This window comes from Staurois parvus, unplaced genomic scaffold (genome assembly GCF_062004578.1).
Source record: "Staurois parvus isolate SC_StPar_1 unplaced genomic scaffold, SC_StPar_1.0 ptg001358l, whole genome shotgun sequence".
Lineage (NCBI taxonomy): Eukaryota > Metazoa > Chordata > Amphibia > Anura > Ranidae > Staurois > Staurois parvus.
Window position 1 is genome coordinate 176,224 of NW_028319154.1, and position 144,179 is coordinate 320,402.

Genomic DNA, 144,179 nt, shown 5'->3' on the forward strand with positions numbered 1-144,179 from the left:
GAAAGGCTTGATCTTCATGAAGAGGCATTTCCTGTCCCATTTTGTCTGGGGCCCATAGATGTTAATCAGGCGCAGGTCCTGCCCCCCCATGGAGACGTCTAAGACCATGCATCTCCCCATTTCTACCTCAATAATCCGCCGACAGGTTACCATGCCGGAAAAAAGTACCGCAACTCCAGTGTAAGGCTCGGCCGCAAGAGACCAGAAGGAGGGGCCGCGCCTCCACTCCTTCTTCGCCATATGGACATCCCCCAAACTGGACAACCTGGTCTCCTGTAAAAAGAAAATGTCAGCATCAAACCTGCTGAGCAAAAATAAGGCCATGTTACGAGCGCTTACTGATTTTATGCTGGCGACATTAATGGTCGCCACCTTCAAAGGAGTGGGAACCGCCATCAGGATGATCGAGGTACCCGTTTCTTAGCCTGCTTACCCCCCTCCCTACTTGGAGACCCTACACGCTTCATAGTCCTCTGTGTTTCCTCCTCCATGGAAACCACAGACTCATCACCTGAAGATCCCTCATCCTCCACCTCAGATAACACTTCAAATGTGTTTGACACCTCCACCCTCCCAGGGTCAGGTACAGGCACATCCTTCTTCCGCTTCTTCTTCCCAGACTTCCTTTTTGCCTCCAACCACTCCCTATCATCATTTGATAAACCGGCCCGCAAAGCCCCCTCCCCTTCCCTTCCACCATCACCAACAACATCATCCACCCCACTCTCTCCACTCACCACAGCAGTCCCCCCAACCTTCACCCCAATACCCCCACCATCATTCACTCCACCCCCCAGCGCCTCACGCGCTCTGACCCTCCGACGCCGGGGAGGGGGGGTCGCTGCAACCATACACATTGGTCCAGTTCCCTCCACAGCCCCCACTACCTCTGGGGAAACTGACACAGGAGGATCAGACACAACATCCACGGACACTGACTCAGGGGGCACAACACAAGGAGATGACACATTAGAGGGACCATCAGACACTGGGACCACAGGGAGAGAGACATTGGGGACCCCTGGCACAGCCTCCTTCTCCTCTGCCTCCTCCATGTCCAGACGAAAAAACTCTTCCACCAAAGCTGACTGGTTATGCATGGCCTCAGGGCACCGGTTGTACGAATGGCCAACCTTATCACACAGATTGCACCTGATGATATTACAATCCTTAGCCAGATGCCCCAGATCCTGACATAGAGAGCACTTCATCTCTGGACATGAGGAGGCGAAGTGACCCCGAGAACCAGATGTCCCAGATCCTGACATAGGGAGCACTTCATCTCTGGGCATGAGGAGGCGAAGTGACCCCGAGAACCAGATGCCCCAGATCCTGACATAGAGAGCACTTCATCTCTGGACATGAGGAGGCCAAGTGACCCCGAGAACCAGATGCCCCAGATCCTGACATAGGGAGCACTTCATCTGTGGACATGAGGAGGCCAAGTGACCCCGAGAACCAGATGCCCCAGATCCTGACATAGGGAGCACTTCATCTGTGGACATGAGGAGGCCAAGTGACCCCGAGAACCAGATGCCCCAGATCCTGACATAGGGAGCACTTCATCTCTGGACATGAGGAGGCCAAGTGACCCCGAAAACCAGATGCCCCAGATCCTGACACAGAGAGCACTTCATCTCTGGACATGAGGAGGCCAAGTGACCCCGAGAACCGCACTTATTGCAGAGCTTGGGCTGTCCAGGGTAGAATACCACAATCCTATCCTTCCCAATGAAGGCTGAGGAGGGCAGATGCTGGACCACATTCCCACACACATACAACCTCATCTGCACCGACCACCCACCAGTCCATATCCCTCTCTCATCCACAATCTTCTTCAGGGGTGCAAGTAGCTCCCCAAACCTCCTCAGCCAGACAGCCAAGTCAGCCGAAGGAATTGACTCATTCCGTACTAGAATGGTGACCGTCTTCACCTTCACTAGAGGTTGGCGTGAGACCACCTTTGGGACGAGTCCCCTCCACTCCGGCAGACCCTTATACATGTGTTCATACTTCTCCCAGAATATATCCAGAGACTCGGGGCGCACAAAGGACAGATCATACTCATAGGATCCTACAGGGCTGATCAAGGCGAAGATGTCATCCGCCCTAAACCCCATCTCCAAAATCCTGTCCACCACCAACATCCTGACCGGGGGAGCACCCCCACCTTCCCATCTGAGCTGTACCAAATTCCTCCTCCTGAAGGACAGGGGTGCAGATGGCAGGCCTGCAGCAGACCTCCCCCCAGAGCTGACAACATGATGTGACCCCCTCCTCCCAGCCAGAGCCCCAGCATAGGTCTTATTTGCAGCATTAGTTGTAGTGGACCTTAAAGCTGCACCCCGCCCATTGGTTGCAGGAACCTCAGAGCCCCCGCTCTGCAGACCACCATCAGAGGCAGCAGCAGTCCCTCCATCCACCAACACACAGGCATTCCCCTTTCCAGCATTGCAAGCACTCTTATCCATATGTTTCCTTTCACTCGTGGCACTACTGCTCCCAGCAGACCCACTCACACCAGATGCTCCTGTCTCCCCCTCCCCCAACATACTCCTCTTAGGCAAAAGCCTTCCACTCCTGGTCACTCTCCCCTGGGTTTCAGCATCACCTTTCAGAGTGCTGCTGACAATTTCCCTCCCACCATTTTCTGCTGCATTTGCAGCCATCAGCAGGGATTGTCCAGCAAGTGTGTCAGATCCCTCCTTTACCTTCCCCCCAGCAGAGTCCACAGTCACAGGGTTCCTGGTATCAGAGTCCACAGTCCCAGCAGAGTACAGTCCTGCAGGCACAGCAGCCATCTTCCCTGCAGAGCTCTGTGCACACACAGGAGGATTTCCCTCCAAAACACTGCAGTGCACATGGCTGTCCATGTTGGAGTCCAAAATGGCACTTTTAATAAAGCGCGGCTTTTCTGTTTTTTTCTCCTTTACAGGACCAGGTACAGAGTCCTCACCGACATCTTCATCCTCAGAGTCCTCAGAAAAGTGGAAAGTTCTTCCAATTAGGGAAGACTCCAATTCCTCAATGTACTTCAGCAGCCCTCCACCATATTCCTCTACCTCCTGTGCTGTTCCTCCAGCTTGCTGTGGAGGGAGGGAAGCAGAGGCTGACATTTCCTCCAGGGAAGCAGATCCTGAGGTGGATGGGATAGCAGGGGCAGCATCCAGGACCCCCTCCTCACTCTCCACCCGTAGTGCCACCGCCGATGCTGGATCCTTACCGGAGTCTCCTTTCATCTTCCGGAACCTCTCCTCATTCCGGAACTTTTCTCTGAAAGCTCCGCTCTTCTCCTTCAGCGTCTTTACCAGATTCTGCTGCTTCTTAATGGCGACCTCCAAACCCTTCATCTCCGGCTTCATGCTCTGCCTCTTGCTGCTCCATGACGTCCTCCAAACCCTTCATCTCCGGCTTCAGACTCTGCCTCTTGCTGCTCCATGACGTCCTCCAGACCCTTCATCTCCGGCTTCAGACTTTGCCTCTTGCTGCTCCATGACGTCCTCCAGACCCTTCATCTCCGGCTTCATGCTCTGCCTCTTGCTGCTCCATGACGTCCTCCAAACCCTTCATCTCCGGCTTCATGCTCTGCCTCTTGCTGCTCCATGACTTGTCATGGAGAACTTTCTTTTTCTTGTAGTCAGTTTTCAGACTCAGCAACTTTTCCTCCTCCTTTGCGATTCTCACCAGATAATCAGCAACCCGCTCTCTAAAGACAGGGAGGGATTCCCCACTTTTAGGGCCACAGCCAAGGTCTTCAGGTGCTGGTGAAGTATGGGAAGGCAAGCTGGGTCCCTCAGGGGGAGCATGGCCTGAGCCTAGCCCAGAAGAGGCCATGTTTCTGGGGCCAGGCGAGCAGGCCTGGCCCCCTAGTGCCTGGAGAGGGAGAGCACCTGCAGCACAACCTCTCTGGTGCAGAGTGTAAGCTCCTCTGGTACAGAGACTGATGTGACTATGGGGGAGGGGACATTAGAGTGTAAGCTCCTCTGGTACAGAGACTGATGGGACTGTGGGGGAGGGGACATTAGAGTGTAAGCTCCTCTGCTACAGAGACTGATGGGACTGTGGGGGAGGGGACATTAGAGTGTAAGCTCCTCTGCTACAGTGACTGATGGAACTGTGGGGGAGGGGACATTAGAGTGTAAGCTCCTCTGGTACAGAGACTGATGGGACTGCGGGGGAGGGGACATTAGAGTGTAAATTTTTGGTTTATTAAAATCTTGCAAACAAAAAACATCATAAAAATCATATTTACATATATACAGAATAAAAATATGTATTTTTAAACAAAACCAGCTTACTTCAGCAAAATAACAAATCCTGACCGTCACCTAAACACCCCCTCAGGCTAAGAAACGATTAAACATTCACCCCATACATTGATCCCACACATTCATCCCATACATTGATCCCATGCATGCAGCCTTTCTTCAAAAATCTGATGTTACAAAATCTAGGGGACGTGAAAGGACAGAAAGAGAAGCCACGCCCCCAGAGACTGACAGACAGCAGCTACGGGGACCTGACATTCCTCCACGCCTTTGTCCAGGCTCCCGGCCACCACCTGTCCTTCTCAAGACCCCGAATCTTCCCAACCTCACCCAGAATGCTGTTCACCACCACCTCGACAGGAAGGACTTTTTTGCGAATGGAAACCTGACACCGTGCATTCCACGTGTGGTAACGGACTACTAAGCTAACTAGAAAAAGTGTCTCAAAATCAAAATCCCGGTGAGTCTGAAAGGCACCGTAAGACCACTCCGCGTAACTCAAGCGGGAAAGGAAAGGGATCCCCAGAGCCCCACCCACCCGCTTGTAGACTTCTATATTGAAGGGGCACTGAAGCAAGAAATGGTCCATCGTCTCCTCCACCCCACCGCACTCCACTCTTGGACAACCACGGTTCTCCGCAGAGCGATGCTTCAGGTTGCCCTTCACATAGAGTCTGCCATGGAACGAGAGCCAGGCCAAATCCCGAAACTTTAAAGGGATTCTCTCCAGATTCATCAAACACAGACCCTCCCTCATAACCGGGCCTGGGCAATCCCTCAAGGCCAATGGCTCGCTAAAGGCAGATTCAACAACCCTCCTCTCCAGGGCCTTCCTAGGAAGAGATTTAATTTCCTCCGCCGTCACTCGCCATTGCCGAAGCATTTTCAGACACGGGGCAACATAAGCCGGGAGCTTACCATGTTGGACCCTCAGGCTTTTCACTGGCCCACCATTCTCCCAGCTCCGTAGAAAAGGCCTAAACCAGGACTGAAAAATACCAACCCACCCAGGCGGTTCCTCTGCCAGCATGCTACCAAAATTATGTTTCAAAAACATCAGAGAAAAGAAAACCACCGGGTTGACCATACCTAGGCCACCCATCCGCCTGGGAAGGTAGGTTACAGACCTCTTAATGAGGTTCAGTTTGTGCCCCCATAACAGCTGGAAGACACAACTGTAGATCCTCGCATAGAGAGACACTGGCAAAACACAGACAAAGCTGACATACAGAAATACCGGGATCAGGTAAGTTTTAATTAGGTCAATCCTTTCCCTGTAAGAGAGTTTCCAATCCTTCCAGCTGGCCACCTTGGCATCGGCATCTTGTAGCCTGCTTACCCAATTTGCAAGGCCGTAATCACCGGGACCAAATCTGATGCCTAATACTTTAATTTCCTGCTGGGGCTCTGGGAAGGCGTCCGGAAGGGTAAAGCCTTCGCCTTCCTCTCCCATCCAGAAAACCTCACTCTTATCCTGATTGATCTTTGAGCCAGATGCCTCAGCATACTGTTCCATCACCGAGACCACCTCCTCCACCTCCTGCCTCAGCATACTGTTCCATCACCGAGACCACCTCCTCCGCCTCCTGCCTCAGCATACTGTTCCATCACCGAGACCACCTCCTCCGCCTCCTGCCTCAGCATACTGTTCCATCACCGAGACCACCTCCTCCGCCTCCTGCCTCAGCATACTGTTCCATCACCGAGACCACCTCCTCTGCCTCCTGCCTCAGCATACTGTTCCATCACCGAGACCACCTCCTCTGCCTCCTGCGTCCCGGAGATGAAAACAGACACGTCATCAGCATAGGCCACGACCCTCAGAGGGGGCTCCCCAGGAATGCCCAAAGGAACTCCACACAACGGTCCGCTCTCTAACCTCCGAATGAAGGGATCGATTACAAACGCATATAGCAGAGGACTCAAAGGACACCCCTGACGCACACCTGAGCCAACCTCAAAGGGTCGTCCAATCCAACCATTCACAAGCATGAAGCTTTCAGCCCCTCTGTATAAGGTCTTTAGCCAATCGATAAAGCCCCCCTCCAGGCCATACTTGCCAAGAAGCAGCCATAGGTACTCATGATTGACTCGATCAAAAGCTTTGGCCTGATCCAATGCCAGCAGGAACTTTCCCCAGCCTGCAGCCCTGCACCGCTCCAGGGCCTCCCGGACAGCTAACACCGCTGAAAAAGTGCTTCTTCCCTGAACCGAACAGTGCTGATGGCGAGAAAGTAAATTGCCCGCAACAGACGATAAACGCCAGAAAATAATTTTTGCCAATATCTTCCTATCAACATTGAGAAGGCTAATGGGCCGCCAATTCTCAATTCTCGAGGAATCCTTACCCTTTGACAGAAGAATCACTGCAGATTGTCGCATGGAGGGAGAGAGCGAACCTTCTCTCAGACAGCCATTAAACACCTCCACCAAATATGGGGCCAGAGTCACCTTAAAGTGCTTATAAAACTCGGCTGTCAATCCGTCTGGCCCAGGCGACTTCTTCATGGCAAGCTGATCAATAGCTTTCACCACCTCATCTGCCGTGATGTCCTCTGTCAAACTCACAAGAGAACTGCCATTTCCCAGTCCTGGAGTAGAGTCCAGAAAACCCGACATGCTCGCCCGATCGAGGTCCCTCCTACCCAGGAGGTCAGCATAATATGACCTGGAGGTTTCCAGGATCCCCGACTTGGACTTTGTCAGGGAACCCGTACTGTCAACCAGGCCTACAACTGACTTAACTGCTCTACCTTGTTTGCAGTTCTGGTAAGGGTCGGGCGAGTGATACTTCCCATAATCCCTTTCCAGAACCAAAGAGGCATGCCTGTCATATTGACACTGCCTGAGCAAGAGTTTAACCTCAGAGATCGCTTCTGGATCTCCATTATTGGAGACAAGCCGATCGAGCTGCCTCCGCAGACGCTGGTAGGTGACATACTTATCAAGCTGTTTATTCCTTCCTATGGCCTTGAAAAACCCAACGATCCTTCGTTTTGTAAGCTCCCACCACTCCGACTTACTGCTGCAAACGTCCATGATTGATACCTGTGCCTGAAAAAAATCCTCAAAGGATTGACTCACCTTCTCATCGTCCAGGAGTGCCGAATTCAGCTTCCAGGTACCCCTCCCCTTAGGTGGTGTATCGGGGCCACTCAGAGTCACAGACAGAATACAGTGATCGGAAAACTCTACCGCCTGACACACTGGTGCCGAGAAGGCGGAGTTCCCCTTTAAAAAAAACCTATCTATTCTACTCTGACTAGAACCTCTCTGAAAAGTGAATCCCGTGTCGTCTGGGCAGCAATGAATGTGCACATCAACCAGACCTGCCTCTCTAGGCGTCACAGTCCAGCCTGACTCCGGTCCCTCTCCTGTCCTTAGTCCTAGTGACGGTGTTAAAGTCACCACCGAAGACAACTTGCTGGGCTGTAAAAAGGAAAGGCTTGATCTTCATGAAGAGGCATTTCCTGTCCCATTTTGTCTGGGGCCCATAGATGTTAATCAGGCGCAGGTCCTGCCCCCCCATGGAGACGTCTAAGACCATGCATCTCCCCATTTCTACCTCAATAATCCGCCGACAGGTTACCATGCCGGAAAAAAGTACCGCAACTCCAGTGTAAGGCTCGGCCGCAAGAGACCAGAAGGAGGGGCCACACCTCCACTCCTTCTTCGCCATATGAACATCCCCCAAACTGGACAACCTGGTCTCCTGCAAAAAGAAAATGTCAGCATCAAACCGGCTGAGCAAAAATAAGGCCATGTTACGAGCGCTTACTGATTTTATGCTGGAGACATTAATGGTCGCCACCTTCAAAGGAGTGGGAACCGCCATCAGGATGATCGAGGCACCCGTTTCTTAGCCTGCTTACCCCCCTCCCTACTTGGAGACCCTACACGCTTCATAGTCCTCTGTGATTCCTCCTCCATGGAAACCACAGACTCATCCCCTGAAGATCCCTCATCCTCCACCTCAGATAACACTTCAAATGTGTTTGACACCTCCACCCTCCCAGGGTCAGGTACAGGTACATCCTTCTTCCGCTTCTTCTTCCCAGACTTCCTTTTTGCCTCCAACCACTCCATATCATCATTTGATAAACCGGACCGCAAAGCCCCCTCCCCTTCCCTTCCACCATCACCAACAACATCATCCACCCCACTCTCTCCACTCACCACAGCAGTCCCCCCAACCTTCACCCCAATACCCCCACCATCATTCACTCCACCCCCCAGCGCCTCACGCGCTCTGACCCTCCGACGCCGGGGAGGGGGGGTCGGTGCAACCATACACATTGGTCCAGTTCCCTCCACAGCCCCCACTACCTCTGGGGAAACTGACACAGGAGGATCAGACACAACATCCATGGACACGGACTCAGGGGGCACAACACAAGGAGATGACACATTAGAGGGACCATCAGACACTGGGACCACAGGGACAGAGACATTGGGGACCCCTGGCCCAGCCTCCCTCTCCTCTGCCTCCTCCATGTCCAGACGAAAAAACTCTTCCACCAAAGCTGACTGGTTGTGCATGGCCTCAGGGCACCGGTTGTACGAATGGCCAACCTTATCACACAGATTGCACCTGATGATATTACAATCCTTAGCCAGGTGCCCCAGATCCTGACATAGAGAGCACTTCATCTCTGGACATGAGGAGGCCAAGTGACCCCGAGAACCAGATGTCCCAGATCCTGACATAGAGAGCACTTCATCTCTGGACATGAGGAGGCGAAGTGACCCCGAGAACCAGATGTCCCAGATCCTGACATAGGGAGCACTTCATCTCTGGACATGAGGAGGCCAAGTGACCCCGAGAACCAGATGCCCCAGATCCTGACATAGAGAGCACTTCATCTCTGGACATGAGGCCAAGTGACCCCGAGAACCAGATGCCCCAGATCCTGACATAGAGAGCACTTCATCTCTGGACATGAGGAGGCGAAGTGACCCCGAGAACCACACTTATTGCAGAGCTTGGGCTGTCCAGGGTAGAAAACCACAATCCTATCCTTCCCAATGAAGGCTGAGGAGGGCAGATGCTGGACCACATTCCCACACACATACAACCTCATCTGCACCGACCACCCACCAGTCCATATCCCTCTCTCATCCACAATCTTCTTCAGGGGTGTAAGTAGCTCCCCAAACCTCCTCAGCCAGACAGCCAAGTCAGCCGAAGGAATGGACTCATTCCGTACTAGAATGGTGACCGTCTTCACTAGAGGTTGGCATGAGACAACCTTTGGGACGAGTCCCCTCCACTCCGGCAGACCCTTATACATGTGTTCATACTTCTCCCAGAATATATCCAGAGACTCGGGGCGCACAAAGGACAGATCATATTCATAGGATCCTACAGGGCTGATCAAGGCGAAGATGTCATCCGCCCTAAACCCCATCTCCAAAATCCTGTCCACCACCAACATCCTGACCGGGGGAGCACCCCCACCTTCCCATCTGAGCTGCACCAAATTCCTCCTCCTGAAGGACAGGGGTGCAGATGGCAGACCTGCAGCAGACCTCCCCCCAGAGCTGACAACATGATGTGACCCCCTCCTCCCAGCCAGAGCCCCAGCATAGGTCTTATTTGCAGCATTAGATGTAGTGGACCTTAAAGCTGCACCCTGCCCATTGGTTGCAGGAACCTCAGAGCCCCCGCTCTGCAGACCACCATCAGAGGCAGCAGCAGTCACTCCATCCACCAACACACAGGCATTCCCCTTTCCAGCATTGCAAGCACTCTTATCCATATGTTTCCTTTCACTCGTGGCACTACTGCTCCCAGCAGACCCACTCACACCAGATGCTCCTGTCTCCCCCTCCCCCAACATACTCCTCTTAGGCAAAAGCCTTCCACTCCTGGTCACTCTCCCCTGGGTTTCAGCAACACCTTTCAGAGTGCTGCTGACAATTTCCCTCCCACCATTTTCTGCTGCATTTGCAGCCATCAGCAGGGATTGTCCAGCAAGTGTGTCAGATCCCCCCTTTACCTTCCCCCCAGCAGAGTCCACAGTCACAGGGTTCCTGGTATCAGAGTCCTCAGTCCCAGCAGAGTGCAGTCCTGCAGGCACAGCAGCCATCTTCCCTGCAGAGCTCTGTGCACACACAGGAGGATTTCCCTCCAAAACACTGCAGTGCACATGGCTGTCCACACTGGAGTCCAAACTGTCACTTTTAATAAAGCGCGGCTTTTCTGTTTTTTTCTCCTTTACAGGACCAGGTACAGAGTCCTCACCGTCATCTTCATCCTCAGAGTCCTCAGAAAAGCGGAAAGTTCTTCCAATTAGGGAAGACTCCAATTCCTCAATGTACTTCAGCAGCCCTCCGCCATGTTCCTCTACCTCCTGTGCTGTTCCTCCAGCTTGCTGTGGAGGGAGGGAAGCAGAGGCTGACATTTCCTCCAGGGAAGCAGATCCTGAGGTGGATGGGATAGCAGGGGCAGCATCCAGGACCCCCTCCTCACTCTCCACCCGTAGTGCCACCGCCGATGCTGGATCCTTACCGGAGTCTCCTTTCATCTTCCGGAATCTTTCCTCATTACGGAACTTTTCTCTGAAAGCTCCGCTCTTCTCCTTCAGCGTCTTTACCAGATTCTGCTGCTTCTTAATGGCGACCTCCAAACCCTTCATCTCCGGCTTCATACTCTGCCTCTTGCTGCTCCATGACGTCCTCCAAACCCTTCATCTCCGGCTTCATGCTCTGCCTCTTGCTGCTCCATGACTTGTCATGGAGAACTTTCTTTTTCTTGTAGTCAGTTTTCAGACTCACCAACTTTTCCTCCTCCTTTGCGATTCTCACCAGATAATCAGCAACCCGTTCTCTAAAGACAGGGAGGGATTCCCCACTTTTAGGGCCACAGCCAAGGTCTTCAGGTGCTGGTGAAGTATGGGAAGGCAAGCTGGGTCCCTCAGGGGGAGCATGGTCTGAGCCTAGCCCAGAAGAGGCCATGTTTCTGGGGCCAGGCGAGCAGGCCTGGCCCCCTAGTGCCTGGAGAGGGAGAGCAACTGCACCACATCCTCTCTGGTGCAGAGTGGAAGCTCCTCTGTACAGAGACTGATGGGACTGTGGGGGAGGGGACATTAGAGTGTAAGCTCCTCTGGTGCAGAGACTGATGGGACTGTGGGGGAGGGGACATTAGAGCGTAAGCTCCTCTGATACAGAGACTGATGGGACCGTGGGGGAGGGGACATTAGAGCGTAAGCTCCCCTGGTACAGAGACTGATGGGACCGTGGGGGGAGGGGACATTAGAGTGTAAGCTCCTCTGGTACAGAGACTGATGGGACTGTGGGGGAGGGGACATTAGAGTGTAAGCTCCTCTGGTACAGAGACTGATGGGACTGTGGGGGAGGGGACATTAGAGTGTAACCTCCTCTGGTACAGAGACTGATGTGACTGTGGGGGAGGGGACATTAGAGTGTAAGCTCCTCTGTACAGAGACTGATGGGACTGGCTCAGTGTACTCTGTACAGCGCTGCGGTATATGTCAGAGCTATAAAACCACATAACTGCTGCCAACAGTACACAAGGTATACATCTGAGGAATGTTGTATCTCCTGTTTTCTGTCTTCTTTGGTAGAAACATCTTTGTAGATGAAGGTTTGTCGTAGCAGAAACTTTCCGGGTCGGAGATTTCTCTTTCTCGGGGTTTGTACAGAAATATGAGGAAATCTTCATCGGGGAAATATGCAGGAACAGTAGAAGGATTTCTGTCTACACAGGAGAAGGTGCATTTTGAAGATGAGCAGCTCCCCCCCCCCCCCCGAATCATACCAGGCCTCATCCCCTCAACCTGAAGGGTGACATTCCAGGGGGGACCCCATGCAATATAACTTGTCCCAGTGTTGTTGAGGACAAGGGCCTCTTCCCCACAACCCTGGCTGGTGTTGTGGTGGCCTATTGGCGGGGGCTTATCGGAATCTGGAAGCGCCTTTTAACAATAAGTGTGCACCCCCATATACTGCCCCCGTTAATTAGTAAATGATAAATAACCCCTCCCCCTACTGATTTACAAACCAAATTTATGTATAAATAAAAACAAAGAGCCAGTTTTAAAAGATTTTAACCCCTCCCCCCATGATGTCCTTCCATTTTCAGTCACATCATCTAGTAAGGTAGATCCACATCAATCTCCTGTAATCAGTGGAGTTGTGATTGATTGCTTTGGACTGATCAGGGTCTCACAGGCTGCAGACTTGATTGCTTCAGCCTGCCTTCTGGAAGATTCCAGAACATAGGAGTGGAGAAGGTCAAATGAGTAGCGTGAATATTTATGAGGTCTCAGCCAATCCCTGGGGAGGTGTGCCCAGTAGGTGGCTGCAGATCACATAAATAGTCTGAGGCTGGAGCAATTCTTGTCCAGGAGGAGAAGTTCCCAGCCTGGAGGGTTGCCGCCCTCCCAGGGAGCCCAGCAGAGATTTACCTGAGCCCATCAAGGTCCCGGCTATGCTAAAGTGGGATCCAGTCTGGAGAGTCCCCTAAGGATGGAGGATGCTGGATGGAGGCATCCAAATACCCAGACTTGTGATCACAGACTTGAGGGCAGGATCTGGGTGACTGTTGCTGCCTGGTAACCCCCGGTGTACTAATACTAAGGCTTGCCTGGCCTGGAACATTGCTTGTGGTGTCCCAGTGCTGTCCATTCTCTGAGCTCCCATTGAAGGGACTGATCCAAGAAGTATCTGCAGAGGGAAGGTGGTCCTCCTAGTACTGCTTAGCATTCTGGAGTACCCTACGGCTCCCAGTGCCCATCCAAGTTGCTGGTTGAGTATCTCTGCAGATCTTTTATGTATAGACTCCTTAGGGTGAGACTTGTTCAGCTCTACATACAAGACGAGGAATGTGGACGCACCCAGTGCCGGGTTATGTTAGAGATGAAAGATGTCTGAACAGTCCATACAGGTGGAGGTGTGTTATGTTACTAGAAATACTTCTCCCCCTCCCCCTCCTGGAATCTGGAAGGACATTGTATGAGACGAGGCACAATAACGTCTTTGCTCACTTCTGGTCTTCATAAGATAAGATGTTGGATGCTCCCAGTGCCGATTTTCCAGGTTTTCTCTCCAAGAATCTTCTGTGATTGGACTCTTCACCTTTCTAGACTGATTTCCACGTCTCTTCATTGTCGGGAAGTACAAGCAATCTGATTGGAGGATGTATGGGCAGATCTAACAAGGTGAGCCCCGACCAATCCTTCTTCTGACATTTGCATATAATTCACTCTGTTAGAGGCAAAGGTTGCCACCATCCCTGAGTACCTAGCAATAGACTTCAATCCTCTATGGGACTTTATGCATAGATGTGGTCCTTGTATGGGAGACAATTGCCATCTGTGAGGGAAGGAATGGGACCGGATGGAGCCGAATTCATTTCTGTAAATACGAGAATTTGTCTGACCTTGCAGGGTAGTATAATATCCCTGAGGAAGAAACTGACCTAGAAAATTCTAAATGTCTTTCGATATTCCATTCCATATAAGTAAGCTACACTATACTGCCAAAAGTATTGGGCCAGCCCTCCAAATCATGTGATTCAGGTGTTCCAATCCCCTCCATATCATGTGATTCAGGTGCTCCAATCCCCTCCAAATCATGTGATTCAGGTGTTCCAATCCCCTCCCAATCATCTGATTCAGGTGTTCCAATCCCCTTCCTATCATGTGATTCAGGTGTTCCAACCCCCTCCATATCATGTGATTCAGGTGTTTCAATTCCCTCTCAATCATGTGATTCAGGTGTTCCAATCCCCTCCATATCATGTGATTCAGGTGTTCCAATCCCCTCCATATCATGTGATTCAGGTGTTCCAACCCCCTCCATATCATGTGATTCAGGTGTTCCAATCCCCTCCAAATCATGTGATTCAGGTGTTCCAACCCCCTCCATATCATGTGATTCAGGTGTTCCAATCCCCTCCATATCATGTGATTCAGGTGTTTCAATTCCCTCTCAATCATGTGATTTAGGTGTTTCAATTCCCTCTCAATCATGTGATTCAGGTGTTCCAATCCCCTTCCAATCATGTGATTCAGGTGTTCCAATCCCCTCCGTATCATGTGATTTTGGTGTTCCAATCCCCTCCGTACCATGTGATTGAGGTGTTCCAATCCCCTCCGTATCATGTGATTCAGGTGTTCCAATCCCCTCCGTATCATGTGATTCAGGTGTTCCAATCCCCTCCATATCATGTGATTCAGGTGTTCCAATCCCCTCCATATCATGTGATTCAGGTGTTCCAATCCCCTCCATGGACACAGGTGTATACAATCAAGCCCCTAGGCATGCAGACGGCTTCTACAAACATTGGTGAAAGAATGGGTCGCTCTCAGGAGCTCAGTGACTCCAAGCGTGGTCCCGTGATAGGTGGCCACCTGGGCAATAAGTCCATCCGTGACATTTCCTGGCTACTAAATATTCCACGCTCAACTGTTAGTGGGATTATAACAAAGTGGAAGCCACTGGGAACAACAGCCACTCAGCCACCAAGTGGTAGGCCACGTCACATGACAGGGCGGGGTCAGCGCATGCTGAAGCGCACAGTGCGCAGAAGTCACCAACTGTCTGCAGAGTCAATAGCTAAAGACCTCCAAACTTGGTGTGGCCTTCAGATGAGCCCAACAACAGTGCGTAGAGAGCTTCATGGAATGGGTTTCCATGGCCGAGCAGCTGCATCCAAGCCTTCCATTACCAAGTGCAATGCAAAGCGTCGGATGCCGTGGTGTAAAGCACGCCGCCACTGGACTCTAGAGCAGCTGCATCCAAGTCTTCCATCACCAAGTGCAATGCAAAGCGTCGGATGCCGTGGTGTAAAGCAATCCAATGAAAGTTGAAGCTGTTATAGCTGCAAAGGTCGGGGCCAACTCAATATTGAACCCTACAGACTAAGAGTGGGAGGTCATTAAAGGTCATGTGTGTGGAAAGGGCGGGGCCAACTCAATATTGAACCCTACAGACTAAGAGTGGGAGGTCATTAAAGGTCATGTGTGTGGAAAGGGCGGGGCCAACTCAATATTGAACCCTGCAGACTAAGAGTGGGAGGTCATTAAAGGTCATGTGTGTGGAAAGGGCGGGGCCAACTCAATATTGAACCCTGCAGACTAAGACTGGGGGGTCATTAAAGGTCATGTGCATGGAAAGGCCGTCGGTCCAATACTTTTGGCAATTGTCTGTCTTTGCTGTGGGAGGTCAGTGCAAGCAGGCTGGATCACCTACATGTACATCATCCAGCCTGTTCCAGGTCAGAGGTATGTATGAACGTGACCCCTGCTGATCCGCGCTGTCAGTAGCTACAGCAGGATTTTGCCAGCAGGACCCGGCCAATGATTATTGGATGAGACCTACTGATCGGCTGTAGCCAATCCCAGCGCAGTTTACAAACACACAGAACTCTGTACACAGATCGGTGATCTCACTCTTTCTTCTTTTTTTCAATGCAGGCAGAAAAAAACACATATTACACATTGTTAGGCACACAGTTAACCCCTTGATTGCCCATTGATGTTAGCCCCTTCCCAGCCAGTGTCATTAGTCCAGTGACAGTGTACTGTATTATATCTGTATTTCAATGTTTTTTATTCACTTTTTAAAAGTTTTAACAAAGAAGGACTTGAGCAAAAGACACGCCCACACAGGGGCTATCAATGGCACATAAAAAATAAAGAGAACAATGCTATAAAACCACCAGTGCAGTAGGAGACCCATACGGGGGCTATAAATGGCACATAATATACAAAACCAGTGATATAACACAGACAGAAACTCAAGCCAAAGCCAAATATCTACCACCTCACAAAAATCAAGTAAAAATAAATAGGAAAAAAGAGTAAAGAAGGAAGAAGACAAGACCAAAAGCAGGTGTCCAGGAAGGCCAATACCAAACGGCATCATAGACCCAGACTAGCCGCGGGGAGCGTGGGAAAAGCATATGTCAACCACGGCTCCCATATTTTCACAAATATTTGTTGGGAGTCATTGCGGATATTCGACATCTGTTCATTGAGCATCGGAGTGGTCATACAGTCCCACACCCCCTGAAGAGGAACAGATGTACTTTTCCAGGCCTGAGCAATTGTTCTAGTTGCCAACAAGAACAAATAGGAAGCCAACTTCTGCTGGTGAGCCAACAGGTCTAGTATGGGGCAATGAAGCAAAGCGTACCGAGTTTCCCGGCATATGGAGAGATGAAACAATGTGTAAAGGAGGCCAAATACATGAGACCAAAAATGAATCAATCTCGGGCATGACCACCATATATGCAACACATCTCCACGATGGCCACAACCCTGGAAGCAGCGGTCACTATAGGCAGAGTTTACCTGGGCTATACGAGCCGGGACCCAATACCAATGGAACAGTACTTTGTATGCCACCTCCAGCATGGCTGTATTAAATGAACATTTAACTATAAACGACCAGGCCTTATTCCAGTCCTCCAGATCCACGACCATCCCCAAGTCGCGCCCCCACTGAGGGACATATGATAGACAAGTACGTGTTGAGCGCCTATTGAAAGATGCATAAAGCAGGGAAACAAGACCCAGGGTGCCCTTGTTGGTTATGTGTTAGAGAAGACACTGGTAGTGATGAGGCAGAACTATGACTTTACTTGTGTGGCTTAAGTTACAAACATACAGAGCACATTGCAGCAGACATATTACTTCCTGAAGAGATGATAGAGAAAGAAGAACCAACAAGTTTTCAGATATACACAACTAGTAACCTTTAGTGTACAGTGCCATCTACTGGTCAAGTGATATTAACACACAATACTGTATATAGTACATTATAGTACATGCTGTTGCATTCCCAACATCCCTTCTCAACGGCATGTGCATAATTATATGACATTTAGTCTCTTTTGTAGAAAACAATGACGTTCCCTTGTTTTTGGATAATCTGGTTCCATTGGTGTTTTCACTTCCTTTGCATCTTGCATGTGAAACTGTTCTAACATTTCTGTAATTTTCTGACTTTGGTTAAGAAGATAGCTTCCATCCTCTTCCCGCTTTATTTGAATTCCTAGGTAGTGAGTAATGTTCCCCAACTCTTTAATTTCAATATTTTGTTTCAGTTTGTGAACTATTTGGTCATAATCCCCTTCTTGTTCAAAACACGTCAAGATGTCATCGACGTATATTAGGATGTATGTCCATTTGTTCTCTTGATTCTTTGAATACAGACATGGATCTGCTTTACTTTTTGAGAACCCTTCCTTTCTGAGTATTTCGTTCACTTTTTCATTCCATGCTCTCGCTGCTTGCTTGAGCCCGTAGATGCTCTTTTGCAGTTTGCATACAAGGTTCTTTTCTTTCTCAAAGCCTGGTGGCTGTTCCATGTACAGATCCTCCTTGATGTCTCCATACAAAAAGGCAGTTTTGACATCTAGATGCTTAACTTGCATTCCCTTTCCGGCAGCAATACTAAGGAGTGTTCTTATGGTAGAATGTTTCACAACTGGAGCAAATGTCTCATCGTAATCTTCTCCAAATTTCTGGGAGTATCCCTTGGCAACTAATCTTGCTTTGTATCTATAGATGTTTCCTTCTGTATCATATTTCACTTTAAAAGTCCATTTGCTTCCGATGGTTTTGCAACCAGGAGGGAGTTCTGTTAGTGACCAAGTTTTATTTTCCTGAAGTGATTTTATTTCTTCTTCAGCTGCTTTTCTCCACTGATCGGCTTCCCTTCTCGGCAAAGTTTCTATGTCTTCCCAGGATGTTGGCTCCTGTGTTTGATGTGTTTTAGCAGCGTATGATAACCTGCGGGGTGGGATCCCTTTTGTCATTTGAGAGGATCTTCTGATTTCTTGTTGCTCAGTGGGTTCTATTGGCTCGTTGATTGTAAGTTCCACTTCTTGTTCTGGCTCTTGTCCTGCTTCGCATGGGTCAGTGTCTCTTGCTGATTCAGCGTGTAAATCCTCTCCACATTTTTCAAGAATTGTATTATCTGATACTTCACTTTCATCAAAATAAACACTGCGGCTTACTGTGACCTTGTTGGTCTTTGGACAAAGGATTCTATATCCCTTACTCTGCTCACTGTAGCCCACCAGAATGCCTTCTATGGTTTTGTTCTCCAACTTGGAGCGTTTCTGACTTGGAATGTGGGCATATGCTTTACAGCCGAACACTCTGATGTGTCCTACGTTAGGTTTTGATCCATTCCACATTTCATATGGTGTACTCTCAATAGCTTTTGATGGGAGCCTGTTTTGTAGATATGTTGCAGTCATTATTGCTTCTCCCCAGTATTTGTTAGGTAAGGCAGCGTCCGAAATCATACATCTTGTCATTTCTACAAGAGTACGATTCTTTCTTTCAGCTACGCCGTTTTGCTCAGGAGTGTATGGTACGGTTGTTTGGTGTATAATACCTTGTTTCTTTAGGTATGATTCCATCTCTTTATTCAGGGTGAGGATACCCTGAGGAAGTCACGTGATAACGTGACGTAACGCGTCGGTACGCGAGGAGGAAGTTTCAGGTGTGCGGTGACGTCACTTCCGGCATGGGGGCCATATTGGAACACCTTTTTGGATACCTATGGAGTACGCCTCTAACATGAGGTGATACCAAGCTGTACACAAGAAGGAGTTACATGTGAGTGGGCAACCTTAATTATATCTGATTAAATAAAACGGATTACACTATGTTAGCTTTTTGTGTCTATCTATGATCCGGGGAGAATATTACTATACTGCATGGAGGCTTGGAATAAGGAGCATTTTTTCCCTTGAGGGGAGCCTGTGATGAATCTGCCCTTATCAGGATTGCTGTGATCTTTTGAGCGAGCTGACCCTGTAGGGTCGAGTATATGAGGTGAGGGGCCACTTAGGCCACTGGAGGATTGAACACGAATCTTACACAGTCACTTGCATGATCATCAAATGGAAGCACTCTCATCAGATTGTATATAGTGTATATATATGCACTGTGTGTGGACTGTATTTTTAAGTTTATATTAAGTTTTGAGAGTCACTGTGGGAATTTTTTATGAATCACGATTGGAGCATTTATCACTTGCAGTTGCTATATTCCCTTAGTGGGAAGTCACGTATTGCACAATTTTTGTGTGGTATCCCCTTTATCTGAGTATTTCTAAGGGGATTGAGTGTGTCACTACACTGTTTATTATTATTATTTTCAGATATATTGTATATCTATTTAGCGCTGCACTTTTTTGTATTAATTACTCACTTCACCTAATAGGTAATAAGGTTAGTGTCAGCAGCTTTTTTAGGGTTATTGCTCTATTTCAAGCGCAAGAGGATTTTCTTTATTCCTTCTAGACTTGGAACATATAGAACATTCTTTACAAGGATGCTCTGCTTGCCCCCTGATGGCGTTTTGCAGTTCAGAAATCCCTGACCTTTACCTTCCGCTGTAATACTTTTCCCATTTGCTAGGAAGACTTTATCTTTTACACTAAAATCAATTTCTGTGAAGAATGTCTCGTCGCTTGTCATGTGACTTGTTGCCCCTGAATCAATGTACCATCCATGTGAGGTACTATTCGGAGTCACTTTAAAAGTACCACTCCATGATGCACTTTCATTTTCTTTCATGACCGCTTTAGCTCTTTCTCTTGTGGGTAGCTCCCGCTTTCACTGCTCAGCTTTCCAGATTGAACAGTTCTTTTTCAGGTGACCGGCCTTTTTGCAGCGAAAACATACCCTGGTTTCTTTGCTTTGTCTTCTGCCTTCATTCACCTTCAGAGCTGCCTCTGGTCTCTCGTTCTCTTCACTATGCAAATTTTCCTTTCTTCTGCTGTATTCATCAATTCATTTTCCCTTAACATATTCTAGCGTCAGTTCAGTTTCCGGTCTAGTTTCTAGAGCATTTATAAGGGCACTGTATGATTCTGGAAGGCTGCATAGCAGTAGTGCCACAACATGGTTGTCTTTCATTTCTTCACCTATTGCACCCAGCTGGTCCACAATTTCTAGCATAGCAGTTACATGTTCCCCCATTTCCTGCCCTTTTTCCAGCCTCATCTTATACAGTTTGTGCAGCAGATATAGTTTACTGTTTAGGTTTGCATGTTCGTGCAGTGTTTGTAATGCAGTCCACATACCTTTAGCTGTGTGTTCTTTCCTTATATGAATGAGTTGATTGTCCTCCACTAACAGGCTTATGACTGCTTTTGCTTGCCTGTTTCTCCTGTCCCATTCTTCCGGGTTGTCATTGGGTCTGTCCCATTCTTCCGGGTTGTCATTGGGTCTATCCCATTCTTCCGGGTTGTCATTGGGTCTATCCCATTCTTCCGGGTTGTCATTGGGTCTGTCCCATTCTTCCGGGTTGTCATTGGGTCTGTCCCATTCTTCCGGGTTGTCATTGGCTCTGTGTGTATCTAGTACCGGCCACAAGTCATCTTTGGATAACAGCATTTCAAGCTTAAACTTCCATAGCTGGTAGTTGGTATTGTTGAGCTTTGCTATTGTAAACTTCATATCTGAAGCACTTGCCATCTTTCAGTGAATTGGATACAGCTCTTGTTTCCTCACACAGGAATTGGTAGGATTGTAAATGCAGCACTTACTTGCTTGTAGTTTTAATTTTTCCAGTGTCTGGAGCTGGGCCCATAACCTGTTGGTTATGTGTTAGAGAAGACACTGGTAGCTTGTGATGAGGCAGAACTAAGACTTTACTTGTGTGGCTTAATTTGCAAACATACAGAACACATTGCAGCAGACAGTGATAGCAGACATGTTACTTCCTGAAGAGATGATAGAGAAAGAAGAACCAACAAGTTTTCAGATATGCACAACTGATAACCTTAGTGTACAGTGCCATCTACTGGTCAAGTGATATTAACATACAATACATGCTGTTGCATTCCCAACAGCCCTCTCATAGTAGGAAACCCAGCTAGGCTTTGGGAGCCAAACCCTCTCCGGGGGTATGACTACAGGCCGCAAGAGAACCCAAACAACACAGCCCAGATGGTCCCTTACCCCAGCACCCTAGCAAGGCTGTCATCCTAGCACTAAATAAGGGCCCACTTGAGCCACCTCCCTCCCTAGGGTCCGATGGAACTAACGTCCCGTTCCACCAACATGAATCCAACCAATGTTGCTGGGGCCCGTGGTATTCTTCAGTGGAAAAAAGTCACAGACCTCAAGTCCAGGAGGTGACCCCCACTCAAAGATGGAACCCCAAGGCAGCCAGCCAGGCAGGGCTCATTCATATAACACTATCAATACTGGAAATGCCTAAAAGGCCAAACTCACGGTCCCATCAAAAGGATTCAATGGTGAAGCACAGTGGAAGATGTCCTGGACACAAATTCCGCCTGAGGAAGAGCAAGTTGGACTTGGTCATAGGGGGGTCTGAGGGAGGGCCCTCTTCTGGTTGGATGCCTTCTCCCAGAGGAAGGTGCCCCGTCAGAGATGTGCCGGACTCTGCGCAGAGCCTCCCGGCGGGATAAGATGTAAGGAGAGAGTGGGCCTCCTCCGGAGTGGCAACAGAGTGGCCATGACCCTGGTAGTTGAAGGTGAGGTGGAATGGAAATCCCCATGGATATTTAATTCTGTGATTTCCCAGGACCGAGGTGAAGGGCTTCAACTGGCTTCAACTGGTGGCGCTTCTGAAAAGTGATCTGGGAGAGGTCTGAGAAGGACTGGTAGCGTTGCTCCAGGAAACTGAGGTCTGGGTTGTCTCTGGCCACCACTAGCTCCTGAAAAAGGGCAGTAGCAGTTGAGGTGAATCCTTAACGGTTTCTGGAACACCCCATAAGCGTAGGTTGCCGTGGCGAGAATGGTTCTCGATATCTTCAAGCCAGAGCAGCATGTCCGCCAAATCTTTCTTAAGGTCACACAGATCCTGCTCATGGCTTCCAATGACCATGACCGCAGCGTCCATTTTATCCTCAAGATCGTTTGTCCGTTTGTCCAGCTCCCTAATTTCTTGTGAGAGACATTCTGCCATCCTGGAAGTAGCGGAGGGCAGGGGACTGCAGGGGTGCCTCTGACATAGTGTCCGCTTCGTTGGCAGGATATGGTTCACCCACGAGTAGCAGCGGCAGGTCCAAAATCGAGGCAAGGGCTTCAGATGCAGCCCCTGGTGGGTAGGCTGCAAGTTCCGGAGTGGCGTGCTGGAGGCGCAGGCAGCCCCTGGTGTTTTCCCCATCAGGGTGGGTGGCAGCGATCCGAGAGGGGGGGAGGTTGGTGGGCAAATGTCTGATCCCCCTGAGAGCTGGCAGAGCGGCCGATGTGTCCAGTGGGTGAGGAACGCGCCTACCGAGCGGCCTGTACTGTATTATATCTATTCACTGTATCAGTGTCACTAGTGATGTCAGTGTCAGTCAGTGTACCTCCCAGCCAGTGTCTGTTAGCACCAGATTGGCCACCACACTATCCCAGTCCCACTACAAGTCACTGATCACCACCATTACCAGTATAGAGTCATAGCTGCATACATTCCAGTACATAGAACATAGATTGTAGACACCATAACACTCACACAAATCATTAATATCAACTTGTTGGGATTTTTTTTCACCAAAGACGTAACAGGTTACATTTTGGCCTAAATTTATGAAGACATTTGATTTTTTTTTTTTCAACCACTTGCCTATCAGACACTTTTACCCCCTTCCTGCCTACCGGGCACTGTCACACCCTTCCTGCCCTCCAGGCACTTCTACCCCCTTCCTGCCTACCGGGCACTTCTACCCCCTTCCTGCCCACCGGGCACTTCTACCCCCTTCCTGCCTACTGGGCACTTCTACCCCCTTCCTGCCTACAGGGCACTTCTACCCCCTTCCTGCCTACAGGACACTTCTACCCCCTTCCTGCCTACAGGACACTTCTACCCCCTTCCTGCCCACCGGGCACTTCTACCCCCTTCCTGCCTACAGGACACTTCTACCCCCTTCCTCCCTACAGGGCACTTCTACCCCCTTCCTGCCCACCGGGCACTTCTACCCCCTTCCTGCCTACAGGACACTTCTACCCCCTTCCTGCCTACAGGGCACTTCTACCCCCTTCCTGCCTACAGGGCACTTCTACCCCCTTCCTGCCTACAGGACACTTCTACCCCCTTCCTGCCTACAGGGCACTTCTACCCCCTTCCTGCCTACAGGGCACTTCTACCCCCTTCCTGCCTACAGGACACTTCTACCCCCTTCCTGCCTACAGGACACTTCTACCCCCTTCCTGCCTACAGGACACTTCTACCCCCTTCCTGCCCACCGGGCACTTCTACCCCCTTCCTGCCTACAGGACACTTCTACCCCCTTCCTCCCTACAGGGCACTTCTACCCCCTTCCTGCCCACCGGGCACTTCTACCCCCTTCCTGCCTACAGGACACTTCTACCCCCTTCCTGCCTACCGGACACTTCTACCCCTTTCCTGCCTACTGGGCACTTCTACCCCCTTCCTGCCTACAGAGCACTTCTTCCCCCTTCCTGCCTACTGGACACTTCTACCCCCTTCCTGCCTACAGGGCACTTCTACCCCCTTCCTGCCTACCGGGCACTTCTACCCCCTTCCTGCCTACAGGACACTTCTACCCCCTTCCTGCCTACCGGGCACTTCTACCCCCTTCCTGCCTACCGGGCACTTCTACCCCCTTCCTGCCTACCGGGCACTTCTACCCCCTTCCTGCCTACAGGGCACTTCTACCCCCCTCCTGCCTACAGGACACTTCTACCCCCTTCCTGCCTACAGGGCACTTCTACCCCCTTCCTGCCTACAGGGCACTTCTACCCCCCTCCTGCCTACAGGACACTTCTACCCCCTTCCTGCCTACCGGACACTTCTACCCCCTTCCTGCCCACCGGGCACTTCTACCCCCTTCCTGCCTACAGGACACTTCTACCCCCTTCCTGCCCACCGGGCACTTCTACCCCCTTCCTGCCCACAGGGCACTTCTACCCCCTTCCTGCCCACCGGGCACTTCTACCCCCTTCCTGCCTTTATTTTTTGCTAAACAAAAAAAGAGCAAAAATTTGGAAAAATAAAACGTTTTTCTTTGCTTTTGTTATAAAGTTTTGTAAATAAGTAATTTTTCTCCTTCACTGATGGGCACTGATAGGCTGCACTGATGAGGAGTCACTGATGGGCACTGATAGGCTGCACTGATGAGGAGTCACTGATGGGCACTGATAGGCTGCACTGATGAGGAGTCACTGATGGGCACTGATAGGCTGCACTGATGAGGAGTCACTGATGGGCACTGATAGGCTGCACTGATTAAGAGTCACTGATGGGCACTGATAGGCGGCACTGATGGGCACTGATTCAACTGATGGGCACTGATAGGCGGCACTGATGGGCACTGATTCAACTGATGGGCACTGATTCAACTGATGGGCACTGATTCAACTGATGGGCACTGTTAGGCAGCTCTGATGGGCAGCACTGATGGGCACTGATTCAACTGATAAGCACTTATTGCCAGCACATATGGGCACTGATGGGCATTATTGGCCGCACTGATGGGGCTACACTGTTCATCAGTGCCCTGATGATCAGTGTTGATGTCCCCCTGTGAAATTCCGCTCTCCTCTCCTCACACCCTGTCAACATGAGGAGAGGACTGCCGATAACCAGAATTTCCTGTTTACACTGTGATCAGCTGTGATTGGACACAGCTGATCACATGGTAAAAGCGGCTGTGATTGGCACGTTCCTCAGTCATGTGATCAACTGTGTTCGAAGGACACAGCGATCATAGGGGGCATGCAGTGCATGCCCCAGGGGGCGAGGGGGGGGGGTGTGGTTCTGGGAGAACGTCCATGGACACCCTCCCACAACTAGCCAACCGCGCTGCAGCCATCTTTTAACAGACAGTAGAAAATGTTGTCAAATACCACCAGAAGAAAGCTATATTTGTGTAAATAAATTGATATATATTTCATTTGGGTACAGTGCTGCATGGCCGCGCAATTACCAGTACAGTGCTGCATGGCCGCGCAATTACCAGTACAGTGCTGCATGGCCGCGCAATTACCAGTACAGTGCTGCATGGCCGCGCAATTACCAGTACAGTGTTGCCTGGCCACGCAATTACCAGTACAGTGTTGCCTGGCCACGCAATTACCAGTACAGTGCTGCATGGCCGCGCAATTACCAGTTAAAATAGTACAGTGCTGAATAGCATAAAATGGCCTGGTCAGGACGGGGGTGAAACCTTTCAGAGCTGAAGGGGTTAAACGTGTACCCTTGGCTAAGAGGTGTGAGTTCTCCAGTGATGTTATCTGCTTCCCGTCCTCCCTATAGCAGACATACTGCTACAGGGCGGCAGTGGTGCGCCAAATCACATATATATACGTGATTTGTATTTCCGGGGAGGGAGCGCGTCCTACCTGCACCTCTGTTCGTGGTCGCGGCTGTCAATCACTGGGCCCTGGCTAGTAATTAGTCACCAGCGCCCCGTGATTTCTGTAGATCTCCGACGGGGAGGAAGACTTGGGCAGCACAGTGGCTGAATGGTTAGCACTTCCGCCTGGCAGTACTCGGGTCATTGGTTCAAATCCCAACCATGGCACCTCCTGCCTGGAGTTTGCATGTTCTTCCTGTGCCTGCGTGGGTTTCCTCCATTTACTCCGGTTTCCTCCCACCCTCCAAAGACATGCTGGTAGGTTAATTGGCTCCTGTCTAAATTGTCCCTAGTATGTGTATGTATGAATGTGAGTTAGGGACCTTAGATTGTACACCCCTTGAGGGTTAGGGCCCTTAGACTGTACACCCCTTGAGGGTTAGGGCCCTTAGACTGTACACCCCTTGAGGGTTAGGGACCTTAGATTGTACACCCCTTGAGGGTTAGGGCCCTTAGATTGTACGCCCCTTGAGGGTTAGGGACCTTAGATTGTATGCCCCTTGAGGGTGTGGGACCTTAGATTGTACACCCCTTGAGGGTTAGGGACCTTAGATTGTACACCCCTTGAGGGTGTGGGACCTTAGATTGTACACCCCTTGAGGGTTAGGGACCTTAGATTGTACACCCCTTGAGGGTGTGGGACCTTAGATTGTACACCCCTTGAGGGTTAGGGACCTTAGATTGTACGCCCCCTGAGGGTTACGGTTCTTAGATTGTACGCCCCTTGAGGGTTAGGGACCTTAGATTGTACGCAACCTGAGGGTTAGGGACCTTAGATTGTACGCCCCTTGAGGGTTAGGGACCTTAGATTGTACGCCCCTTGAGGGTTAGGGCCCTTAGATTGTACGCCCCTTGAGGGTTAGGGACCTTAGATTGTACGCCCCCTGAGGGTTAGGGCCCTTTGATTGTACGCCCCCTGAGGGTTAGGGCCCTTAGATTGTACGCCCCCTGAGGGTTAGGGACCTTAGATTGTACGCCCCTTGAGGGTTAGGGACCTTAGATTGTACGCCCCTTGAGGGTTAGGGACCTTAGATTGTACGCCCCTTGAGGGTTAGGGACCTTAGATTGTACGCCCCTTGAGGGTTAGGGCCCTTAGATTGTACGCCCCTTGAGGGTTAGGGCCCTTAGATTGTACACCCCTTGAGGGTTAGGGACTGATGTGAATGTACAATATATATGTACAGTGCTGCGTACAATGAGGGCGCTATATAAGTACCTGAAATAAATAAATAAGGCTTTGTTTACTAACAATCCTCCTCCCTGTCAGCTCAGGCACACTGCACAGCACAGCCATCCACAGCAGTGTGATTACAGTGAAGCACACAGACCCCGCCCCCTAGTAACACACGCCCAGTCCCCTAGTAACACCCTCCCACTAGCAAAACACTCCCAGCACACAGTTAACCCTTTGATTGCCCCTCACATTAACCCCTTCCAGCCCAGTGCCATTATTTTTATTAGCATTGATTACGCTATTGGTGTCACTGGGGATGTCAGTGACACCAAGTCAGATGATAATAATATTAACCGTGTAATATGTGATCCGAGACCAAAATTCATAGATAAAAATAAATATTTTAAAATGTGAAGAAATTATATATATATATATATATATATATATATATATATAATAAAAATATCAGATGGTGAATAAATAAATAGAAATAGATAAATAAAAAATATTTTTCAAATAGTGTCCAAAAAATGTAATTTCCCGATCCAATATTGTGTCCACTGCATGATTATAATCAGAATAACTGGATACACTTTTCTTATATTATTATTATTATCTATCCGCTCACCTTCATTTTAGGCTACCTGTCTATTAGGCTGAGACAGCTTTTTGTCTGTAAGTGGACAGATGAGGTAAGTTCCAGTTGTATAATTCCAGGAATGATGGCTTGCAGGATCATGCATCCAGTTTACGTGTTGGTCTGTAATTCAGTGCATTTCCTATGCTGCTCATTGGAAGAATTCTACGCCTCCTTCCCTTGTATCGTTATTCACCTTTTGGATTGTTTCTGATGACGTGTTAATTGTAATAAAATCCAACGTAAAAGAGAGACAGTGAGGTCACAATATCTCCACCGTCGCCTCTCTCTGGGTCTCTCCACCGTCGCCTCTCTCCGGGTCTCTCCACCGTCGCCTCTCTCCGGGTCTCTCCACCGTCGCCTCTCTCCGGGTCTCTCCACCGTCGCCTCTCTCTGGGTCTCTCCACCGTCGCCTCTCTCTGGGTCTCTCCACCCTCACCTCTCTCTGGGTCTCTCCACCGGCGCCTCTCTCTGGGTCTCTCCACCGGCGCCTCTCTCCGGGTCTCTCCACCGGCGCCTCTCTCCGGGTCTCTCCACCGGCGCCTCTCTCCGGGTCTCTCCACCGTCGCCTCTCTCCGGGTCTCTCCACCGTCGCCTCTCTCCGGGTCTCTCCACCGTCGTCTCTCTCCGGGTCTCTCCACCGTCGCCTCTCTCCGGGTCTCTCCACCGTCGCCTCTCTCCGGCTCTCTCCACCGTCGCCTCTCTCCGGCTCTCTCCACCCTCACCTCTCTCCGGGTCTCTCCACCGGCGCCTCTCTCCGGGTCTCTCCACCGTCGCCTCTCTCCGGGTCTCTCCACCGTCGCCTCTCTCCGGGTCTCTCCACCCTCACCTCTCTCTGGGTCTCTCCACCGTCGCCTCTCTCCGGGTCTCTCCACCGGCGCCTCTCTCCGGGTCTCTCCACCGTCGCCTCTCTCCGGGTCTCTCCACCGTCGCCTCTCTCCGGGTCTCTCCACCGTCGCCTCTCTCCGGGCCTCTCCACCGGCGCCTCTCTCCGGGCCTCTCCACCGTCACCTCTCTCCGGGTCTCTCCACCATCACCCCTCTCCGGGTCTCTCCACCGTCACCCCTCTCCGGGTCTCTCCACCGGCACCTCTCTCCGGGTCTCTCCACCGTCACCCCTCTCCGGGTCTCTCCACCGGCACCTCTCTCCGGGTCTCTCCACCGGCACCTCTCTCTGGGTCTTCTCATTTCTTCCCTTGCAGAGAGCCACCAGAAAGCCGGACTTCCTTCATGATTTGTTAGCATTTTTCGAGGACTATAAGGGGTTTATTTACTAAAGCTGGTTCACTCAGAATATTGTGCACTTGGCGGCCAATCAGCTTCTAACCTCAGCTGGTTCAGTGAAGCTTTAGCAATAAGACCTGGAAGCTGATTGGTTTCCATACAGAAGTGCACCAGATTCTGAGTGATCCATCTTTTGTAAATGAACCCCTTATAGTCCTCGAAAAATGCTAATAAATCATGAAGGAAGTCCAGTTTTCTGGTGGCTTTGTTATTCCTGACCGTCCCATAGCAGAAGTACTGATACAGGTTGGCAGGGGTGCATCTCTGGATAGGGGGCACACATGAGCGCACCCTACCCTCACCGCCATTTACGGCCTTGGCTGTCAATCACTGGGTCCTGACCGGTGATTACTTGCTGGCGCCCGATGATTGCCGAGGATCTCTGACGGGTAGAACTGTTTGTAAACAATACAGATCTCTCCTCTGTCAACTCAGGCACACTGCTTTGTATAGCTCTGCATAGCAGCATGCGTACAGTGAAGCACTCAGACACAGCCCCCTAGTAACACTCCCAGCACACAGTTAACCCTTTGATTTATTATTATTATTATTATTATACAGTATTTATAAAGCGCCAATAGTTCGCTCAGCGCTGTACATTACAAAGGAGGACAGAACATGAGACAGAACAATACCAATACAATGAGATACACGAGGGCCCCAGATGTTAACCCCTTCCTGCCCAGTGCCATTAGTACAGTGTCGGGGCTTTTCTTTAGCACTGATCACTGTATTGGTGTCACTGGGGATGTCAGTGACACCAAGTCAGTTCCCCCCCAGTGTCAGAATGTCCACCACAGTCCTACTATAAGTTGCTGATCTCCACCATTACTAGTATAAAAAAAAATCCCCGTATCTATCCCGCCATTTGTAAACGTTATAACTTTCACCTAAACCAGGGGTCTGCAACCTTTAAGACATAAAGAGCCACTTGGACCCGTTTCCGAGAGGGAAAAAAAGACTGGGAGCCGCAAAACCATTGCAACATTTAAAACAAATCCGACACTGCATATATTGCGAAAAGCGCTCTGGTCATGAAGGGGGTTTAAGGGCCCAGTAAGCAAAGGGTTAACCAGGGCCACAGTGTATCATCATAATCACAATCATAGCCTTAGGTCAGTGGTGGGCAACCTTTTTTTTCAACTGAGCCAAATCTCGCCAAAACCACGATTGAAATTTATTTTGAGAGAAACATTTTTAAAACTGAAAATACATCCCCCATATAGTAATTCATCCCCCATATAGTAATTCATCCCCCCATAGTAATTCATCCCCCATATAGCAATTCATCCCCCCTATAGTAATTCATCCCACATATAGTAATTCATCCCCCATATAGTAATTCATCCCCCATATAGTAATTCATCCCCCATATAGTAATTCATCCCCCCTATAGTAATTCATCCCCCATAGTAATTCATCCCCCCTATAGTAATTCATCCCCCATAGTAATTCATCCCCATATAGTAATTAATCCCCCATATAGTAATTCATCCCCCCTATAGTAATTCATCCCCCATAGTAATTCATCCCCCATAGTAATTCATCCCCCATATAGTAATTCATCCCCCATATAGTAATTCATCCCCCATAGTAATTCATCCCCCATATAGTAATACATCCCCCATAGTAATTCATCCCCCATATAGTAATTCATCCCCCATATAGTAATACATCCCCCATAGTAATTCATCCCCCATATAGTATTTCATCCCCCCTATAGTAATTCATCCCCCATATAGTAATTCATCCCCCATATAGTAATTCATCCCCCATAGTAATTCATCCCCCATATAGTAATTCATCCCCCCTATAGTAATTCATTCCCCCTGTGTCAATTCACTTACCTTTGCTCCGCGCGTTCCTCTAGCTGTGTTCCCGTGCCGTTCTGGTCTTCAGGGCGGACTGTGAGAGGAGAGGAGTTCGTCACGCTGCCCCGCCTACATCCTGACAGCCAATGTTTGGAGGAGGGAGGGGAGCGGGCGCCCGGCACATAGAAGAGCTGCATTAAAAGAGCCGCGGCTTGCCGACCCTATTGCCTGTCACCTGGTGGGCAGTGTGCTCCGGAGCCGCAGGAAAGGTGAAAAAGAGCCGCGGGTTGCCGACACCCGACCTAAACCAATTAATTTACACATATCGGGATTTTTCTTTAGCGAAGACACGGAGCAGAATACATTTTGGCCGAAATTTATGACTAAATTTGATTTTTTATTTTTCTTTTACTAAACATGTTTTATAGCAAAAAGTAAAATATATATTTTTTTCTCAAAATTGTCGGTCTTTTTTTTTTTTTTAAAGCGTAAAAAAAATAAAAAATGCACAGGTGATTACATACCACCGAAAGAAAGCTCAATTCATGGAAAAAAAAGATTCATCTTGGTGCAGCGTTGCATGACTGCGCAATTGTCAGTTAAAGTAACGCAGTGCCGTATCGCAAAAAATGGCCTGGTCAGGAAGGGGTGGGGAATCCTCTGGAGGGGGAGGGGTTAAGGTGAACATACAGAAAGGAGTTGATCCTCATCATCTGGATAAATATCGAGTCAGAAACGCGTTTTCCTCGGCCAAAACGTGTTACTTTGCTAATGCCTTTCATACAGAGGCGGATGTGTGATTGTCTTTCCTGTAAACAGAGTTTATATTCCCTGAATCAGTTTTACGTCAGAAAAAAATCCTAATAAAAATAAATGCCGACCTTCCCGAATAATCCACTTGGAAGCCTCTTATTATTGAATGGAGGCCTCTGCTGATCACATAGTGCTTCCATTTTGGGACATTAACCTTTTTGTCATGTGACCTCTTACTGGCTGATAGTTTGAGGCTAATTAATGCTAGTTTTGGCTATGAATGGCGCAGATTTGTGGAGGTGACACAGAAAAGTAGGAGGCTGTTTAAAATGTGGCCCTAAACAAGGTAGAATTCCATTAGAAGAGTTCAGGAGCTTTCATCAATCACAATCACATTCCCGTGTCACCAGATTGTATTGATCAATGATGGAAATGATCTTCTGAGGTGGCCCAGTGATCCATAATGACCCAAAATTCTATCATTAGTTATGTAGTGGTCGGGGAATCCTCTGTCTGTAATCCTAAGGAGGACACAGCCTCGTGTTACATGATACATACTGCTGGGAGATTTGGGGTGTAACGGAACCGGTACCCGACCGCACTTGGGTATATTCCGTGATCCCGCAGCTTCCCCTGTCCGAACACCATCCCCGGACCACACCCTTGAAATCCCTCAGGAAAAAGACAGCACCCAGCTCTTCTTATTACAGGAAGCCAACTCTCTTTATTGTACACAAACAACATGTTTTATACAGAGGGCGGGGAAAGACAACCAGGGACAGGAAACACCTCATCACCCCTCCCCATCCAACCAAGACACAGAACAATGGGATGAAGCACATGGCATAGAACAATAGGCAACCACATGGCAGGGACAATACAGGGACACATGCATCCCATAATAGTTGGCTGGACAGGAAGACACAGCACAATGGGGGGTAGCACATGGCAAACAAACAATGGACAGCCATGTGGCCAAGAACAAAGGAACACACACTATACACAAGACTGGGACATTCACATTTACACCCTGTACCCTTCAACAGGCACAGGGTCACTTAAACATAAGAATTTGGGGAGATGATACAGAGGTCCCGCCCCCCCCCAAAAGTCACTCCCGTCACATGGGGGTTGGCGGTTTAACCTGTTTTTATGATCAATAAATACCGACCTTCCCATATAATCCACTTGGAAGCATTATTATTGAATGGAGGCCTTTGCTGACCACACACATTGCTTCCATTTTGGGACCGTAACCCTTTTGTCATGTGACCTCTTACTGGCTGATAGTTTGAGGCTAATTAATGTTTGTTTTGCTATGAATGGCGCAGATTTGTGGAGGTGACACCGAAAAGTACGAATCTGTTAAAAATGTGGCCCTAAACAAGGTAGAATTCCATTGTGACCCAATATACCAATCAGATGAATGACGGGATGAAGGTTCTGATTGATCCTCATAGTTTTATGGGTTGTAAATGACAGAAGTCCATCCAGTTCTGATCTTTTCTGATTGGTCAACCACACAGCCAATCCATATCCACATCAGGGCACCACATTCTCCTTATTGATTCATTTCATCACAATACAAATGAGTTTATGATTGTTTGTGCTCCTTCCAGGTGATGTCATCTCGGGTCACCTCCTGATGTCATGGCGACCTCTTCCTCCTCACAAGGTATGACTGCTGATCCTGACAATCCTTTCCAATGGTTTCCTCCATCTCACATCTCCAGAGATTGGAATTAGATGATAGGACGTCTTCTGTCTCTGTAGTCTGGACATTTCCTGTAGACATCTGGTCAGTCCTCCCATTAGAAGAGTTCAGGAACTTTCATCATTTCCACAATCACATTCCCATGTCACCAGATTTTATTGATCAATGATGGAAATGATCTTCTGAGGTGGCCCAGTGATCCATAATGACCCCAAATTCTATCATTAGTTATGTAGTGGTCGGGGGAATCCTTTGTCTATAATCCTGAGGACACAGCCTCGTGTTACATGATACATACTGCTGGGAGATTTGGGGGTTGGCGGTTTAACCTGTTTTTATGATCAATAAATACCGACCTTCCCATATAATCCACTTGGAAGCATTATTATTGAATGGAGGCCTTTGCTGACCACACACATTGCTTCCATTTTGGGACCGTAACCTTTTTGTCATGTGACCTCTTACTGGCTGATAGTTTGAGGCTAATTAATGTTTGTTTTGCTATGAATGGTGCAGATTTGTGGAGGTGACAACAAAAAGTACGAATCTGTTAAAAATGTGGCCCTAAACAAGGTAGAATTCCATTGTGACCCGATATACCAATCAGATGAATGACGGGATGAAGGTTCTGATTGATCCTCATAGTTTTATGGGTTGTAAATGACAGAAGTCCATCCAGTTCTGATCTTTTCTGATTGGACAACCACACAGCCAATCCATATCCACATCAGGGCACCACATTCTCCTTATTGATTAATTTCATCACAATACAAATGAGTTTATGATTGTTTGTGCTCCTTCCAGGTGATGTCATCTCGGGTCACCTCCTGATGTCATGGCGACCTCTTCCTCCTCATCCTCCTCCTCACAAGGTATGACTGCTGATCCTGACAATCCTTTCCAATGGTTTCCTCCATCTCACATCTCCAGAGATTGGAATTAGATGATAGGACATCTTCTGCCTCTGTAGTCTGGACATTTCCTGTAGACATCTGGTCAGTCCTCCCATTAGAAGAGTTCAGAAGATTCCATCAATTCCACAATCACATTCCTGTGTCTTCAGATTGTATTTATCATTGATGGAAATGATCTTCTGAGATGGCCCAGTGATCCATAATGACTGGATGACCCCATATTGTATGGTTAGCTATGCAGTTGTCGGAGAATCCTTTGTCTATAATCCTAAGGAGGACACAACCCTGTGATAGATGACACATACTGCTGGGAGATTTGGGGGTAATCGTTCTTAGTTCACACAGATCAGACACATCATTATTCAAGAGGAACGGTTTATTAAGGGTTTAAAGTTTCTTTCAGTTTACTATGAAGAAAATTATGTTTAAAATGGTGATCCCTACATATACATGAGGAGGTCTATATATAAAATATGTATTATGAGTTTGTGTCATTTGCACAGCCATCACTAATAATCCCTGCAATGTGTCTAATAGATTACTTCCTATCATCATCAGCTCCATCTAGTGGCCATAATACAGTATTTTCTTGGAATACCTCAACCAGTAAGATATAACATTATGGCCACTAGATGGAGCTGATGATTAGTGGAAATAAATATATTAGGCATATTATGGGGATAATTCATGAAGGTGAATTTTTTATAGATTAGGCCCTTAGGTGTTTTCATTCAATATTCACCCATCTGAGAGGTAACTCACCTTCATGGAGGCAGTCATGTGACATTATCACAGAAAAACACAAAGCACATATAGAAATATTGGGGGGGGGGTTCCTTTCCCTTCTATATGCTCTGTATAGCTATGCTGGCTGCCAGTACAGACTTATCAGCTGTCATGTGTCAGAAATCATCCAATCAGGATGAATGTTTATGGTTGCTGATTGTCCTCTCTGCAGGGTCGGCTCCTGGTATTAGAGGAAAGTGGAAACAAACCTCCGGGGATCTTCTTATATATTCTCTGGAGGATCTGAAAGGATGTGACTTCAAGAGATTCAGGAACAAATTGTCTGATTTCTCCTATGGAGGTAAACTTCCCATCCCCCGAGGAAAACTAGAAAATGCTGACTGGATCTCCACCAAAGACGTCCTCATAGACAGATATGGAGAAGAAGGGGCTCTGGATGTCACCATTAAAGTCTTTACGCTGATCGGTCTGATGGGACCTGCAAATGACCTCCAGGAGAGGAGAGCCCAGAATGGTGAGTTCCCATCTATAATGACCATTTCCTACCAATTCCTGGTCAATATCTGTGTGAGGAAGAACTAGGAATGTCATCCAGGGAAAGCCAGTGAGACGGCTGGCATGCACACAGCGATCTCTGCAGAATGGTAAGCAGGCGTGTACACATGCAACCGCACACACACACGCAACCGCACAAACACCCGCACACACACGCAACCGCACACGCAACCACACACACACACGCAACCGCACACGCAACCGCACACATGCACACGTAACCACACATGCACCCGCACACGCAACCACACACACGCAACTGCACACGCACAGTGTATTTTGGCATCAAACAGACTATTTAAGGATACTCCTGTCCATGGTCAAGTGTTGACTGGTCTTCAGCGGTTCCGTGTGTCCTGCGTTAGTCTTGTAAGATTCCCTTGTTCCTGACCCGCCTCTGTTCCTGAAGCGGCTCTGTTCTTGACTTCGGCTCTGTTCTTGACTTCGGCTCTGTTCCTGACCCCGGCTCTATTCCTGACCCGGTTCTGTTCCTGACTTCAGCTCTGTTCCTGAAGCGGCTCTGTTCTTGACTTCGGCTCTATTCCTGACTTCGGCTCTATTCCTGACTTCGGCTCTATTCCTGACTTCGGCTCTGTTCCTGACCCAGCTCTGTTCCTGACCCCGGCTCTGTTCCTGACCTCGGCTCTGTTCCTGACTTCGGCTCTGTTCCTGACTTCGGCTCTGTTCCTGACTTCGGCTCTGTTCCTGACCCTGGCTCTGTTCCTGACCCTGGCTCTGTTCCTGACCCCGGCTCTGTTCCTGACCCCGGCTCTGTTCCTGACCCCGGCTCTGTTCCTGACTTCGGCTCTGTTCCAGACCCAACTGTGTTCCTGACCTGGCTCTGTTTCTGACCCAGCTCTGTTCCTGACCCGGCTCTGTTCCTGACTTCAACTCTGTTCCTGACTTTGGCTCTGTTCCTGACTTTGGCTCTGTTCCTGCCCCGGCTTTGTTCCTGCCCCGGCTTTGTTCCTGACCCGCCTCTGTTCCTGACCCGCCTCTGTTCCTGACCCAGCTCTGTCCCTCACCCAGCTCTGTCCCTCACCCAGCTCTGTCCCTCATCCAGCTCTGTCCCTCACCCAGCTCTGTCCCTCACCCAGCTCTGTCCCTCAACCAGCTCTCTTCCTGACTTTGCTCTGTTCCTGACCCGGCTCTGTTCCTGACTTTGGCTCTGTTCCTGATTTTGGCTCTGCTCACGATTTGGTATCTCACTGTCTGCCTGTTGATGACCCAGCTATTCCTGTGACCTCGCTTGTGTCCATTATATAATACATTGTATACATACAGGATCCATTATATCATACATTGTATACATACAGGATCCATTATATAATACATTGTATACATACAGGACACATTATATAATACATTGTATACATACAGGACACATTATATAATACATTGTATACATACAGGATCCATTATATCATACATTGTATACATACAGGACACATTATATAATACATTGTATACATACAGGACACATTATATCATACATTGTATACATACAGGATACATTATATCATACATTGTATACATACAGGACACATTATATAATACATTGTATACATACAGGATCCATTATATCATACATTGTATACATACAGGATCCATTATATAATACATTGTATACATACAGGATCCATTATATCATACATTGTATACATACAGGATCCATTATATAATACATTGTATACATACAGGATCCATTATATAATACATTGTATACATACAGGATACATTATATAATACATTGTATACATACAGGATCCATTATATAATACATTGTATACATACAGGACACATTATATCATACATTGTATACATACAGGATCCATTATATCATACATTGTATACATACAGGATACATTATATCATACATTGTATACATACAGGATCCATTATATAATACATTGTATACATACAGGATCCAATATATAATACATTGTATACATACAGGATCCATTATATAATACATTGTATACATACAGGACACATTATATCATACATTGTATACATACAGGACACATTATATCATACATTGTATACATACAGGATCCATTATATAATACATTGTATACATACAGGACACATTATATAATACATTGTATACATACAGGACACATTATATAATACATTGTATACATACAGGACACATTATATCATACATTGTATACATACAGGACACATTATATCATACATTGTATACATACAGGACACATTATATCATACATTGTATACATACAGGACACATTATATAATACATTGTATACATACAGGACACATTATATAATACATTGTATACATACAGGACACATTATATCATACATTGTATACATACAGGATCCATTATATAATACATTGTATACATACAGGATATATTATAAAATGATGTAAACAAACAAGTATGTAAAATTTAATAATAAATTAAAAAAATAACCAGTATCAAGGTTTGATCCAGGTCAGTGATGGGGTTAATGTTAGGCTGAAAGGTCAGGGTCAATGGTTAGGGGTCAAAGGTCATGGTCAGTATATTTTGGCTTGAATTACAAAAAATATCTAAGTTAGTATCAGTGTCAGTCAGTGTCGGTGTGTTTTAAGCAGACTAAAGAAAGAGCTATTATCTCTGGGCCAGACTCCGGGTACAGACAACTAACATCCACATATTGTGGGATCTCTGTGATTGTCAGGAGGAGAGGTTATTTTGGGTCATCCTTTGGTGGTAAGTCATGATAATAGTAAGAAATAAACAAATACATTTTAAAAATCTTTTTTTTTTTTTTTTTACTTTTTGCGCCAGTGTTCCTTTGATTATAAAAATACCAGGAAATCTCTGTCACCATTTCCCACCAAATGAAGCCCAGTTTGTCCTGAAAAGTGCAGTATGATCCACCTGGATACACAAAGTAGTTGGGATGATTTGTACAGATTTACTAACATGGGTCAAAGTTACAAAATTGTGTTCAGGCATTAACATTTGTCTTGCCCTCAGTCATTAAGGGGTTAAACTATCTTTCTTGAGGGAGTTTACAGAATAAAATACATTTGGGTATCAAAATTGTGAATGAAGGAAAAGACTACGGAGTTCAGCAACATTCTGCAAGGGACACAGAGTAACAATTCTCCAGGATGCTGGCTGTCAGTCCCCATAACACAATGACGTCACTCAGCATGCCGAGCAGAGCAATACAATTGCCACCACTTGCCTATTATACAGACCCTCCATATTTATAGTAGTAGTATTGGGAGACCCTCATGAATGTTGTTCGGTGTTTTGAGCCTTGTGCCCAATGCATCCACCTGAACCTCCATCAGAAAGAGGAGTCATGGCTCCAGATTCCAGGCGTGTGCCTGCAAACCTGCATATAAAATTGGGGGGGTTATGGTCCCCCCACCATGGTCACATGTCACTGCAATGTGCTGAGATGTTACCAGGCAGACATGGACACTCCCCATCACCTGCATGGAGAATTGGGGGGGTTCTGGTCCCCCCACCATGGTCACATGTCACTGCAATGTGCTGAGATGTTACCAGGCAGACATGGACTCTCCCCATCACCTGCATGGAGAATTGGGGGGGTTCTGGTCCCCCCACCATGGTCACATGTCACTGCAATGTACTGAGATGTTACCAGGCAGACATGGACTCTCCCCATCACCTGCATGGAGAATTGGGGGGTTCTGGTCCCCCCACCATAGTCACATGTCACTGCAATGTACTGAGATGTTACCAGGCAGACATGGACACTCCCCATCACCTGCATGGAGAATTGGGGGGGTTCTGGTCCCCCCACCATGTCACATGTCACTGCAATGTGCTGAGATGTTACCAGGCAGACATGGACACTCCCCATCACCTGCATGGAGAATTGGGGGGTTCTGGTCCCCCCACCATAGTCACATGTCACTGCAATGTACTGAGATGTTACCAGGCAGACATGGACTCTCCCCATCACCTGCATGGAGAATTGGGGGGGTTCTGGTCCCCCCACCATGGTCACATGTCACTGCAATGTTCTGAGATGTTACCAGGCAGACATGGACACTCCCCATCACCTGCATAGAGAATTGGGGGGGTTCTGGTCCCCCCACCATGGTCACATGTCACTGCAATGTGCTGAGATGTTACCAGGCAGACATAGACACTCCCCATCACCTGCATAGAGAATTGGGGGGGTTCTGGTCCCCCCACCATGGTCACATGTCACTGCAATGTGCTGAGATGTTACCAGGCAGACATAGACACTCCCCATCACCTGCATAGAGAATTGGGGGGGTTCTGGTCCCCCCACCATGTCACATGTCACTGCAATGTGCTGAGATGTTACCAGGCAGACATGGACTCTCCCCATCACCTGCATAGAGAATTGGGGGGGTTCTGGTCCCCCCACCATGGTCACATGTCACTGCAATGTGCTGAGATGTTACCAGGCAGACATGGACTCTCCCCATCACCTGCATAGAAAATTGGGGGGGTTCTGGTCCCCCCACCATGGTCACATGTCACTGCAATGTACTGAGATGTTACCAGGCAGACATGGACACTCCCCATCACCTGCATAGAGAATTGGGGGGGTTCTGGTCCCCCCACCATGGTCACATGTCACTGCAATGTGCTGAGATGTTACCAGGCAGACATAGACACTCCCCATCACCTGCATGGAGAAATAGGAGGAGGAGAGACTCCACTCTACAGAGGGTTGGTGGGATGATGGTGTCGGGGAGGATCTGCTACACTAATAACTCTCTTAGTTATTATTTATACATTTCAGATGTTTGTCAGGACTAATCACTTCCCTCATCTTATTTCCAGCCAATCCGAAGAAGAAGATGACACACAACAGATTATCAGGTTAGTAGGACATCAACTTTTCATATGGAATCTCTTCTGGATGAACATTTTGTTCTGTTGTAGTCTGGATCAGTGACTGTGACTTGGCCCTGGTGTTCCACCATTGTTCGGGGGACCAAGATGGCGGAAAGGGGGTCTACTTCAGAACACTGACTTGGTTCACAAAGTCATGTGACTTGCTTGTGAATTTCTTGTGACTTTTGTGATTTAACTTTGCAGTCCATGGCACTCAAATTGTACCAGAATCAAAGAAAAATGGTGCAGAGACCTTTACTTGTATTGCTGAAACTTGAGTTACGCTGAAATTAATGTGTATTGATTTGTCACGTGACTTGTGTGTTGTAAGCCACATGATAAGTTGCAGAAATGTGAACTGGGGGTTATAAAGGGCCCTATAATAGAAATATATATGGAAGCCTTTTGCCAGAGGGAAGGGCCCAGGAACCAATGGGAAGGGCCCAGGAACCAATGGAAAGAGCCCAGGGACTAACAGAAATGGCTTTGGCAGTCAGGGACAACCCTAATTGTTTCTTGCACTGGGTTCTGAATGTTCTAGTTACTCCTCTAGTCTGGATGGTGAGTCCATACTTTGGATGCTTTCACAATTCTCCTGTATTTCATGGGATATCTTCTTTTAGGGTTCCATTCTAAGGATTTGTGGTTAGAATACATTATTTCCAGATCTGTCTTAGAAATAATATTTCATGTGTGTATGAGGAATAATATATTCTCCTTTCTCTCATAAAAGACTTCAGAAAGGAACACAGAGAGTCTATGAAAAAGAAGTTCCAGAGGATTAAAGAATATAATTCCCGTATGGGGGAGGCTGTTCATCTACAGAAAAGATACATCAAGTTATTGATGAGAAAGGGACACCAAAAAAAAAAGGTAAAAGAACAAGAACTAAGGAGTTCAGGCAGCAGACCTTCTGATGGATCCTCCCCAACCACAATCCAGGCCCTCTTTGACCCTGATGAAGTTGGTTGTATCCCTAAGATTGTGGTGTTAGAAGGACCTGCTGGGATTGGGAAAACAATGACCTCCAAGAAGATCATGCTGGACTGGGCCTCTGGGAATCTCTACCAAGACAAGTTTGACTTTGTGTTTTATCTGAGCTGTAGAGAAATCAACACCATCCCTGGAAACATAAGCCTTGTGGGACTTTTATCCAGAGCCTGTGGACTAGAGAGTTCATATGACCTGGCGTCTCTTCTAGAAGATCCTGAAAGTCAAAGAAAACTTCTCTTTCTAGTTGATGGGTTTGATGAGCTGAAGTGGACTGTGGAGGAGAAATCTGAGGGTTGTCATAACGTTTCTGTGGAAACCAACAAAGAAATAATTCTTCAAAGATTGCTCAGGAGACAGGTTCTCCCACATTCTTCTCTGATCATCACCACGAGGTCACTGGCCATGGAGAAACTTAACACATTCATTGATGATCCTCGCAATGTGGAAATCCAGGGATTTACAAGGAAAGATCGAGAGGAATATGTCCGACAATTCTTTGGAAATAAGGAAGATGCAGACAAGGTTCTCAGTATAATAAAAGACAATGAAGTTCTGTACACCATGTGTGCCGTCCCCATCACATGCTGGATTGTCTGCACTGTAATGAAACAAGAAATAGGAAAAGATTTGGGTGTAATTCAGTGTAAAACGACGACTTCAATTTACCTTCTCTACCTGGAGGTTCTAATAACCCATCACAGCAAGGAGCAGTCTGTACGCAGGAAACAAACCTGTCTGAAGAAGCTGTGTGCTCTGGCCAATCAGGGAGTTCTGCAGCAACAAATCTTATTTGAGAAGAAAGATCTAGAAAGACATGGACTTTCTCTGTCTGAGGTGGAGTCTGTATTTCTGAATGAGAACATCTTTCATTGGGACATCCGCACCCAGACCTGCTACAGCTTCATCCACCTGAGTGTACAGGAGTTCCTTGCTGCTCTGTATTATGGGCTGGATGATGGGTCTGGGTCTATGGAAGGTACTTTCCTCCCGGAGATCTGTAAAAGGAAATCAGTCTTTGACTTCAGTTCAGATTACTCACATTTATCATTAGCTGCACAATTCCTGTTTGGTCTCCTAAATGAAGATCCGGTGAAGACATTCTCAGAGATCACAGGAATCAACATCTCACTCCGAGCCAGACCTGCCATGATGGAATGGGCCATGGGGGATAGCTATCAGACTTTCCATACTCAGACCATCTTCTGTCTGTATGAGACTCAGGATGAGGACCTCATTAGGAGTGTCCTGTCTGGTCATTCATGTTTGAATCTGTGGGGCTCACTTATTTTTCAATTCGATATGGAGAGTAATAATTCCAAGCAGCTGAACTATTGCTTAAAGACGTTGACAAGAGCAACTTTTCAGTCTTTATCTTTAAAATGGCTCACTGTGGATCCGGAGTGCCAGAAAATGCTGTCTCCATTCCTACACAGGTGTCAGGAGGTCAGGTAAGTGAGTGTGAGGATATCCTAACTGAATGTAGAGAATGGGCAGGAACCTGCATACAGTATAACGGGTGTCAGGAATCGCGGCGCCTCCCCCGGCGCATGCGCACTTGCAACAGCTCACGCTGGGACACAGGCACTAGGTCCCGGCGGGCCGCGGCTGACAGGACGCTGCGCATGTGCAGTAGGAGCCGCGGGCACACCTCGGGCGGCCAATGACAGTCCGGGGGCGCGTCCTGGCCGGCCAATGACAGTGCAGGGCACACTATTTAAAGATGCCCTGCAGTGTCCTAAATTGCTGCAAGGTCTATCTGTGTACCTGAAGTTTCTGTGCCTGTTTAGTGACCTTAATTGTCCTGACTACGCTGCCTTCTCCTGTGATTTGACCCGGATTGCCCTGACTACTCTGCCTTCTCCTTTCCTGACCCCCGGCTTGTTTGACCATTCTGCGGACTGACTTATCCTGCTGACCCTGCGTGTGACCTGACTACTCTCCGCCTGCCGATTCTGTACCTCGCTACCCCACGGAACCACGGCTCGTGACCATTCTGCTAGGTCCGCTGTCCTTCTCACATCTGGCTCTCCCAGTACCTGCATACATCCCCGGAGGTTCCCTCTGCCACTGGTGGGCCTGCTCGGAGGTCGTGACCTGGCCCTGGTCTGTTACAAGTCCATCCCCACCATCAGGGGCCCTGGTGAAAGCACAGACCGGGGCTTAGACTCCACGCTCTGGGTAGGTCTGTCCAGTGGGCAGCCTGAGGCTCCACCTGGCGGATCATAACAAACGGGGATTATCAGACATGTTCTCCATAGACATCCTGGGAACTCAGGCTTTCCTCAGCCCTAAATGGTGGATCCCCAGATCTCACCTGATACACACCTTCTGGTAAAATCACATCATTTACATCACATTAACCCTTTCACTGCCACTCGGTTATACACGTCACTCACATTCACAAAACCCCCAACACTCTATTTTTTCTTGAAGCAAAGGATCTGGGGAATAATTCTGTGAATGATTTAGATTGTTGGGCTTAATGTTCGAGTCAAACACAACTATTCGCACCTCACAATGCGCTGCAACCTGACGGTACATTGTGATTGGGCAAAGAAATGCACCTGACTGCAGGTCAGCTGCAATACTTCGGCCAATCACAGCACATGATGACCTCACAAAGGGGTGGGCCACTCCACACCTTGTGACATCATCACAGTATTTAGGAACTGTCAGTTCGGCGTGGCTGTCAGATGGCAGGAGCCAATGTAGAGGGCGGAGCCTTTTTATTTCTTTTTTTGGGTAGCGGTGGCAGCGGGCATCGTGATTGATGTTGGATCTACTTCGGGGGAATTTTTTCAATTTTTGTTTTTCAATAAAGGACTTGTCACAGACTGTCTCCTGTCATGTTTCCACTACACTTTTTTTTTTTAATGGGTAATGGTACCATGTACTCCATACTCATTCACATAGGGGGCCAGGATCTGGGGGTCCCCCTTGCTAAAGGGGGCTTCCAGATTCTGATAAGCCCCCCACCCACAAACTTCCACAACCACTGGCCACAGTTGTGGGGAAAGAGGCCCTTGTCTCCATTAACATGGGGACAAGGTGCTTTGGGGGGGAAGACCCCCCGCCCCAAAGCACTCCCCCCATGTTGAAGGCATGTGGCCTGGTATGGTTCAGGGGGGGTGCTCATTCATCCCCTCTTTCCTGACCTGCTGGGCTGCATGCTTGGATAAGGATCTGGTATGGATTTTGGGGGGACCCCCCACACCACTTTTTTATATTTTTGGCTTGGTATGGATGGGGGGCAATCTTTTCCCATTCAGCTGTCAGCGGGGAACCCCACTTACAGCTGAAACATGACTGAATGTCTCACTACTAACATACAGCGTGACTTCATCATAGAACTCCCGCCGGATTGTAGTCACTCAGATGCAGGAAGATACTACTCAGTATATTGATCGACCACGAATCAAACGGGGGTGTTCAGCCCATCACTAGTGTCCTGTATAGGAGATTGTGACAGAGCCAACAGGGACAGGGGCTTTTGGAGGGGACTGCAGGCTAGCCTCCTATCTACTGATCATGCCCCTGACATCTGAGGGGGCTCTAGTCTTTGGTGTGTGCCTGGGGGGGGACTGTAACGGACATGTAAAATTTCTTGTAACGGACATGTAAGATTTGAGTGGAAATATGGAATCGGCCATGACAGGTTGAGTAGATGAGATGAGGCCACGCCCTTTCATTACAAAGGTGTGTTCAGGAACAGTCTGGTCATTAAGGATGTATATTGGGCCCCTGGGCAGTAGGGAAATGAATAGATGTACAAACAAGGGGTCATCAATGGATCTGGGATCAGAGGTGTATGTATACACAATGACTCCATAGGCCTTACTCCATAAGCCCCGCCTCCTGGAGGAGACACCTTTGTGTTAATGAGATTATCACCTGCTGGGAAAACCTGTTTAGGGACTTAATCATATGCCAAAACCCTATGACTAAGAGCATTCAGTCGAAACGCGTCAGGGTCGGGCTGCAGCTGTTTGACGCTAATACCGCCGGCACCACGAGGGGTCCCGGCGGCAACATTATATCGGGTCAGTACTTCATTTTATTCCTTGCATTGTACCTAATGAGTATCTGTGAGTGGGAATAAAACATCCTAAGACATACTGCACTACTGGCCTCCTCTGTTTCTTCTGAGCTCCTGTGGGAGCCGGTCACATTTACAGAGTGGTCATCACCTAATGAGAAGGCTGAGTGCAAAGCGCGGGATGACGAAGGGGACCTGACCAGATCTGACCAGACCTCTGATGAGATATTTGAAGTCTCTATATTATATAAAAGCGCACAAAGGTTGCGCATCTGGTGAGTGCGTAATCTGTATCCTCATTGTTTCACCGTGTGCACAGTCTGTGTCGTTTGGAAAATCCACAGATCGGTTGAGATCTTGCTCACATCTTCACGTTGGACTTTTTCTTGGATATAGCAATTTTCCTCACGTTTTACCAGCCACAATATAGTGGCATATATATGAATGTACAGTGTCACTTTATATCTTTGCATGATCTTATGTACGTGTATTTACGTTCATTTATTTGTGACTAGCGCTGCACCTTTCTGCATATTATTGTTTATTAGAAGGTCTTATATGGTGCCTTTGGTGTACAGCTGCTGCTATCTAGAAGGCGCTCACTTATTTACACGTTTTTACTGTTTAGGGACTTGTTACACTAGACAGGACGGCTAGCTATATGTATTCATAAAAGGGGGATGTTTAATCTCTTATAAAAGATGAAATATTAGTTGGAGAGATGAACATACTCCCTGTGCGCAGGGCCTGCTGTGCGGTACATCTGCATATAAGAATCATATTTGTGGCTTGGGGAGGAAGCCAGGGAAATGCATGGAATGGTTAGATGACGCGGGGGTGCGACAGTCGGATGGTGTTTGGTACTGTTGCGATCGGGCTGACGCGCTGGTGTCAGAAATCCAATCCCCGACTTGGTGTTCAGGCCAGTCTCAGCCCAATTGAACTTGGGCAGGTCCATACACAGTACCTCTTGTGGGCAGGTCAGGACCACCTTCCCCAGGGTCAATTGGCCGAAGACTAATGTCCCGCCCATCTCCCAATCCCCATAAATTGGGTACACGGACATTTGGACAGGGTGATCCGTACGGAGCTGGTTCGATTGACCAATGGATTGCTAACTTTCTGGCTTGCTCCAGCCGCAGGATAAAGTGTTATTCTGTCTTTTTATTCCCTTTTATTTTATAGTAATTAGTCATTTGTGTGTCTTCTTATATCTTTTGTATTTCTGGACCTTGTTATATTTTGTACATATTTTATGTCCCGCCCACTTTGGGAAATTAAATCTTAAAATTAATTAGTGAACTTCTGTGTATTTAAGCTCGGGGTCATATCTTCGGAGAGACTAGATCAGAGAGATTAGATCGGAGAGATTAGATTGGAGAGACTAGATCGGAGAGATTAGATTGGAGAGACTAGATTGGAGAGATTAGATTGGAGAGATTAGATTGGAGAGACTAGATTGGAGGGATTAGATTGGAGAGATTGGATTGGAGAGACTAGATTGGGGAGACTAGATTGGAGAGATTAGATTGGAGAGATTAGATTGGGGAGACTAGATTGGAGAGATTAGATTGGAGAGATTAGATTGGAGAGATTGGATTGGAGAGACTAGATTGGGGAGACTAGATTGGAGAGATTAGATTGGAGAGATTAGATTGGAGAGATTAGATTGGAGAGATTAGATTGGGGAGACTAGATTGGAGGGATTAGATTGGAGAGATTGGATTGGAGAGACTAGATTGGGGAGACTAGATTGGAGAGATTAGATTGGAGAGATTAGATTGGAGAGATTAGATTGGGGAGATTAGATTGGAGAGATTAGATTGGAGAGATTAGATTGGGGAGACTAGATTGGAGGGATTAGATTGGAGAGACTAGATTGGAGAGATTAGATTGGAGGGATTAGATTGGAGAGATTGGATTGGAGAGACTAGATTGGGGAGACTAGATTGGAGAGATTAGATTGGAGAGATTAGATTGGGGAGACTAGATTGGAAGGATTAGATTGGAGAGATTGGATTGGAGAGATTGGATTGGAGAGATTAGATTGGAGGGATTAGATTGGAGGGATTAGATTGGAGAGATTAGATTGGAGAGATTAGATTGGAGGGATTAGATTGGAGAGATTGGATTGGAGAGACTAGATTGGGGAGACTAGATTGGAGAGATTAGATTGGGGAGACTAGATTGGAAGGATTAGATTGGAGAGATTGGATTGGAGAGACTAGATTGGGGAGACTAGATTGGAGAGATTAGATTGTATTGTATTTTAGTGTCTTTGTACGCTTGGTTAAGCTCATTGCCAATCTGTATGCAACTGCACTGTGTGTGGGCAGATTGCACGCAGATTGCAAAGGTAACAGATCTGCCAGACGTAGATCTGTGTGTGTGGGGTGTCTCATTAGACCATTCTGCGGATAAACTGTTGGGTGGTGGCAGGCTACCTTTTGTGGTGCGTCTGGTGTGGGGGGGGGTGGACAGTGGAAGGGTTGTCAACACCGGGGTTCAAGCTAGGATAGCTGGAGGGACCTTAGAAGGGTGTGTGATTACTAAGCTGGTCCTCAACTCTAATCAGGGCACCAGGTTGTATGTAAGATCGTATCTGCCAGTGTGTGGTCGACCAGCTGGATTGGAGTGGAGTCTCCCCCCCCCCGGTGGTGGGCAGAGGTAGTGCGGGCTGTGAAAAGGTATCACGGCTGATCTTGTATACGGTTTGAGATATTCAAGTGTAAATCCCTTTATTCCCCCTCTTTACCACCCTGTAGTGGCCGCACGCGTGCGTCACGGTTAGCTAGTCGCTGTGGGCGTGGAGTGTGGTGGACACGTGACAGGGTGATCGTTTAACGAATCTTTGACAGGGACCTTTGGAGTAGTTTACTTCAGATGCAAGTCCATGTCTCCCCAAACCACACAGACTCTGAGAACTGGAGGACCAGGAGACAGATTTGGGGTCTTTGTGCCCCAAACCAGCATTGACTGCTTCAACCTCTCCTTCCCAGACTCAGAGACTCTAATCAGATGTCGATATAATCAGCAAAACAATCTCATGCTGAGGACTGTGGCTCTGATCTGTTTATCACGGTGTGATGTGCTTACTATCGTCTCCCATTGTGTGCCTCCTAGGTGTGCATTCCCATTGGTTAATGAGTCACCTATTCTTTCTGTCTGTTGGCGAGTCCTTCTGGAGGTGCCTACATGATAGGATTAGACCGAGGTCAGCTTCACCTCCTTATCTACTCAGCGTGTGATGTTTATCCTAATGTATAATATTTGTGTTTATTGTTCATGTGGGGACTTCCCCTATTTGTGAAGTGTATAAAAAATGGTGTTTTCTGCTCAATAAAGTAGTTCCAGTTTGTATTAAGGTAGTGTCCAGTCTTGGGTGCGATGGCCGGCTATAATACAGCCTGTGTCCCAGCAGTGAGGAAGACGTTCTCTGACGGAAGGTACAAGCTGGGTGCCAGGCATTCTGTCACAGATCGCTCTCTGTAACATCCTATGATTTCTGTATACAAGATCACTCTCTGCAGTAGATGATTCATTACACTTATGTCCTATGATCATCAGCTCCATCTAGTGGTCATTATGCTGTATTTTCCTGATTTGCTCTCCTCTTATAAATTCAAAACATTTGAACTGGAGAGAAAACATTTTTGTTGCCTCTTCAGGTTGAATGTACTTAGGGCTGTTTTCTCTTACTATTGAATGTCAGGAGATGTTCAGTTCACCGTGTGAAAGGCAACAAGTAGAAAATGACATTTCAAAATATCACAAACATTACAGGGACTATCTGTGACTTTTGAGTGAATATTGGGACATTCACACTGCGTATTTTATTTTATAAATAGATCCCTAAAATAATTTTACAGCACAGACCCCCAACATGAAAGGATGATAGCGGGGGTCTTGTTATTATCAGGACACATATAGAGGGTTCCCCTAAACCTGTATGGGGGGAGATGAGTGGGGGAGGGGCAATGATGACTGCAATCCCTCCCATCTCACTTCATAGCCCCCAGTATTGGGATATTATGTCCCATCAATAGATTCTATGACCTCCCCAGTGTGTCTGCACCTCCTAGAGGTTGTCCAGTGTTTAGCAGTGGTGCCGACTCACATATCGCCCTCCTCCTGATGGGTCAGGTGTGATTTGTCAGTCATTTATTGGTGGACAGGAATGGGTGTGTCCAGCCAATGGAGGGAAAGCTTAGTGTTCAGAGATCTGGGGAAGGGCAATAATACCAGGGGTGTGACATCATCACCCCAACATTGGAGGGACCAATTGTCTGTAGAAGTGGGTGGAGATGGGAATGTCTGGACTGCATTTTATATTTGGAATCAAAGTGGTGTTCCAGGATTTTCCTGAAATTGTTGATGGAGACCCTTTTGTAGGAAGGTCGGAGATCCTGTACACATCAGCGACCTCCTTTAAGTTTTATCTGGAGTGTAACTTCAAAGACCAGTCATAGCCACCAATGAAAAGTCCTCATCAGGTCCAGTATGAGACTGTAGAGCCAAAGGGAAGGCAGCCATGTGGGAGGGAAATGTTGGGTGTTACATTGTTGTTGTGTTGTCAGAAGAAATACATTCCTGGTGGTAATTATTATCTCATTGTTGGGTTTAGGTTTTCGTATTGTACTATTTCCAGTAAAGATTGTCCAGGAGAGGACAGAGCAGAAGATGAGGAAGAGCCCTTCTCTTCAGTATATAACATAGAGTCTCCTGATCTTTCCTTTCTGATGAACCCGGAGAGTAACATTCAGACATTACAGTAAGTGAGATCTGTGATCCTGCAGTGATCGGGAAATGTGACGTCTTGTGATTGTTCCCGTCTCTCGGTGTTTCCTGATATCTCTGGGTGTCCTCCATCCTCACCGATGTAGAATCTTCCATCACCTTCCTCTTCTCATGTCTTCTCCTCTCTGAGGGAATCTTTCTCTGTGTGATCTCATCCATGGGATTTGGGGTTCTCCTTGAAGTAGACCTGTGAGCAGGCTTTGTACATATGGAATGAACATCCCTATCCATAACAAGCAGGAAATAGGATTTAATACAAACCCTCACTGACCTCTGTAGCTGCAGACATCAGAGATTAATTCATCCTCAGTTTCCACAGAATATCCAGTGACGTCCTTCTGATGGGTTTCAACAATCTGCTTCCCCTTCTCCTCTCACTCCTCAGTCAATCAGTTATAAAGAGAAATTACAGCTTGAGCTACTGAGCTCTGGAAATAACATGGTACGTACAATGAACCAGGAAGAATAGGTAGGTAAACATGTGGAAAAGAGAATTCAACTCCACCTGCTGGTGTGAAATGATAATGCAACTTATTTATATGCAACATTTCATATTTATGTAATGTTTTGTCCTGACCATAATAAAGACAGAAAACTCTATATATTCCTCTGAAGGAAAAGACATCAGACAGTTCTCACTTCTGTACAAAAGGCCGTCCCATCACCAATACAACTCATACTCCCGAAATATCATCTGTCATTGTCTCCCTTCTGCAGGATAGGAGTTATAAATCCTGGAAAGTTACCCATCCCCCATCACTAATAGAAATGATGAACACCCCTAACTCCCATCCCCTTTATGAGTCATGAATTGATGAGCAGCTCTCTGTCCATGTGATGAAATGGAACACACACTGAAATGAGAGATGACATGAAAATCATTCCCATCAAGAACAATCAAACATCAAATCCCAATTTACAGGTCATGTGAGGTGGAGATTCCCATCCCAGCGATGGCTGAGGCTGAGATCCACCACACCTCCGGCTCTAATAGTTTTCAGTGTGAATCTCCGCCTCTATCACATGGAATGACCCTTTCTATGCCACAAAAAGAAAAGGGGTTCCCTATCCCTCCTTGGACATGGAAGGGTCTGGAAACATTCGACAATTGTTTGAATCTCACCAACCTGGATGTGTAAAGGTCGGGAGGTCCATCCCACGTATTGTGGAGAACATGCCTTGGATTCTATAACCTACATTACATGGGTTGTAGGTCATATGTTGTCTGAAAATGCCCCACTTGGTTGCATCTGTAGCAGCAGTCCCCCAGCCTCCATGAAGATGGTAGCTAAGCAGGGCAGGAGACCAATGGATGTTGGGGACAGGCAGAGCAGGGGCCTTAGACTCTGGTTGCACAATCTGCATAGGTGGGGCCTAATTGTAGAATTGTTCCAGGAGGATTAGCTTGAGTGCATCTGCCATGGTAACTGCTTGGCACCCAGACATCCAACTCTCTGCTGCTCAGGTCATTTGGTGAGCCCACTCAGTGTATGGTTGTCCTTCCTTTCTGTGGAGGTTACGAAGCCTCAATTGGTGGCCCTCTGAAGTACTATCAAAGTTGGCTAACAGTCTTTCTTTTACCTGGTCAAAGTCCTGGCTGATCTCATCGGGGACATTATTGTACACCTCCGCTGCCCTTCATGTGAGCCGGATGACCAGAAGCGTGACCCAATCTGCTTCTTCAACATGTTGGAGCCTGCATTGCCGCTCCAACGTTTGAAGGTAAACATCCATCTCATCTTCCCCATCTTGGAATATTCAGAAGGCAGCATAGGGTAGCATTCTGCAGGCCTCTGGAGCTTCCCTATTGGGCATCGGTCCCATTTGAGTTCAGTCATATGAAGCTGGGTCACCTCCCGTAACACTTGACTGATCACTTCTTGCAAAGGGTTAGTACCATACAGGGACAGGTGCCACTTGACCCCACACTGGAACTCTGACAACTCTGAGGTATCTGATGGTGGGTTACTGGCCCGGTCACCCTTCATTAGTTCGGCGATGAGTCACTTTGGATTTATTGCTGGCAGCTTTTCCATAGGCTTCCAGGAGATCCTTCAAGGTTCTGCACTTGAGGCTGGTGTAGAGATGTTCCATATGCCATAGATGAAGAGGGTCCTGGTGGTAGTTTAGAACTGCTCCGTAGGGAGGAAGCAAATCCCACCGCATGCCACCAAATGTAACGGACCACCTGTCACCCCGATTGGGTGACTCAGTCAGAGAATCGCTTCCTCGCCACTGCAACACAGGATCAAGGTATTATAGCCGGGCATTGCACCCAACACTAGACTATCTCAGATGCCAAACAGGAACTACTTTATTGAAGAGTAATACAGTTTTTATACACTTCAGAAATAGGGCAGTGCCCCCACAGGAACAATAAAACAAGCCAGGAATATTCTTTAGGGCAGATACAAGAAAATAGTCCTTCAAAAGTGTCACAGAAAGGGAAATATGACAATAACAAGTAACAGGGTGAATGTGGGCAGAGAAGGTCCCTGCAGCCAGTGTCCACGACAGGAGTAATTCCTCATATTCATCTTAAAATAAAATATCCTGTGTCTGTATTTGTCTCTGCAGGTTGTATGGATGTGATCGGACTCCCTCCTGCTGTGATGATCTCCGCTCCATTCTCATCACTAACCCATCCCTCACCATCCTGGATCTATCATGTAACAAACTCCGGGACTCCGGAATAAAACGTCTGTGTGAGGAGCTCCGACGTCCTGGCTGTACTCTGCAGGAGGTGAGGTGAGTCCTTGTCTGCCATAAAAAGTCCCCAGACTTCCTCTATCCTGTCTCTGGGCAGTGAGTGCCCATCCCCCCCCCCCTTCTGCTCCTGGTGGGGGTTTGGTTCAGGTATGAAGATTGTGTCCTATGGACATGACCCCTCCGGAGTCCCTCCACAACCACACATGATACTATATAGAGCTGGGCAGTCGGCTTCATCTTCTTGTATGTTGTTTGTTATCTGCAATTACATTTTTGCAATGAGAAGTCATCATCATGGTCAGGTTCCAAAATAAAAATCCTGATTTATTTTCACATATGGCTAAAAATCAGCCCAGCAGAGAAGCTGACATGTTTCAGCCATTCAGGCCTTAGCCATAGCTGTCTGCGAGGTTCAACAACACCCCATTAGATGCCCCCCAAACTCACACAGCCATGGACGGGGTTACAATTGTCATGAATTAATGAGCAGATCTATGTCCATGCGATGAAATGGAACACACAATGATATGAACAGAATACGGGATTCTACAAATCATTACCATCAAGAACAATCAAACATCAAATCCCAACTTTCAGGTGGCAGATACCTTTTCCAGTCCCTGTGAGAGGCTGCGAAGGTGAAAAGCAGTTGTTTCCGTGTTCAGTGGAACCGCTCACATAGGTGTTGTCAGGGATCGCTGCGGCGCCTCCCTCAGCGCACGCGCACTAGCGGCGGCTCACGCCGGGACACAAGCACCAGGTCCCGGCGGACCGCAGCTGACAGGACGCAGCGCATGAGCAGTAGGAGCTGCGGGCGCGCCTCAGGCGGCCAATGACAGTGCAGGGCGCAATATTTAGAGATGCCCTGCACTGTCACAGATTGACGCAAGGTCTATCTGTGATCCTGAGTTCCTGTACCTGTAATATTGACCCTGATTGAGCCTGACTACGCTGCCTTCTCCTGTATTTGACCCGGATTGCCCTGACTACGCTGCCTTCTCCTGTGTTTGACCCGGATCATCCTGACTACGCTGCCTTCTCCTGTGTTTGACCCGGATCATCCTGACTACGCTGCCTTCTCCTGTGTTTGACCCGGATTGCCCTGACTACGCTGCCTTCTCCTGTGTTTGACCCGGATTGCCCTGACTACGCTGCCTTCTCCTGTGTTTGACCCGGATTGTCCTGACTACGCTGCCTTCTTCTGTGTTTGACCTGGATCATCCTGACTACGCTGCCTTCTCCTGTGTTTGACCCTGATTGCCCTGACTACGCTGCCTTCTTCTGTGTTTGACCCGGATTGTCCTGACTATGCTGCCTTCTCCTGTGTTTGACCCGGATTGCCCTGACTACGCTGCCTTCTCCTGTGTTTGACCCGGATTGTCCTGACTACGCTGCCTTCTCCTGTGTTTGACCCGGATTGCCCTGACTATGCTGCCTTCTCCTGTATTTGACCCTGATTGCCCTGACTACGCTGCCTTCTCCTGTGTTTGACCCGGATCATCCTGACTACGCTGCCTTCTCCTGTGTTTGACCCGGATTGCCCTGACTACGCTGCCTTCTCCTGTGTTTGACCCGGATCATCCTGACTACGCTGCCTTCTCCTGTATTTGACCCGGATTGCCCTGACTACGCTGCCTTCTCCTGTATTTGACCCGGATTGCCCTGACTACGCTGCCTTCTCCTGTGTTTGACCCGGATTGCCCTGACTATGCTGCCTTCTCCTGTATTTGACCCTGATTGCCCTGACTACGCTGCCTTCTCCTGTGTTTGACCCGGATCATCCTGACTACGCTGCCTTCTCCTGTATTTGACCCGGATTGCCCTGACTACGCTGCCTTCTCCTGTGTTTGACCCGGATTGCCCTGACTATGCTGCCTTCTCCTGTATTTGACCCTGATTGCCCTGACTACGCTGCCTTCTCCTGTGTTTGACCCGGATCATCCTGACTACGCTGCCTTCTCCTGTATTTGACCCGGATTGCCCTGACTACGCTGCCTTCTTCTGTGTTTGACCCGGATCATCCTGACTGTGCTGCCTTCTCCTGTGTTTGACCCGGATTGCCCTGACTACGCTGCCTTCTTCTGTGTTTGACCCGGATCATCCTGACTGTGCTGCCTTCTCCTGTGTTTGACCCGGATTGCCCTGACTACGCTGCCTTCTCCTGTGTTTGACCCGGATTGCCCTGACTATGCTGCCTTCTCCTGTATTTGACCCTGATTGCCCTGACTACGCTGCCTTCTCCTGTGTTTGACCCGGATCATCCTGACTACGCTGCCTTCTCCTGTATTTGACCCGGATTGCCCTGACTACGCTGCCTTCTTCTGTGTTTGACCCGGATCATCCTGACTGTGCTGCCTTCTCCTGTGTTTGACCCGGATTGCCCTGACTACGCTGCCTTCTCCTGTGTTTGACCCGGATTGCCCTGACTACGCTGCCTTCTCCTGTGTTTGACCCGGATTGCCCTGACTACGCTGCCTTCTCCTGTGTTTGACCCGGGTTGCCCTGACTACGCTGCCTTCTCCCCTCCTGACTCCCGGCTTGTTTGACCTATCTGAGGACTGACTTATCCTGCTGACCCTGCGTGTGACCTGACTACTCTCCGCCTGCCGATTCTGTACTTCGCCTACCCCACGGGACCACTGCTCATGACCCATCCTGCTAGTCCTCCTCACATCTGGCTCTCCCGGTACCTATACATCCCCGGAGGTTCCCTCTGCCACTGGTGGGCCTGCTCAGAGGTCGTGACCTGGTCCTGGTCTGTTACAAGTCCATCCCCACCATCAGGGGCCCTGGTGAAAGCACAGACCGGCACTTAGACTCCACGCTTTGGGTAGGTCTGTCAAGTGGGCAGGCGGAGTCACCACCTGGCGGATCATAACAGTACCTTGCGGCCATGACAGAGACAGGAAGAGGACCGGCGTCCCTAGAGGATATAAACCAGCACCTGGCAACCCTGACCCAGGCCGTCCAGAATTTTCACAGCCGCTGAACCCGTCTTGAGAACCGCATGGAGACATTAGTCACCCTGACTCTCCCCGCTCAGAGTCCTCCAACTGCGGAATCACCTGCTACCCCAGCATCCGGAGCAGTTACCGCACCCCTAGCTCCCGAACCCCGCGTTCCCCTGCCAGAATGATTCCGTGGAGACCGAAGCCGCTTCTTGATTCCGTGACTGAGTTCTTTCAGGCCATGGCTGTCCTATATGACGACCCCCAGCGGGCTGCTTCCGCAGAGGCTACCCTATACTCTCTGCGGCAAGGCCACCGGGCAGCCGAAGAATATGCGTCCGATTGTAGGCGTTGGATGGGAGATACCAGATGGAACAATGCGGCATTATGTCACCAGTTCCACATCGGGCTGTCTGAGTCGCTGAGAGATGAATTAGCACGAGTAGGCCTACCTGACTCTCTTGAGAAACTGATAGAGTTGGCCATCCAAATTGACCGCAGACTGAGGGAACGCCGGCTGGAAAGGAGCAGCCAGGGTCAAAGGGTGGCATGGATTCCGCCGAGAGAAGCAGCTCCAGCCCCAGGGAACCATACCCGAAGCACGGAACCAGGGGACACCTCGGAACCCATGCAACTGGGACTGGCCCATTCCACCTTATCGGTCGAGGAACGTCAGAGGAGACGATCACAGAACCTATGTCTGTACTGCGGGGAAGCTGGTCACCAGGTGCGCTCCTGTCCTGCAAAAATGAGTAAGTCCGCTTCCTGTTTTTTTTTCCTTTACCTACAGAAAGGGGTGATCAGTCTAGTTACCTGGCCATACCTGTGTCTTTACAGCTCCCCGGAAGAACCTTGTCGGTGACCGCAATCATTGATTCGGGAGCATGTAGTTGTTTCATCGATCTTACTTTTGCTCACCGGCAAAAGATCCCTCTCCAGACAAAAGAAAGGGGGTTTAACATCTTCTTGGCAGACGGGTCTAGCATAAAATCGGGAGTGGTGGATCAGGAGACGCCTCCTATTTTTACCACGGTGGCAGACCATCACCAAGAGTTCCTCCGTCTGGATGCCATCGCATCCCCCCTTTTTCCAATCATTCTGGGGCTCCTTTGGCTGCGGGCCCAAAACCCCCAGATTGATTGGGAAAAGGGAACAGTTCAATTTTGGTCACCTTACTGTCTGAGTCACTGCCACGTCACAGGGTCCGTGGCCCCCCGGTTTCTTCTGTGCATGGATGGTGATACAGATCTATCTCAGGTTATTCCTTCGGCCTACCACGACTTCCTAGACGTATTCAGTAAACGAGGAGCAGACATTCTTCCCCCGCACCGTTCATACGATTGCCCCATGGACCTCCTACCCGGGTCTGAAATCTCGTTCGGTCGTATTTTTCCTTTATCTGAACTAGAGTCAGGAGTACTGAGGGAGTATATTGATGAAAATCTTCGGAAGGGCCGGGTTGTTCTTTGTTGAAAAGAGAGACAAATCATTACGGCCCTGTATAGACTACCGTGATCTGAATAAGATCACGGTAAAAAATCGCTATCCATTACCTCTGGTTCCCGAGTTCCTCCAGAGATTGAGGTCAGCGATGATTTTTACTGAATTAGACCTGCGGGGGGCATATAACCTTGTTCGTATCAGGGAGGGGGATGAATGGAAAACGGCTTTCCATACAAGATTCGGTCATTTTGAGTATTTGGTGATGCCGTTTGGGCTCTGTAATGCACCGGCAACCTTCCAACATTTTATCAACGACGTCTTTTGTGATTTCCTCGATGTTTTCGTGGTTGTCTATTTGGATGACATCTTAATTTTCTCTCCCTCACTGGAGGTGCATTGAAATCACGTATTACGGGTGTTGGAACGTTTACGCCAACACGTGCTATACGCCAAGGCAGAAAAATGCTGTTTCGAACAGCGTAAAATCACGTTCTTGGGACTGGTTCTCTCTCCCGCGGGGGTCGCGATGGATCCTCAAAAGGTCATGGCGATCTTAGATTGGCCAATACCCACCGATAAGAGGGGGGTACAGCGTTTCATCGGGTTCTCGAACTTTTATAGAAAGTTTGTCAGGAACTTCTCCGGTCTGGTGTCCCCAATCACGCAACTGACTAAACAAGGAATCCGCTTTAAGTGGACTCCCGAAGCTCAGACTGCGTTCGAAACGCTCAAGAAATTGTTCACCTCTGCTCCCATTCTCTGCCATCCGGATTCTTCTCTCCCATACGTTTTGGAAGTAGACGCCTCCGAAAACACGGTAGGAGTGGTCCTGTCCCAAAGGAATGGTACCAAGGAGCTACTGCATCCAGTAGCGTTCTTCTCCAGGAATCTGACACCGGCGGAGTGAAATTATGATATTGGAGATGGGGAACTCCTGGCTATTAAGTCTGCTCTAGAAGAGTGGAGGTATCTACTGGAAGGAGCCACACACCCAATCCTAATATTCACAGATCATAAAAACCTTGAATATTTAAGAACGCCAAAATGATTGAGACCTCGCCAGGCGAGATGGGCTCTTTTCTTTTCTCGGTTTGTCTTTCACATAACGTACCGACCTGGCTCTAAGAATACGAAACCAGACGCTCTGTCCCGCATGTTTGAGGACCCCGACGATGCAGTGTTACCTGACACAATTTTACCTTCCGGGAGCTTCCTCGTTCTTCAGATGGAACTTCGCTCCAGACTTATCGACGCTTCCGTAGGACTGCCAGTCCCACCTGGGTCGCCCCTCCAGAACCGCGAGGGTCTGCTTTGGAAGGAAGATCGGATTGTGGTACCAGAAGGAGTCCAAACTTTGGTCCTGGGGCACTGCCACGACCATCCAATTACGGGCCACTTTGGCATTATGAAAACTCAGGAACTACTGCAGCGCCCGTTCTGGTGGCCAAACATGATCAAGGACTGCGAGCGCTACGTCCAGACCTGTCCCACCTGCTAAAGGAACAAGCCCTCCAGAAGCAGGGCCTGTGGATTGTTGCGTCCGTTGCCAATACCCAAACGGGCCTGGCAAGTGATAGCCATGGATTTTGTAGTCGAACTCCCACCATCTCAAGGCTACACTGCAATAATGGTGATCGTAGATCGCTTTTCGAAGATGGCCCATTTTGTGCCCCTGGAAAGGAGACCATCGGCGCCGGAGACTGCACAGATTTTCATTAAAGAAGTAGTGAGGCTACATGGGGTTCCCGAAGATATAGTGTCAGATCGGGGAGTCCAGTTCACATCAAGGTTCTGGAAAGCCTTATGTGAAGCATTAAGAATCAAGCTGTCTCTTTCATCCGCTTACCATCCCCAGACCAACCGGCAAACGGAAAGGACCAACCAAACGTTAGGACGTGTAGCATCTCAGGTACTGTTCTACCTTCAGGACGACTGGCTAACACTGTTGCCTTCCGCGGAATTTGCCTACAATAACTCGAACCACTCAGCTACGGGACAATCCCCGTTCTTTACCAATTATGGATTTCATCCTACATTTCTCCCTGATCTGATGCCCGAAAATCCAGTACCTGCATCTCAAGATGTCTTGAATTTCTTTTCTGTCAATAACAAGACGATTCAGGAGGCCATCGCAAAAGCCCAAGAAGACAGTAAAAAGGCGTTCGACAGGAAAAGAAGAGGAGAGTTGTTGCTCCAACCGGGGGATCAGGTTTGGCTGGCTACGACCAACTTGAAGATGCTGTGTCCTTCAAGGAAGCTAGGACCAAAGTACATTGGCCCGTTCCCAATTAAACGGGTAATCAACGAGGTGGCCTACGAACTCGAGCTTCTGGAAGCCTTCAAGATACACCCTGTGTTCCATGTGTCACTCCTGAAACCATCCAGACCGGATTCCTTCCCGGATCGTGAATCCAGACCTCCCGAAGCAGTCACCATAGGTGAACAGGAAGAGTATGAAGTGGAAACTATTCTCAGTTGCCGAAAGAGGGGGGCCAGACGCAGTTCCTGATAAAATGGAAGGGTTATGGCCCTGAGGAGAACTCATGGGAACCCATCCAGAATGTTCACGCCCCCAGGCTCATCCGGGAATTCTTTCATAGCCACCCACGGTGGAGAGATCAGTGGGGCTCCCGGAGGGTGCCCATAGGGGGGGGCAATGTCAGGGATCGCTGCGGCGCCACCCTCAGCGCACGTGCACTAGCGGCGGCTCACGCCAGGACACAAGCACCAGGTCCCAGCGGGCCGCAGCTGACAGGACGCTGCACATGTGCAGTAGGAGCCACGGGCGCGCCTCGGCCGGTCAATGACAGCCCGGGGGCGCGTCCTGGGCGGCCAATGACAGTGCAGGGCGCAATATTTAAAGATGCCCTGCACTGTCACAGATTGCCGCAAGGTCTATCTGTGATCCTGAGTTCCTGTACCTGTAATATTGACCCTGATTGCCCTGACTATGCTGCCTTCTCCTGTGTTTGACCCGGATTGTCTTGACTACGCTGCCTTCTCCTGTGTTTGACCCGGATTGTCCTGACTACGCTGCCTTCTCCTGTGTTTGACCCAGATTGTCCTGACTACGCTGCCTTCTCCCCTCCTGACTCCCGGCTTGTTTGACCTATCTGCGGACTGACTTATCCTGCTGACCCTGCGTGTGACCTGACTACTCTCCGCCTGCCGATTCTGTACCTCGCCTACCCCACGGGACCACTGCTCATGACCCATCCTGCTAGTCCTCCTCACATCTGGCTCTCCCGGTACCTATACATCCCCGGAGGTTCCCTCTGCCACTGGTGGGCCTGCTCAGAGGTCGTGACCTGGTCCTGGTCTGTTACAAGTCCATCCCCACCATCAGGGGCCCTGGTGAAAGCACAGACCGGGACTTAGACTCCACGCTTTGGGTAGGTCTGTCAAGTGGGCAGCCGGAGGCACCACCTGGCGGATCATAACAGGTGTCCTTTTATCATGCAGCGGTAAATGACCGCTGCTCAGTTCTCCGGCATTCTCAGAGAACACAGTTCTCCTGTGAATGTCTTTTTATGAAGCCGTGTAGATCAGTTCTCTGAATGAAGGAAGAACGATCTACAAACGCTGGAAAATGGCTGTTTTTAATATAATCTCGTGAGATTACAGTCAGAGATCAGTCAAACACCATTTACTAAGTAGCGGCAAATTATCGCTGCATCGTTTGCGGTTCCTCTGATTCTCCAGCTCTGAGCTGAAGAATCTAGAGGGAGAACACAGATCACCAGTGAAGGGCAGACATCAGAGAGATGACATCTCTGACATCACTCCTTCATACACTGGCTATCTATGTGCTGAGATGATCAGCAGAGAACATGTTCTCCAACGATCATCTCTGTTTACTAAACCACTAATGATCGGAGATCAGCAACAATCCTCCAGATCTCCGCTGATCTATGGTTCATAAAAGGACACCATAGTCGGTTGGTCTGGGGGTGATATGGAGAGCTCTGCAGGGGCTTTATCCCAAAGTCATAACTGCTGAGGTAGCTCAGCAGTGAACTGGGTCCCCTGGTTGAGATGATTTCCCGAGGGAAACCCATCTTGGTAAACATCCTAAGCAAGGCATCAGCCACAATCTCCATGTGGATATTTGACAGGAGAAGGCCTCTATGTACCGGGTGACATAATCCACCAAGGTAGGGATATACAGTTATGTTCCAAATACTAGCCGTCAGACATCGCTAACCGGATCAATCGCTGTTTTTGGTGGAAATGATATTTCTACATGGCAAATAATTTCCTAGCAGGTGTAGTAGAGTCATAGAAATCCAACAGACCCAACAGTCATGACATGCATGCTGCTGATTCTGTGTAATTGAATCACTCATTGAAAGGGGCGTGTTCACAATAATAGCCGTGTGGAGTTCTATTAGTGAGGTCATTCATTCTTTGATAAACAGGTGGCAATTATTGCCCTTATTTAAGGAAGGAAGGCAGCAAATGTTGGACATGCTGGTTACAGTGCATTTCTCTCTGAAATTCTGAGGAAAATGGGTCGTTCCAGACATTGTTCAGAAGAACAGCGTACCGCGATTAAAAAGTTGATTGGAGAGGGGAAAACATATAAAGAAGTGCAGAAAATGATCGGCTGCTCAGCTAAAATGATGGCAAATGCTTTAAAATGGCGACCAAAACCTGAAAGATGTGGAAGAAAGCGAAAAACTACCATTGGAATGGATAGAAGAATAGCCAAAATGGGGCGGACTCAGCCAACAATCAGCTCCAGGAAGATGAAAGAAGGTGTGACGTTCCCTGTGAGGACTCAGCCAACAATCAGCTCCAGGAAGATGAAAGAAGGTGTGACGTTCCCTGTGAGGACTGTTACAATTAGAAGACGCCGATGTGAAGCCAAGCTATCTGCAAGAAGTCCCCGCAAAGTCCCACTGTTGGAAAAAGACGTGTGCTGAAGAGGTTACAATCTGCCAAAGAGCACATTGACCGGCCTAAAGAGAAATGGCGCAACATTTTGTGGACTGATGGAAGTAAGATTGTTCTTTTTGGGTCTAGTGTGCGGAGACAGTTTGTCAGACGACCCCCAAACACTGAATTCAAGCCACAGTACACAGTGAAGACAGTGAAGCATGGTGGTGCAAGCATCATGATATGGGGATGTTTCTCATACTACGGTGTTGGGCCTATTTATCGCATACCAGGGATCATGGATCAGTTTGAATCCATCAGAATACTTGAAGAGGTCATGCTGCCTTATGCTGAAGAGGAAATGCCCTTGAAATGGGTGTTCCAACAAGACAACGACCCCAAACACACCAGTAAACGTGCAACATCTTGGTTCCAGACCAACAAGATGGACGTTATGGAGTGGCCAGCCCAATCCCCGGATCTTCATCCAATAGAAAACTTGTGGGGTGACATCAAAAATGCAGTTTCTGAGGCCAAACCAAGAAATAGAGAAGAACTGTGGAATGTGGTCCAATCATCCTGGGCTGGAATACCTGATCACAGGGGCCAGAAGTTGGGGGACTCCATGCAACACAGATGTACAGCAGTTCTCAGAAACAGTGCGACTACAACCAAATATTCATGAAGTCATTCAAAGGAAAGCAAAATCTTCAAACATTTCTCAGTTTATATAGTGAATGTTGGAGTTTGTAAAGAAGAATACAAACACGGCCATTTTTTTGAACCGTCTAATATTCACTTTTCTTCCATTTTTTTAGAGGAACAACACAAATTTGATGTATTTTTCTTCATGTTGTGATTTGGAATAGAATGTGTCGTGTTCCCAATGCATTTGTGCGGATGGAAAGAAAAGGATTAGAAGGATTTGCAGCTTTACTCACTTTTTTCAACACACTGCTATTATTCTGAACACAACTGTATCTCTTCCCAGAGGGACTAGTTCGGGGCTATGGTCCTACCAGGTCCACAGCAACTCGGCTAAAGGGTTAATAAATTATAGGTGTAGGGGACCTTTCAGTGGGCCCCCATGCTTACCTACTCACTGCCATGTGTCACAGGTCCAGCAATACTGTTGGACATCCCCCATAATCCCTGGCCAAAAGAAGGACTGAGTCAGATGGTGAAGGGTCTTAGTCCTCACCAGGTGTCCAGCTAAGGCAGTGTTTCTCAACTCCAGTCCTCATGGACCCCCAACAGGTCATGTTTTCAGGATTTCCCTCAGATGAAACAGCTGTGATAATTACTAAGGCAGTGAAACTGATCAAATCATCTGTGCAAAATAATGGAAATCCTGAAAACATGACCTGTTGGGGGTCCATGAGGACTGGAGTTGAGAAACACTGAGCTAAGGGAATGTCATGCTTGATGCACAGCAGGTCATGCTGATATTTCAGGTCGTGTGAGGTGGAGATTCCAGTCCCAGTGATGGTTGAGGCTGAGATCCACCACACCTTTGGCTTAAATAGTTTCCATTGTTGCTCTTCTATATGGCCTCTATGGCTATGGGGTCCTTTTACCTGGACCCAGTTTGTTGAATATACAGCTTTCTTTGTATGGTACTTAAACATAGATAACTGCAGTCCTTTATATACAGTGGGGATGGAAAGTTTGGGCACCCCAGCTAAAAATTTGTATTAATGTGCATAAAGAAGCCAAGGAAAGATGGAAAAATCTCCAAAAGGCATCAAATTACAGATTAGACATTCTTATAATATGTCAACAAAAGTTAGATTTTATTTCCATCATTTACACTTTCAAAATAACAGAAAACAAAAAAATGGCGTCTGCAAAAGTCTGGGCACCCTGCAGAATTTATAGCATGCACTGCCCCCTTTGCCAAGCTGAGACCTGCCAGTGTCATGGATTGTTCTCAATCATCGTCTGGGAAGACCAGGTGATGTCAATCTCAAAGGTATTAAATGCCCCGACTCATCTGACCTTGCCCCAACAATCAGCACCATGGCTTCTTCTGAGCAGTTGTCTAGAAAACTGAAACTGAAAATAGTTGACGCTCACAAAGCTGGAGAAGGCTATAAGAAGATAGCAAAGCGTTTTCAGATGTCAATATCCTCTGTTCGGAATGTAATTAAGAAATGGCAGTCATCAGGAACAGTGGAAGTTAAAGCAAGATCTGGAAGACCAAGAAAAATATCAGACAGAACAGCTCGCAGGATTGTGAGAAAAACAATTCAAAACCCACGTTTGACGGCACGATCCCTCCAGAAAGATCTGGCAGACACTGGAGTTGTGGTCACTATTCCACTATAAAGAGATACTTGTACAAATATGGTCTTCATGGAAGAGTCATCAGAAGAAAACCTCTTCTACGTCCTCACCACAAAAATCATCGTTTGGACTTTGCAAATGAACATATAGACAAGCCTGATGCATTTTGGAAACAATTTCTGTGGACCGATGAGGTTAAAATGGAACTTTTTGGCCGGAATGAGCAAAGGTACGTTTGGAGAAGAAGGGGCACAGAATTTAATGAAAAGAACCTCTGTCCAACTGTGAAGCATGGGGTTGGATCAATCATGCATTGGGGTTGTGTTGCAGCCAGTGGCACAGGGAACATCTCACGAGTAGAAGGAAAAATGGATTCAATAAAATTTCAGCAAATTTTGGATGGTAACTTGATGCCATCTGTGAAAAAGCTGAAGTTAAAGAGAGGATGGCTTCTACAAATGGATAATGATCCTAAACACACCTGGAAATCCACGGGGGATTACATCAAGAGGTGTAAACTGAAGGTTTTGCCATGGCCTTTACAATCTCCTGACCTCAACATCATTGAAAATCTATGGATAGACCTTAAAAGAGCCGTGCGTGACAGACAGCCCAGAAATCTCAAAGAACTGGAAGACTTTTGTAAGGAAGAATGGGCAAAGATACCTCAAACAAGAATTGAAAGACTCTTGGCTGGCTACAAAAAGCGTTTACAAGCTGTGATACTTGCCAAAGGGGCAGTACAAGATATTAACTCTGCAGGGGGCCCAAACTTTTGCAGACGCCATTTTTTTGTTTTCTGTTATTTTGAAAGTGTAAATGATGGAAATAAAATCTAACTTTTGTTGACATATTATAAGAATGTCTAATCTGTAATTTGATGCCTTTTGGAGATTTTTCCATCTTTCCTTGGCTTCTTTATGCACATTAATACACATTTTTAGCTGGGGTGCCCAAACTTTCCATCCCCACTGTACACCCTATACAGACCGGCCAGATATTTCTGTATATCGGTGTATATGAGGGTATATGTGGGGTGTTTCGTTTTTTTGTGCTGTGTCTGCAATTGTAGTTGAACCATTATCAGGTCTTACAGGCCTTTCAGCCAAAATCTTTACATGAATAAAAATTGACAATTGGTCTTTTAGATACTTTTTCTATTTTTTTCTGCCGTTAAAGTCCCCAGGGGATCATCACGTACCTTTTAGGTCTTTCTATGGATTCTATAACATACACTGCATTACATGGGTTGTAGGTCATATGTTGTCTGGTTGGAGACTTTTCCCGGAGACTTTAGATGTCATCTCCTGGCTGACATTCTGTCCCTTCCATATCTGCAGATTATCAGAGATGGAACAGGGGGGAGACAATAGAGATCCTAAAGTGGGGGCTTTACTCCTTGGCAGCCCTTGTATAGAATATCAGATGATTGCCAGGATAGAGAACGGCGGAGTTCTTCTTCATCATTCTCCCCATTTCCTGCTCTTCACCTGAAGAACGGATTCCACAAGTCACACGTGTCTGGACTTGGCTTCTGTTTAGATACATTGTGTTTCCTATCACTTCATAATCTGTTCCTTGTTCTATCAGAGGAGTTCTTCCTCCCCCTGTGTACTGCCCACTGCGGGTAGCCTCCTCTTTAGTCCTTCCTGTATAGTTACACACTCAGAATTAAAGTGGTTGGAAACCTCCGAACTGAAAAATGAACAAAGTATATCCTTCTACAGTGTGCACTGACCTCATGTCATAGCATGCGGTGTGCTTCTTATCTGCCCTCTCTTCACTCAGCTATCTGCATTAAGTACTTGTATAGCTGAGACTGTCATATGTTTTCTTATGATACCATAGAGAGGGGGTGTGTCCTTTCCCATCCACTCAGGTCTCATATTACACTCAGCTCTCATATTACATATGGAGGGTTTACATCCACTTTAATCAGATCATCAGCTGAGTAGATTCTTCTGGCACAAATTAATTCTCTCCCCCAGGACTGACTGGTTGGTATGTGCAGGGTAACAGCTGAAGGCTATCAATGTAGAATTCCCAGCACAGGATCTGTGATACGTTCTGATAAGCAGAACACCCGTTATGTGTCCCCCTCCGATGTCATACCCAAAAATCAGTCACCTTATCACTCCACTCCATCATAAGGACACTCCATCATAAGGAAATTGTACATTTACAGCACAGTTGTTACAATATTTTACAAACCGAAGCTAAATGTTGGTGATCTCTGTTCCATACCAAGTGCAGATAGTCTATGAATCCAAATCCAGTCCAACCAAATACATATATATATATACACACACATACACTATATTGCCGAAAGTATTGGGCCCTGGCCTTTCCACGAACATGACCTTTAATGGCCTCCCAGTCTTAGTCCGTTGGGTTCAATATTGAGTTGGCCCCGCCCTTTCCACGAACATGACCTTTAATGGCCTCCCAGTCTTAGTCCGTTGGGTTCAATATTGAGTTGGCCCCGCCCTTTCCACGCACATGACCTTTAATGGCCCCCCAGTCTTAGTCCGTTGGGTTCAAGATTGAGTTGGCCCCGCCCTTTCCACGCACATGACCTTTAATGGCCTCCCAGTCTTAGTCCGTAGGGTTGAATATTGAGTTGGCCCCGCCCTTCCCACGCACATGACCTTTAATGGCCCCCCAGTCTTAGTCCGTAGGGTTCAATATTGAGTTGGCCCCGCCCTTTCCACGCACATGACCTTTTATGGCCTCCCAGTCTTAGTCCGTAGGGTTGAATATTGAGTTGGCCCCGCCCTTCCCACGCACATAAACTTTAATGGCCCCCCAGTCTTAGTCCGTAGGGTTCAATATTGAGTTGGCCCCGCCCTTTGCAGCTATAACAGCTTCAACTCTTCTGGGAAGGCCGTCCACAAGGTTTAGGAGGGTGTCTATGGGAAGGTTGGACCATTCTTCCAGAAGCACATTTGTCAGGTCAGGCACTGATGTCGGGGGAGGAGGCCTGGATCGCAGTCTCCGCTCTAATTCATCCCAAAGGTGTTCTATGGGGTTGAGGTCATGACTCTGTGCAGGACAGTCATGTTCCTCCACCCCAACTGGCTCCTCCATGTCTTTATGGACCTTGCTTTGTGCACTGGTGCGCAGTCATGTTGGAACAGGAAGGGGCCATCCCCAAACTCCTCCCACAAAGTTGGGAGCATGAAATTGTCCAAAATGTTGCCTTAAGAGTTCCCTTCACTGGAACTAGGGGGCCAAGTCCAACCCCTGAAATACAACCCCACACCATAATCCCCCCCTCCACCAAACTTTACACTTGGCACAATGCAGTCAGGCAAGTATCATTCTCCTGGCAACCGCCAAACCCAGACATGTCCATCGGATTGCCAGACAGAGAAGCGTGATTGGTCACTCCAGAGAATACGTCTCCCCTGCCCTAGAGTCCAGTGGCGGCGTGCTTTACAGCACGGCATCCAACGCTTTGCATTGCACTTGGTGATGGAAGGCTTGGATGCAGCTGCTCGGCCATGGAAACCCATTCCATGAAGCTCTCTACGCACTGTTGTCTTTGGTTCTCTTTGGTCTTTGCCATGGTGGAGAATTTGGAATCTGATGGTTTGATTGCTCCTGTGGACAGGTGTCTTTTATACAGGGAACACAATGAGATTAGCAGCACTCCCTTTAAGAGACTGCTTCTAATCTCAGCTTGTCACCTGTATGAGAGACACCTGGGAGCCAGAAATCCTGCTGAATGATAGGGGATCAAATCCTTCTTTCCCTCATGAACATGCAGATCCGTCATCATTTGTTAGATGCATTTCTGCTGAATTTGTTGTTGTATTCTGTCTCTCAGTGTTACACCGAACATTCCATTGTTAGACCGATCGTTTCTGTGTGAGGGGCGAACATTCCATTGTTAGACCGATCGTTTCTGTGTGAGGGGCGAACATTCCATTGTTAGACCGATCATTTCTGTGTGATGGGCGAACATTCAGCATCAGCCGGGGAGCGAATACACATTTCCTTCACTGTATATCCGGAGATTCCCCTCTAGGGATGTTATGTTACTTTTCCACAAATGGGAATAATTCCTCATATTCATCTGGAAATATTATATCCTGTGTCTGTATTTGTCTCTGCAGGTTGGATGGATGTGATCTGACTTCCTCCTGCTGTGATGATCTCCACTCCATTCTCATCACTAACCCATCTCTAAGAATACTGGATTTATCAAAGAATGATCTGCAGGACTCCGGAATAAAACGTCTGTGTGAGGGACTCCGACATCCTGGCTGTACTCTGCAGGAGCTGAAGTGAGTCCTTGTCTGCCATAAAAAGTCCCCAGGCTTCCTCTGTCTTGACTGTGGGCAGTGAGTGCCCATCCCCCCTCTCTGCTCCTGGTGGGGGTTCTGTTCAGGTATGAAGGTGGTATCCTATGGATATGACCCCATCCAGACTTATCCCCTTCCTGACCTGGCCAATTTCTGCTATTCTGCACTGTGCTTCTTTAACTGGTAATGCAGCGCTGCACCCAAATAAAATTTATATAATTTTTTTCCACACAAATAGAGCTTTCTTTTGGTGGTATTTGATCACCACTGGGGGTCTTATTTTTTGTGATATAAATGAAAAAAGACCAGAAATTTTGAAAAAAATGATATTTTCTACTAAAAATATTCAATAAACTCAAAGTTTGTCCTAAATTTGAGCCAAAATGTATTCTGCTCCATGTCTTTGGCAAAAAAAAAAATCAAAATACGTGTAAATTAATTGGTTTGTGTGAAAGCTATAGAGTTTACAAACTATGGGATATACAGCGGGGAAAATATTAATTTGATCCCCCATATTGTGAAAGTTTTCCCTCTTACACAGAAATGAGGGGTCTATAATGTCTATCATAGGTGTATTTTAGATGACCGAGACAGAATATCAACCAAAAATCCAGAAACAACACCATACAAATGTTAGAAATGGAGTGGCAGTTCAGTGAGTAAAATAAGTATTTGATCCCCGAACAAAACATGACTTAGTAGTTGGTGGAGGAACCCTTGTTGGCGAGCACAGAGGTGAGACGTTCCTTGTAGTTGGTGGAGGAACCCTTGTTGGCGAGCACAGAGGTAAGGCGTTCCTTGTAGTTGGTGGAGGAACCCTTGTTGGCGAGCACAGAGGTCAGACGTTTCTTGTAGATGGTGGAGGAACCCTTGTTGGCAAGTGCAGAGGTGAGACGTCTCTTGTAGTTGGTTGAGGAACCCTTGTTGGTGAGCGGAGAGGTGAGATGTCTCTTGTAGTTGGTGGAGGAACCCTTGTTGGCGAGCACAGAGGTGAGACGTCTCTTGTAGTTGGTGGAGGAACCCTTGTTGGTGAGCACAGAGGTGAGACGTTCCTTGTAGTTGGTGGAGGAACCCTTGTTGGTGAGCACAGAGGTGAGACGTTCCTTGTAGTTGGTGGAGGAGCCCTTGTTGGCGAGCACAGAGGTGAGACGTTCCTTGTAGTTGGTGGAGGAACCCTTGTTGGCGAGCACACAGGTGAGACGTCTCTTGTAGTTGGTGGAGGAACCCTTGTTGGAGAGCACAGAGGTGAGACGTGTCTTATAGTTGGTGGAGGAACCCTTGTTGGCGAGCACAGAGGTAAGATTTTTCTTGTACTTGGTGGAGGAACCCTTGTTGGTGAGCACAGAGGTGAGACGTTTCTTGTAGTTGTTGTAGGAACCCTTGTTGGCGAGCACAGAAGTGAGACGTTCCTTGTAGTTGGTGGAGGAACCCTTGTTGGCAAGCACAGAGGTGAGACGTTTCTTGTAGTTGGTGGAGGAACCCTTGTTGGCGAGCACAGAAGTGAGACGTTCCTTGTAGTTGGTGGAGGAACCCTTGTTGGTGAGCACAGAGGTGAGACGTCTCTTGTAGTTGGTGGAGGAACCCTTGTTGGTGAGCACAGAGGTGAGACGTTTCTTGTACTTGGTGGAGGAACCCTTGTTGGTGAGCACAGAGGTGAGACGTTCCTTGTAGTTGGTGGAGGAACCCTTGTTGGAGAGCACAGAGGTGAGACATTCCTTGTAGTTGGTGGAGGAACCCTTGTTGGTGAGCACAGAGGTAAGATGTTCCTTGTAGTTGGTGGAGGAACCCTTGTTGGAGAGCACAGACGTAAGATGTTTCTTGTAGTTGGTTCCCAGGTTTGCACACATCTCAGGAGGCATTTTGGTCACTTCTTTACAGATCTTCTCTAAATCCTTAAGGTTTCTTGGATGTCGCTTGGCAACTCAAACTTTCAGCTCCCTCCATACATTTTCTATAGGATCAGGGTCTGGAGACTAGCTAGGCCACTCCATGACCTTAATGTGCTTCTTGAGCCATTCCTTTGTTGCCTTGGCCGTGTGTTTTGAGTCATTGTTATACTGGAAGACCCATCCACCACCCATTTTCAGTGTTCTGGCTGAGGGAAGAAGGGTCTCATCTTATTACAATACATGGCCCAGTCCATTGGCCCCTCAATGAGGCAAAGTCAGTCTGTACTTTTAGCAGAGAAACAGCCCCAAAGCATAATGTTTCCACCTCCATGCTTGACTGTAGGGATGGTGTTCTTAGGGTCATATTCAGCATATTTCTTCCTCCAAACATGGTGAGTCGAGTTAATGCCAAAAAGCTCAATTTTGGTCTCGTGACCACAGCACTTTCTCCCAATCCTTAACTGAATCATTTAGATGTTCATTGGCAAGCTTTAGACAGGCCTGTACATGTGCCTTCTTCAGGAGGGGGGGGGGGGGGCCTACAGGATTTCATCCATAGTGGTGTATTGTGTTACCAATGGTTTGTTCAATGACTATGGTTCCAACTGCCTTGAGATCATTCACAAGCTCCTCCCATGTAGTTTTGGGCTGATCCCTCATTTTTCTCATGATCATCCTTACCCAATGAGGCAAAATCTTCCATGAAGCTCCAGACCGAGGGCGATTGATGGTTATTTTGTATTTCTTCCATTTGCGAATAAACGCTCCAACAGTTGTCTCCTTCTCACCAAGCTTCTTGCTGATGGTCTTGTAGCCCATTCCAGCCTTGTGCAGGTCTACAATCTTGTCCCTGACATCCATTCACAGCTCTTTGGTCTTGCCCATGGTGATGCCTAGTAATGGGCCAAAAAACCCTGTTCGGTTCGCGGTCAAACATTCAAACCTACAAAATGTTCGACCGTGAACTTGGAACACAAACAATATACAGAGCGGTATCTTCCTGCATCCGAGTATGTGGTAAGATACGGCTCAGCGACTACAATCCGGCGGGAGTTCTATGATGAAGTCACACGGTATGTTAGTAGTCAGACATTCATTCATGTTTCATCAGTGTTCATCATGTTTCATTCATGTACATAAGTGGTTCATATAGTGAGCTCAGTGTAGTCATTCCGCCTGAGGTCATCACAGAGGACAAGGGGGCGCTCTTTACGTCTGGAGGAAAAGAAATGTCATCTCCAAACACGGAAAGGTTTCTTCACAGTAAGAGCTGTGAGAATGTGGATTAGACTCCCTCCAGAGTTGGTTGTGGCCACCTCAGTGGATTGCTGTAGGAAAGTCCTGGATCCTTTCTTGGATACACAGAATATAACTGGATATAACATTTATAGGGAACGTTGATCCAGGGAATATCCGGGTGCCTCTCGGGGGGTCAGGAAGGAATTTTTTTCTCATGCAAGAGCAAATCGGATCGTGCTTTCCTGGGTTTTTTGTCTTCCTCTGGATCAACTGTGGGTGTAGGATTATAACTTTTTTTTTTCTATGGTTGAACTGGATGGACTTTTGTCTTTTTTCAGCCAGACTAACTATGTAACTATGTTTCAGCTGTTAGTGGGGTTCCTCGCTGACAGCTGAATGTAAAAAGAATTGGTGGCACTGCCCAACAATTAAATTTTTTTTTAACAAACAGCATGGGGTCACCTCTCCCATCTATACCAAACTGTTTGGGTTTGGTTTGGATTTTGAGGGGAACCCCCACGGCAAAATTTTTAAAAAAAATATGGTGTGGCCTCCCCCTCCCAAATCCATACCAGACCCTTATCCGAGCATGCAGCCTGGCAGGTCAGGAAAGGGGGACGACGACAAGCGAGCTCCCCCCTCCTGAACCATACCAGATGCCCTCAATATGGGGGTGCTCTTTGGGCCAGGGGGCTTACCCCCCAAAGCACCTTGTCCCTATGTTGATGGGGACAAGGGCTCTTTCCCACAACTCTGGGCGGTGGTTGTGCGGGTCTGCGGGCGGGGGGGTTATCGGATCATGGAAGCCTTCTTTAACAAGGGGGCCCCCAGATCCATGGCCCTCCATGTGAATGAGTATGCGGTACATGGTACCATTACCCGTTCACAAAAAAAGTGCAGTGTAAAAAATGACAGGAAATAGTCTTTGACAAGTCCTTTATTAAAACCAAAAATGTTAAAAACATGTCCCGGAACAATGACTGACAGATGCTGTTGACAGACGTATTCTTCAATTTCTCTTATCATTAACGTATTTCATGTACTTGCAATCTGCTTTTCTTCTGTTTTTTCTCTTCATTATTATGATATCTTTTTCTGAATTGTACTTTTCCAAAGTGCCTTGTTTTTGCTGTTAATATTTGAAAATGTGCTGTTATTTTATTGTCTACTTATACTCAATAAAATCGTTTGTAAACAAAAAAAACATGTCCCCCAAAGTAGATCCAATGTCAATCACGATGCCTGCGGCCGCTAACCGACAAGAGAATATAAAAAACTGCTGTACCCACCCTGCCCTCTTGTGACTTCATCCTGTGCTGTGATTGGCCAAAGCATTGACCAATCACAGTGCACTGTCAGGGCACAGTGCATTGACCAATCCCAATGCACTGTCAGGGCACAGTGCATTGTGGGGTGTGGCAGGCGAACACACGAACGGTCTATGTTTGAGTCACACTTAGGTTCCACTCGAACATGGAGCCCAACACTAGTGATGCCCAAGAAAGAGATTCTGTGGACGGGTGTCTTACACATAACGAGTTGTTGTTAGGAGCGCCTTCTTCCATTGACAGGACTGATCTGTGTACCACATGAGCACAGAGCCAGTCTGTGGGAGCCAGAATCAGTGTTGGTTGGTAGGGGATCAAATACTGATTTTACTCACTCAACTGCAACTCCATTTATAACATTTGTATCATGTGATTTTTCTGGATTTTTGGTTGATATTCTGTCTCTATCATGTAAAATACATCTATGATAAAAATTATACACCCTTCATTTCTGTGTAAGTGGGCGAACCTACACAATCTGCAGGGAACCAAATCAGTATTTTCCCCACTGTATACTGGAATTTAAGCAGCTTTTACTTTCTGACTGCCTGTCACATTTCTTGAGGTGCTATAATGCCAAGGCCAGTACAACCCCCCCAAATGAACACTTTTCAGAGAGTGGAAACCCTGAACTATTTGCTGAGAGGCATGTTGAGTCCATGGAAGATTTTATTTTTTTTCCACAAGTTTTTGGAAAATGACAAAAAAAAGTTTTTTTTTCAAAAAGTTGTACTTTAAAGGCTTTATTGCTCACATATTATTATTATATTATTATACAGGATTTATGGCGCCAACAGTTTGCTCAGCGCTTTACAATATAACGGGAGACAATACAGCAACAATACAGTTCAATACAAGAGGGATAGGAGGGCCTAATCCTGGGAGCTTGCAATCTAGGACATGTGATGGGTATATGTGGAGTTACTCCCCAAAACACTTTCTGCTACTTCTCCCGAGTATGGGGGTACCACATGTGAGAGACGTTTTGGCAGTCTAGCCACATATAGGACTCCAAAATCTAATAAGCACCTTCAGGCTTTTAAAGAGCATATTTCCTCATTACACTTCCTGACTACCTATTACAGTTTCGGAGGCCCTGAAATGCCAGGATAGCACCAACCCCCCCCCCCCCAAAAAAAAGACCCCTTTTTGGAAAGCAGACACCCCAAGGAATTTATTAAGAGGCATGGTGAGTATTTTGCAGATCTCATTTGTTGGCACAAGTTTGTGGAAAATGAAGAGCGAAAACGAAAATGTATTAAAAATAATTTTTCAAGGCCTTGTTGGCGATACCTCACATGCATGGTGCAACCATTGCTTACATACCGAAACGGGACAGACAGTTGCATTCGCCTTTGCACATGAGAATGCGTGCTTTGTTTTATTATTATTTATTTTGATTTTTTAAAATTTTTTACACTGTCCCTTTCATTTTTTGTTATCATGTTTATTGTTATCACAGGGAATGTAAGTATCCCCTGTGATAGCAAATATGCAGTGACAGGTATTCGGCTGAGAAATCTGGGGTCTTTTAGACTCTAGATCTCTCCTCTTCCCTCAGAGTATCTGATCTCACCAAGATCGCTGTGATCAGATGCTTTCCTAATTTTAAAGTGGCGCTGTTTATATCCGGCGAAGCCGAATTTATTAAATGCTCGTAGCTTCTGGTTTCTTAGACCATAGATATGATTAGAGCTGTTCTGGTCTCCAATCAGCTGTATGGTCAGGTGGTGAAAATGCCAGCTGCATTCTCAGGTTTCCCGATGGAACAGGACATCCTGAGAAAGCCTTTGAAGGGGGGTGGCATCCCCTCCCACTGCTTGTAAAAGAAATCCTGCAGCTAATTAGCCACTAGGATTACTTTTTAAAAAAACAATACCAGGTTGATGGCATCCATCACCAGGCATCATCCCGGTATAGCCACTTAAATTCCAGAGACATACCAGTACACCACTGGTCCTTGTTGGGCATATCTACTATGTTTTTTTAATGCAGCCTGTGGGCTGACTGAAAAAAACAGAAGAAATCTCCAACTGAAAAAGTGTGTAGTATGCCCACCATTAGAATATACCACCCTTTATCCAACCACTTCTAATGCTGGTCATACACGAAATATTCTTTATTTTTGTTCAGCCAAAAGAACAGATTCCTCCATTCACATCGATTGAAAAAATTAAAAAATATATGCAGAAGCATAGGAGCGATCCACCCACTTACCATCCTAGTCCCCCATGCTTGGGCATATATGTTCTTTTTTTTTAACTGCGGATGATAAATCTCCTCCAGCAGTGCTGCATGCACTGATGTATATTCTGAGAGCAAGTTCCCCCGTTGCTGTCAGAATAAACAGATCTGTGCTGCAGCTGAATGGCAACTTTTTTCAACTTTTTTTTATTGAAACCTGTGCTGGAAATATGAAAAATATATATGCCAAGCATATTGAATTCAAGTGTAGTACCGTGATAGGTGGCCACCTGTGCAATAAGTCCATCTGTGACATTTCCTGGCTACTAAATATTCCACGCTCAACTGTTAGTGGGATTATAACAAAGTGGAAGCCACTGGGAACAATAGCCACTCAGCCACCAAGTGGTAGGCTACGTCACATGACAGGGCAGGGTCAGCGCATGCTGAAGCGCACAGTGCGCAGAAGTTGCCAACTGTCTGCAGAGTCAATAGTTAAAGACCTCCAAACTTGGTGTGGCCTTCAGATGAGCCCAATAACAATGCGTAGAGAGCTTCATGGAATGGGTTTCCATGGCCGAGCAGCTGCATCCAAGCCTTCCATCAGCAAGTGCAATGCAAAGCGTCGGATGCTGTGGTGTAAAGCACGCCGCCACTGGACTCTAGAGCGATGGAGATGTGTTCTCTGGAGTGATCAATCACGTTTTCTCTGTCTGGCAATCCCATGGACGTGTCTGGGTTTGGCGATTGCCGGAAGAATGGTACTTACCTGACTGCATTGTGCCAAGTGTAAAGTTTGGTGGACGGGGGATTATGGTGTGGGGTTGTTTTTCAGAGGTTGCGCTTGGCCCCCTAGTTCCAGTGAAGTGAATTCTTAAGGCGTCAGCATACCAAGACATTTTGGACAATTTCATGTTCCCAACTTTGAGGGAAGAGTTTGGGGATGGCCCCTTCCTGTTCCAACATGACTGCCCACCAGTGCACAAAGCAAGGTCCATAAAGACATGGAGGAGCCAGTTTGGGGTGGAGGAACTTGACTGTCCTGCACAGAGTCCTGACCTCAACCCCATAGAACACCTTTGGGATGAATTAGAGCGGAGACTGCGAGCCAGGCCTCCTCCCCCGACATCAGTGCCTGACCTGACAAATGTGCTTCTGGAAGAATGGTCCAACCTTCCCATAGACACCCTCCTAAACCTTGTGGACGGCCTTCCCAGAAGAGTTGAAGCTGTTATAGCTGCAAAGGGCGGGGCCAACTCAATATTGAACCCTACGGACTAAGACTGGGGGGGCCATTAAAGGTCATGTGTGTGGAAAGGGCGGGGCCAACTCAATATTGAACCCTACGGACTAAGACTGGGAGGCCATTAAAGGTCATGTGTGTGGAAAGGGCGGGGCCAACTCAATATTGAACCCTACGGACTAAGACTGGGAGACCACGAAAGGTCATGTGTGTGGAAAGGGCGGGGCCAACTCAATATTGAATCATACGGACTTTGACTGGGAGGCCACAAAAGGTCATGTGTGTGGAAAGGGCGGGGCCAACTCAATATTGAATCATACGGACTTTGACTGGGAGGCCACGAAAGGTCATGTGCGTGGAAAGGCAGGCGGCCCAATACTTTTGGCAATATAGTGTATATTCTTTTTTTTAATTGCAGATGGTAACTGCTTCTTAATTTCACAAACCCCCAAATCCTTTCCTTTATCTATCAATTTCCAAGACACTGTTTGAGACACTGTGCGGGGTCCTGCTTAATAACCGAGTACAAAGTGAACACTGAGCGGTCACAGCGCCCCCTCTTCATACTGTGTACACAGAAGAACTACAACAGCTTCACCTTTATCAGCTTCTCTAATTACAAGATCTTTCCTTTCTGTATATCAGTATATTCACCTCTAGTGATGTTATGTTACTTTTCCACAAATGGGAATAATTCCTCATATTTCCTCAGGCTCCACCTCCACCACATCTCCAAAATACGTTCGTTCCTAACCCCGGAAACTACTAAACAACTCGTTCACTCCCTCATTATCTCACGTCTTGACTACTGCAACTCCCTCCTCACCGGCCTCCCTCATCACAGACTATCCCCGCTTCAGTCTATCCTTAACTCAGCGGCCAGACTCATCCACCTTACCAACCACTCCGCTTCTGCCACCCCCCTCTGCCAATCCCTCCACTGGCCTCCATTCAGTGTCCTCCACCCCCCTCTGCCAATCCCTCCACTGGCCTCCATTCAGTGTCCTCCACCCCCCTCTGCCAATCCCTCCACTGGCCTCCATTCAGTGTCCTCCACCCCCCTCTGCCAATCCCTCCACTGGCCTCCATTCAGTGTCCTCCACCCCCCTCTGCCAATCCCTCCACTGGCCTCCATTCAGTGTCCTCCACCCCCCTCTGCCAATCCCTCCACTGGCCTCCATTCAGTGTCCTCCACCCCTCTCTGGCATGCCCTTCACTGGCTCCCGATTGCCCATCGCATCAAATTCAAACTACTATCCAAATACGACCCAACCCATATTCTTCGCTCCTCACAGGACCTCCTACTTTCTAGCGCCCTGGTCTCCACCTCCCATGCCCGACTGCAGGACTTCTCCAGGACTTCCCCCATCCTCTGGAACTCTCTACCCCAATCCATCAGACTATCACCTTCCCTCCTCACCTTTAGGCGCACCCTGAAAACCTATCTCTTCAGGGAAGCCTACCCCACCCTCACCTAACAGCCGATCTCCTCCACTCCTCCTACCACTCCATCCCCCACAGTCACTTCCTCATATACCACTATCCTCTCCCTCCTAGATTGTAAGCTCCCAGGATCAGGGCCCTCGATCCCCTCGTGTATTGTATTGTTACTGTATTGTTTCATGTACTGTTCCCCACTATAATGTACAGCGCTGAGCAAACCTTCTGCCGCCATATAAATCCTGTATAATAATAATATTTATCTGGAAATATTATATCCTGTGTCTGTATTTGTCTCTGCAGGTTGGAAAAATGCGGTGTGACTTCCTCCTGCTGTGAGGATCTCCTCTCCATTCTCATCACTAACCCATCTCTAAGAATACTGGATTTATCAGATAATAATCTGCAGGACTCCGGAATAAGACGTCTGTGTGAGGGACTCCGACATCCTGGCTGTACTCTGCAGGAGCTGAAGTGAGTCCTTGTCTGCCATACAAAGTCCCCAGGCTTCCTGTCCTTGCTGTGGGCAGTGAGTGCCCATCCCCCCTCTCTGCTCCTGGTGGGGGTTCTGTTCAGGTATGAAGGTGGCATCCTATGGACATAACCCCTCCGGAGTCCCTCCACAACCACATATTATACTATGTTATTATTATTATACAGGATTTATGATGCCAACAGTTTGCTCAGCGCTGTACAATATAATGGGAGACAGTACAGTAACAATACGATTCAATACATGAGGGGTTCGAGGGCCCTGATCCTGGGAGCTTACAATCTAGGAGGGAGGGGAGAGTGGTACAGGAGGAAATATCTGTGGGGGATGGAGTGGTAGGAAGAGTGGAGGAGATCGGTAATTAGCAGCTGGCTTCATCTTCTGTTGGCTTCATCTTCTGTTGGCTTCATCTTCTTGTATTTTGTTCCTTTCTGTTTGGTTTCCTCATTACAAACAATTTCTCCATAAAATGAGTAGAGCTCTCCTCTGGTGAGGATCGTCCTCCTTATATTCTCCATCTGGAGGGTTTGGACAATTTTTGAATTCCAGGTTTTCTGGGTGAAATCAACAATAAAGTGGACTTTGTGTGTCATGTGTGTCATGTGTGTCTGTGCTATGAATTCTATCTGCAGATGTGTGACTTCACCAAAGACTTCTGGATCATCTCCTGACCAAGTCCCCCCTGAGTCCCCCTATGTCAGGCCTTGTCTGCTCCTGTTCAGTATCTGCTCATCATTTCTCTGTGTGATCTCAGTAATGATATGGGAGACATTCTACTCCAGAGACAAGCTTCCTACAGAGTGAATGGACTGCTGGAGAGATTTACACCCCTCCCCCTTCCATGGATCATCAGAAGGGGATTTACTGACTTTTCTCACCTTGATGATGGGACCCCATTATCTTCTTCCTTCTTTCTTTTCTATGAGTTGTATGATGACCATACCCTAAGAGTTGTTGGTTCTTTCCCTAATATACTCTCATGTGTCTGTATTTGTCTCTGCAGGTTGGTTGGATGTGATCTGACTTCCTCCTGCTGTGATGATCTCCGCTCCATTCTCATCACTAACCCATCCCTCACCAGCCTGGATTTATCAAAGAATGATCTCCAAGACTCTGGAATGAGACATCTGTGTGAGGGACTCCGACATCCTGGCTGTACTCTGCAGGAGCTGAGGTGAGAATTCTACTATAAATGATCTCATATTCTGCAGGACTCTGATATATATCTTCAATGTGAGGGACTCCAAGATCCAGGAGATGAGGGGAGAATTCTACTATAAATGATCTCATATTCTGCAGGACTCTGATATATATCTTCAATGTGAGGGACTCCAAGATCCAGGAGATGAGGGGAGAATTCTACTATAAATGATCTCATATTCTGCAGGACTCTGATATATATCTTCAATGTGAGGGACTCCGAGATCCAGGAGATGAGGGGGGAATTCTACTATAAATGATCTCATATTCTGCAGGACTCTGATATATATCTTCAATGTGAGGGACTCCAAGATCCAGGAGATGAGGGGAGAATTCTACTATAAATGATCTCATATTCTGCAGGACTCTGATATATATCTTCAATGTGAGGGACTCCGAGATCCAGGAGATGAGGGGGGAATTCTACTATAAATGATCTCATATTCTGCAGGACTCTGATATATATCTTCTATGTGAGGGACTCCGAGATCCAGGAGATGAGGGGGGAATTCTACTATAAATGATCTCATATTCTGCAGGACTCTGATATATATCTTCTATGTGAGGGACTCCGAGATCCAGGAGATGAGGGGGGAATTCTACTATAAATGATCTCATATTCTGCAGGACTCTGATATATATCTTCTATGTGAGGGACTCCGAGATCCAGGAGATGAGGGGAGAATTCTGCTATGAATCATATTCAGAATACAACATCTGTGTGAGGGATCCAGACATTTTAGGGGGCCTGAGTGTCCTGAGGGGCCTGGGTGTCCAGGGGTAGATCAACCATTTGGGCACCTGGGTTAGCAGAGGGCCCCATGAGAGGCTCCTGATAAGTGCTTGGAGCCCCCACAACCAGCAGTCTGCACTTGGCTGGAGTTGGCAGCTGGATGCCTTCACACAGGACACCATACACAGTCTGGAGTTGGACTCTGGAGTTACCGAGCTGCAGAGATCCCCACCCCATGGAGGAGATAGGACCAATTGTCAGCCAACATTGTCCAGGGTGGAGGTGGAGACACAGAGACCTGGCAGTCCAGAGCTGTTAAGATACACAGTAAGAGCCGGTTCCTAGTCCTCCATGCGGCTATATTCCGTGTGGCCATGTCAGTGTGTGTGGGGGGTTGGTAGTCCCTGTCCCTCTTTGACACAGTAGGAGCCGGTTCCTAGTCCTCCATGTGGCTGTATTCCGTGTGACCGTGTCAGTGTGTGTGGTTGGTAGTCCCTGTCCCTCTTTGACACAGTAGGAGCCGGTTCCTAGTCCTCCATGTGGCTGTATTCCGTGTGACCGTGTCAGTGTGTGTGGTTGGTAGTCCCTGTCCCTCTTTGACACAGTAGGATCCGGTTCCTAGTCCTCCATGCGGCTATATTCTGTGTGACCGTGCCACTGTGTGTGGGGGGTTGGGAGTCCCTATCCCTCTTTGACACAGTAGGATCCGGTTCCTAGTCCTCCATGCGGCTATATTCCATGTGGCCGTGTCAGCGTGTATGAGGGGTTGGGAGTCCCTGTCCCTCTTTGACACAGGTTACCACTACCAGTAGGCAGCAGCTTACATACAGTGCCAGTCCCGGCTGCGACTCCTGCTGCAAACACCGGAGTCAGTGAGGTGACCATCCCATCCAATCATGCAGTGAACTGTGAAGTCCACAATCGTAAAATTCCCCCATAAGATGCTGTGAGGCCAGGTATACGAGGAAACCCCCAGGTCATATTAATCAATGATCATTTTATCTGCGACCACAGGCCCATCTCCATCCCATCACACCTTCCTACCACAGGCCCATCTCCATCCCATCACACCTTCCTACCACAGGTCCATGTCCATCCCATCACACCTTCCTACCACAGGTCCATCTCCATCCCATCACACCTTCCTACCACAGGCCCATCTCCATCCCATCACACCTTCCTACCACAGGTCCATGTCCATCCCATCACACCTTCCTACCACAGGCCCATCTCCATCCCATCACACCTTCCTACCACAGGTCCATCTCCATCCCATCACACCTTCCTACCACAGGTCCATCTCCATCCCATCACACCTTCCTACCACAGGCCCATCTCCATCCCATCACACCTTCCTACCACAGGTCCATCTCCATCCCATCACACCTTCCTACCACAGGCCCATCTCCATCCCATCACACCTTCCTACCACAGGTCCATCTCTATCCCATCACACCTTCCTACCACAGGTCCATCTCCATCCCATCACACCTTCCTACCACAGGCCCATCTCCATCCCATCACACCTTCCTTCCACAGGTCCATGTCCATCCCATCACACCTTCCTGCCAAAGGTCCATGTCCATCCCATCACACCTTCCTACCACAGGTCCATGTCCATCCCATCACACCTTCCTACCACAGGTCCATGTCCATCCCATCACACCTTCCTACCACAGGTCCATGTCCATCCCATCACACCTTCCTACCACAGGTCCATGTCCATCCCATCACACCTTCCTACCACAGGCCTATCTCCATCCCATCACACCTTCCTGCCACAGGTCCATGTCCATCCCATCACACCTTCCTACCACAGGCCCATCTCCATCCCATCACACCTTCCTACCACAGGCCCATCTCCATCCCATCACACCTTCCTACCACAAGGCCAGCCATGGAAACCCATTTACTGGTGCAATCGTCATAAGATTTCTTTGTGTACATCCAGCACATGAATGGCTAATGCTGCAGCTGCTGCACACGATAACTAGAATACATTGCATTGAGGATTGCACCAGTAAATGGGTTCCCTCTAGAGCAGAACTCCAGGAAAAAAAAAAATACTTTTGTCCCATGCAATGTGACTGTGCCGGCACTGCAGGGGTCAACTGTTTGTTTTGTCCAGGGGTGTACATGGAGCCTATACTCACCTGATCCTTTGATCCTCCTGAAAGTGGCGCTCACCCACGTCCAGTGGTGGACTGTTCCTGTCATCCTCACGTCTAGAGCTAGCCTATGGGCATTATGGCATCAGGAACACTCTTCCACACCGGTAGACCAGGGTTTCTCTACCAGGGTTCCTCCAGAGGTGGCCAGGGGTTCCTTGAGCAATCAGCAAGCTTTGCCTCTCAGGTAAGTTCCCAAGGACACCATAGATCTTTATAGCAATCTGTAAGGGGGAGTTCAACCCAATGACCACAAGTGTGAGGAGCGTTCTTACCTCTGACCATCACACTTATGTATCATGAATTGTAGATGTAGTCATTTTTAGCCGGGGTTCCCTGAGACCGGAAAGTTACGTCAAGGGTTCCTCTTGAGAAAGGCTGCAGCAGATGGTGGGGGGGGGGGGGGGGGCAGGAGCGGCAGGGACCGGTCTGTGCTGGGAGGATCAGTAGATAAGGTAAGTAGATCTCTGCTCTCATCACCCCTGGATGAAGGTGAGTAGTTATCTCATACAGCCACACTGCGCTCAACAAAAGAGATTTTGCCCAGAGTTCTACCTTAACCCCAAACAGCTTTGTGTTTACCGGCTGGGCCTGGAGGTACAAAGGTGTGATGGCAAAAAAACTGCGCTAAGTGCACATAAATCTTCACAGCATAGAAATACCATCTCCTCCTCCTATGTATGCACCAAAAACTGCGCCGTGTACATCCATATCATCCAGTAGTGTTGGGGTGAGTGTTCGAGTCGAACCTAACATGGGCCATTCATGTATTCACTGAACACACGAACGGTACAGGCATTCCGTGGACTGTTCTCCCACTGCGCCCCACAATGCACTGCACCCTGACAGTGCATTGTGATTGGTCAAAGCAATGCAGCTCATGTGCAATGCTTTGGCCAATCACAGCACAGGATGACGTCACAAGGGGCTATGACATGACAGTGTGACAGTCTTTAAGAACTGTCACCGGGTCACAGCTGTCAGATGGCGGGAGCCGACGTTGTGAGCGGAGCGCTTTTTTAAAAATAGTTTTGGGTAGCGGCAGCGGCGGGCGTCGTGATTGGCGTTGGATCCACTGCGGGGGACAGCTTTTGTTATTATCTTTAATAAAGGATTTGTCAGAGAATGTCTCCTGTCATTTTTACACTACACTGTTTTTGTGAATGGGTAGCGGTACCATGTACCACATACTCATTCACATGGGGTGGGCTGGGGTCTGGGGGCCCCCTAGTTAAAGGGGCTTCCAGATTCTGATAAGTCTCCCCCCCACAAATACAGCCCAGGGTTGTGCAGAAGAGGCCCTTGTCCCCATCAACATGGGGACAAGGTGCTTTAGTGGGGAGCCCCCTGACCCAAAGCAATCCCCCCCCCATGTTGAGGGCATGTGGCCTGGTATGGTTCAGGAGGGGGGGGGGTCACTTGCTTATCCCCCCTCTTTTCCTGACCTGCCGGGCTGCATGCTCGGATAAGGGTCTCAAATGGATTTTGGGGGGACCCTCATGCCATTTTTTTTTTAAATTTTGGTGTGGGGGTTCCCCTCAAAATCCATACCAGACCCAAAGGGCTTGGTATGGATGGGTGGGAGGGGGGCCCCACGTTGTTTTTTAAAAAATGTTTTTAATTGTCGGGCACTGTGGACATTTCTTTTTCCATTCAGCTGTGAGCAGGGAACCCCACTGACACCAGGAACCCCACTGACACCAGGAACCCCACTGACACCAGGAACCCCACTGACACCAGAGACATGAATGAATGTCTCACTACTAACATACCACGTGACTTCATCATAGAACTCCCGCCGGATTGTAGTCACTGAGCGGGATCTCACCGCATACTCAGATGCCGGAAGATATCGCTCAGTCTATTGTTCATGTTTGAAGTTCGCGGTCGAACATTCTGTAGGTTTAAATGTTCGGCCGCAAACCAAACAAGGGGGGTGTTCAGCCCATCACTATTATCCAGTTATTCCCTCTTCAAGTGATAATAAAGATACAGTTGTGTTGAAAATAATATCAGTGTGTTGAAAAAAGTGACTGAAGCTGCAAATCCTTCTAATCCTTTTCTTTCCATCCACACAAATGCATTGGGAACACGACACATTCTATTCCAAATCACAGCAGGAAGAAAAATGCATCAAATTTGTGTTGTTCCTCTAAAAAAATGGAAGAAAAGTGAATATTAGACGGTTCAAAAAAATGGCCGTGTTTGTATTCTTCTTTACAAACTCCAACATTCACTATATAAACTGAGAAATGTTTGAAGATTTTGCTTTCCTTTGAATGACTTCATGAATATTTGGTTGTAGTCGCACTGTTTCTGAGAACTGCTGTACATCTGTGTTGCATGGAGTCCCCCAACTTCTGGCCCCTGTGATCAGGTATTCCAGGCCAGGATGATTGGACCACATTCCACAGTTCTTCTCTATTTCTTGGTTTGGCCTCAGAAACGGCATTTTTGGTGTCACCCCACAAGTTTTCTATTGGATGAAGATCCGGGGATTGGGCTGGCCACTCCATAACGTCCATCTTGTTGGTCTGGAACCAAGATGTTGCACGTTTACTGGTGTGTTTGGGGTCGTTGTCTTGTTGGAACACCCATTTCAAGGGCATTTCCTCTTCAGCATAAGGCAGCATGACCTCTTCAAGTATTCTGATGTCTTCAAACTGATCCATGATCCCTGGTATGCGATAAATAGGCCCAACACCGTAGTATGAGAAACATCCCCATATCATGATGCTTGCACCACCATGCTTCACGGTCTTCACAGTGTACTGTGGCTTGAATTCAGTGTTTGGGGGTCGTCTGACAAACTGTCTCCGCCCACTAGACCCAAAAAGAACAATCTTACTTCCATCAGCCCACAAAATGTTGCCCCATTTCTCTTTAGGCCGGTCAATGTGCTCTTTGACAGATTGTAACCTCTTCAGCACACGTCTTTTTCCCAACAGTGGGACTTTGCGGGGACTTCTTGCAGATAGCTTGGCTTCACATAGGCATCTTCTAATTGTAACAGTCCTCACAGGGAACGTCACACCTTCTTTCATCTTCCTGGAGCTGATTGTTGGCTGAGTCCTCACAGGGAACGTCACACCTTCTTTCATCTTCCTGGAGCTGATTGTTGGCTGAGTCCTCACAGGGAACGTCACACCTTCTTTCATCTTCCTGGAGCTGATTGTTGGCTGAGTCCGCCCCATGTTGGCTATTCTTCTATCCATTCCAATGGTAGTTTTTCGCTTTCTTCCACATCTTTCAGGTTTTGGTTGCCATTTTAAAGCATTTGCAATCATTTTAGCTGAGCAGCCGATCATTTTCTGCACTTCTTTATATGTTTTCCTCTCCAATCAACTTTTTAATCAAGGTACGCTGTTCTTCTGAACAATGTCTGGAACGACCCATTTTCCTCAGAATTTCAGAGAGAAATGCACTGTAACCAGCATGTCCAACATTTGCTGCCTTCCTTCCTTAAATAAGGGCAATAATTGCCACCTGTTTATCAAAATAATGAATGACGTCACTAATAGAACTCCACACGGCTATTATTGTGAACACGCCCCTTTCAATGAGTGATTCAATGACACAGAATCAGCAGCATGCATGTCATGACTGTCGGGTCTGTTGGATTTCTATGACTCTACTACACCTGCTAGGAAATTATTTGCCATGTAGAAATATCATTTCCACCAAAAACAGCGATTGATCCGGTTAGTGATGTCTGACTGCTAGTATTTTTAACACAACTGTATAAATACATTGAAATACATGTCCATAAAGGGAGTCATGAAACATTCATCTTCCGTGAATTCAAGAGTCCATGATATCTTAAATGACACCCAGTGAAGTGTGAATCCACCGCCAACACAGCCAACCTATTACCGGCTGGCGTAGGTGACATCACACAAACGCCGTCCCACCCCATGTACGTTTCGTCTCACCAGACATTGTCAAGGGGATCAGTCAGCAGCGTTTTTACTGCATGTGTTTCATCTAAAGATGCTTCGTAAGTCGTTTTTTGGCTTCCATGAATAAATTTTATAACGGGACTTCACTATTGGAGATTTATCTTTTTTACACCGAATCCTATTCAGATCAGGAGAAGGAGATTGTGACAGACCCAACCAGGACAGGGACTTTCGGAGGGGACTGCAGGCTAACCTCTTGCCTACTGACCATGGCCCTGGCATCTGAGGGGGCTCTATTCTTTGGTGTGTGCCTGGGGGGGGGGGGACCTTTGGAGTAGTTTACTTTTGATTCGAGTCCACGTCTCCCCAAACTGCACAGACTCTGAGAACTGGAGGACCAGGAGACAGATTTGGGGTCTCTGTGCCCCAAACCAGCATTGACTGCTTCAACCCTCCCTTCCTAGACTCAGAGACTCTAATCAGATGTTGATATAATCAGCAAAACAATCTCATGCTGAGGACTGTGGCTCTGATCTGTTTATCACGGTGTGATGTGCTTACTATAGTCTCCCATTGTGTGCCTCCTAGGTGTGCATTCCCATTGGTTAATGAGTCACCTATTCTTTCTGTCTGTTGGCGAGTCCTTCTGGAGGTGCCTACATGATAGGATTAGACTGACATCAGCTTCACCTTGTTATCTACTCAGTGTGTGATATTTATCATAATGTATAATATTTGTGTTTATTGTTCCTGTGGGGACTGCCCCCATTTCTGGAATGTATTAAAACTATTTCTGTTCAATAAAGTAGTTCCTGTTCGGCATCTCAAGCTAGTCTTGTCTTGGGTGCAGTGCCCGTCTATAATACCTTGGTCCTGGGTCCTAGTGGTGAGGAAGCTGTTCTCTGACAGAGTCACCCAGTCGGAGTGACAGGCATTCTGTTACAGAGATTATAGGACCAATCATGTCAGACCGCCTATGATTTGGGGTCTGATGGTCTGGTAAGAGGGTGGCTGTGTTGGATTCACACTTCACTGGGTCTCATTTAAGATATCATGGACACCCGAATTCCTGGAAGATGAATGTTTCATGATTCACTTTATGGACATGTTATTGAATTTGTAAATATTTATTTCAATTTATTTATATATTTGTTATCACTTTAAGGGGGAATTTCGCAAAAAAACAATTGTTGTACACAGTGGAGCAATAGGAAGGTGTGATGGGCCTGTGATCACAGACAAAGAGATGATTGATTCTCAGGGTTTCATGATAGAACCTTCAAAATACAAAAGTGTCCACAATGATGCTGAGCTTCTTGGTACAGGTTCTTCTTCCACCTCCACCATGTCTGGACTCTGGAGACAAGTCAGAACGGGGGGATCGGGGTACTACATTCTACTTATACATTCACCAACTGCATGTGATATCCGATTGCCTCTCGGGGGGATCAGGAAGGAATTGTTTCCCCTGCAGGAGCAGATTGGATCGTGCTTTGTTGGGTTGTTTGCCTTCCTCTGGATCCACTGTGGGTGTAGGATCACAACTTCTTTTTTTTTTTCTTTGGTTGAACTGGATGGACTTTTGTCTTTTTTCAGCCAGACTAACTATGTAACAAATGTTATTGTTATCTGCTGCAGCCAGTCAGCTTTGACCAAAGTTGAATAATGCCCTTCCTGTAGATGTAGGCCATTTACATACCACATGGAGCCTGACTGGAACACTTCTGGGACATTGCTAAGGATGTTCCCAAGAGACGCCCAGTTGTGACTCTTCACCAATGCATCAGGAGAGGGAGCGTGCATGTGATGGGGTCTGAATCAGGAAGAGCTCCCTTCTGTGATGGTGGTCAGTAACAGCTGGGTGTCTTTTTAACAATGTCCTTAGCAATGTCCTGGGAGTGTTCCAGTCAGGCTTCATGAAGTATGTAAATGACCTACAACAGGTGTCAAACTGGCCGCCCTCCAGCTGTTGCCAAACTACAAGTCCCATGAGGCATTGCAAGATGGACAGTTACAAGCATGACTCCCAAAGGCAGAGGCATGATGGAACTTGTAGTTTTCGCAACAGCTGGAGGGCCGCCAGTTTGACACCCCTCTTTTTTATTGTCCGCAAACGTGCAACTATAACGAAAAAACCCGTAAGTGTTCACAAAAAATGTGCAAGTGCAAAACACCACACGAAAAAGTGCACTTAGGGGTGTGCTGTGTCCTACCCCTAAAGGGGCTTGGACCACTTACCCTGATCCCCCGGGGCACGAAGCTCCTGATGGGGACAAGGTTCCCAATTGGTCCTCCTGGCCAAAAGACCTGGTGGACCACCGTTCCCTATGCCCAGCCAAAGCCGGACATCCAGTACTAGGCAAGGGGACTCTCCCGAAGAAGAGTCCCCTAGGGATCAGGGGAGGAAGGAACCGTATGGCCACACATCCTCCCCCTAGACTTCAGGGTAGGCCCGAGGACCCACACCCTCCATCCGTGAAAAACACACACATAAGAGCAAAAAAGTGACAAACGTGGGAAGTGCATAATAAATAAAGAGAAAGAAAAAATAAAAAAGTGGTACCGTGCCGAATTGTGCACAGACCAGGCCCTGAGGCCCGTAGCAAAAATTGCCCTGGACTTAGCCAAAAGGCCTGGTCCTTAGGGCGCTGTGCAAAAAGATGTGTAAAAACAGTGACCAAGTGTCATTTTCACACCGTGGGGTCCCACACCCAAGTGTTACTAGTGACACCCCTGAGAGCGTCTCCCCAGGGGGCACTGAGTTTGCGGACTTTTTGCGTCCCCAGCCCCTGGCCAGACCAAGGTAGCTTGCTCAAATCAGGAGGTACTGGGTCTTTCCAGCCTTCCCGGAGGAATTACTCCCGAGGCCCCAGAACGAATCATGGCGCTCCCCGGTTTCTGTCCCTCCGGTCCAGCCTTCCGGACCCCCATCATACCAGTGAGGGTACCATCCAACCACCCCCACAAAGACAGAGTGGTCGGTAGCACCCCCACTGGACACTGATAAGAACAGATACTACACTTGATCTTAGCCAAAAGGCCGAGAAGCGATTTGACACCCCTGGCCACCCTACACCTAAAGCAAGGGCAATATTCAACTACAGCGGGGCTATAGCTTGCCGGTCTCTGACATGCTGAACTCCTCACACTATTTATGGCGGCTTCCTTATTGGTTGTAGTGAGCTCCGTGTACCTCCCAGTTTCTAGAGCAGTGAGACCACCAATCCTGAGTGAGAGAGATTAGGAGAAGGAGAGTGTTATCCATGTTGCTAGAAGTTCCTCATTATTGGGAATCTGTTAATCTATGAAGTGGTGGTGACTGATCATGGCAGTTGGAGGATGAGCAGAGAGGAGTGTGATCATATCCATTCTGATGATCTCCTTCCCATTTGGATCCACTTTGTAAGCGATTTTAGCCAGCCATGAGAATGGGAGGCATGGCTGCCTGGTGAGTGCACACCCGAAAGGGGGGACGCCATCTTTGTTGCACGTGGTGATCTTTTGGGAATTGGAAGATTCATTTGGTGGAGAAAGATTTTCTTATGGACCTTCAGTTTTCCACATACGTTGAATGATCACAGATTTATTTATTTATTTATTTGCACATATATATTTCATTGCGTTTCTGAATCACTTTGAAGGTTCTTTTTGTTGATAATATTCAACTTTGGTCAAATCTGGACAGTTTGTTTTTATTTACTTACACCCATTATCTGCATTGGCAGAAGTCTTTTATTAGGGTCTTCATATTTTATAGTTTGAATATCGTGTCATAGATATATTACTTATTATTATAATACAGGATTTATGGCGCCAACAGTCTGCGCAGCGCTGTACAATATAAGGGGGGGCGGTACAATTACAATACATTTCAGTACAGAAGGAATAGGAGGGCCCGACTCATGGAGCTTACAATCTAAAGGAAGGGGGAGGTAGTACAAAAGGTGATAGCTGCGGGGGATGGTCTGGTGGAGGTGACTCAAGTACAGTTCTTAGGTGGGGGTGGGGTAGGCTTCCCTGAAGAAGTGAGTTTTCAAAGATCGCCTAAAGGCAGACAGGGTGGGGGCTGACCAGACATGCTGTGGTAGGGAGTTCCAGAGGATGGGAGAGGCTCTGGAGAAGTCCTGGAGGTGAGCGTGGGAGAAGGTGATGAGGGAGCTAGAGAGGAGGATATCATGGGAGGAGCGGAGCCGGCGATTTGGGCGGTATTATTATTATATTATTATTGTAACAGAACATAATCCACACTCCTTTTTTCCTCAATATTAACATTTTTTCCAGCCCTTCCCATCTCTAGTCAGCAGACCAAAGCAGTGTACACTGGGCAGTGCAGTGACAGGACAGAGATGACCGTGGAGGAGAGGACTAACTGGTGTATGCCTAACTTTTCCTCTTACTATGGGGAAAGCAAGTCATACTATGGGAGATGATTTCACTGCACACTTCTCCTGTGCTGTATATACCGGGAATACTTTCTGGATTCTCTCTATATACCAGGAATACTTCCTGGATACATTGTAGATACCGGGAATACTTTCTGGATGCTCTGTATATACCGGGAATACTTTCTGGATGCTCTGTATATACCGGGAATACTCTCTGGATCCTCTGTATATACCAGGAATACTTTCTGGATGCTCTGTATATACCGGGAATACTTTCTGGATGCTCTGTATATACCGGGAATACTTTCTGGATGCTCTGTATATACCGGGAATACTTTCTGGATGCTCTGTATATACCGGGAATACTTTCTGGATGCTCTGTATATACCGGGAATACTTTCTGGATGCTCTGTATATACCGGGAATACTTTCTGGATGCTCTGTATATACCGGGAATACTTTCTGGATGCTCTGTATATACCGGGAATACTTTCTGGATGCTCTGTATATACCGGGAATACTTTCTGGATGCTCTGTATATACTAGGAATACTTTCTGGATGCTCTGTATATACCGGGAATACTTTCTGGATGCTCTGTATATACCGGGAATACTTTCTGGATGCTCTGTATATACCGGGAATACTTTCTGGATGCACCGTATATACCGGGAATACTTTCTGGATGCGTTGTATATACAGGGAATACTTTCTGGATGCTCTGTATATACCGGGAATACTTTCTGGATGCTCTGTATATACCGGGAATACTTTCTGGATGCTCTGTGTATACCGGGAATACTGTCTGGATGTGCTGTATATACCGGGAATACTTTCTGGACGGTCTGTATATACCGGGAATACTTTCTGGACGGTCTGTATATACCGGGAATACTTTCTGGATGCTCTGTATATACCGGGAATACTTTCTGGATGCTCTGTATATACCGGGAATACTTTCTGGATGCTCTGTATATACCGGGAATACTTTCTGGATGCTCTGTATATACCGGGAATACTTTCTAGATGCTCTGTATATACCGGGAATTCTTTCTGGATGCTCTGTATATACCGGGATTACTTTCTGGATGCTCTGTATATACCGGGATTACTTTCTGGATGCTCTGTGTATACCGGGATTACTTTCTGGATGCTCTGTGTATACCGGGAATACTTCCTGGATGCTCTGTGTATACCGGGAATACTTTCTGGATGCTCTGTATATACCGGGAATACTTTCTGGATGCTCTGTATATACTGGGAATACTTTCCAGTATTCAGAGTCCTCCACCTCCGTGCTGATGAAATGCTCCCCCCAAGTATTGGACCCATATACAGTATAGGGCTCATGTGCTTCTCCCCCCTCTGGGGGCTCAATGGGTCCGGGGGACTCCCCATAAGACCAGCTGTCACCAGTGTGGGTTCCCTTTAAGGCTGGGATGTCAAACCCAATTTCATGGCGGACCAGATCAGCATTATGGTTGCCCTCAAAGGGCCGGTTGTATCTGTAAGACTAGATGTCCAGAGCACCCCACTGCCCCTCCCCCCCTTACATCACAGTGCACCCCCCTTACCTTGTGCTGTTGCCAGGAAGAAGCTGGAGGCAGAGCTGGGAAGCAGAAAGTGCAGAGTCTGGAGGAGGACCAAAGGAGGGCTGGAGTCAGTTGCTGAAGTCTGCAGGGGAGGTGGAAAAAAGAGGGTGCTGCAGCTGCAAAGAGACGTGCAGGATCTGTAGGAGGAGTTCTGTCCTCCTCTCCGATGCCAATTGCTGAGACCAGGGGTGGGGGGTTGTTGAAATGAGCCTCTCTGTGGCTGCATGGAGAAGAGCAGTATCTGGCAGAGGAGATCTGTCCTCCTCTCTTCTGTTGACTGCTGAGACAAGGTGGAGACGAGGGAGTGCCACAGCTGCAGGAGAGGTTTGAGGGCCATATGAAGGGGCCCTCAGGCCTTGTGTTTGACATCTGTGCTTTATGGGATCTGCTACCTCCTGATTGGCTGAATAGAGAACTCCAAACAAAACAAAAATGTCACCAATACTAAAGTACGTCCTTCACAACAATTGTCTCTTTACAATAAATGCTCTGACAAGCAATAATATGTCCGCCTATCAAGCACCCGATTGGGCAGGACCACTTCCTGTGTAAGTTCCAAGCAGGAAATGACATCACTTGGCTCCGCCCAAGGGTGGGCTGCCCAATTGATTCCTCGAGATGCCGGCATGTTATCATTGCTTGTCAATGCAACTAGCAATCCTCATGGATTTTGCTGCATGGAGACGCCGGTCAAGTAGAAGTCCCATTATTTCCTATGTGGCCGGTTCCCATCTATGTGCCGCAGGGAATCTATATGGAGCCATTCCCCCTCCAATGTGTGCATCACCACGTACGCTGCAATGTGTCCATCCACACTAAGACTTCTCAGGTGGGTGACAACTCCCCTCCATCTCACAGGGGAGGTCCAACCAATATTCCATGAGATCATCCATCCAAATGGGCCAACATTTCATCTTCTAAGACCCCGCCCACTGATTATCCATTGGAATGTGTCTACTTCTGCCCGTCACTGGAGAACATCTCACCTCTCTTTCCTGCTTCTGCCACCAGAGTTCATGGATGTAAGGTGACATTGTGGTTCAGTGATGATCTTTGCTCCATTATCACCACAACCCGAACTTTGACCAGACTGGAGCTATCATTGGATGGTGATGAGATGTCAGACTCAGAAGTTGGTTATTGTTTGGAGGTCCTCCGACATGCAGGAATCACTGTGTACGGACGGAATAAACTGCCCACTTTGAGGTAACACACATACTAAGACTTCGAATGTAAATAGTGAAATGTAGACAACATTGGATGGTGATGAGAAGATGTTGGACTCAGAAGTGGGTCGTTGTTTGGAGGTCCTCCGACATGCAGGAATCACTCTGTATGAACGGAATAAACTGCCCACTTTGAGGTAACACACATACTAAGACTTCGAATGTAAATAGTGAAATGTAGACAACATTGGATGGTGATGAGAAGATGTTGGACTCAGAAGTGGGTCGTTGTTTGGAGGTTCTCCGCCATGCGGAATTCACTGTGTATGGATGGAATGAACTGATGTTGTTGGGAGGTCTTCTGACACCCGGCCTGCACTGTAATGAAAATGGAAGGACAGGGTGACAATTATTCTCTACAACTTCTGTAGAACCCATTGGAGGTCTCTGGAGTTATACAGATAATGAGAGAGATGATTGAGATGTCCTGTGGCCAGTCACAGATTTCCCAGATGATGGAGAATGTCTTCCTCACCCCAAGGTGTATCATTACAGATGGGTGGATGAGGAATATCAGATCCACCACTAATAATCTTAGTCGGGTCCTACAATCTTCCACAAGGTTTTACCTTTAAAGAAAAAGAACTTTCATTATCCTCCCCCCATCCCCCGCTGTCTATCCAATGTGTCAGTATAACTGAGCCAATCAGATGTGTTCTCAGCCTGTACACATGACAGCCCAGCACACCAGGCATACAGTCTCATATCCCAATGGTTGGATGGCCATGAGTGTGTGGGCCCCTGCCATGGTGAGGGCTCCTCGGTATTAGGTGGGTAGTTCACAAGGTGGTGGAGCCCTATAAATGGGGGACACTTATCAAACCCCTAAAGTGTGAGGACAGAGGGGATGGTTTGGTATATTTGCATACTGGGGTCAGTTATGAAGAGATGAGATCCCACATCCCACCATCTACATCCAATCTACGTCAGATCTCCTCCCAGCATAGGAGACCACTGATGTACATTGTACGGCTGCAGCAGGGCTGTAGATAATTCTTTTTCCCTTAACATCACCATGCACCCCCTTTGGGGGCAGAGCTGGAAAAGCAGAAAGTGCATGGTCTGGAGGAGGACCAGAGGAGGAGTGAAGTCAGTTACCAGAATCTGCTGAATGCTGAGATAAGGGGAGGCAGAGATGAGGGGGAGCTGCAGCTGCACTGAGAGGTGCAGGATTTGGCAGACTGCTGAGACAAGGTGGGGGCAGAGACAAGGCGGTACCTGCAGGAAAGGTGCGAGGGCCACATGAAATGGCCTGGAGGGCCGGATTCGGCCCACGGGCCTTGAGTTTGACACCTGTGCTCTACAGTGCCATGGGATGGGTGGAATGCTCTGTGGTACTATGGGATGGGTGGAATGCTCTGCAGTGTGTCATGGGATGGGTGGAATGCTCTGCGGTGCCATGGGATGGGAGGAATGCTCTGCAGTGCCATGGGATGGATGGAATGCTCTGCGGTGCCATGGGATGGGTGGAATGCTCTGCAGTGTGTCATGAGATGGGAGGAATGCTCTGTGGTGCCATGGGATGGGTGGAATGCTCTGTGCTGCCATGGGATGAGTGGAATGCTCTGCATTGCCATGGGATGGGTGGAATGCTCTGCATTGCCATGGGATGGGTGGAATGCTCTGCGGTGCCATGGGATGGTTGGAATGCTCTGCGGTGCCATGGGATGAGTGGAATGCTCTGCATTGCCATGGGATGGGTGGAATGCTCTGCGGTGCCATGGGATGGTTGGAATGCTCTGCGGTGCCATGGGATGGGAGGAATGCTCTGTGGTGCCATGGGATGGGAGGAATGCTCTGTGGTGCCATGGGATGAGTGGAATGCTCTGCATTGCCATGGGATGGGTGGAATGCTCTGCGGTGCCATGGGATGGTTAGAATGCTCTGCGGTGCCATGGGATGGGTGGAATGCTCTGCAGTGTGTCATGGGATGGGAGGAATGCTTTGTAGTGTGTCACAGGGTGGGTGGAATGCTCTGCAGTGCCATGGAATGGGTGGACAGACACGTTTGGGAACACACACTGCCCCCTGCTGCCTCCACAGCCAATGTATAGCTGAAGCTGCCTCCTAAGCCCCTCCCTCATGACATCACCCTGCTCTCCATACCTTCCCGCATACTAAACCAACAGGCTGGGACTTGGACTGACATGTATTATGATCGGGGAAAGAGTGACTGTCTGACTCCCATCCCAGTGCTGCACCTGAAAGGCTACACTAGCCTAGCTGCTTCACCATTGAGAGATTCTCTGGGGGGGTTTGACCCCCTTGACCCCCCTCCTTATCTACGCCCCTGGGCTGCAGATGTATACATTACACATCGCACACATTTCCAGGCAGACAGAAGATTTTTTCCCATTAGTGTGTATAAAATGTCCATCATTTCTTCCAGAGCTCAGCACCAGCTCCCCCTTTTCCATCATCACAGCAACATTTCCTCCTCTAACACTCTCATGTTATTCTTCATTGAAGGGATAAGGAGTGGAATGTATCTATACACAGGAGGAGATCAGAAAAAAATGGTCTGTGGGGACTCCTCCCCTCTGCAGGTAATACACGGACCCTGATAGGACGAGAATGTCTGAATGGAATTATATCAGATTCTCCTGTTCATGGCTCTGATTATTCATCATTTTCCTTCACATTCACTTACAGGTTGTTCCATCGTCTGATATCTACTGACCGTTATTCCGGAATGATCTGAGCGGGGATCTGTCCTTCCTCCTATTCCTGCATTTTATATTGTATTGTTACTCCTCAATGTATTCATTACTACAAAATAAAAATGTGACTTTTGGATCCTCACTTCAATACTGCCACCACTGGTGAGACCAGCACGCTGGGAAATTCCTGTTCATGACATGAAGATTCCTCCTACACAAGAAGAAGACACTGAACACATGGTGACAGTGCGGTGAGAACAGAGGGGGTGCTCTCCATCCCTCATCCCAATTCTCCTCTGTGGATGGATGAGGACAGTGGGGGTGCTCTCCATCCCTCATCCCAGTTCTCCTCTGTGGATGGATGAGGACAGTGGGGAGCGCTCTTCATTCTTTGTCACAATTCTCCTCTGTGGATGGATGAGGACTGTAGAAATTATGTAGCCCCTCGTAGCCAGCCTCCGCCACCGTTTTTCCGGGTTTTTCATTCCTTGCTAAAGGGGGAGAAAGCACAGACTGATCAAGTCTTGGAAAAACACGGTGCAAAGAACCTAGAAGTGAAGGCGTTTGTGTTTCGTCAGACGCTGACGAGAGGTCCAGTGACGGAGCCACCGGCTGAAAAAAAGAAAATCATCTGATTACGGTGAGTAAAAGTTATGGAATTTATTGATAAACTAGCTATAGAAAGCAAGTTAGAGTTTAAGGATGTTTCTTTATATCCTGATGATGGTAAATTATGGCAGTACATGTACAAGGAATGTTTACAGGCCAATGTTCAGATAGATAATTCTAGATTTACTGTAAACAAACAGCATAAGAAGATATCTAATATCTTAAAGTTGGTAAGAATATTCAACAAAATGATTTTGAATATTGACTTACCTGCTAAAAGTGTTTCTACACTAAAGCAGACAGAATGTAGCACTGTACAGAACACAGTAATGCATGAACATTTGTCTCAAGATCCTCTTAATTGTCCAAATTGTGACATACTTTGTAATTACATAGAAAATCTTGAGGAGCAAATTGATTCTAAAACAAATCTTTTGTTAAGACTGCAGAATGACAGAAAAGAGGTTGCTGTATTAACAAAAGGTGGTAAAAAGACTGATTCTAAACAGTCAAAGCCTCAAGCTTCCTGCATTCCTGAAATGGGGGAAGATGACGCAAATGACGAAGCCGAAGTTAGAAAGAAAAAACTACTAGACCGTGCAGCTAAATTAAAATTACAAATTCATGATCAATTAATTAAAATTTTAAAAGATATTCCAGCGTATGACTCAAAGGTCGATGCCTTTTATAATGCGGACATCTTCGAGTCTTATACAGATCGTTATCACTTGACTGACGAACAGCGTAACCGTATCTATTATCTTTGGATACCTGCACATTTTGCTAGACGACTTGTGCAATCACCTGTTATTGACGATGACGGACAGGAGATACATAGTGACGCATCAGACAGATTACGACAATTGTTGTTATGTACCACAGGTGAGGAAGTACCTTCTTTAGAAGTACTAGACTCATTACAGACTTCAGTTAGAGAGGACCCTTATGAATTTAAAATTAAATTCACAAAGGCATACAAAATGGTCTTGGGCGTAGATGATGAAAACGATACAGGTATGATAAAAGCATTTGTAAAAAAATATAAATATCTTGATCCAACTTCTTTGGCCATTGTGCAAGATAAAAATTTGATTACAGATGCTTGTTCATTCATTGATAAAATCAGAAGACAAATGAAACAGAACTATCTCAAGTCTAAGATAGCTCTAGTTCAAAATGACACTTTAAATAGGAACGGTCAAACTACAGCTAAGACAGGAATGACTGCTCTTAGTAAAAGTGACAGATACAAGCAGGTGAGACAGAGAGAGCCAATAACTTGTTACTACTGTGAAAAGCCTGGACATTTAAAATGGAAATGTAAAAAATTCTTAAAGGATATGCAGATAAAGGATTCAAGAAATTTAGGTAAAGAAAATGGACTTATTTCTCTTGAACCATCTGCTCCTCCTAGTCAGAAGGAAACTCAATCTTCTTCTCCCTATGCTCCTCTGATAAAACAGATCAGAGAGTTATCGGTCAGCAGCGGTTTGACTGAAAAGAACTTGCAGTCAACCACTGTTAATTCAGCTCCATTATTGCCTACTCCATGACTAGACAATAAAAAGGAAATAAAATCTCATCATCTAGAATATGTAACACCAATATGTCTAGATAAATGTGGACGCCCTTACATTAAAGCAAAATTGAATGGACAAAAGCTCAAGTTTTTAATTGATACAGGTGCTGAAATTTCTATTACTGGTGTAAGATTACCTCTTTTGACAGATGCAACAGTATGTACAGTTGTTGGATTTAACGGATCAGGTAATTCGAAAGCTTCAATGTGTAAGAATGTTTCATTTGAAATCCCTGATTATTTGGATACTGAGATTGATATTTGGTATTGTCAAGGTGCAGAGAATATCATTGGGACAGATATCATTCAACGAAGAGGTTGGATAATTGACCTTGGTAATGGCATTGTATGGAAAGGTTCCATTAATCGTAAGCCTGTGGTAATTGACCCAGCAGATTACTGTGAGGTCGGCAGCATCTGTTTAACAGAAGTGCTTGCTGCAGACCATAAATGGCCAGATAGTGGTGACAATTAGAGATGAGCGAAGTATTCAAAAATTCGATTCGACTGATTCGGCGAATTCGTAGAAAAATTTCGATTCGAGTCGAATATATTCGCTGTGAATTTAACTTAAAAAAGGGTGTTTCTAGGCTTCAGAGAGACTTAATATTAGTGCTGAACACTGTACCTTTAATTTAAATGCCCTTGGAGTCTGCTGGGGAAGAGAAATAATACTGTCAGTCAGTATGACATGCAGATGAGTGCCGTCGATCTTAGAATCACCGCACACTTCACTCATTTGGCCAGTCACGGGGCCAAAACCAGAGTGTGGAGCCACAGTGTGGCGGTGGAGGCAGCAGCAATGGGAGGCCATACAGCACCCTATGACAAAAATGGAAACCACCAGCAGTGTGAGGAGACCTGAAAGTGGCACATGGCAGAGTGTGGCGATAGAGACAGCAGCAATGGGAGGCCGTACAGGGACCCATGACACACTCTGGACCTGGCAGCAGCATGAGGAGGCGGTACAGGGGCCCATGGCAGATTACGGGCCTGGCAGCAGCATGAGGAGTCGGTACGGGGGCCCATGGCAGATTACAGGCCTGGCAGCAGCAATGGGAGGCCGTACAGGGACCCATGACACAATCTGGACCTGGCAGCAGCATGGGGAGGTGGTACAGGGGCCCATGACAGATTACGGGCCTGGCAGCAGCATTTGGAGTCGGTACGGGGGCCCATGACACACTCTGGACCTGGCAGCAGCATGAGGAGGCGGTACAGGGGCGCATGACAGATTACGAGCCTGGCAGCAGCAACTTGGACAGGAGGACGTTCAGTTTCTGCACCGTCTGGTGCGTGCTCGCAAACTGTTGTCTCTTGGAAACGGATTCCAAGAAAGACTGCTGACGGAATCCGTGAAGAGGAGTAGCAGGAGAAGGAGCATCTGAACGAGCGGAATATGCCAACAAGCGACAACAGGGGCCCATGACAGATTACGGGCCTGGCAGCAGCATGAGGAGTCGGTACGGGGGCCCATGGCAGATTAGGGGCCTGGCAGCAGCTATGGGAGGCCCGTAATCTGCCAGCACCCTATGACAAAAAATGGAACCCACCAGCAGTGTGAGGAGACCTGAAAGTGGCACATGGCAGAGTGTGGCGATGGAGACAGCAGCAATGGGAGGCCGTACAGGGACCCATGAGAGACTCTGGACCTGGCAGCAGCATGAGGAGGCGGTATAGGGGCCCATGGCAGATTAGGGGCCTGGCAGCAGCTATGGGAGGCCCGTAATCTGCCAGCACCCTATGACAAAAAATGGAATACACCAGCAGTGTGAGGAGACCTGAAAGTGGCACATGGCAGAGTGTGGCGATGGAGACAGCAGCAATGGGAGGCCGTACAGGGACCCATGAGAGACTCTGGACTTGGCAGCAGCATGAGGAGGCGGTATAGGGGCCCATGGCAGATTAGGGGCCTGGCAGCAGCTATGGGAGGCCCGTAATCTGCCAGCACCCTATGACAAAAAATGGAACACACCAGCAGTGTGAGGAGACCTGAAAGTGGCACATGTTTGGGGCATGATTCATGGCGGATTTAGTCAGTTGTGTCAGGAACTGGTGGTTTGAAATCCAGACTAATCCACGCCTGATTCATTTTCACAAACGTCAGTCTCTCCACACTTTGGGTGGACAGTCGTGTCCTCCGCGGAGTTGCAATACCTCCTGCCGCACTAAACACGCGCTCCGATGCCACGCTACTGGCCGGACATGACAGCCTTTCAAGGGCAAATTCAGCTAGTTGGGGCCAAAGGTCAAGTTTCGTTGCCCAGTAGTCAAGGGGATTGTCTACCTCGGTTGGCAGGGTGCTGTCCAAGTAGGCCTAAGCCTGTTGTTTGAGGTCCTGCTCCAGGTCCACCTGATGCTGCTGCTGCTGCTGCTGCTGCGGCTGGTTAGTAGTTTCCTCACTGCGCTGGTGAAGAAAGCTACTCATCATCGACTGCAGACTGAGGCAGCCGCTGCTGGTGGAGCTGCCACTGCTCCTACCACCTCACCCCTCCCCTGCTGCCATGGCAGCGGAACGCGAGCGCACAGGGCCCACAGTGTCTGAGGATGGACGTTGGCGCAGACAGGCAGAGACCAGCTGACTACATAGGTGGTTTTTATAGTACGTTATTTTGGCCTCCCTCTCAGCAGGTGTGAAAAAGGCCACCATTTTTGAACGGTAGCGAGGGTCCAACAAGGTGGACAGCCAAAAGTCATCCCTCTGTCTGATGGTTATTATTCGGCTGTCGCTACGCAAGCAAGCGAGCATGCTATGGGCCATTTGTGCCAAGGAATGCGAGGGACTCCCTGCCTCCATCTCCACAGCATACTGCCACGGTGCGTCTGGGTCCTCTGTCTCCTCCTTCTCCTCCTCTACCAGATGCTCCTGCTCCTCCACTCCTGTCCGCTGAGTGGAAAAACCACCCATTTCACTCAATAATTCCTGAGCACCAATGTCCTCCTCTACCTCCTCCTCTTCTTCCTGTCCTGCCCCCACAGGGGTCATGTGGCGTTGAGATCTGTGCGCCACGTCTACCGCACCCTGACCAGCCATTGTTAACAGCATTTGTTCCAGGACGTGCAACAGAGGAATGACGTCGTTCATCCCATAGTCCTGCCGACTCACGAATAGCGTGGCCTCCTCAAAGGGCCTGAGCAAGCGGCAGGTGTCACGCATGAGCTGCCAATGGCTGACATCGAAGTTACACAGGGAGTACCTTTATCCGCTTTTAACATCAGGAAATCTGTGATGGCCTTTCGCTGTTCGTAAAGGCGGTCTAACATATGTAGGGTTGAATTACACCTTGTTGCAACGTCACAGCATGAGGAGTCGGTACGGGGGCCCATGGCAGATTACGTGCCTGGCAGCAGCAATGGGAGGCCCGTAATCTGCCAGCACCCTATGTCAAAAAATTCAACACACCAGCAGTGTGAGGAGACCTGAAAGTGGCACATGGCAGAGTGTGGCTATGGAGACAGCAGCAATGGGAGGCCGTACAGGGACCCATGACACACTCTGGACTTGGCAGCAGCATGAGGAGGCGGTATAGGGGCCCATGGCAGATTAGGGGCCTGGCAGCAGCAATGGGAGGCCCGTAATCTGCCAGCACCCTATGTCAAAAAATTCTACACACCAGCAGTGTGTGAGGAGACCTGAAAGTGGCACATGGCAGAGTGTGGCGATGGAGACAGCAGCAATGGGAGGCCGTACAGGGACCCATGAGAGACTCTGGACCTGGCAGCAGCATGAGGAAGCGGTATATAGGGGCCTATGGCAGATTAGGGGCCTGGCAGCAGCTATAGGAGGCCCATAATCTGCCAGCACCCTATGTCAAAAAATTCAACACACCAGCAGTGTGAGGAGACCTGAAAGTGGCACATGGCATGAGACACTGTGGACCTGGCAGCAGCATGAGGAGGCGGTATATAGGGGCCCATGGCAGATTAGGGGCCTGGCAGCAGCTATGGGAGGCCCGTAATCTGCCAGCACCCTATGTCAAAAAATTCTACACACCAGCAGTGTGTGAGGAGACCTGAAAGTGGCACATGGCAGAGTGTGGCGATGGAGACAGCAGCAATGGGAGGCCGTAGAGGGACCCATGACAGACTCTGGACCTGGCAGCAGCATGAGGAGGCGGTATATAGGGGCCCATGGCAGATTAGGGGCCTGGCAGCAGCAATGGGAGGCCCGTAATCTGCCAACACCCTATGTCAAAAAATTCTACACACCAGCAGTGTGTGAGGAGACCTGAAAGTGGCACATGGCAGAGTGTGGCGATGGAGACAGCAGCAATGGGAGGCCGTACAGGGACCCATGAGAGACTCTGGACCTGGCAGCAGCATGAGGAGGCGGTATATAGGGGCCTATGGCAGATTAGGGGCCTGGCAGCAGCTATGGGAGGCCCGTAATCTGCCAGCACCCTATGTCAAAAAATTCTACACACCAGCAGTGTGTGAGGAGACCTGAAAGTGGCACATGGCAGAGTGTGGCGATGGAGACAGCAGCAATGGGAGGCCGTACAGGGACCCATGAGAGACTCTGGACCTGGCAGCAGCATGAGGAAGCGGTATATAGGGGCCTATGGCAGATTAGGGGCCTGGCAGCAGCTATAGGAGGCCCATAATCTGCCAGCACCCTATGTCAAAAAATTCAACACACCAGCAGTGTGAGGAGACCTGAAAGTGGCACATGGCATGAGACACTGTGGACCTGGCAGCAGCATGAGGAGGCGGTATATAGGGGCCCATGGCAGATTAGGGGCCTGGCAGCAGCTATGGGAGGCCCGTAATCTGCCAGCACCCTATGTCAAAAAATTCTACACACCAGCAGTGTGTGAGGAGACCTGAAAGTGGCACATGGCAGAGTGTGGCGATGGAGACAGCAGCAATGGGAGGCCGTACAGGGACCCATGAGAGACTCTGGACCTGGCAGCAGCATGAGGAGGCGGTATATAGGGGCCTATGGCAGATTAGGGGCCTGGCAGCAGCTATAGGAGGCCCATAATCTGCCAGCACCCTATGTCAAAAAATTCAACACACCAGCAGTGTGAGGAGACCTGAAAGTGGCACATGGCAGAGTGTGGCGATGGAGACAGCAGCAATGGGAGGCTGTACAGGGACCCATGACAGACTCTGGACCTGGCAGCAGCATGAGGAGGCGGTATATAGGGGCCTATGGCAGATTAGGGGCCTGGCAGCAGCTATGGGAGGCCCATAATCTGCCAGCACCCTATGTCAAAAAATTCTACACACCAGCAGTGTGTGAGGAGACCTGAAAGTGGCACATGGCAGAGTGTGGCGATGGAGACAGCAGCAATGGGAGGCCGTACAGGGACCCATGACAGACTCTGGACCTGGCAGCAGCATGAGGAGGCGGTATATAGGGGCCTATGGCAGATTAGGGGCCTGGCAGCAGCTATGGGAGGCCCGTAATCTGCCAGCACCCTATGTCAAAAAATTCTACACACCAGCAGTGTGTGAGGAGACCTGAAAGTGGCACATGGCAGAGTGTGGCGATGGAGACAGCAGCAATGGGAGGCCGTACAGGGACCCATGACAGACTCTGGACCTGGCAGCAGCATGAGGAGGCGGTATATAGGGGCCTATGGCAGATTAGGGGCCTGGCAGCAGCTATGGGAGGCCCGTAATCTGCCAGCACCCTATGTCAAAAAATTCTACACACCAGCAGTGTGTGAGGAGACCTGAAAGTGGCACATGGCAGAGTGTGGCGATGGAGACAGCAGCAATGGGAGGCCGTACAGGGACCCATGAGAGACTCTGGACCTGGCAGCAGCATGAGGAAGCGGTATATAGGGGCCTATGGCAGATTAGGGGCCTGGCAGCAGCTATAGGAGGCCCATAATCTGCCAGCACCCTATGTCAAAAAATTCAACACACCAGCAGTGTGAGGAGACCTGAAAGTGGCACATGGCATGAGACACTGTGGACCTGGCAGCAGCATGAGGAGGCGGTATATAGGGGCCCATGGCAGATTAGGGGCCTGGCAGCAGCTATGGGAGGCCCGTAATCTGCCAGCACCCTATGTCAAAAAATTCTACACACCAGCAGTGTGTGAGGAGACCTGAAAGTGGCACATGGCAGAGTGTGGCGATGGAGACAGCAGCAATGGGAGGCCGTACAGGGACCCATGACAGACTCTGGACCTGGCAGCAGCATGAGGAGGCGGTATATAGGGGCCTATGGCAGATTAGGGGCCTGGCAGCAGCAATGGGAGGCCCGTAATCTGCCAACACCCTATGTCAAAAAATTCTACACACCAGCAGTGTGTGAGGAGACCTGAAAGTGGCACATGGCAGAGTGTGGCGATGGAGACAGCAGCAATGGGAGGCCGTACAGGGACCCATGACAGACTCTGGACCTGGCAGCAGCATGAGGAGGCGGTATATAGGGGCCTATGGCAGATTAGGGGCCTGGCAGCAGCTATGGGAGGCCCATAATCTGCCAGCACCCTATGTCAAAAAATTCTACACACCAGCAGTGTGTGAGGAGACCTGAAAGTGGCACATGGCAGAGTGTGGCGATGGAGACAGCAGCAATGGGAGGCCGTACAGGGACCCATGACAGACTCTGGACCTGGCAGCAGCATGAGGAGGCGGTATATAGGGGCCCATGGCAGATTAGGGGCCTGGCAGCAGCAATGGGAGGCCCGTAATCTGCCAACACCCTATGTCAAAAAATTCTACACACCAGCAGTGTGTGAGGAGACCTGAAAGTGGCACATGGCAGAGTGTGGCGATGGAGACAGCAGCAATGGGAGGCCGTACAGGGACCCATGAGAGACTCTGGACCTGGCAGCAGCATGAGGAAGCGGTATATAGGGGCCTATGGCAGATTAGGGGCCTGGCAGCAGCTATAGGAGGCCCATAATCTGCCAGCACCCTATGTCAAAAAATTCAACACACCAGCAGTGTGAGGAGACCTGAAAGTGGCACATGGCATGAGACACTGTGGACCTGGCAGCAGCATGAGGAGGCGGTATATAGGGGCCCATGGCAGATTAGGGGCCTGGCAGCAGCTATGGGAGGCCCGTAATCTGCCAGCACCCTATGTCAAAAAATTCTACACACCAGCAGTGTGTGAGGAGACCTGAAAGTGGCACATGGCAGAGTGTGGCGATGGAGACAGCAGCAATGGGAGGCCGTACAGGGACCCATGACAGACTCTGGACCTGGCAGCAGCATGAGGAGGCGGTATATAGGGGCCTATGGCAGATTAGGGGCCTGGCAGCAGCTATGGGAGGCCCATAATCTGCCAGCACCCTATGTCAAAAAATTCTACACACCAGCAGTGTGTGAGGAGACCTCAAAGTGGCACATGTTTGAGGCATGATTCATGGCGGATTTAGTCAGTTGTGTCAGGAACTGGTGGTTTGAAATCCAGACTAATCCACGCCTGATTCATTTTCACAAACGTGAGTCTCTCCACACTTTGGGTGGACAGTCGTGTCCTCCGCGGAGTTACAATACCTCCTGCCGCACTAAACACGCGCTCCGATGCCACGCTACTGGCCGGGCATGACAGCCTTTCAAGGGCAAATTCAGCTAGTTGGGGCCAAAGGTCAAGTTTCGTTGCCCAGTAGTCAAGGGGATTGTCTACCTCGGTTGGCAGGGTGCTGTCCAAGTAGGCCCAAGCCTGTTGTTTGAGGTCCTGCTCCAGGTCCACCTGATGCTGCTGCTGCTGCTGCGGCTGGTTAGTAGTTTCCTCACTGCGCTGGTGAAGAAAGCTACTCATCATCGACTGCAGACTGAGGCAGCCGCTGCTGGTGGAGCTGCCACTGCTCCTACCACCCCACCCCTCCCCTGCTGCCATGGCAGCGGAACGCGAGCGCACAGGGCCCACAGTGTCTGAGGATGGACGTTGGCGCAGACAGGCAGAGACCAGCTGACTACATAGGTGGTTTTTATAGTACGTTATTTTGGCCTCCCTCTCAGCAGGTGTGAAAAAGGCCACCATTTTGGAACGGTAGCGAGGGTCCAACAAGGTGGACAGCCAAAAGTCATCCCTCTGTCTGATGGTTATTATTCGGCTGTCGCTGCGCAAGCAACCGAGCATGCTATGGGCCATTTGTGCCAAGGAATGCGAGGGACTCCCTGCCTCCATCTCCACAGCATACTGCCACGGTGCGTCTGGGTCCTCTGTCTCCTCCTCCTCCTCCTCTACCAGATGCTCCTGCTCCTCCACTCCTGTCCGCTGAGTGGAAAAACCACCCATTTCACTCAATAATTCCTGAGCACAAATGTCCTCCTCTACCTCCTCCTCTTCTTCCTGTCCTGCCCCCACAGGGGTCATGTGGCGTTGAGATCTGTGCGCCACGTCTACCGCACCCTGACCAGCCATTGTTAACAGCATTTGTTCAAGGACGTGCAACAGAGGAATGACGTTGTTCATCCCATAGTCCTGCCGACTCACGAATAGCGTGGCCTCCTCAAAGGGCCTGAGCAAGCGGCAGGTGTCACGCATGAGCTGCCAATGGCTGACATCGAAGTTACACAGGGGAGTACCTTTATCCGCTTGTAACATCAGGAAATCGGTGATGGCCTTTCGCTGCTCGTAAAGGCGGTCTAACATGTGTAGGGTTGAATTCCACCTTGTTGCAACGTCGCAGATCAGGCGATGCTGTGGAATTCCGTTCTGCCGCTGCAGCTCAAGGAGGGTGTTCTTTGCGGTGTAGGAATGGCTGAAATGCATGCAAAGTTTACGTGACATTTTAAGGATGTCTTGCAGTGGGATGGTGGATTTTAGGAACCGCTTGACAACCAGATTGAACACGTGAGCCATGCATGGCGCATGGCACAACCTTCCTTGACGCAGAGCAGACACCATGTTCTTTCCGTTGTCGGTCAACATGGTTCCGATTTTCAGTTTGCGCGGAGACAGCCATCTGTCGATTTCTCTGTTCATTACACTCAGAAGTTCCTCCCCTGTGTGACTACGTTCGCCAAGGCATACCAGGTGCAGCACAGCGTGACACCGTTGCGCCCTGCACATGTGATATGCCGGTCGGGTAATGGGACTTGGCACGGGGGTGGCGGCTGAGGACACGGCGGAAGAAGAGGTGGTAGAGGCGGACATCTTTGCCGGACCAAGGACGTGCAAACGTGGAGGCAAAAGCGGCGTGACCTGTCCAAGTTGCTGGTGCGGCTGTGACGGCACCACGTTCACCCAGTGGGCCGTAAATGACATGTACTGTCCCTGACCATAGTTACAGCTCCACACGTCGGCGGTGCCGTGCACTTTGGCAGAGACCGACATGCTCAAAGACTGGCCCACCATCTCTTCTACATGTGAATGCAGGGCTGGCACTGCCTTTTTGGCGAAGAAATGACGGCTTGGCACTCTCCACCGCGGCGCGGCACAAGCCATCATTTCTCTGAAAGGTGCTGAGTCCACCACTTGGAAAGGGAGGGACTGCAGCACCAGCAACTTGGACAGGAGGACGTTCAGCTTTTGCACCGTCGGGTGCGTGCTCGCAAACTGTTGTCTCTTGGAAACGGATTCCAAGAAAGACTGCTGACGGAATCCGTGAAGAGGAGTAGCAGGAGAAGGAGCATCTGAACGAGCGGAAGATGCCAACGAGCGACAACTCCCCTCAGCAGAGGTGTTGGAGCCTTGACTGGCTGATGGAGGGCGATTGACGTCGGGTGACGGAGCAAGTAACGGAGCGGGTGATGGAGCGGGGGCTGGGGCGGGCAGAACCGCCGTATCTTTATCACGGTTTTCCCAGGCCACCAAATGGCGACGCTGCATATGCTGCCGCAACGCTGTAGTCCCAACATGGGCCCCCTGGCCACGCTTGACTTTCTGGCCACATAGTCGACATACGGCTACGTTTACTTCCTCGGGCGGCTTGACGAAAAATTGCCACACCGCCGAGTAGGAAACTTTGCCCCCGATACTCCTCACTGGCTGACTGCTGCTTCCTCCGTGCACACCGGCACCACTACTGGCCGTGGTGGTAGGCTGCAGTGGAGCTGGTGCTCTACTCCGTGGCCGTTTGGCTCCACTGACACTGCTGCGACCCTGCTGCTGTCTCCTGGGCAACCCACCGACTGTTTTGCTCGCTGCCAAGCTGCCACCCTCTTCTCCTGATGATGCGGAAGAAATTGCCTGATGACGACGAGGCTGCCAAGTGCGATCAACCTCCTCATCATCAAGTAGGGTCTCCGCCTCACTACTAGCCCCCTCGGCTGCGTCTGGGTCAGGAGACAGACCTGTCTCTAGACCGGCTACCGAGCCACTCTCCTCGCCAGTACTTCTTCGCCTGGCTGCTGAAAAGGCGGATGTCTCCCCCCGTTCCTGACCGCCCTCTGTTAGCTCTTCCTCACTGTACAGTGGGGCTGAGCCCACAGCATGCGATACTTCGCTTGGTGAGGGAACAGCAAAGGACAGGGGCAGGTAGAGGACACGTGATTTCAGTGGGCTTGGTCCCGGGCCATGCCAACTAACGGTTGTGTCTGACGTACCCACCGACCGTTGGCTGTAGGTGTCAGAGGTGACCTGGGAAGAGGAAGACGACCGAGCCAACCAATCGACGACGGCAGGGTTGTCGGTGGAGACACGACCGCTGGATGACACCGGGAGCACTGGCCTCTGGCTGCGAATAGTGCTGCCTCGACCCCATCCTCTGCTGCCACGTCTGCTCGCTCCTAAAACATTGCCTCCTCTGCCACTCCTCTGCATGTTGCCTGACATACTCTTTAATTAAACGATTATGTGTCCCTGAGTAACAATTCTGTGTCCCTGAGTAACAATTCTGTGTCTGTGCGAGTAACAATTCTGTGGCCCTAAGTAACAGTTCTGTGGCCCTCAGTAACAATTCTGTGTCCCTGATTAACGTTTCTGTGGCCCCAAGTAACAGTTCTGTGGCCCTCAGTAACAATTCTGTGTCTGTGCGAGTAACAATTCTGTGTCTGTGCGAGAAACAATTCTGTGGCCCTAAGTAACAGTTCTGTGGCCCTCAGTAACAGTTCTGTTTCCCTGAGTAACAATTCTGTGTCTGTGCGAGTAAGAATTCTGTGTCTGTGCGAGTAACAATTCTGTGGCCCTAAGTAACAGTTCTGTGGCCCTCAGTAACAGTTCTGTGGCCCTGAGTAACAATTCTGTGTCTGTGTGAGTAACAATTCTGTGTCTGTGCGAGTAACAATTCTGTCTGTGCGAGTAACAATTCTGTGGCCCTAAGTAACTGTTCTGTGGCCCTCAGTAACAGTTCTGTGTCCCTGTGTAACAATTCTGTGTCTGTGCGAGTAACAATTCTGTGGCCCTAAGTAACAGTTCTGTGGCCCTCAGTAACAATTCTGTGTCCCTGATTAACGTTTCTGTGGCCCCAAGTAACAGTTCTGTGGCCCTCAGTAACAATTCTGTGTCTGTGCAAGTAACAATTCTGTGTCTGTGCGAGTAACAATTCTGTGGCCCTAAGTAACGGTTCTGTGGCCCTCAGTAACAGTTCTGTGTCTGTGCGAGTAACAATTCTGTGTCTGTGCGAGTAACAATTCTGTGGCCCTAAGTAACAGTTCTGTGGCCCTAAGTAAAGTTTCTGTGGCCCTAAGTAACAATTCTCTGGCACTCAGTAACAATTCTGTCTGTCCCTGAGTAACAATTCTCTGGCACTCAGTAACAATTCTGTCTGTCCCTGAGTAAAAATTCTGTGGCCCTAAGTAAAGTTTCTGGGGCCCTGAGTAACAATTATCTGGCACTCAGTAACAATTCTGTCTGTCCCTGAGTAACAATTCTCTGGCACTCAGTAACAATTCTGTCTGTCCCTGAGTAACAATTCTCTGGCACTCAGTAACAATTCTGTCTGTCCCTGAGTAACAATTCTGTGGCCCTAATTAAAGTTTCTGTGGCCCTAAGTTACAATTCTCTGGCACTCAGTAACAATTCTGTCTGTCCCTGAGTAACAATTCTCTGGCACTCCGTAACAATTCTGTCTGTCCCTGAGTAACAATTCTCTGGCACTCAGTAACAATTCTGTCTGTCCCTGAGTAACAATTCTCTGGCACTCAGTAACAATTCTGTCTGTCCCTGAGTAAAAATTCTCTGGCCCTAAGTAAAGTTTCTGTGGCCCTGAGTAACAATTCTCTGGCACTCCGTAACAATTCTGTCTGTCCCTGAGTAACAATTCTCTGGCACTCCGTAACAATTCTGTCTGTCCCTGAGTAACAATTCTCTGGCCCTAATTAAAGTTTCTGTGGCCCTAAGTTACAATTCTCTGGCACTCAGTAACAATTCTGTCTGTCCCTGAGTAACAATTCTCTGGCACTCCGTAACAATTCTGTCTGTCCCTGAGTAACAATTCTCTGGCACTCAGTAACAATTCTGTCTGTCCCTGAGTAACAATTCTCTGGCACTCAGTAACAATTCTGTCTGTCCCTGAGTAAAAATTCTGTGGCCCTAAGTAAAGTTTCTGTGGCCCTGAGTAACAATTCTCTGGCACTCCGTAACAATTCTGTCTGTCCCTGAGTATGAATTCCGTGGCCCTAACTGGCGTTTCTTTGTCCCTAAGTAACAGTTCTGTGGCCCTGAGTAACAATTCTGTGTCTGTGCGAGTAACAATTCTGTGGCCCTAAGTAACAGTTCTGTGGCCCTCAGTAACAGTTCTGTGTCTGTGCGAGTAACAATTCTGTGTCTGTGCGAGTAACAATTCTGTGGCCCTAAGTAAAGTTTCTGTGGCCCTCAGTAACAGTTCTGTGTCTGTGCGAGTAACAATTCTGTGTCTGTGCGAGTAACAATTCTGTGGCCCTAAGTAAAGTTTCTGTGGCCCTAAGTAACAATTCTCTGGCACTCAGTAACAATTCTGTCTGTCCCTGAGTAACAATTCTCTGGCACTCAGTAACAATTCTGTCTGTCCCTGAGTAAAAATTCTGTGGCCCTAAGTAAAGTTTCTGTGGCCCAGAGTAACAATTCTCTGGCACTCCGTAACAATTCTGTCTGTCCCTGAGTATGAATTCTGTGGCCCTAACTAGCGTTTCTTTGTCCCTAAGTAACAGTTCTGTGGCCCTGAGTAACAATTCTGTGTCTGTGCGAGTAACAATTCTGTGGCCCTAAGTAACAGTTCTGTGGCCCTCAGTAACAGTTCTGTGTCTGTGCGAGTAACAATTCTGTGTCTGTGCGAGTAACAATTCTGTGGCCCTAAGTAACAGTTCTGTGGCCTTCAGTAACAATTCTGTGTCTGTGCGAGTAACAATTCTGTGTCTGTGCGAGTAACAATTCTGTGGCCCTAAGTAAAGTTTCTGTGGCCCTAAGTAACAATTCTCTGGCACTCAGTAACAATTCTGTCTGTCCCTGAGTAACAATTCTCTGGCACTCAGTAACAATTCTGTCTGTCCCTGAGTAAAAATTCTGTGGCCCTAAGTAAAGTTTCTGGGGCCCTGAGTAACAATTCTCTGGCACTCAGTAACAATTCTGTCTGTCCCTGAGTAACAATTCTGTGGCCCTAAGTAAAGTTTCTGTGGCCCTAAGTAACAATTCTCTGGCACTCAGTAACAATTCTGTCTGTCCCTGAGTAACAATTCTCTGGCACTCAGTAACAATTCTGTCTGTCCCTGAGTAAAAATTCTGTGGCCCTAAGTAAAGTTTCTGGGGCCCTGAGTAACAATTCTCTGGCACTCAGTAACAATTCTGTCTGTCCCTGAGTAACAATTCTCTGGCACTCAGTAACAATTCTGTCTGTCCCTGAGTAACAATTCTGTGGCCCTAATAACGTTTCTGTGGCCCTAAGTAACAATTCTCTGGCACTGAGTAACAATTCTGTCTGTCCCTGATTATGAATTCTGTGGCCCTAACTAGCGTTTCTTTGTCCCTAAATAACGATTCTGTGGCCCTCATTAACAAGTCTGTGTCCCTGAGTAATGTTTCTCTGTCCCTAAGTAACTTTTCTCTGTCCCCAAGTATCGTTTCTGTGGCCCTAACTCTGTCCCTGTCCCTAGTACAGAGCGGTCTGCCTCTGTTCAATGACTGCAGGCAAATGAAGAATTCCAAAATGGCCGCTATTTATAGCTCGACCATTACACAGTGCTGACTGGCTGGCTGCTGATTGGCTGATGCGATCACATGTAGTTGAGGAATGCATTATGGGTCAGCGCGCCTTGTCTGCGCGCCTTCCCAGACATCCCCGCTCCGTCGCCGCATGTCAGCCGCCATTTTCTGAAAAATTTCGATTCGCGCGTCCGAATTAGGCTATTTTTCGGATTCGGCACGAATCGAAATTTTTCCGATATTCGACTCGAATTCTACTTCGGATACTTCGATTCGCTCATCTCTAGTGACAATCAACAATTAGAACAATTGGTCAAATCATACAAAAATCTTTGGAGCCAAGGCAAAAATGAGGCCGGTCTATTTAAAGACATAGAAGTAGACGTGCAAGGCAAGGATCCGCCCCCACAGAAGCAATACAAATTGCCACCAGAATCTATTGAACCAGTATCAATAGTCATACAGGAGCTTCTGCAACAAGGTATTATCAGAAAAACAAATTCTGTAACAAACAATCCATTATGGGTAGTACCTAAACGTGATGACCCTAAATCATTCAGGCTTCTGGTAGATCTCAGAATGCTGAATAAATATACGCCAAGCTGCGCTCCAATAGTGGCAGATACACCAGATTTAATGTCCCGAATTGATGCAAAAGCAAAAGTGTTCTCTGTGATTGACATTGCAAATGGATTTTTCTCAATCTCTTTATCTAAAAGCTGTCAATATAAATTTGCCTTCTCCTTTGCAAATTCTCAGTATACCTTTAATCGTCTTCCGCAAGGCCTCCATTTGAGTCCTAGCGTATTTCATCAAGCTTTAGCGGAAGTCCTATCCAAATTTTCTAGGCCAGATTGTATCCTACAATATGTGGACGATATCTTGTTGTCAACAGAAAATGAGCAAGAACATTTAACCCTTTTGGCAGAATTGTTTGATCTGCTGCAAGATGCAGGTCTCAAGCTGAATACTCGTAAGGTTCAGCTCATGAAAAGCGAGGTCAAGTTTCTCGGCATTCAGATCAGTCCGGGTAAACGCCAACCTTTGCAAGAAAGGGTTAATGCTATTGCTGCACTTCCTGTACCAACAACATTCAAAGCACTAAGACAATTCCTAGGATTAGTGAATTTTTCTAGAGAGTTCATTGAGTCATTTGCTGATAAAGCAAAACCTCTGTATGAACTTCTAAAGAATAATGAGGAAAATGGTTTTGGTCCTTGGACAGAAGTTCAGCAAAAGGCCTTTGAATCTTTGAAAAAAGATTTGCAGACAGCACCAGCCCTAACTACAGTAGAAAAGCAAGCACCGTTTGCTTTGCAGGTGCATACATCTGAAACTGCTATTTCTTCGGTGTTGCTTCAGCTACAAGGAGGAAATTGGAGGATCCTAGCATATTTCTCTAGGCTTTTAACACCTGTTGAGAAAGGTTTTGACACATGTGTTAAACAATTGGTAGGAGTTCACTATGCAGTAAAAGCAACTGAGCACATTGTAGGATTCAACAAAATTATCTTACAAACACCCCATTCCACCCTGAAATTTCTCCTTGAAAAAAACATTCCAGGTGTTTCCAATCAAAGATTTTCACAATGGTTGTTGGCTTTATCACCCAAACAGATCCAGGTTGAACATAATGCCAAATATGTACTCCCTCAATTGATGGAATATAATGGATCAGAACATGAGTGTTCATGTGAAGTCCAAGACACTCACTCTCCTCTGTTTCGCAGAGAAGCAGAGAAGACTGATGAACCTGTGTTTGTGGATGGTTCACGTTATTGTGTCTCAGGGGAGTATTTTTCAGGTTATGCAATCTGGTTTCCAAAGAGAGGATATGCCATACAACACAGACTTCCAGGACACTTTTCAGCACAAAAAGCAGAACTGATAGCCATTGAGACAGTGTTAACTGTAGACAAAGAAGAGAATCAAGGTCCACTAGTGATTTATAGTGACAGTTCATATGTTGTGCGTTCTCTTACTGATTATCTTCCAATTTGGAAAAGACGAGGTTTTGTAGATGCTTCAAACAAAGCTTTAGCACACAGAGAGATACTAGAGTCAATTTTTGCACTAGCAGGGATAAACCCTTGTGCCTATGCAATTGTTAAAGTACCAGCGCATAGGAAAGACAATGATGAACTGAGCATAGGAAATATGATAGCTGACACATTAGCAAAAGAAGCAGCTGTTAATGAACAGTCAGAGACTCCATCTGAAGTAGTTTCAGTAAACACAGTCAGAAAAACAGATACACAGATCCCCTCATATGTAGGACAGTGGGGGGAGCTCTTCATCCTTCATCCCAATTCTCCTCTGTGGATGGATGAGGACAGTGGGGGGGAGCTCTTCATCCTTCATCCCAATTCTCCTCTGTGGATGGATGAGGAAAGGGGGGTGATCTCCATTCTTTGTCACAATTCTCCTCTGTGGATGGATGAGGACAGCGGGGGGCGATCTCCATTCTTCACCCCAATTCTCCTCTGTGGATGGATGAGGACAGTGGGGGGGGGGGGGGGGGGCGATCTCCATTCTTCATCCCAATTCTCCTCTGTGGACAGATGAGGACAGTGGGGGGGCGATCTCCATTCTTCATCCCAATTCTCCTCTGTGGATGGATGAGGACAGTGGGGGCGGGGGGGGGGCGATCTCCATTCTTCATCCCAATTCTCCTCTGTGGACAGATGAGGACAGTGGGGGGGCGATCTCCATTCTTCATCCCAATTCTCCTCTGTGGATGGATGAGGACAGTGGGGGGGGGGGGGGGGGGCGATCTCCATTCTTCATCCCAATTCTCCTCTGTGGACAGATGAGGACAGTGGGGGGGCGATCTCCATTCTTCATCCCAATTCTCCTCTGTGGATGGATGAGGACAGTGGGGGGGGGGGGCGATCTCCATTCTTCATCCCAATTCTCCCCTGTGGACAGATGAGGACAGTGGGGAGCGCTCTCCATTCTTCATCCCAATTCTCCTCTGTGGATGGATGAGGACAGTGGGGGGGGGGGGGCGATCTCCATTCTTCATCCCAATTCTCCTCTGTGGACGGATGAGGACAGTGGGGGGCGATCTCCATTCTTCATCACAATTCTCTGTGGACGGATGAGGACAGTGGGGGGTGATCTCCATTCTTCACCCCAATTCTCCTCTGTGGATGGATGAGGACAGTGGGGGGTGATCTCCATTCTTCACCCCAATTCTCCTCTGTGGATGGATGAGGACAGTGGGGGGGAGCTCTCCATTCTTCATCCCAATTTTCCTCTGTGGATGGATGAGGACAGTGGGGGGGGGGGGAGCTCTCCATTCTTCATCCCAATTCTCCTCTGTGGATGGATGAGGACAGTGGGGGGTGATCTCCATTCTTCACCCCAATTCTCCTCTGTGGATGGATGAGGACAGTGGGGGGAGCTCTCCATTCTTCACCCCAAATCTCCTCTGTGGATGGATGAGGACAGTGGGGGACGATCTCCATTCTTCACCCCAATTCTCCTCTGTGGATGGATGAGGACAGTGGGGGGCGCTCTCCATTCTTCATCCCATTTCTCCTCTGTGGATGGATGAGGACAGTGGGGGGTGATCTCCATTCTTCATCCCAATTCTCCTCTGTGGATGGATGAGGACAGTGGGGGTGATTTCCATTCTTCATCCCATTTCTCCTCTGTGGATGGATGAGGACAGTGGGGGGTGATCTCCATTCTTCATCCCATTTCTCCTCTGTGGATGGATGAGGACAGTGGGGGGTGATCTCCATTCTTCATCCCAATTCTCCTCTGTGGATGGATGAGGACAGTGGGGGGCGATCTTCATTCTTCATCCCATTTCTCCTCTGTGGACGGATGAGGACAGTGGGGGGGGGGGGGGCGATCTCCATTCTTCATCCCATTTCTCCTCTGTGGATGGATGAGGACAGTGGGGGGTGATTTCCATTCTTCGCCCCAATTCTCCTCTGTGGATGGATGAGGACAGTGGGGGGGGGGGGGGGGGCTCTCCATTCTTCATCCCAATTCTCCTCTGTGGATGGATGAGGACAGTGGGGGGGGGGGGTGATCTCCATTCTTCATCCCAATTCTCCTCTGTGGATGGATGAGGACAGACTGGACTCTGTTCGTGGTGTGATTTGTAGGAGCTCCAACCACCAGTCTCTATATCACGGGACACGGATCTAAGAAATACAAATCACACACATGGAACGATATTGGAGATAACAGCAGTAGTGTCTCCACCAATCACAGCCCGGATATTTCCCAGGACAGGTCAGGAGGGGGAGGGGATATAGAGCAATATTGGAGATATTTCTCAGGACGGGTGATTTGGAAAATTGACGTCACTTGTTTGGTGATAAATATAATACAGGGACACCACCTTTGGTCTTTGCCTGAATCCAGCCAATCCTGCCGCGGCTTCTACCATAAAGTTCAGAATAACAAAAAAAACTGCTGGAAAAAGGAAAAGAAATAGAAATGAGAAAAAAAGAGAAAAGCCAACAATCTGAGAGTCTGCTATTGGAGGACGTTCTGGGAGAACTTCAACAAGAAAGTCATCAGTCTAGAGCAGTGGTCTCCAAACTGCGGTAACCAAGGGCCAGACGTAGCCCTTTGCTTGCTTTTATCAGGCCCTTGGGGCTCTATTTCATCCACTGATACCAATGATGGTGCATAATTCCCCTCACTGACACCAACAATGGGACACAATTCCTCCCAATGACACCAAATATGGCGCACAATTTCTCTCAATGAAACCAACAATGGAGCACAGTTCTCCCAATGACAACAATAATAGGGCCCACTGATACCAATGATGGGGTATACTCCAACTCCGCCCATTGATACCAATGGGAACTATTCCTCCCAATGACGCCAACAATGGGGCACTATTCCTCCCAATGACACCAGCGATGGGGCACTATTCCTCCCAACAACGCCAACAATGGGGTCTACTGACACCAATGATGGGGCATACTCCAACCCTGCCCATTGACACTAATGGGATTTATTCCTCCATATGATGCCAATGATGGGGCACTATTCCTCCCAATGTTGACAGCAATGGGGCACTATTCCTCCCACTGATACCAATGATGGGGCACTATTCCTCCCACTGACACCAATGATGGGGCACTATTCCTCCCACTGACACCAATGATGGGGCAATATTCCTCCCACTGACACCAATGACGGGGCACTATTCCTCCCACTGACACCAATGACGGGGCACTATTCCTCCCACTGATACCAATGACGGGGCACTATTCCTCCCACTGACACCAATGACGGGACACTATTCCTCCCACTGACACCAATGACGGGGCACTATTTCTCCCACTGATACCAATGATGGGGTACTATTCCTCCCACTGACACCAATGATGGGGCACTATTCCCCCCACTGATACCAATGATGTGGCACTATTCCTCTCACTGACACCAATGATGGGGCACTATTCCTCCCACTGACACCAATGATGGGGCACTATTCCTCCCACTGATACCAATGATGGGGCACTATTCCTCCCACTGATACCAATGATGGGGCACTATTCCTCCCACTGATACCAATGATGGGGCACTATTCCTCCCACTGACACCAATGATGGGACACTATTCCTCCCACTGACACCAATGATGGGGCACTATTCCTCCCACTGATACCAATGATGGGTCACTATTCCTCCCACTGACACCAATGATGGGGCACTATTCCTCCCACTGACACCAATGATGGGGTACTATTCCTCCCACTGACACCAATGATGTGGCACTATTCCTCCCACTGACACCAATGATGGGACACTATTCCTCCCACTGACACCAATGATGGGGCACTATTCCTCCCACTGATACCAATGATGGAACACTATTCCTCCCACTGATACCAATGACGGGGCACTATTCCTCCCACTGACACCAATGATGGGGCGCTATTCCTCCCACTGACACCAATGACGGGGCGCTATTCCTCCCACTGACACCAATGACGGGGCGCTATTCCTCCCACTGACACCAATGACGGGGCACTATTCCTCCCACTGACACCAATGATGGGGCACTATTCCTCCCACTGATACCAATAACGGGGCACTATTCCTCCCACTGACACCAATGATGGGGCACTATTCCTCCCACTGACACCAATGATGGGGCACTATTCCTCCCACTGATACCAATGATGGGACACTATTCCTCCCACTGACACCAATGATGGGGCACTATTCCTCCCACTGATACCAATGATGGAACACTATTCCTCCCACTGATACCAATGACGGGGCACTATTCCTCCCACTGACACCAATGATGGGGCGCTATTCCTCCCACTGACACCAATGACGGGGCGCTATTCCTCCCACTGACACCAATGACGGGGCGCTATTCCTCCCACTGACACCAATGACGGGGCACTATTCCTCCCACTGACACCAATGATGGGGCACTATTCCTCCCACTGACACCAATGACGGGGCGCTATTCCTCCCACTGACACCAATGACGGGGCGCTATTCCTCCCACTGACACCAATGATGGGGCACTATTCCTCCCACTGACACCAATGATGGGGCACTATTCCTCCCACTGATACCAATGATGGGGCACTATTCCTCCCACTGACACCAATGATGGGGCACTATTCCTCCCACTGACACCAATGATGGGGCACTATTCCTCCCACTGACACCAATGATGGGACACTATTCCTCCCACTGACACCAATGATGGGGCACTATTCCTCCCAATGATGCCAGCAATGGTGCTGCTTCTGATTGAGTGCTGCGTTGAAGGAGTGCGAAGCAGTTAAACACAGCAGTCTAATTATGGCTTCTCTACTTTCACAGGTAAATGCACTTATCTCCTATCTCCGCTCTTAACTAGAAAAACGCATTGACTCCAGTTAAATTCAGAACAAACGGTGTATTTATATCTGTGTATGATGACCAGTCCTCACCTCCAGCTGCACCCAGTTTATGACTGTAGCCTGTTCCCTGAGAAACATCCCCCACTATTCATGTGATCCTTATCAGCTTCTATTTGGGGTGGAGTTGAATGCTCATTTGAGCATCTCCCTATAAATTTAGATCAGCTCATGGGGGGAGATCTCTGATGGGGGGGGGCACAGTCTCTGATGGGGGTGCTGCTTCTGATTGAGTGCTGCGTTGAAGGAGTGCGATGCAGTTAAACACAGCAGTTGAACTAAAGCAGGAGAACTCAAGCAGCAGGAAGACACAACAACAGCAAGAAACTCTACTGCATGCTGGACAGACTGCAAGCAAACACCCCGGGAAACATCTCTTACATGCCTGAGTCCCACTCCGTGTACCTTTATATAATACGCCCCTCTTCTCCTCTTCATATTACTATCCTCTGTTCCCAAATCTCATTTCTTTACCCCTCTGCTCCACCCCAAAACTTGTACATCTCCCCCTCATTGCTATCATCTCCCTACTACTGCTCTCATCACCCCCCAAAATGCCTCTTCCACTCCTCCTCATTTTCCTCTCCTCCGTTCCCAAAATCCATTCACTATATCCCTCTGCCCCTCCCAAACAATTGTATATTGTGTCCTCACTGCTTCCTTCACCCCTCTACGGCACCCACCACCTCCTCCTATTACTCCTCTCCCACTGACCCCAACACCTCCACTAGTAGTTTCTCACGCTCCTGCACATCCCGCTCCCATGCCACCTTTCTCACCCTTCTCCTCCTCCTAACCGCGGGGGACGTCTCCCGGAATCCTGGCCCTCCACCACCTCCCTCACCCGCACAACACCCTCCCGCCTCCACGTCCTGCTGCAACCCCCGCAACTTAGTATCTGTCCCCCTGCTCCCTAAAATCCCCCCCCCCCCGTTTTCATGTGCACTCCTGAACGCCCGTTCGGTGTGCAACAAGCTCACCGCCATCCACGACCTCTTTGTTTCCGGCTCCCTCAACCTCCTGGCGATTACGGAAACCTGGATCCAGCCCACTGACTCCACCTCCCCTGCTGCACTCTCCTACGGAGGTCTCACCTGGACCCACTCACCCGGACCTGGGGAGGGGCTCTGACGTCACGACGCCACAACTAGCGGAACGGCGAGTACTGTCTTTGTGCGAGGGCACACATTTTAACAAACGCTCTGTATTGATCTTGGAAATGTGAGTTTGAATTTGTCAGGAGACGCATTAAAACCTTTTTGAAAGATATAAGCACCATGTGGGGATCTTTTTTCTTTTTCATGGCCTAAACCGGAGGAGTAAAAGGGGAGGAAGAGGAGATAAGAGATAGACCCCAAACCACACGAGGGGAGATATCCATATCTATCCATCCAGCCCCCATAACTTGGAAGGAACTGGGAGGCCATCTAGTGGAAGGAAAGCAACATCACAGTCTACCCTTACAGCAATAGACTTTCTATACATCTGCATAGATTGGGACGTTTATATCTCATCCTAAATAAGGATTAGGAGTATATAGTCCTAATCACCGTTTCAGGTTGCACAAGTGAAGTGATTATTATATATTATTTGCATAGTTTTTATTATTATTTATTTTCCCAGATTTAATTGAATATTGCACTATATTACATATATATTTTTTTTTTTATTACTGTTTTGGGCAATATTTGCATATTTTGCACATGCACAATTTTTGCACAATTTATTTTTGAACAAAGAGGTTATTCTTTGATTCACTTGATTTGTGGCACAGTATATTATATATTTTTTCATATCATCAAACACATTATTTTTAGTTATTTATAATCAAATTAATTACAGCACTGGGCATGTTTTAATTTAAGTTATAATATATCATTATGAGATAATATTTATTTATTTATTTAGATTTATTTATTTAATTTATGAGGAGCGCGACACATATAATATTTTATTCACTCACCCAGACCTAACGGTCGTAAAGGTGGTGGGTTTGGTCTGCTCCTGTCACCGCAGAGCACCTTCCGAGTCCTCCCAAACCCCCCCTCCCTATCCTTCTCCTTCGAGGCCCACTGCGTCCGACTATTCTCCCCAACCCCCCTGAAGATTGCTGTGATATACCGGCCTCCTGGATCCATACCCCGCTTCCTGGATGACTTCTCCTCCTGGCTACCCTTCTTCCTCTCCTCTGAGCTACCCACCATCATCCTTGGGGGTTTCAACATCCCTGTCAACCTCGACAACCCGGACACAGCCCGTCTCCTCCACCTAACCTCCTCCTTTGCACTTGCACAGTGCATACAATCCACCACCCACTCCGACGGAAATATCCTGGATCTCGTCTTCTCCAACCGCTGCGCTCCCCACAACCTCACTAACACCCCCTTCCCTCTCTCTGACCACAACCTGATTACCTTCTCTATCTCCTCGTCCTCCAACGCCTACCCCTCCAAATGTCACACTACTACCAGCCGTAACCTCCGCAACCTGAACCCTGCCCCCCTCCACTCTGCAGCTGATCAACTCCATGACAGCATCCTCCCCCTGTCCTGCCCCGACTTGGCTATGACCGCCTACAACAACGCGCTGTCAACAGCCCTTGACTCACTAGCGCCTTTAACCACACGCAACATCAGACCCCGACCGCTCCAGCCCTGGCAGACTGATCACACCAAAACCCTCAAACGACGCAGTCGTGCCCTGGAGCGACTATGGCGCAAAACCAAATCCCAACAAGCCTTCACCCGCTACAAATCTGCCTTCCACACCTACACCTCCTCCCTCCATGCAGCCAAACAAGCCTACTTCCTGACCCTCATCAAGGCCCTCTCCTCCAATCCTCGCCGACTCTTCTCCACCTTCAACTCTCTACTCTCTCCACCCCCACCTCCACCCAGCACCTCACTCACTGCCCTTGAGATTGCCAATCACTTCAAAAACAAGATTGACACAATTGCAAGGACATCGCCGCAACTCACACGCCTTCTCAACCCGTCCCCTCTCACACAGCTACCCCATCATCCCCCCTCCCCCTCGACATAACCCACAGGGACTTCGTCGCTGCTCAAACTCCCTCCAACCCCCTTCCCCCTCACTCAGCTACCCCCTCATCCCTCCTCCCCCTCGACATAACCCTCAGGGACTTCGTCTCTGCTCAAACTCCCTCCAACCCCCTTCACCCTCACTCAGCTACCCCCTCATCACCCCTCTCCCACGGCCCCACCACTGCTCTGACCTCCTCTCCCACCCCACCCTACATTCCTCATACTGAAGCCCCCCCAACACTCCGCACCTTTGACCTTACTACCATCGAGGAAGTCTCCAAGATCCTCTCTGATGCCCGCCTCACCAGGCGTGTGCACCCTCCCTGCGCCACCATTGCTGGCTTCAGCTGTCCATCACCAGGTCCCGGCCGGAGATTCCCCGCCGGCACCCTGCGATCGCAGAGTATCACTGACAGGGAAGAGGTCTGTATGTAAACAACACGGATCTCTCTGCTGCCAGCAAGGACATGCTGCTTTGTATCTCTGCACAGCATGTCTCCCTAGTAACACAGCACACAGTTAACACTTTGATCGCCCCTCATGTTAACCCCTTCCTGCCCGGGGCCATTAGTACAGTGTCGGGGCTTTTTATTTGCACTGATCACTGTATTGGTGTCACTGGGGATGCCCCCCTCCCAGTGTCAGAATGTCCGCCGCAGTCCCGCTACAAGTCACTGATCGCCTCCATTACTAGTAAAGAAAAAATAAAAATCCCCGTATCTATCCCGCCATTTGTAGACGCTATAACCTTTATGTAAACCAATTCATTTCCACATATCGGGATTATTTTCAGTGAAGACACGGAGCGGGAGACACGGAGCGGGAGACACGGAGCGGGGGACACGGAGCGGGAGACACGGAGCGGGGGACACGGAGCGGGAGACACGGAGCGGGGGACACGGAGCGGGAGACACGGAGCGGGGGACACGGAGCGGGAGACACGGAGCGGTGGACACGGAGCGGGAGACACGGAGCGGGGGACACGGAGCGGGGGACACGGAGCGGGGGACACGGAGCGGGAGACACGGAGCGGGGGACACGGAGCGGTGGACACGGAGCGGTGGACACGGAGCAGGAGACACGGAGCGGGGGACACGGAGCGGGGGACACGGAGCGGGGGACATTTTGGACAAAATTTATGACGAAATTATTTATTTTTTTTATTTATTTTTTTTTACTGGACGTGTTTAACCCCGTCACTCCCTAAGGGTAAAACAAATCTAAAGGCCTGAGCACAATTCTGCACCTTTGACATGTGATAGCAAAACCGTACATATCATCACAACTACTTTGTACATCCAGGTGGATTATACCTTGATTTTTTCAGGACAAATTGGGCTTTCATTTGGTGGTAAATGGTAATGGATATCTCCTGATTTTTTTTTTATTATCAAAGGAAAACTGGCCAAAAATAGTAAAAAAAATCCTTTTTTTTTATTTAGCTGTGTGTTTCTTGTTATGACCATAACCTACCACCAAAGAGCAACCCAAAATAAATTCTCCAGCTCTTGACGATCGCAGCGATACCATATATGTGTATGTTATTTGTTGTTTGTACCCGGAGTACGGCCCAGAAACCATAGTGCGCATTTTGTTTTTGTCTTTTTTTTTTTACCTAAAACACACTAACACTAACTTTTTTTTTTAATCCTGACCTTGACCTTTGACCCTGACCTTTGACCTTGACCCTGACCTAAACACTAACTCTGGCACTGAACTAGATCAAACCTTGATCTAGGTATTTTTTTTTATTTTTTTATTTTATTTTTTTAATATTTATTTATTTTTTTTTTATTTTTTTTACAAACTTTTTTTTTTCTTCTCTCTGACAGGAGTTCAAGAGATACAATGTATCTCTCTTCTCCATTCATAGAGAGAGAGAGAAAAAAAACAAGGGGGCCGGGCTGCACAGTGACTGATCACTGTGATAGCCAATCAGAGGCTATCACAGCGATCATGTGACCCGGGACCGGGAGTCCCGGGTCCCGATCGTTAGAACGGGACCCGGTGCTCTCAGTGACACCGCGGTCTCGGTGCTGGGAGCTCGCTGAGGGGCGCGCTCCCAACACAAAGACAGGTACGCAAATATGCGGCCCCACGGAAAAAAGCCCAGGTCCGTGAGGCCGCATATTTGTGTTACGTCGGCGTCAAGGGGTTAATAGCAAAAAGTCCAAAATATTGTTTTTTTCTCAAAATGTGTATTTTTTTTTTGTTTATAGCTCAAAAAATAAAAACCGCACAGGCGATCAAATACCACCAAAAGAAAGATCTATTCGTGGGAAAAAAAGATGGAAATTTTCATCTGGGTGCAGCGGTGCATGACCGCGCAATTGTCAGTCAAAATAACGCAGCATTGTAAGGCAAAAAAATGGTGGCCTGGTCAGGAAGGGGGGGGGGGGGGGAATCCCCTGGAGGGGTAAAAGTGGTCTGGCCACAAACCCGGGGCAGTCCCACCTAACCATATAATGAAGTACCCAGAGAGATCCTTCACTGGAGGGGTTCTGTAGATCCAGACGGACAGACAGCTAAAGCCACATGCCGACTTTTCCTATACCCTCCCCCAAGAACTTCCCAATCCTCCCTATTGGTTCTTTATTATAATGGGTGGCTTCACTGACCAATAGAAGGCTGTGCCAATCTCTGGTTGTCACCCCCGGACGGACCCTTTGTTGATTCACCCCCCCATATAACAGCTTTATTATCTGTCATAGCCCCTCCCCTTTTCCCATCCCCCACGGTGTCCGGGCCCAGAATATATACACCTCTCCATGGAGGGCCAAAATCGGGACCCCCCCCTCTCAAGACTGCACCCTCCATCTTTTGGTCTAATAATCACGTTTTTTTTTCCATTATGTGGAGCAGAAATTATACTTTTTATTTTGTATTTATTTATTGTGATCAGAAAAAAAAAAATAAAAATCTCGACATTTCCATCCATATACATCGGTCATCCGTCCATCTGACAGGTTGCATCACATTTGGTTTCATGTTCTGGCAGCAGGGGGCGCTCCAGTCTGCCTCCCACCTGTAACACCTCCCTCCTTCTCAGCTGTGCCGGGGGAATTCTCCTTCTTTACACAACTCCAATGTTTCATCACAGAGCTGACTCCGCCCCTATCCCAGCACTGACTCCGCCCTTATCCCAGCGCTGACTCCGCCCCTACCCCAGTGCTGACTCCGCCCCTACCCCAGCGCTGACTCCGCCCCTACCCCAGTGCTGACTCCGCCCCTACCCCAGTGCTGACTCCGCCCCTATCCCAGCACTGACTCCACCCTTATCCCAATGCTGACTCCGCCTCTACCCCAGTGCTGACTCCGCCCCTACCCCAGCACTGACTCCGCCCCTACCCCAGCACTGACTCCGCCCCTACCCCAACACTGACTCCGCCCCTACCCCAGCGCTGACTCCGCCCCTACCCCAGCGCTGACCCCGCCCTTAGCCCAGCGCTGACCCCGCCCTTAGCCCAGCACTGACTCCACCTTTATCTCAGCACTGACCTCACCCTGATCCCCAGCACTGACCTCACCCTGATCCCCAGCACTGACCTCACCCTGATCCCCAGCACTGACCTCACCCTGATCCCCAGCACTGACCTCACCCTGATCCCCAGCACTGACCTCACCCTGATCCCAGCACTGACTCCACCCCTGTCACAGCACTGACTCCACCCCTGTCATAGCACTGACTCCGCCTCTACCCCAGCGCTGACTCCGCCCCTACCCCAGCACTGACTCCGCCCCTATCCCAACACTGACTCCGCCCCTACCCCAGCACTGACTCTGCCTCTACCCAAGTGCTGACTCTGTCCCTACCCCAGCGCTGACTCCGCCTCTACCCAAGTGCTGACTCCGCCCCTATTCCAGCGCTGACTCCACCCCTATCCCAGCGCTGACTCCGCCCCTATCCCAGTACTGACTCCGCCCCTACCCCAGCACTGACTCCGCCCTTATCCCAGCACTGACTTCGCCCCTACACCAGCACTGACTTTGCCCCTACCCCCGCACTGACTTTGCCCCTACCCCAGCACTGACTCCGCCCTTAGCCCAGCACTGACTCCGCCCTTAGCCCAGCACTGACCCCGCCCTTAGCCCAGCACTGACTCCGCCCCTACCCCAGCACTGACTCCACCCTTATCTCAGCACTGACCTCACCCTGATCCCAGCACTGACTCCACCCCGTCACAGCACTGACTACACCCTTATCCCAGCACTGACTCCGCCCCATCACAGCACTGACTCCACCCCTGTCATAGCACTGACTCCGCCCTTATCCCAGCACTGACTTCACACACGAGGAGGTTTAAACCAGACAGATGGAGTCCTCTAGCAGGCCATTGTACTGTGCGGTCTCTTTAGCTAAGCCACAGAGCTCTGGGGGTCCCTTGTCATGTGATGTATACACTGATCATCTATTAGAATACTGTCCCCGCCCCTTTTCACTATTATTTTTATTTCTTGGATTATTAAGAAAATTAAAAGCAGACATTCTTCCTGCACCCTGTTCATTCTGTGTCATGTACAGAACACGTCATCCTGTCATCGGACACTGTGGATTGGCTGGCATGTCCTCCAATCAGTGGTGTTTTACCGTTTGGGACTGTTGTTGGCGCCTGCGCTCTTCAATCAGAAGGTCCTGAAAGAGACGGAGGAGTTCCAGTCACTCCAAATGAATGTTCCATGACTTCCCATGGCGATAGAAAGGGGGACTGGAGGAAAAACACTTCTTATGGTGGAACAGGGAAAGGCGGGACCCCCTGCCATGGTTCAATGGCTGAGCATGTCCCTTCTGGGGAGGGTCACCCTCTATGAGTGATAGTCCCACATGTTGAGTTGTCACCAGAAGAGGAAATGAGAAGAAATCTCCCAATGGGGATACCTGCTCCGATGACAACTGTCTGAGAGGAGGATTCCCTTTGTGGTGATTTCCTCTCACTTCCTGTTGTGTCTCCAAGACAGGAAGGGAAGGGAATTTTCACAAATGGAAACAAATGAAAAAAAAAAAATCCAAAACATCTGGGAAAAAAACTTCAGAAATAATCTTTTTTTTCCTTCTCTCAAAACAAAATTTTACACACAGAGCTGCCACTAGAGTGCGCTCCTCCTGTGACGATCAGGACATGATGACTGATGACAGGAAGGACCGTTATGCTGAGCTGCCACTAGAGGGCGCTCCTCCTGTGACGATCAGGACATGATGACTGATGACAGGAAGGACCGTTATGCTGAGCTGCCACTAGAGGGCGCTCCTCCTGTGACGATCAGGACATGATGACTGATGACAGGTAGGACCGTTATGCTGAGCTGCCACTAGAGGGCGCTCCTCCTGTGAAGATCAGGACATGATGACTGATGACAGGAAGGACCGTTATGCTGAGCTGCCTGTAGAGGGCGCTCCTGTCTGGGAGGTGATTGGTCACATGGTAAATCCAGCCATGACACAGAGTGGTCACTAAAGACCAGAAAAAAGAAGCATGAAGGGAACACAGGAGGGTGCAAGTGACAAAAATGACAGGAAGTGTACAGAGGACACGGGAGAGATAACACGGGAGAGATAACACGGGAGAGATAACACGGGAGAGATAACACGGGAAGCGTGCAGTCTTGCACACGTGGCGGCGTCCCCTCCACCCTCACACACGTGGCGGCGTCCCCCTCCACCCTCACACACACTGCGGCGTCCCCCCCCACCCTCACACACACTGCGGCGTCCCCCTCCACCCTCACACGTTGCGGCTAGAGATGAGCGAAGAAATGAAAAATTCGATTCGACTGATTCGGCGAATTCGTGGACAATATTCGATTCGAGTCGAATAAATTCGCTGTGAATTTAACTTAAAAAAGGGTGTTTCTAGGCTTCAGAGAGCCTTTATATTAGTGCAGAACACTGTACCTTTAATTTAAATGCCCTTGGAGTCTGCTGGGGAAGAGAAATAATACTGTCAGTCAGTATGACATGCAGATGAGTGCCGTCGATCTTAGAATCACCGCACACTTCACTCATTTGGCCAGTCACGGGGCCAAAACCAGAGTTTGGAGCCACAGTGTGGCGGTGGAGGCAGCAGCAATGGGAGGCCATACAGCAACCTATGACAAAATGGAACCCACCAGCAGTGTGAGGAGACCTGAAAGTGGCACATGGCAGAGTGTGGCGATGGAGACAGCAGCAATAGGAGGCGGTACAGGGACCCATGACACACTGTGGACCTGGCAGCAGCATGAGGAGGCGGTACAGGGGCCCATGGCAGATTACGGGCCTGGCAGCAGCAATGGGAGGCCCGTAATCTGCCAGCACCCTATGACAAAATGGAACGCACCAGCAGTGTGAGGAGAACTGAAAGTGGCACATGGCAGAGTGTGGCGATGGAGACAGCAGCAATGGGAGGCCGTACAGCAACCTATGACAAAATGGAAACCAGCAGGAGTGTGAGGAGACCTGAAAGTGGCACATGGCAGAGTGGGAGCAATGGGAGGTGGTACAGGGACCCAGGTCACACTGTGGGCCCAGCAGCAGCGTGACCAGGCGGTACGGGGGCCCATGGCCGATATGGGGCTTGGCGGCACCTATGGAAGGCCTGTAATCTGCCAGCGACCTATGACAAAATGGACAACCGCAGGAGTGTGAGGAGATTTCAAAGTGGCACATGGCAGAGTGGAAGCAATGGGAGGCCGTACAGGGACCCAGGTCACACTGTGGGCTCAGCAGCAGCGTGACCAGGAGGTACGGGGGCCCATGGTCGATATGGGGCCTGGCGGCACCTATGGAAGGCCGCTAATCTGCCAGCAACCTATGACAAAATGGACAACCGCAGGAGTGTGAGGAGATTTCAAAGAGGTACATGGCAGAGTGGAAGCAATGGGAGGCCGTACAGGGACCCAGGTCACACTGTGGGACCAGCATCAGCGTGAACAGGCGGTACGGGGGCCCATGGCCGATTTGACCTCATTCATCCCATAGTCCTGCCGACTCACGAATAGCGTGGCCTCCTCAAAGGGCCTGAGCAAGCGCAGGTGTCACACATGAGCTGACAATGGCTGACATCTAAGTTACACAGGGAGTACCTTTATCCGCTTTTAACATCAGGAAATCTGTGATGGCCTTTAGCTGTTCGTAAAGGCGGTCTAACATATGTAGGGTTGAATTCCACCTTGTTGCAACGTCACAGCATGAGGAGTCGGTACGGGGGCCCATGGCAGATTACATGTCTGGCAGCAGCAATGGGAGGCCGTACAGGGACCCATGAGAGACTCTGGACTTGGCAGCAGCATGAGGAGGCGGTATATAGGGGCCCATGGCAGATTACATGTCTGGCAGCAGCAATGGGAGGCCCGTAATCTGCCAGCACCCTATGTCAAAAAATTTAACACACCAGCAGTGTGAGGAGACCTGAAAGTGGCACATGGCAGAGTGTGGCGATGGAGACAGCAGCAATGGGAGGCCGTACAGGGACCCATGAGAGACTCTGGACTTGGCAGCAGCATGAGGAGGCGGTATATAGGGGCCCATGGCAGATTAGGGGCCTGGCAGCAGCTATGTGAGGCCCGTAATCTGCCAGCACCCTATGTCAAAAAATTAAACACACCAGCAGTGTGAAGAGACCTGAAAGTGGCACATGGCAGCAGAGTGTGGCGATGGAGACAGCAGCAATGGGAGGCCGTACAGGGACCCATGAGAGACTCTGGACTTGGCAGCAGCATGAGGAGGCGGTATATAGGGGCCCATGGCAGATTAGGGGCCTGGCAGCAGCTATGTGAGGCCCGTAATCTGCCTGCACCCTATGTCAAAAAATTAAACACACCAGCAGTGTGAAGAGACCTGAAAGTGGCACATGGCAGCAGAGTGTGGCGATGGAGACAGCAGCAATGGGAGGCCGTACAGGGACCCATGAGAGACTCTGGACTTGGCAGCAGCATGAGGAGGCGGTATATAGGGGCCCATGGCAGATTAGGGGCCTGGCAGCAGCTATGTGAGGCCCGTAATCTGCCTGCACCCTATGTCAAAAAATTTAACACACCAGCAGTGTGAAGAGACCTGAAAGTGGCACATGGCAGCAGAGTGTGGCGATGGAGACAGCAGCAATGGGAGGCCGTACAGGGACCCATGAGAGACTCTGGACTTGGCAGCAGCATGAGGAGGCGGTATATAGGGGCCCATGGCAGATTAGGGGCCTGGCAGCAGCTATGTGAGGCCCGTTATCTTGCAGCACCCTATGTCAAAAAATTAAACACACCAGCAGTGTGAAGAGACCTGAAAGTGGCACATGGCAGCAGAGTGTGGCGATGGAGACAGCAGCAATGGGAGGCCGTACAGGGACCCATGAGAGACTCTGGACTTGGCAGCAGCATGAGGAGGCGGTATATAGGGGCCTATGGCAGATTAGGGGCCTGGCAGCAGCTATGTGAGGCCCGTAATCTGCCAGCACCCTATGTCAAAAAATTAAACACACCAGCAGTGTGAAGAGACCTGAAAGTGGCACATGGCAGCAGAGTGTGGCGATGGAGACAGCAGCAATGGGAGGCCGTACAGGGACCCATGAGAGACTCTAGACTTGGCAGCAGCATGAGGAGGCGGTATATAGGGGCCCATGGCAGATTAGGGGCCTGGCAGCAGCTATGTGAGGCCCGTAATCTGCCTGCACCCTATGTCAAAAAATTAAACACACCAGCAGTGTGAAGAGACCTGAAAGTGGCACATGGCAGCAGAGTGTGGCGATGGAGACAGCAGCAATGGGAGGCCGTACAGGGACCCATGAGAGACTCTGGACTTGGCAGCAGCATGAGGAGGCGGTATATAGGGGCCCATGGCAGATTAGGGGCCTGGCAGCAGCTATGTGAGGCCCGTTATCTTGCAGCACCCTATGTCAAAAAATTAAACACACCAGCAGTGTGAAGAGACCTGAAAGTGGCACATGGCAGCAGAGTGTGGCGATGGAGACAGCAGCAATGGGAGGCCGTACAGGGACCCATGAGAGACTCTGGACCTAGCAGCAGCATGAGGAGGCGGTATATAGGGGCCTATGGCAGATTAGGGGCCTGGCAGCAGCTATAGGAGGCCCGTAATCTGCCAGCACCCTATGTCAAAAAATTAAACACACCAGCAGTGTGAGGAGACCTGAAAGTGGCACATGTTTGAGGCATGATTCATGGCGGATTTAGTCAGTTGTGTCAGGAACTGGTGGTTTGAAATCCAGACTAATCCACGCCTGATTCATTTTCACAAACGTGAGTCTCTCCACACTTTGGGTGGACAGTCGTGTCCTCCGCGGAGTTACAATACCTCCTGCCGCACTAAACACGCGCTCCGATGCCACGCTACTGGCCGGGCATGACAGCCTTTCAAGGGCAAATTCAGCTAGTTGGGGCCAAAGGTCAAGTTTCGTTGCCCAGTAGTCAAGGGGATTGTCTACCTCGGTTGGCAGGGTGCTGTCCAAGTAGGCCCAAGCCTGTTGTTTGAGCTCCTGCTCCAGGTCCACCTGATGCTGCTGCTGCTGCTGCGGCTGGTTAGTAGTTTCCTCACTGCGCTGGTGAAGAAAGCTACTCATCATCGACTGCAGACTGAGGCAGCCACTGCTGGTGGAGCTGCCACTGCTCCTACCACCCCACCCCTCCCCTGCTGCCATGGCAGCGGAACGCGAGCGCACAGGGCCCACAGTGTCTGAGGATGGACGTTGGCGCACAAAGGCAGAGACCAACTGACTACATAGGTGGTTTTTATAGTACGTAATTTTGGCCTCCCTCTCAGCAGGTGTGAAAAAGGCCACCATTTTGGACCGGTAGCGAGGGTCCAACAAGGTGGACAGCCAAAAGTCATCCCTCTGTCTGATGGTTATTATTCGGCTGTCGCTACGCAAGCAACCGAGCATGCTATGGGCCATTTGTGCCAAGGAATGCGAGGGACTCCCTGCCTCCATCTCCACAGCATACTGCCACGGTGCGTCTGGGTCCTCTGTCTCCTCCTCCTCCTCCTCTACCAGATGCTCCTGCTCCTCCACTCCTGTCCGCTGAGTGGAAAAACCACCCATTTCACTCAATAATTCCTGAGCACAAATGTCCTCCTCTACCTCCTCCTCTTCTTCCTGTCCTGCCCCCACAGGGGTCATGTGGCGTTGAGATCTGTGCGCCACGTCTACCGCACCCTGACCAGCCATTGTTAACAGCATTTGTTCCAGGACGTGCAACAGAGGAATGACGTCGTTCATCCCATAGTCCTGCCGACTCACGAATAGCGTGGCCTCCTCAAAGGGCCTGAGCAAGCGGCAGGTGTCACGCATGAGCTGCCAATGGCTGACATCTAAGTTACACAGGGGAGTACCTTTATCCGCTTGTAACATCAGGAAATCGGTGATGGCCTTTCGCTGCTCGTAAAGGCGGTCTAACATGTGTAGGGTTGAATTCCACCTTGTTGCAACGTCGCAGATCAGGCGATGCTGTGGAATTCCGTTCTGCCGCTGCAGCTCAATGAGGGTGTTCTTTGCGGTGTAGGAATGGCTGAAATGCATGCACAGTTTACGTGACATTTTAAGGATGTCTTGCAGTGGGATGGTGGATTTTAGGAACCGCTTGACAACCAGATTGAACACGTGAGCCATGCATGGCGCATGGCACAACCTTCCTTGACGCAGAGCAGACACCATGTTCTTTCCGTTGTCAGTCAACATGGTTCCGATTTTTAGTTTGCGCGGAGACAGCCATCTGTCGATTTCTCTGTTCATTACACTCAGCAGTTCCTCCCCTGTGTGACTACGTTCGCCAAGGCATACCAGGTGCAGCACAGCGTGACACCGTTGCGCCCTGCACATGTGATATGCCGGTCGGGTAATGGGACTTGGCACGGGGGTGGCGGCTGAGGACACGGCGGAAAAAGAGGTGGTAGAGGCGGACATGCTTGCTGGACCAAGGACGTGCAAACGTGGAGGCAAAAGCGTCGTGACCTGTCCAAGTTGCTGGTGCGGCTGTGCCGGCACCACGTTCACCCAGTGGGCCGTAAATGACATGTACTGTCCCTGACCGTAGTTACAGCTCCACACGTCGGCGCTGCCGTGCACTTTGGCAGAGACCGACATGCTCAAAGACTGGCCCACCATCTCTTCTACATGTGAATGCAGGGCTGGCACTGCCTTTTGGGCAAAGAAATGACGGCTTGGCACTCTCCACCGCGGCGCGGCACAAGCCATCATTTCTCGGAAAGGTGCTGAGTCCACCAGTTGGAAAGGGAGGGACTGCAGCACCAGCAACTTGGACAGGAGGACGTTCAGCTTTTGCACCGTCGGGTGCGTGCTCGCAAACTGTTGTCTCTTGGATACGGATTCCAAGAAAGACTGTTGACGGAATCCGAGAAGAGGAGTAGCAGGAGAAGGAGCATCTGAACGAGCGGAAGATGCCAACGAGCGACAACTCCCCTCAGCAGAGGTGTTGGAGCCTTGACTGGCTGATAGAGGGCGATTGACGACGTCGGGTGACGGAGCAAGTAACGGAGCGGGTGATGGAGCGGGGGCTGGGGCAGGCAGAACCGCCGTATGTTTATCACGGTTTTCCCAGGCCACCGAATGGTGACGCTGCATATGCTGACGCAACGCTGTAGTCCCAACATGGGCCCCCTGGCCACGCTTGCATTTCTGGCCACATAGTCGACATACGGCTACGTTTACTTCCTCGGGCGGCTTGAGGAAAAATTGCCACACCACCGAGTAGGAAACTTTGCCCCCGCTACTCTTCACTGGCTGACTGCTACTTCCTCCGTGCGCACCGGCACCACTACTGGCCGTGGTGGTAGGCTGCAGTGGAGCTGGTGCTCTACTCCGTGGACGTTTGGCTCCACTGACACTGATGCGACCCTGCTGCTGTCTCCTGGGCAACCCACCGACTGTTTTGCTCGCTGCCAAGCTGCCACCCTCTTCTCCTGATGATGCGGAAGAAATTGCCTGATGACGACGAGGCTGCCAAGTGCGATCAACCTCCTCATCATCAAGTAGGGTCTCCGCCTCACTACTAGCCCCCTCGGCTGCGTCTGGGTCAGGAGACAGACCTGTCTCTAGACCGGCTACCGAGCCACTCTCCTCGCCACTACTTCTTCGCCTGGCTGCTGAAAAGGCCGATGTCTCCCCCCGTTCCTGACCGCCCTCTGTTAGCTCTTCCTCACTGTACAGTGGGGCTGAGCCCACAGCATGCGATACTTCGCTTGGTGAGGGAACAGCAAAGGACAGGGGCAGGTAGAGGACACGTGATTTCAGTGGGCTTGCTCCCGGGCCATGCCAACTAACGGTTGTGTCTGACGTACCCACCGACCGTTGGCTGTAGGTGTCAGAGGTGACCTGGGAAGAGGAAGACGACCGAGCCAACCAATCAATGACGGCAGGGTTGTCGGTGGAGACACGACCGCTGGATGACACCGGGAGCACTGGCCTCTGGCTGCGAATACTGCTGCCTCGACCCCTTCCTCTGCTGCCACGTCTGCTCGCTCCTAAAACATTGCCTCCTCTGCCACTCCTCTGCATGTTGTCTGACATACTATTTAATTCAACGATTAGGTGTCCCTGAGTAACAATTCTCTGGCACTCAGTAACAATTCTGTCTGTCCCTGAGTATGAATTCTGTGGCCCTGAGTAACAATTCTGTGTCTGTGCGAGTAACAATTCTGTGTCTGTGTGAGTAACAATTCTGTGTCTGTGCAAGTAACAATTTTGTGTCTGTGCGAGTAACAATTCTCTGGCACTCAGTAACAATTCTGTCTGTCCCTGAGTAACAATTCTCTGGCACTCAGTAACAATTCTGTCTGTCCCTGAGTAACAATTCTCTGGCACTCAGTAACAATTCTGTCTGTCCCTGAGTATGAATTCTGTGGCCCTGAGTAACAATTCTGTGTCTGTGCGAGTAACAATTCTGTGTCTGTGCAAGTAACAATTTTGTGTCTGTGCGAGTAACAATTCTCTGGCACTCAGTAACAATTCTGTCTGTCCCTGAGTAACAATTCTCTGGCACTCAGTAACAATTCTGTCTGTCCCTGAGTATGAATTCTGTGGCCCTGAGTAACAATTCTGTGTCTGTGCGAGTAACAATTCTGTGTCTGTGCAAGTAACAATTTTGTGTCTGTGCGAGTAACAATTCTCTGGCACTCAGTAACAATTCTGTCTGTCCCTGAGTAACAATTCTCTGGCACTCAGTAACAATTCTGTCTGTCCCTGAGTAACAATTCTCTGGCACTCAGTAACAATTCTGTCTGTCCCTGAGTAACAATTCTCTGGCACTCAGTAACAATTCTGTGTCTGTGCGAGTAACAATTCTGTGTCTGTGCAAGTAACAATTTTGTGTCTGTGCGAGTAACAATTCTCTGGCACTCAGTAACAATTCTGTCTGTCCCTGAGTAACAATTCTCTGGCACTCAGTAACAATTCTGTCTGTCCCTGAGTAACAATTCTCTGGCACTCAGTAACAATTCTGTCTGTCCCTGAGTATGAATTCTGTGGCCCTGAGTAACAATTCTGTGTCTGTGCGAGTAACAATTCTGTGTCTGTGCAAGTAACAATTTTGTGTCTGTGCGAGTAACAATTCTCTGGCACTCAGTAACAATTCTGTCTGTCCCTGAGTAACAATTCTCTGGCACTCAGTAACAATTCTGTCTGTCCCTGAGTAACAATTCTCTGGCACTCAGTAACAATTCTGTCTGTCCCTGAGTAACAATTCTCTGGCACTCAGTAACAATTCTGTCTGTCCCTGAGTATGAATTCTGTGGCCCTGAGTAACAATTCTGTGTCTGTGCAAGTAACAATTTTGTGTCTGTGCGAGTAACAATTCTCTGGCACTCAGTAACAATTCTGTCTGTCCCTGAGTAACAATTCTCTGGCACTCAGTAACAATTCTGTCTGTCCCTGAGTAACAATTCTCTGGCACTCAGTAACAATTCTGTCTGTCCCTGAGTAACAATTCTCTGGCACTCAGTAACAATTCTGTGTCTGTGCGAGTAACAATTCTGTGTCTGTGCAAGTAACAATTTTGTGTCTGTGCGAGTAACAATTCTCTGGCACTCAGTAACAATTCTGTCTGTCCCTGAGTAACAATTCTCTGGCACTCAGTAACAATTCTGTCTGTCCCTGAGTAACAATTCTCTGGCACTCAGTAACAATTCTGTCTGTCCCTGAGTATGAATTCTGTGGCCCTGAGTAACAATTCTGTGTCTGTGCGAGTAACAATTCTGTGTCTGTGCAAGTAACAATTTTGTGTCTGTGCGAGTAACAATTCTCTGGCACTCAGTAACAATTCTGTCTGTCCCTGAGTAACAATTCTCTGGCACTCAGTAACAATTCTGTCTGTCCCTGAGTATGAATTCTGTGGCCCTGAGTAACAATTCTGTCTGTGCGAGTAACAATTCTGTGTCTGTGCAAGTAACAATTTTGTGTCTGTGCGAGTAACAATTCTCTGGCACTCAGTAACAATTCTGTCTGTCCCTGAGTAACAATTCTCTGGCACTCAGTAACAATTCTGTCTGTCCCTGAGTAACAATTCTCTGGCACTCAGTAACAATTCTGTCTGTCCCTGAGTAAAAATTCTGTGGCCCTAATAACGTTTCTGTGGCCCTAAGTAACAATTCTCTGGCACTGAGTGAAAATTCTGTCTGTCCCTGAGTATGAATTCTGTGGCCCTAACTAGCGTTTCTTTGTCCCTAAATAACGATTCTGTGGCCCTCATTAACAAGTCTGTGTCCCTGAGTAATGGTTCTCTGTCCCTAAGTAACTTCTCTCTGTCCCCAATTCTCGTTTCTGTGGCCCTAACTCTGTCCCTGTCCCTAATACAGAGCGGTCTGCCTCTGTTCAATGACTGCAGGCAAATGAAGATTTCCAAAATGGCCGCTATATATACCTCGACCATTACACAGTGCTGGCTGGCTGGCTGCTGATTGGCTGATGCGATCACATGTCGTTGAGGAATGCATTATGGGGCAGCGCGCCTTGTCTGCGCGCCTTCCCCGACATCCCCGCTCCGTCGCCGCACATGTCAGCCGCCTTTTTCGGAAAAATTTCGATTCGCGCGTCCGAATTAGGCTGTTTTTCGGATTCGGCACGAATCGAAATTTTTCCGATATTCGACTCGAATTCTACTTCGGATACTTCGATTCGCTCATCTCTAGTTGCGGCGTCCCCCTCCACCCTCACACACGTTGCGGCGTCCCCTCCATCCTCACACATTGCAGCGTTCCCTCCATCCTCACACGTTGCAGCGTCCTCTCCATCCTCACACATTGCAGCGTCCCCTCCATCCTCACACATTGCAGCGTCCCCTCCATCCTCACACATTGCAGTGTTCCCTCCACCCTCACACATTGCAGCGTTCTCTCCATCCTCACACATTGCAGCGTCCCCTCCATCCTCACACATTGCAGCGTTCCCTCCATCCTCACACGTTGCAGCGTCCTCTCCATCCTCACACGTTGCAGCGTCCTCTCCATCCTCACACGTTGCAGCGTTCTCTCCATCCTCACACATTGCAGCGTTCCCTCCATCCTCACACGTTGCAGCGTTCTCTCCATCCTCACACATTGCAGTGTTCCCTCCATCCTCACACATTGCAGTGTTCCCTCCATCCTCACACATTGCAGTGTTCCCTCCATCCTCACACATTGCAGCGTTCTCTCCATCCTCACACATTGCAGTGTTCCCTCCATCCTCACACATTGCAGCGTCCTCTCCATCCTCACACATTGCAGTGTTCCCTCCATCCTCACACATTGCAGCGTTCCCTCCACCCTCACACATTGCAGCGTTCCCTCCACCCTCACACATTGCAGCGTTCCCTCCATCCTCACACATTGCAGTGTTCCCTCCATCCTCACACGTTGCAGCGTTCCCTCCATCCTCACACGTTGCAGCGTTCCCTCCATCCTCACACGTTGCAGCGTTCCCTCCATCCTCACACATTGCAGTGTTCCCTCCATCCTCACACATTGCAGCGTTCCCTCCATCCTCACACATTGCAGCGTTCCCTCCACCCTCACACATTGCAGTGTTCTCTCCATCCTCACACATTGCAGTGTTCCCTCCATCCTCACACATTGCAGCGTTCCCTCCATCCTCACACATTGCAGCGTTCCCTCCATCCTCACACATTGCAGCGTTCCCTCCATCCTCACACATTGCAGTGTTCTCTCCATCCTCACACATTGCAGTGTTCCCTCCATCCTCACACATTGCAGTGTTCCCTCCATCCTCACACATTGCAGTGTTCTCTCCATCCTCACACATTGCAGTGTTCCCTCCATCCTCACACATTGCAGTGTTCTCTCCACCCTCACACATTGCAGCGTTCCCTCCATCCTCACACATTGCAGTGTTCCCTCCATCCTCACACATTGCAGTGTTCCCTCCATCCTCACACATTGCAGCGTTCCCTCCATCCTCACACATTGCAGCGTTCCCTCCATCCTCACACATTGCAGTGTTCCCTCCATCCTCACACATTGCAGTGTTCCCTCCATCCTCACACATTGCAGTGTTCCCTCCATCCTCACACATTGCAGTGTTCCCTCCACCCTCACACATTGCAGCGTTCCCTCCATCCTCACACGTTGCAGTGTTCCCTCCATCCTCACACATTGCAGCGTTCCCTCCATCCTCACACGTTGCAGTGTTCTCAGACTCACAATGAAGAGGGTGGAGGCCATTATCATGGCTTTCATGGAGACATGGAGGTCCATGGGGAAATTGATTGTATAGTTGTCTTTAGAGCTGAACATCTCTGTGCTGAATCCCCGCCACACACGTGTGATGACCCCGATTTGTGTTGTTTTGTCAGCAGATAGAACCTGCAGAGAGAAGAGAGGGGATGACAATGACCACCGGAGAGTCCACATGGAGATCATCAATCATGAGGAGAGGACATCACACTTTTACATTATAAAGGGTGAAATATTAACGTTTCCTATTCCCGGTGAATTCTCTGAATATTACTGAATCTATTTATACTGGAAGATCAGACCAATTCTATAAAGGGTTCCCATACTTCACAATCATCCCAGCTGGGGAAACACGTTCAGCTTTGTAGACTTCCTCCTATAACCGCCTGCATCTGATTTCTGGAAATCTGTGTTCATCTCTGTCCTCTAAGTTGACTCTACGAGGAGTCTTCATGAGACTGACTGCCCAAATTCCATACTTCCTTCTACTTCCCTTCACAGACCACCAAAGACATTGTATGATGGAGAAGAAGGTCCGAGCTGAAGGGTAACGTGCAACAAAGGTTAAAATGTTTAATTTCGGAAGATTTTCCCTCTTTTCCTGTTCTGGTGACAACACTAATTTTTGAATTTCCTAACATTTTCTTAACTATGCAATTTACACGTATCCTGTGTAGAGTAATATCTTCAGTGGGGGAGGTGACTCTGCAATTACTTACTGATTATCGCTGGATATCAAATGTTAGAATCCTGCAGAATTAGAGGTGACCAATGTTAGAATCCTGCAGAATTAGAGGTGACCAGGACAATGAACCACACAGAGGACTCCAAAGTACATTCTGGCAGTTCAAAAAAAATCTTTACTATTTCCCATTCCAAACCCATGGCCACTAACATGGAGTTGTCCCCCTTTTTGGTTATAACATTGTCCACTCCTCTGGGGAGACTTTCCACATGATTTTGGAGGGTGTCTGTGGGAATTTGTGCCTACCGGTGAGGTCAGTTTCTAATGCTGAATGGGAAGACCTGTTGGGCCTCACATTGGGCACCTTAAAAAAAAAAAAACCTGGTTCACCATCAATGTGCCAACCTTTCCCAAATGTGTTCAGTAGGGTTGAGGTCAGGGTTCTGTGCAGGACACTCAAGTTCCTCCACATCAAACTGGTCATCGATGACTTTATGGAGCTGGATTTGTACACAGGGGACAGTCATGCTGGAATAGAAAAGGATCTTCACCAAACTATTTTGGAAGAGCACGATTGTCTACAATGATGTAATAAGAGCAACCTTTGCCGGGAACACCTGAACTCACTCATAATTAGAGCCAAAAGGAGGAACAGGGATGGACTGGGTTGGACTTGGACACAATAGATGGGGTAACAGGTAGCAAGAGGCCACAGTGGGTGGTGGGACAGGTCAGGAACTTGGATAAAATGTTAAGGCACTGACAGAACGGCTGAGTGAAGTTAAATAGTCTCCCAGAACCCAGAAGTGGCAATAATGTTTTTTAAATCCCAACACACATAATGTGCACATCAACCCAAATAAAATCTAAAGAAACAGGTTATGTGAAAAGACATTCAGATTTTTGTGATGTGATATTCTTCAGCACAGTTCATGAAACAACAAAGAGTTCAAAAAATACATTTCAAAGAGTCAGTGAAACAATCAGCCATCCACCGATCCAGTGAAGGTATCTTGAAAAGCCGACCAAACCCTTTGTGCTCTCCACCACAGACAGATGGCCTCTTAGCAAATGAACTGGATCCCCATACCAGAGATCAATTATGCATGTTCATCAATGACCATCCAGGCATCCATTCATGGTGAAAGGGTTCCACCAGCCTCAGGCTCCTAGAATGGACCACACAGAATCCATACTTATAGAGGAGAACAGAGGCCGCATATAGTGTGCCTCACCGCGCCCAATCAGTAACATCACAGGCTAAGCCCAACAGCATCATCAGGAGAACAGGAGCTCCTAGTACAGTTTATATAGACTCTGGTGCTGCTACTGTAAGGCTGATCTCATTATTTTAACTAGATCTACCCCACAAATGGCTCTAGTCCAAGACCAAACACCAGACAACCAATGTGGACAAAACAGTTCTGCATAGTAAAAGAAGGGAGAAGGAAATAGAAAAAAATGGCATCCATAGAAGACCAAACACAAGAAGGCCAATGCGGACAATTCAAACGACTTGAATGGAAATATGACTTGTCATAAAAGCTTTATATTCGCCATCTAGAGCCTGGAGGCGGTATAACACTCAGTTCATTTAGGTATATACACCATCTTGTGCTAAAAAATCAACATGCCAATTAAAAATAACAAAGAAAATTAAAACTAAGATTCAAATTTAAAAAACAAAATAAGAGCTGATTGTAGCAGTGAAGAGAAGGTCTAAAAAATTAGGCATAACGAAAACTAAAAAACACAGCAAAACATTAAAAAAAAAAAAAACATAACAGAGATCCACTATTATTTACAAAACTATTTAGGTCAATTCAATATTTAGACCATAGGAACTATAGGGTTTTAATTGAAAGATCCATTTAGTTTCAAACCTAGAGATCCCCCTCACCAAATGACTACCCCTTCAATGTGTATAGAAAAGGTCAATGCCAATAAATTTCAAAGATGACGTATCCCTGTTATTATACAAATGGCAATGTTTGTATAGACTGTTCCTTAAAACCTTTACAAATATTTGCTATATATTCATTAACTCTCGTCTGCAGTGCCTGCTTGGTCTGTCCAACATACTGGATGCCACACGGGCACTGCAGGAGATAGACAACACATCTGGTGGAACAAGAAACAAAACAATCTATTTCACAGGATTTTGATGTACAATGGGAAGTGAAGGATCTAGTCCTCACAGTATTCCCTCCAATGGTATGACACATTTTACACCTATGACAGGGAAAAAAAAAACTTTTCAAAGCACCAAACAGCATAACTTTGGAAGGTGGATCTACTACATTTTGGGTCCACAAAATACGTTAGAGTCTTGTATTTATGAAAAATGACCTTGGGATGGTCAGGTAAAACAGGTCCCAGGACGCTATCGTTTTTAAATATTCTCCAATGTTTTGAAAGTAGTCTGCTGGCTAGGGCATGATGCCTAGAAAAGGTGGTAACAAAAGAAACCTGGTGATCATTATTAACAGCAGAGACACGTGGGGGACTTTTGATAAGCATGTTCAAGATGTTTCACCTCACTAATCACCCAATCCAGCTCCTGCTCAAGAAATCGCTGTTTGAGAATCAAGGATTGGGACTGAGAGTCCTCAAGGTTGGAACAGTTACGTATAATTCTAAAGAATAGTCTGAGGAATGGCTCTAGGCCAGGAGGGATGGTGGGAATTCCCCTAAAGTGTTACTAAACCCCCAACAGTGAAATCAGTCTGTAGATGCAGTAAAGTATTCTTGTTATACTCACTGTGGAACCTAAGGGGTTAATCCTCCACATTGTGTAAAAAGGCTGATCCTGTCTTCTCTGCCCTTACTCTTGTTGAAATGACCACCTGATACAGACTGAATCTGTAGTCACATGCACATGCTCAGTTTGGTGTGTATTGCTAGAGAGGGTTTTTTTTTGGGAAAGTGCATGTGATCAGTACAGGGCCATAGTGAATGCGGGGGTCCAGAGAGAGCGGATATAATGAATGCGGGGTCCGGAGAGAGAGGATATAGTGAATGCGGGGTCCGGGGAGAGCGGATATAGTGAATGCGGGGTCCGGGGAGAGCGGATATAGTGAATGTGGGGTCCGGGGAGAGCGAATATAGTGAATGCGGGGTCCGGGGAGAGCGGATACAGGGAATGCGGGGTCCGGAGAGAGTGGGTATAGTGAATGCGGGGTCCAGACAGAGCGGAGATAGTGAATGCGGGGTCCGGGGAGAGCGGATATAGTGAATGCGGGGTTCGGGGAGAGAGGATATAGTGAATGCGGGGTCCGGGGAGAGCGAATATAGTGAATGCGGGGTCCGGGGAGAGCGGATACAGGGAATGCGGGGTCCGGAGAGAGTGGGTATAGTGAATGCGGGGTCCAGACAGAGCGGAGATAGTGAATGCGGGGTCCGGGGAGAGCGGATATAGTGAATGCGGGGTCCGGGGAGAGCGGAGATAGTGAATGCGGGGTCCGGGGAGAGCGGAGATAGTGAATGCGGGGTCCGGGGAGAGCGGATATAGTGAATGCGGGGTCTGGGGAGAGCGGATATAGTGAATGCGGGGTCCGGGGAGAGCGGATATAGTGAATGCGGGGTCCGGGGAGAGCGGATATAGTGAATGCGGGGTCCGGGGAGAGCGGATATAGTGAATGCGGGGTCCGGGGAGAGCAGATATAGTGAATGCGGGGTCCGGGGAGAGCGGATATAGTGAATGCGGGGTCCAGGAAGAGCAGATACAGGGAATGCGGGGTCCGGAGAGAGCGGATATAGTGAATACAGGGTCCGGAGAGAGCGGATATAGTGAATGCGGGGTCCGGGGAGAGCGGATATAGTGAATGCAGGGTCCGGAGAGAGCGGATATAGTGAATGCGGGGTCCGGGGAGAGCGGATATAGTGAATGCGGGGTCCGGGGAGAGCGGATATAGGGAATGTGGGGTCCGGGGAGAGCGGATATAGTGAATGCTGCGTCCGGGGAGAGCGGATATAGTGAATGCGGGGTCCGGGGAGAGCGGATATAGTGAATGCGGGGTCCGGGGAGAGCGGATATAGTGAATGCGGGGTCCGGGGAGAGCGGATGTAGTGAACGCGGGGTCCGGGGAGAGCGGATATAGGGAATGTGGGGTCCGGGGAGAGCGGATATAGTGAATGTGGGGTCCGGGGAGAGCGGATATAGTGAATGCGGGGTTCGGGGAGAGAGGATATAGTGAATGCGGGGTCCGGGGAGAGCGGATATAGTGAATGCGGGGTCCAGGAAGAGCAGATACAGGGAATGCGGGGTCCGGAGAGAGCGGATATAGTGAATGCGGGGTCCGGGGAGAGCGGATATAGTGAATGCGGGGTCCAGGAAGAGCAGATACAGGGAATGCGGGGTCCGGAGAGAGCGGATGTAGTGAATGCAGGGTCCAGGGTTTATTAACACTTTAAGGGATATACCCATTTCGATTGGTTGTTTTGAAAAAAAAAGAAGTACGGGTAATGAAATGAACATTACATCTAGAAATACTGCAGTTAAATCCAAATTTTGGTTAAGTCCCTCCATAAATGGATTTAAACAATCATAATCCCCCTGCCACAAAAATAGGACGTCATCTATATAACGCCTCCAAAAATGAATTCA

General features: G+C 48.6%; 2 protein-coding genes and 1 pseudogene across 4 annotated transcripts in view; 1 reads left to right on the forward strand and 2 right to left on the reverse strand.

Moving 5' to 3' along the window:
• Positions 1–13,257: 13,257 nt before the first annotated feature.
• On the forward strand, positions 13,258–96,260 carry LOC149436408 (NACHT, LRR and PYD domains-containing protein 3-like). The gene is made up of 14 exons (XM_089661647.1): positions 13,258–13,450; positions 32,870–32,925; positions 33,769–33,836; positions 34,837–35,139; positions 40,093–40,200; positions 40,778–42,485; positions 49,698–49,844; positions 52,448–52,618; positions 68,253–68,423; positions 78,068–78,238; positions 79,261–79,431; positions 93,244–93,438; positions 95,928–96,004; positions 96,111–96,260. Exons 3-14 carry the CDS (start codon positions 33,800–33,802, stop codon positions 96,125–96,127), a joined length of 3,276 nt encoding a protein of 1,091 aa, XP_089517773.1. The 5' UTR covers positions 13,258–13,450; positions 32,870–32,925; positions 33,769–33,799; the 3' UTR covers positions 96,128–96,260.
• On the reverse strand, positions 89,197–89,309 carry LOC149436409 (U2 spliceosomal RNA; annotated as a pseudogene).
• Positions 96,261–125,756: 29,496 nt separating the features above from the next.
• LOC149436410 (phospholipid scramblase 3-like) overlaps positions 125,757–144,179 on the reverse strand; it is a 40,117-nt gene continuing 21,694 nt past the window's right edge. Inside the window, exons 6-8 of one of the 3 annotated variants that reach the window (XR_016308292.1) lie at positions 138,856–139,017; positions 126,494–126,861; positions 125,757–125,920 (exon numbers count right to left, since the gene is read on the reverse strand). Coding sequence is in view for 2 of the 3 variants with exons in the window: in XM_089661644.1 (XP_089517770.1) it covers positions 126,802–126,861; positions 138,856–139,017 (222 nt within the window). In the remaining variant the exon portion in view is untranslated. Of the gene's footprint in view, positions 125,921–126,235; positions 126,862–138,855; positions 139,018–144,179 lie in introns of those variants that run through there. The other 2 variants (XM_089661644.1, XM_089661645.1) reach the window with 2 other exon arrangements.

Excerpts from the sequence above, each read along its gene's own strand:
- LOC149436408 (XM_089661647.1), top strand. The coding sequence starts at position 33,800 with ATGGCGACCTCTTCCTCCTCATCCTCCTCCTCACAAG. Across the intron at positions 35,140-40,092 it reads GGAGAGGAGAGCCCAGAATG|TCTGGATCAGTGACTGTGAC; the intron begins GTGAGTTCCCAT and ends GTTCTGTTGTAG. Across the intron at positions 42,486-49,697 it reads CACAGGTGTCAGGAGGTCAG|GTTTTCGTATTGTACTATTT; the intron begins GTAAGTGAGTGT and ends TGTTGGGTTTAG.